Source organism: Dendrobates tinctorius, unplaced genomic scaffold (assembly GCF_039654945.1).
Source record: "Dendrobates tinctorius isolate UK_male_01 unplaced genomic scaffold, ASM3965494v1 ptg000163l, whole genome shotgun sequence".
In the NCBI taxonomy this organism is placed as follows: Eukaryota; Metazoa; Chordata; class Amphibia; order Anura; family Dendrobatidae; genus Dendrobates; species Dendrobates tinctorius.
Window position 1 is genome coordinate 11,696,348 of NW_027361830.1, and position 144,179 is coordinate 11,840,526.

Here is a 144,179-nt window from a genome sequence, read left to right on the forward strand (position 1 = left end):
ACATAAACAGAAAACCTGTTGTTAAAAATTTGAATCCCACCCCAGGGTAACATGATATCACCTTCTGATCACACAGAGAGCCAGCAAAACATTAAAACAAAACGCAACTGGTTATCTTTGTCCGGTTCATACAAATGCGTTAAACGACAGTGCGGCTTATGTCGGTACATGGATGATTCAAATGAAACTAAAACTACAGCTGCTCCACATACACATAAGAATCGTACGTTTATCAATTGCAGCACAACCTATGTGGTTTATGTCATCACGTGCACACAGTGCAATCTTCAAAATGTCGGATGCACCACACGACCTCTCAGGACTAGAATTGCGGAACACATACAGTATATGATGCTAAAAATGTCACAACAAGAAGTTTATCAGGAGCTTCTTACCATTTTTTATCTGTCCATAAAGGTTGTTTAGACTTTTTTTTATGATCATGCATTAGAAAATGTTCTTACCAGCAATGGAGGCTATGATAGAGGCAAAGCATTGCATTTCAAGGAAGCGCAATTAATTTTCAAGTTTAATTGCAGAGTCCCTTCCAGATTGAATAAGAGAAAGGATATTATGTATTACTGTTGAATCAATATTTTTACAACTACGATATTATGTGTATGCATTTCTCTTGAATGTTTTGTGTCATTAGTATAATTGTCTCATTTACATGATCAATTGCTCACTTCATTTCCTTTTCTTCCTTTTCTATTTAACTCTGCTTTTGCATTGATCACAGACATACAGTAGATATAATTAAGAACAATTTGGTCGAAACGCGTAATCCTCAGGATTTACCATCATGTTTTTAAAGGCATTGCAATGAACATGAAGCTTTAACGTTTATGCTGCAATCTATTTGGATGTCGGTTGCTGGAACTTTTTTGTTTGATCCAACACTCTAGGGTATGAAGATTACTTTAACTTTCATGATAATTATATGGTGCCATTTTATTCCACAGTGCGTTACAGAAATTATCATCACTGCCCCCATTGGGGATCACAATCTAAATTCCCTATCAGTATGATTTTGGAGTGTGGGAAGAAATCTATGCATACATAGGGAAGAACATACAAACTTCTTGCAAAGCCATTGGTGGGATTTGATCTTAAGACCCCATCACTGCAAGACAGCAGTGCTAACCACTGAACCACCATGCTGCCTGGCAATCAGACGATGAACAGAAATTTAACCTCAAAATTTTCCATTATGTCCCAGCATCATAAAAGAGCTTTTTGTGAGATACTGTAAGAACTGGTTTCATTCTATAGAAAACCCACTTTATAGACATAAACAAACCCATACATGTAAGTAAATATAATAAAATTGTACCCATTTTACTGATCTATAAATGCATAATCTACTATTTATGGTGCCAGTTAAAACAGAGAATTTTAATACCAAGGCAAATACAGTATGATGTTGAGAGTTATAATTTTCTAGCTATGTTTAGAAGACCAATGCCAGCATATAGTAAAATAATATTTTAGCATTCATTATAAGCTGAATGCAATTATATAAGTAAGATTCCCTTTGGCAAACTTCAGTTTTGATTAATAATCATCCTCACTTATTGATTTGCAATTTGAATCCCATTTGCATTCACCAAAAATCAAATACATTGCAGTCGTGAAAGTCGGTTTCTTCATTAGTAGCTGTTAGAGTAAAATATGCTTTTTGAAAGAGTATTAGCTATTCAATGCTCTGTTTTAACCACTTCCATTTTTCGTTTTTGTTTTTTCCTCCCCTCCTTCCAAGAGTCATAACTAGAGTTGAGCAAAACAGGTCGGTCAGATTCAAAAATCGCCGACTTTCGCCAAAGTCGGTTTTCGCCGATCGAAGCCCGATCATAGCGTGAGGTCGGCCATGAGGTCGCCGAGCGCCAAAGTCGCGTTTCAAATAATGCTTCCAGTGCCTTTTCTCAGCCAATGATGGAGGACGCACACTGTGGGCAACGCAATGACATGGGCAGCGGCCACCACCATCTTAGAGAAGGGCATTGAAGTGATTGGCTGGCTTTGTGTGGCATCACAGTGGCTATAAAAGGCCGTGACCGCCGACCGCCATCTTACTTCTGCCGATCTTAGAATAGGGAGAGGTGCTGCTGCTGATTCTGAATAGGGAGAGCATTAGGCAGGGAAGAAGAAAAAAAAACTGCTTCTGCTGATAGCGCTTTTCACTGTACAGTTAGTGTGCAGTGAAAGGGAAGGATTTTTGTTGTGTGCAGCAGCGCTGATGGTGATTAGGCTGCCTTTTAAGGCTACCTGATAGCTACATTGCTGTGTGCACACTGATGTTCAAACTGCTTTTTTCAAAGCACTCCAAGTTTTATTACTTTGTTCTGGTAAGTTACCGGGCGTTCATTTTTCACACACCATAAAGCGGTGTACACTCCTCACAAACTACCGTGTACCGCCTTGTATCACGGACAAACACAAGCGATCTGTGTGTGACTCTGGAAAAACAAACCGAGGAGATTTTCCATTTTTCCAGACCTACACCTTCTCAAGCTGTCTGCTTTTCAAACTGTTTCGTATATCTGCTGTTTGAATAAGGTCAAAATTATACAGAGACAGCGTGTGTCACTCCGTATAAAAATAGACGGAGACTGACAATTTTCCATACAGACACAGTATAGAGCTGTCTGATTCTCAAACAGTATTGTATATCTGCCGTTCGCATTACAGTCACATCTATACAGAGTCAGCGTCTGTGTGTGACACTCCGTAAATTCATATACGGAGATTGTTAGTTACACAAAAAACGTATACAGCTGTACACTTCTGATACAGTTCCGTATATCTGCTTGTTGGATTGCGGTCAAATACATACTGGGAGAGCGTCAGTGACTAACAAAATATATACATAGATTTAATTTTTTTAATACACTTTACACAGCTGGACGCTCCTCATACAGTACCATCTCTCTGCTGGTATTTTTGGTACATTTTCCCAAACATGAGGAAGTATAGTGGAAGAGGCCGTGGACTTGGATGGGGGGGCGCAGCTGGTACTGATGGTGGTGGTGCATAGACTGGTTCTGGCAAAAGCACAATAGCAGCTAAGGCAGGAGGTGTGGAGCCTGCGTCATCCTCTGGCCCAAGAAGGCCTGTAAGGTTCCCTTTTCTTGGAGTAGGAAAACCGCTGCAGAAACAGCCACCAGCTCTATTGCCTCCTCTTCAGAACGTTCGAAAACTGCAAGCACGGAGTCGTCAGTGCACGGTTCTGGTCAGGAAAAACTCCTTTCCTTGTGTCCTTAACCCCCACCAAAAGTTAACGATGCGACAGCCCACACTTCAGATTACTCTATGGAGCTCTTTTCACATACCATGCCTGGGTTATCCAGTCAAATCATGAATTCCCCAGTCCAAGATGAATCTGACATGGAGTGCACTGATGCACAGCCACTTCTAGATGATTCTGCTGGTACATTGACACAGAGCACTACATTGCCCTCGCAGTCTACTGAGCCAGAAACTGATCCTGATGAAACTCAGGTGCCCCTTCCCGCATACTATACAACCTTACACGGTGACACAGAGGAAGGTAAAGAGGAAGGTGCAGATGACTTTGAAGAGGAGGTGATGGATGACCCAGTTCTTGACCTGGATTGGCATCCATTGGGGGGGAGGGTGGCGCTGGCAATAGTTAAGATAAAGAGAAGGATCCGGAGCAGGCATTTACATCGCAGCAGCGGTTGTCTGGCAGGCCCATAGCTGTCCAAAAACGTGGACCAAAAACTAAAAGAGTTGCAGGACAGCATGGCCAGACGGTCAACTTAGCACAGCGTGCAAGGCCAGAAAATGTATACCATAGTAGGAAGAGTGCAGTGTGGCACTTCTTTGTCCAAAATCCTACTGATGAGGCAAAGGTTACCTGTAAGAAGTGCGGAAGGACCTTTAGCCGAGGCAAAAAACTCAGAAATTTGAATACCATGCTTAGACATTTAATCAACATGCACTTGCAAGTGTGGACGGGCTACAAATCCTCAGGTAGCACATGTGCACTTGCTCTGACTGAAGGTAGCCAGCAATGCTCCATTGCTTCCCCCACTGTCAGACCACTGCCACCGTTAAGCACACCACCAGCACTAAATGTTGAGGTGTCGTCGCAAGGCCAAAGCACTCAGGGAATCACAATGGTTTTGCAACACAATACTGAATCTAGGCCATCACCACCAATACCATCACCAACCGTCTCTCACTCCGTCCGGTCCACCGCTACTTCCCCCAGATGCAGCTCTCCAGTCCAGCTCATCCTATCAGACACTCTGAGTAGGACAAGAAAGTACTCATCCTCTGATCCGCGTACACTATGTTTGAACGCCTACATTGCCAAACTAATCTCATTAGAGATTATGCCCTACCGCTCGGTTGAAAGCGAAGCTTTCCGCGAGCTCATGGCCTATGCAGTACCACGCTATGACCTACCCAGTCGGCACTTCTTTTCTCGAAAAGCCATCCCAGCCCTCCACCTGCATGTGAAAGACCGCATTGTCCATGCACTCAAGCAATCAGTGAGTGGAGAGGTGCACCTCACAACAGATGCATGGTCCAGTAGGCATGGCCAGGGCCATTACGTGTCCATCACTGCGCACTGGGTTAATGTGGTGGATGCAGGCTCCACAGGGGACAGCGGCGGTGGAACAGTTCTGCGTAGCCCACGGTATAGGAAACAGTTGGCTGTAGGCTTTCGACCCTCCTCCTCCTCCATAAGCAAAAGCTCGTCCACAGAGCGCAGTCGCACGAGCACTCCATCTGCAGCTGGCAGTGTTGCACACGAGGTGTCCCACTATCGAACAGCTAGTGGTAAGCGTCAGCAGGCTGTGTTAAAGATGATGTCTTTGGGTGACAACAGACACACCGCGGAGGTACTGGCTGACTACTTGCAGTGACAAACTGAGTCATGGCTGGTCAGTCTACATCTTGAGCCAGGCAAGGTAGTCAGTGATAACGGCCATAATTTGGTGGCAGCCATAGCCTGTGCAAAACTCACACTCATATCTTGCCTGGCTCACACTTTGAAGCTGGTGGTGCAGTGCTTCCTTAATAAATATCCAGAGTTAACATTCCTGCTCCATAAGATGCGAAGACTGTGCTCGCACATCCGTCGCCCAAACGTCCACTCCACTCGTATGCAGAAGCTGCAGCGATTGCTCCACCTCCCCAAGCACTGCCTAATCATAGACGTTGCAATAATTTGGAACTCCACCCTGCGCATGGTTGAGAGGCTGTGTGAACAGAGGCAGGCTGTAATGTATTTGTGGGAGGATATACGGGCAGGCAGTTTGAGGGAAGACATGGAATTGTCGGGTGTGCATTGGTCAAAGCTGAAGCACCTCTGTAAAGTCCTTCAGTGTTTTGAGGAATGCACATGGCTGGTAAGCGCAGACGACGCCATCATAAGCATGAGCATCCCACTTATGTGTCTGCTCATGCAAAGTTTGATGCACATTAATGATCTGGCGTCTTTAGCGGAGGAGGAACAGGAGGAGGAGGAGGGAAGCCTTCCTGACAGTCAGCCATTGTCTTGTCAGGGAACTGTCCTGGATGAGGTGGAGGAAGAAGAGGAAGAGGAGGAGGAGGAGGATGAGGGGGATGATTATTTTGGGCAGGAGGATGCTTCTCAGGGGGCAAGAGAAAATGCTGACGTTCCAAGGTCAGGTACAGTGTTTGTGTGTGACTGTAGGGATGTGGAATTGCCAGAAAGTGCTCCTCCACCCAGTAGTGGCAGTGCATTATTGACACCTGGAACATTGGCCCACATGTGTGATTATGCCTTGCGGATCCTAAAAAGGGACCCCCGCATTGCCAAAATGACAAAGGATGACGACTACTGGCTGGCCAGCATCCTCGATCCATGCTACAAAGGCAATTTACAGAACATCATGCCACAGGAGAACCTAGAGATAATATTGGCTAACAAACAATCAACTCTGGTAAACTGTTTGTTTGAGGCTTTCCCAGTGCACAGCAGCTGTGCTGCTTCTCCCACGAGCCGTAGTGGGCACAATGGAAGAGGTGTTCGTTGTGCAAACAGCCGAAGTGGCATTGGAGACAGGGGTTTAATGACAATGTTGTGGAATGATTTCTCAACTACCACTCACATAACTGCTAATACTGCATCAATTACAAGTGACAGGAGACAGCAGTTGTCAACTATGGTTACAAACTACTTCTCCTCCCATATCGATGTTCTCCCTCACAGGTCATTCCCTTTTGACTATTGGACCTCAAAACTGGACACCTGGCCTGAATTGGCACACTATGCCTTACAGGAGCTCGCTTGCCCTGCTGCTAGTGTGTTATCTGAAAGAGTCTTCAGTGCTGCTGGATCAATCCTGACAGAAAAAAGGACCCGTCTGTTGACCCAAAATGTTGATGATCTAACCTTCATTAAAATGAACCATGCATGGGTTTCAAAGGATTTTGTCCCACCTTCCCCTGCTGACACATAGGTTGCCAGAAAACTGCCTCGCTTTTGTCCTCCTCTTCCTCGGACTTGCCCAATTCCACCATTTGCAGCAGCTGAATGTCCAGCCTACACATCAACATATGCTATTTATTAAACCTCCCTAACTGGGCTGCCTACCCCCCCAAGGGCTGGGGTTAACACCTGGCGCACCCGGGCAATTGCCGTTGCTCTGAACAGGTGGATGGGCCCACTGATGGCCGATGGCAATGGCACAGGGCCCCTCATAGTACAATACAGTGTCTCAAACGGTTGGGGGGCCCACTTGCCGTCAGACACACCAGCGTGCTATGAGGGGCCCTGTGCCAGTACCGTCGCCCACGAGTGTGCCCCCCCTGCTTGGTCATGGCCACAGCACTTGCAAGTTGCAATACTTACCTCTCCCTGCTTCACTGCTGTATAGTCTGGCCAGTTAAATCCTTCACAGGGACGGCCACTAGAAATTTGGTGTATTGATCAATAATGGTTAAGATGTAGCTATGGCCTGTCCTGCTGGCCTCTACCTTCAGATGATCAATGGCTACCTTTTGCAATGGACGTCAACTTACAAGCGGATGCAGTGGTGCTTTATGATCACCTTTCACAGTTGTGATAGTCACATACGTGTGACATTCCTGCCATCATTTTTCAATGTCTCCTCTCATGCCATTCCAATCAAATCGCCAATGGCCTGTGGTTTCTGTCTTTTGCACTCCAAAATGACCAGACACATCATGATAGGCAGTGAGGACCATGTCTACATCTCTCCCTGTGATCACAATTTGATGGAGACAAGTAACGGTGATGTGATCCACGCTACTGCGATTAAGCAATCCTTTCTTCACAAAGAATCATTTTCGATGTCTCCACAGACAGTAATTGAAGGTCTGCTTTGCCTCTGCAACATCTACCGGGAGGTTTTCCCGCGATGAGTAATTCCAAAATTTCTGCTAACACTCGACTTTGCGTCTATACTTGTATTCATGTTGTTTCCAGTAGCAGAGATTCTGGACTGGCTTACTGAGATTGAAATATATACGAAGATTTAAAAGTACCACAACACTGTATACTGTTGTATGCTTCGGATACTTTTCCCTTTTTCTACTTTTTAAATTCTGGTGTAATACATAGTGAGCCTGTGAGTGTCTTTGTCTGACTCCAGAAGTATAGATGGAAATTTACAATTACCCCTAGACTGGATACATCTGGTATGTGCTGATACAGCACCTTTGTTCAAAATTTTTAATTACGGTATCATCCATAGTGAGTGAGCGTGTGTGGTTTACGCCTTCTATATATACGGTGAATCGGAGATACCAATTTTTACCCTATACTCGATACAGCTTGTATCTTGTTATAGAGTACCTTTGTTCAATATTTAATATTACGGTCAAATCCATACTGAGTAAGCGTCTGAGAGTGACTACGGGACTATGTATATGTTGATTTCAATTGTACCCTATAATATATAAACTTGCTATCTTCTTATCCAGTACCTTTTTTACCACATTTTTTATTATGGTCAAACCCAGACTGAGTGAGTGTCTGAGGGTGACTCCGGAAATATTTACCGAGATTTCAAATTTGGCCAACACTGTGTACAGCTGTATGCTTCTGCTACAGTAACCTTTTTTGCTATTTAGATTCTGGTGTAATCCATTATGAGCCTGTGAATGTCTGTCTCTTTCTCTGGAAATATATTTGGAGCTTTAAGATTGCCCCAACACTGTATACAGCTGTACGCTTGTGTTACATTACCCATTAACATCTTTTCATATTCTTGTGTAATCCATACTGGACCTGAGAGCATTTGTGTCTGCCTCCTGAAATATATACGGAGATTCATAATGTTTACGCTATACTATATATACCTTGTATCTGGTGATGCTTTACCCTTTTTCGACTTTTTATTTTATTGTGTAATCCATACTGAGCCTGTGAGCGTCTGTGTATGACTCATGAAATATTTGCAGAGATTTACTGTTATCCGTAGACTGTATAGAGCTGTACGCTTCTGATACAGTACCATATATCTGCTGGTATTTTGGGTCCATTTTCCAAAACATGAGAAAGTATGGTGGAAGAGGACACGGACGTGGGCGTGGGGGGCCACCTGGTACTGAAGGTGGTGGTGGTGCATCTGCTGGTAGTGCCAACAACGCAATAGCAGCTAAGGCAGGAGGTGTTGAGCCTGCATCATGGTGTAGCTCCAGAAGGCCTGTAACTTGGCTCCCTTTTCTGGGAGTAAGTAGACTGCTTTTAAAGCCGGAGCATCGGGAACTGTTTTTGGCTTACATTGCTGAAACAGCCTCCAGCTCTATTCCCTCCTCTTCTGAAGTTTCAAAAAATGCAAGCAGTGAGTCATCAGTGCAGGCTTCTGGTCAGGAGCAACCCCTTTCCTTGTGTCCTTCACCCACACCAAAAGTGAAGGATGCCGCAGCACACACTTCAGATTACTCCATGGAGCTCTTTTCACATACCGTGCCTGAGTTAATTAAAATGGGGCCCATCATATACTGGAGCATTCCAAATGGGGGACATCAGACACTGGAGCAGCATTTACGGGGCCCATTATACACTGGAGCATTAAAAATGGGGCCCATTATATATGGAGCATTATTTGGGCCTATCATACACTGGAGCATCATCCATGAGGCCCATCATATACTGGAGCATTATAAATGGGGCAGATCAGACACTGGAGCAGCATCTATGGGGCACATTATACACTGGAGCATTGGAAATGGGGCCCATAATATGTGGAGCATTATTTGGGCCCATAACACACTGGAGCATTGTCCATAGGGACCATCATATACTGGAGCATTATAAATGGGGCAGATCAGACACTGGAGCAGCATCTATGGGGCACATTATACACTGGAGCATTAGAAATGGGGCCCATTATATGTGGAGCATTATTTGTGCCCAAAATACACTGGAGCATCGTCCATAGGAACCATCATATACTGTAGCATTATGTGGAGCTCATCATATACTGTATGGAACATTATATGTGACCAATTATTCTGTATGGAGAAATATATGGGGCTCATTATTCTGTATGGCGCACAATGTGGTGGCCATAATACTGTATGGAGTAATATACTGTCCTTTTTTTGAGCTATTGTACAATTTAAAATAGATCAGTCATGTCATGTAAGCAGTGAAGCATTTGTCATTGTACTGTACCTCTATTTATGTGCCATATCGGAGAATCATGAGTTGTGGTATGTGTTAAAGGGGCGCACGAAAACCTGGAGCCAGCCCTACCCCGCCACAACTTTAGTCAAATAACCCCCAGTTTTCAATGCGTAACTATTATTATGAAGTAAATTAAAGTTGACAAGCTTCAGTAATAAGAATTGATGTTTTTGGCATTGAAATGGGCACTATAGGTGTGTTTACTGTCCTCCACTCCCTGCCGACTTTGCTTCCCCATTGACTTGCATTAGGTTTCGTGTTTCATTCGGCCTCCGACTTTTCCCTATAGTCGGCCGATTTCGTTCGACCTGACTTTTGCAAAAGTCGGGTTTCATGAAACCCGACTCGACCCTAAAAAAGGCAAAGTCGCTCATCTCTAGTCATAACCTTTTTTTTTCAATTCATATAGCCATGAGGGCTACTTTCTTTTGTACAACGGGTTTTACTTTTGAATGACATCATTCATTCTGCCACATAGCATACTAGAAAATAGGAAAAAAAATCCAAGTGCTGTGAAATTGCAAAAATAAAGTGCAATTCCACGATTTCTTTTCGAAGGCCAACTGAAACACGAAACCCAATGCAAGTCAATGGGGAAGAAAAGTCGGCAGTGAGTTGAGGACAGGAAACACACCTACAGTGCCCATTTTAATGCCAAAAACATCAATTCTTATTACTTAAGCTTGTCAACCTTAATTTACTTTATAATAATAGTTAGGCATTGAAAACTGGGGGTTATTTGGCTAAAGTTGTGGGGGGTAGGGCTGGCTCCAGATTTTCGTGGGCCCAGGGCCAAAGAGTGTCAATGGGCTCCTTTAACACATGCCACAATTCATGATCCTCTGATACGGCAGAGAAATAGCGGTATAGTACAATCAAAAATACTTCACTTCTTACATCTCTTGACTGATATCCATTTTAAATTCCCCAATAGCTCCAAAAACGGACAGTATATTACTCCACAGTATTCTGGCCACCGCATAGTGCGCTATACAGAGTAATGAGGCCCATATATTTCTCCATACAGAATCATTGGTCCCATATAATGTTTGAAACAGTATATGATGAGCTCTACATAATGGTACAGTATATGTTGGTCCCCATGGATGAAGCTCCACTGTGTTATGGGCCCAAATAATGCTCCATATATAATGGGCCCCATTTCTAATGCTCCAGTGTATAATGGGCCCTGTAAATGCTGCTCCAGTGTCTGATGTCCACCTTTGGAATGCTCCAGTGTATGGTGGGCCTCATATATCATTCCCAGAGTATCGTGCTCCCCAAAAATAGCTGTCCCAACATTGAAAACAATTAAATATGTCTCCTCGCTAGGGAATCCCTGTACTAGTCTGGACTCCTCGTCATCCCCAGCTTCCATCTCACTGCACTTGGACTGTTTAGGCAGAGGGTGTACAGACGTGATGTCATTGCGCTCTCTGACCAGAATGTCACTGTCAGGAAACACAGAAGACGTCACGGCGGTGGAGCAGGGAGAGGTAAGTATTATAACTTTGCAAGTGCTGTGATCCTGAGCACGCGGGGGGGCACACTCGTTGGTGACGGCACTGGCACAGGGCCCCTCATAGTACGCCGTTGTGTCTGACAGTGGGTGTGCACCCCCACCGTCAGAGACACTTGATTGTACTATGAGGGACCTTGTGCCAGTGCCGTTGCCAATCAGTGGGCCCACCCACCTGTTCAGGGCAATGGCACTCGCATGGGTGCGTGCGCCAGGTGGTGACCCCGGCCCTGTGGGGGGAGGCAGCCCAGTAAGGGAGGTGGTAAAATTGGCATATGTTGATGTTGGACATTCAGCAGTTGCAAATGGAGTAATTGGAGAAATCCGCGGAAGAGGAGGACAAAAGCAAGCCATTTTTCTGGCAACCTACGTGTCAGCAGGGGAGGGTGGGACAAATACCTTTGAAACCCATGCATGGTTCATTTTAATGAAGGTTAGATCATCAACATTTTGGGTCAACAGACGGGTCCTTTTTTCTGTCAGGATTGATCCAGCAGCACTGAAGACTCGTTCAGATAACACACTAGCAGCGGGGCAAGCGAGCTCCTGTAAAGCATATTGTGCCAATTCAGGCCAGGTGTCAAGTTTACTGGCCCAATAGCCAAAAAGGAATGACCGGTGAGGGAGACCATCGATATGGGAGGAGAAGTAGTTTGTTACCATAGTTGACAACTACTGTCTCCTGTCACTTTCGATCGATGCTGTATAACCAGTCATGTGAGCGGTACTTGAAAAATCAGTCCACAACATGGTCATGAAACCCCTGTGTCCAACGCCACTTCGGCTGTGTGCACAACGAACACCTCTTTCATTTTGCCGCCTACGGCTTGTTGGAAAAACATCACCACCGCTGTGTGCTGGGAATGCCTCGAACAAACGGTTTACCAAAGTTGCTTGTTTGTTAGCCAATATTAGCTCTAGGTTCTCCTGTGGCATGATGTTTTGGATTTTGCCTTTATAGCGTGGATCCAGGATGCTGGCCAACCAGTAGTCGTCATCGTTCATCATTTTGGCAATGCGGGGGTCCCTTTTTAGGATCTGCAAGGCATAATCAGACATGTGGGCCAATGTTCCAGGTGTCAATGATGCACTGCGAGTGCTGGGTGGAGGAGCACTTTCTGGCAAATCAACATCCCTCCAGTCACGCACAAACCCTGTACCCGACCTTGCCACGCCAACATTTTTTCTTGCCCCCTGAGAAGCATCCTCATCCCCAAAAGAATCATCCCCATCATCCTCCTCCTACTCCTCTTCCTCTTCTTCCTCCACCTCGTCCACGAGACTTCCCTGAGCAGACAATGGCTGACTGTCATCAAGGCTTCCCTCCTCCTCTACCTCCTCGGCTGCAGACGCCTGCTGCTTAATATGTGTCAAAGTTTGCATGAGCAGACGCATAAGTGGGAGGCTCATGCTTTTGATGGCGTCGTCTGCTCTTACCGCCGTGTGCATTCCTCAAAACACTGAAGGACTTTACAGAGGTCTTTCAGCTTCGACCACTGCACACCAGACAACTCCATGTCTGCCTGCAAACTGCCTGCCCTTGTATCCTCCCACAAATGAATTACAGCCTGCCTCTGTTTGCACAGCCTCTGAACCATGTGCAGGGTGGAGTTCCACCTTGTTGCAATGTCGATAATTAGGTGGTGCTTAAGGAGGTGGAGCAATCGCTGCAGCTTCTGCATACGACTGGAGTGTACAGGCGACCGGCGTATGTGCGAGCACAGTCTTCGCACCTTATGGAGCAGGGATGTTAACTCCGGATAATTATTGAGGAAGCACTGCACCACCAGGTTCAAGGTGTGAGCCAGGCAAGGTATGTGTCTGAGTTTTGAAAGGGCTATGGCTGCCACAAAATTCCAGCAGTTATCACTAACTAGTTTGCCTGCCTCAAGATGTAGACTGCCCAGCCATGACTCAGTTTGTTGCTGCAAGTAGTCGGCCAGTAGCTCCGCGGTGTGTCTGTTGTCTCCCAAACACATCATCTTCAACACAGCCTGCTGATGCTTACCACTAGCTGTTCGATAGTGAGACACCTCGCGTGCAACACTGGCAGCTGCGGATGGAGTGCTCGTGCGACTGCGCTCTGTGGACGAGCTTTCTCTTCTGGAGGAGGAGGGTCGAACGCCTACAGCCAACTGTTTCCTATTTCGTGGGCTAGGCAGCACTGTCCCACCGCCGCTGTCCCCTGTGGACCCTGCATCCACCACATTAACCTAGTGCGCAGTGATGGATACGTAATGGCCCTGGCCACGCCTACTGGACCATGCATCTGTTGTGAGGTGCACCCTTCCACTCACTGATTGCTTGAGTGCATGGACAATGCGGTCTTTCACATGCACGTGGAGGGCTGGGATGGCTTTTCGCGAAAAGAAGTGCCTACTGGGTAGGTCATAGCGTGGTACTGCGTAGGCCATGAGCTCGCGGAAAGCTTTGCTTTCAACCAACCGGTAGGGCATCATCTCTAACGAGATTAGTTTGGCAATGTGGGCGTTCAAAGTCAGTGTACCCGGATGAGAGGATGAGTACTTTCTTGTCCTACTCAGAGTCCCTGGTAGGGTGAGCTGGACTTGAGAGCTGCATATGGTGGAACTAGCGGTGGACATGGCGGACTGAGAGAGGGTTGGTGATGGTGTTGGTGGTGTTGCTGATGACCTAGATTCAGTCTTTCGTAGCAATGACATTGCGATTCCATGACTGCTTTGCCCTTGCGACGACACCTCGACATTTGCTGCTGGTGGTGTGCTAACCGGTGGGCTTACAGTGGGGGAAGCGATGTAGCGTTGCTGACTGCCTTCATTCGGAGCAGGTGCACATGTGGTACGTGAGGTTTGGTAGTCCGTCCATGCTTGCAAGTGCATGGTGGTTAAATGTCTAAGCATGCAACTGGTTTTCAAATTTCTCAGATTTTCCCCTCGGCTAAAGGTCTTTGCGCACTTTTTACAGATAACTTTTGCCTGACCATTAGGATTTTGCTCAAAAAAGTGCCACACTGCACTCTTCCTACTATGTAAGACATTTTGAGATCTTGCACGCTGTGCTAATTTGACCGTCTGGCCAAGCTGTCCTGCAACTCTTTTGATTTTTGTAACACGTTTTTGGACTGCTACGGTCCTACCAGATAACAGCTGTTGTGATGTCTTTGCCTGCTGTGGATCCTCCTCCTCCTCTTCTGAGCTATTGGCAGCGGCACCCTCTTCCCCCAGTGGATGCCAATCTGGGTCAACAACTGGGTCATCCATCACCTCCTCTTCAATTTGCATCTTCCTCTGTGTCACCATGTAAGGTGGTATAGTATGTGGGAAGGGGCACCTGAGTTTCATCAGCGTCTGTTTCTGCCTCAGTACACTGCCAGGACAATGTAGTGCTCTGAGTGAATGTACCAGCAGAAAAATCTAGCAGTGGCTGTGCATCAGTGCATTCCATGTCAGATTCATCTTTGACTGGGGAATTCACGATTTGACTTGCTAACCTAGGCATGGTATGTGAAAAGAGCTCCATGGAGTAATCGGTAGTGTGGCCTGCCACATCCTTCACTTTTGGTAGGGGTGAAGGACACAAGGAAAGGTGTTGTTCCTGACCAGGAGCCTCCAATGACGACTCAGTGCTTTTATTTTTTGAAACTTCAGAAGAGGAGGCGAGAGAGCTGGAGGCTGTGTCAGCAATGTAAGCCAAAACTTGTTCCTGAAGCTCCGGCTTTATAAGTGGTTTACATACTCCCAGAAAAAAGAGCCTTCGAGGCCTTGTGAAGCCAGATGATGACGCAGACTGAACACCTCCTGCCTTAGGTGCTATTGTGCTTTTACCAACAGATGCAAAACCACCACCACCACCATCGGGACCAGCTGGCAACCCCCACCCACTGCCATGGCATCATCCACCATACTTGCTCATTTTTGTGAAAATCTACCCAAAATACCACCAGCTATATGGTACTGTAAAACAAGGTAGAAGGTGTATTTACTATTGGTGAGAATTTGAATCTCACTAGAGATTTGAGGATGCTGAACTATTGTCTCTGGCCCAGTAGAGATTACAACTCAATGTAACAGACTGAAATTGGATGGTGTATGACAAGGTGTAGGGTGTCTATAGGATTGGTGAGATTTTGAATCTCACTATAGATTTGAGGACGCAGAACTATTGTCTCAGGCCCAGTAGAGATTACACCTCAATGTAACAGGCTGAAATTGGATTGTGAAGACAAGGTGGAGGGTTTCTATAGGATTGGTGAGAATTTGGATCTCCCTATAGATTTGAGGGTGCAGAACTATTGTCTCTGGCCCAGTAGAGATTACACCTCAATGTAACAGACTGAAATTGGATGGTGTATGACAAGGTGGAGCGTGTCTAAAGGATTGGTGAGATTTTGGATCTCACTAGACATTTGAGGAGGCTGACAATGATGCTCTCAGTCCAAGTATGGACGCAGACAGCCTAATAAGCAGGACTGCTGCACAGTGCACACACAAAAGGGTGGGAAAAATGAACCCTTGGTAACTGTGCAGAAAAGAGGATTAAAAGTATTTTTGTTTTTAAAAAAGCAGTTTGCACAGCAGTGTGCAAACAGCAATGCAGCTATCAGGGAGCCTTATAAGGCAGCCTAATAACCAACAGAGCTGATGCACAAAAATAGAGCCTCCCCTGTCACTGCACACAAAGTGATGTGTTGTAAGTGGAAATCGCTAACAGCAGAAGCAGTTTTTTGGTTCTTCTTCCCTGCCTAACGCTCTCCCTACAGAATCAGCAGCAGCTCTCCCTATGCTAAGATCGGCAGAAGTAAGATGGCGATCGGCGTTCACGCCTTTTTATAGCCCCTGTGACACCATACAAAGCCAGCCAATCACTTGCATGCCCTTCTCAAAGATGGTGGTGACCGATGCCTATGTCATCGCGTTGCCGACAGTGTGCGTCCTCCATCATTGGCTGAAAAAGGGCCCTGGAAGCATCTTTTGAAACGCGACTTTGGCGCTCTGGTCACCGACCTCGTGGCCGACCTCACGCTATGGTTGGGTTTCGTGTCATGAAACCCGACTTCAGCAAAAGTCGGCGACTTTTGAATATGACTCACCCGTTTCGCTCAACTCTGCTTGCAATATGATTCCCCAGGTCAGTACGAGTACACAGATACCAATCATGTATATTTTTTATTGCAAAAAAAATTTAGCTTTTGTCACTTTTTTCTGAGACCTGTAACCTTCTCATTTTTTGTGATCTGGAGCTGTGTGGGGACTTTTTTTTCGGCCATAAGTTACCATTTTAGGGTAGGCACTAATGTTCAGCAAACCTTAACTGTAAGGCAAGGGGTTCATATCAGACTCCTAGCGTTTGTGCATGGACCTCGAACTTAGACCTTTTCCCAGAAGTCCTTCATAATGGTCAGATTCCCCATCCAAATAAAGCTTGTTGAAAGGCTGCTGCACTGGCAATTAAAGAGCTGTTAGGCTAAGGACACTTTAGGAACCAACACAGCCATGCCAAGGACTGGCATGGCTATGATTGACTGGTGCACCATGTGACCCTGCCTGTATAAAAGCCGTGTCACGGGTTGCGCAGCAATTCAGTTCCTCATGCTGCCAGATCAGCCTCGTGTTGTGGGCTATGTAAGACTCATGATTGGTTCCTGAAAAGACTGTTCCTGTGTGCCATAGAAGCATTGTACTCTGAGGCAAAAAAATCCAATTACTCTGTTGCATAAAAACCTTGTTCTCTGTGGCAAAAAATACAAATATGATTGTTCTGTGCATTTAAACCATGTGCTATGAGGCAAAAAAACATATTGCTTTGTGACATATAAACCTTGTACTATGAGACCAAAAAATCCCATTGCTCTGTGCTATATAAACATTGTCAACTTAAGCAAAAAGTCCTATTCCTCTATGCCATATAAACTTTGTTCTCTGGCAAAAAATATTTCTTGCACAAAAACCTTGGTCTCTGGTACAAAATTCCAATTGCTCTGTTGCATAAAAACCTTGTTCTCTGTGGCAAAAAATACAAATACTACTGTTCTGTGGCAAAAAATCATGTTGCTCTGTTGCATAAAAACCTTGTTCTCTGCCAAAAAATCCTACTTCTCTGTTGCATAAAAAGCTTGCTCTCTGTTGCAAAAAATTCAATTGCTCTTTTGCATAAAAAGCTTGTACCCTTAGGGAAAAAAAACTTGAACTTGTTGCTCTGTGGCATAATAGCCTTGAGTAGCGTGCCAGAATCGCACCTCTTGCCTACTAGCTATATTTTTTGAGGGGGAAAAAATGAAGGGGGCAGCAAATAGGGAATGTCGACGTGGTTGTGGTGCTACTGGTGGTGATGGTGTAACTGCTGCAGGAAAAGGACGTGGTTGATCTGCGCCTGCTCCATGTCCAACTGCAAGACATTCCTCAGGTACATGCAGGTGACAGTATATTCTGCATTATTTGAAAGGTCCAGTACCGCAGAATGAATGGTGAGGCTATAACATGTGGAGGACATGTTAGATTGGATGGCTGAGAGTGTGTCTAGTTCATTCACATTTTTGTCCACCCAGTCCCCTGCAGGAAGTTTTCAGTTTGCACCTGAGAATATTAGTCATTGTTCTTCTACCTCACCTCCTTGCAAATCATCCAAGCAGTCTGAGCCACAAGTCATGCAGCCGTCTCTTCTGTTGCTTCATAAGTCCACTGGCTGGGATTCCATAGCCCATCTACCTGGCTCTGTAACAGAATTGGAAGAGGCTGAGTGCACTGATGCCCAATCACTCTTTCTTTCAAATGTTGAGTACATGGGAGGGCCAGTTTACATGGTCAACGTACCACCACAGCACATCTCAGAAGATAAGGAAACACAGGTGCCAATTCCTGTGCCACCCATCAAGGAGAGCAGGGGTCTGGACTGGGTGGAAGATGATGTGGGCAATGATGAGGTCCTTGACCTCACATGGATCGAAGGATCTCATAGTGATGTGTGCAGTTCAGAGTAAGAGGAAGCGGTCACGCTTCACAATCAGCACAGCAAAAGAGGGAGCAAGGTGGAAAAGCATAGCGGCCGGCATATAGCCAGTATGTCACCTGCTACTGCTCCCTTCGCCAAGGGAATGGGTCCCAAAAAGCCAGCTCAAAGGAGCTCACTGGCATGCGACTTCTTCATCCAATGTAGTGAAGACAATCGACAGGTCATTTGCACACTCTGCCATCAGAGCCTCAAGCAAGGCGTAAATATTCTAAACTTGAGTACCACCTGCACGATCTGGCATCTCAAATGAAAGCATGAGGTGCAGTGGAGTGCACATCTTAAAAAGCATGGCAAATCTTAGCCTCCTCCTCTTCCCTCTTTTGTTGCTCTCTCGGCCTTTGCCTCACAGAGCCACCTACTTCTCCACAAAGCGATTGTGTGACAGCAACACCACCACCAAAAGCAGTGTCACCGATCATGTCTTCAACATCCCATAGAAATTTTCAGCTAGCCAACAAAGAGGAAATTACACCCTAACCACCCACGATCCATGTACCTGAATGTCAGCAATTCTAAATTACTTGATTTTCAAAGGCTGCCAATGTGGCTTTTGGAGACAGACCACCAGTTTAAGAAAACTTATATTGGTGGCTGTCCAGCAGTACATTGTTCCCAGCCACCTCTACTGTGCTAGGTGGGCCATCTCTGCCCTGCAACATGTTTCTGACCAGAACACAAAAAGAAAACACAGAATGACAAATGTGCAAAAATACCCTTCAGTAAAAAATATGACAGTAGCCAGCAAGTGCTGGTAAAAAGATAACAAATAAAGGGTATTTAGTCAATACGTTTTTTTGAAAAAAAAAAATGTATACCAAGCCACTCCACCTCATCAAGGTAACCGTTATTGGAGCTGTCCCTATTTAATGTATTTAAAACCTGAACATATGAACAGTGTCTAAATGAACAGGATTCAGACAGGCGCTTCCTAGTATGGACACGTGGTGTAAGACGGCTCTTTATGTGCATGTCACACAAGAGAGGGGTGGGGTCTCTCAAACCATGCATAAGCAAGGAAAAAAATGGATTAAAAACACATGTGACATGCACAAATGTGAACAAGTCGGTCGGACAGTGTTCACACCACCCACTGACTGAAACACAAAAAGAAAACACAGAATGACAAATGTGCAAGTATTTTTGCACATTTGTCATTCAGTGTTTTCTTTTTGTGTTTCAATCAGTGGGTGGTGTGAACACTGTCCGACAGACTTGTTCACATTTGTGCATGTCACATGTGTTTTTAAAATGTTTCTGACCAGATAAGATGTGCACTGTGCAACGCCATCACTGGCAAGGTGCTTGTTACAACAAATACGTGGACCATTGATCATGGGCAGAGACATTACATCTCACTAACTGCCCATTGGATTAATGTAGTGGCAGCTAGGACAGAAGTGGAAGGAGTTCCAGAAAATGTCCTACCACCACCAAGGATTGCTGGACATTTCTCAGTACATGTTGCCTTCTCCTCCTACTCTGCTTCCTCCACCACCTCCTCATATGGTCACAGTGAGCCCTGCACAAACAATTTTAGCACAGCCAGGGGGTAACTCTTCTGCAACTCATTTGTTTGAGGTACAGATCCAACACCATGCAGGAGCTATATGAGCAGACATATGAGTGGTATGTCCCCTTGACTCTCAAGCTTGGCCTGGTGGTTTGTGACAATGGGTGAAATCTGGTAGCTGCTCTCAGCCTTGCCGGTTTGACTTATATCCCTTTCCAGGTGCATGTGCTGAACTTTGTGCTGCAGAGCTTCCTGAAGAACTACCCAAATATGTCTGACTTGCAGCTGAAAGTGAGTGCAGTATTTGCACTCTTTTGGCATTTTCACCCCGCTGCTGCTAGCATTTCTGCACTACAGCATCACATCTGCATTCCAGCTTACATTCTCACATATGATGAACTACCAAGGTGGAACTCCACCTTGTGTAGAGCAATTGTCTCAGCATGCTTCTCCTCTTTACAAACAGAGATGCCAGCATACTCACTGCTGCAGCCAACACTGCACTTCCTTCCTCTGTGTCTGCTGAGGCTTGGGTTGGGTGCATGGAGTGCAAATCCCCAGGCACTGTGCTAAGGGTACATGCACATGCTCCCTCTTCTTAAACGAGCTGCATGCATCATCCTAATGTGTCACCAGACAGTATCTGGTGGACACCTACTATTTGGGGCACCTCCTCAAGCATGTAAGTGCTTGAGCAATGTAATTAGTTAGCACTAAGCATGCGTTTTAGTTGTCAGGTCTCCAAGTACCCACCAGTCAGTATCCTAGCTTAGTTCTAGTCTATTCATACTTGCTTGTATAACTGCATTCCAGCAGGTCAAGCCTGCATCTTCCAGTGCTCATCTGTATATCAGCTGCTCCAGTCTATACCTGCCAATGCTCATCTGTATATCAGCTGGTCCAGCCAGCTCCTGCCAGTAGTCATCTGTATATCAGCTGTTCCAGTCTGCACCTGACAGTGCTCTTCTGCATTCCAGCCTATCAAGGCAGCACATGCCAGTGGTCATCTGGATTCCAGCTGGTCCAGCCTGCACCTGCCAGTTTGTATCAGCACACCAGTTGGTCCAGTCCGCACCTGCCAGTACTCATCTCTATGTCAACCGGTCCAGCCCACACCTGCTAGTGCTCATTTGTATGTCAGCTGGTCTATCCCACACCTGCCAGTGCTCATCTGTATACCAGCTGTACCAGTCTACACATGCCGGTGACTGTCTACCAGCTGGACCCATGTGTATCCGTGACCTCTGTGTTCCTTCAGAGCCTGCCTGCATCTGCTGTAGTTTCCTGCGGCCATTCCACCTTCCAATCCCTTGGAGTTCAGATGCTGTACGTCCGTGGTCTGTCCTGGAATTGCACCTGGTGTTCATTGGGAGCCAAGCCTAACCCCATCATCAGGGGATCTAGTAATGAGTCAGGTGTTCCCATAGTTACGCCCCTCCAGGCTTGGCACATTATTTGCATCACTCTCATTGCACCTTGCATATGCTGGACAGCCTGTGCAAGCAGTAGGGTATAGGGGAGTTTCAGTTGCAGCATGCATGCACGAGTCGCTCGGTGAAACATCACTTCACCAAAATGAATAGGCCTGCATGCGAAACATGTGTGCCATCTAGTGCTGCTTTGATTATTCCACCAACATGGCCAGCGCTGATGATGCCATCATCAGCATTATTATCCCACTTCTATGTATGCTGGAACAAACCCATCAGGCGATGATGCGATGATGGATGGGGTAGTGGCACAAAAAGAATAGCAAGAGGAACAGGCAACATTGTATTGTGCAGACATTGCAGGACCTTCGGTATCCATAGTTATGACCATTAGGAACCAGTTGGCTAACTCACTATATCAGTGGTCGTAATCATGGATATCTAAGGTCCTGCAATGCCTGCACGTGAGGAAAGAGAAACTACTTTTCTAATTTGAGCTATTTGCTAATATTATTATTACTACATCTACAACATATTGGGATAGGATCTTGGAGGTGGAAATACCCCATTAAATTCAAGGAAACAACTAACCATATTTATATCAGTATAAGCATATGTTTATCAGTATTCCTTATTACGGAGCTAACAGTCATTTACATGACAATTTGGATAATTGCGTCCGTAAAGACTGATAATAAACAGTAGTATAGGTATGTTATCAGTATTAGTATCAACTGGTAAAGTGGTTTTCCTGCGTATATTTACTTCCTCTTAATAAAACAGATTATCAAAATTACTGCTTTGTAATACTGATGCAATATTGATGGTGAATTTATAAAATCCTTAGATTGATGCATTACCATTAACCATTGCAAATCCATAATATACATGTTTGCACAAGACCAATTTTCTACAGTAATTTTTTAGAGATAAGTGGATCTGACAAGATTCAAATTCGACAAAATTGCAGGTTTTTTTACAGGGAAATTCAATTTGCAAAGAAGTCCTTCTCCAGTAATTGAATATGTTTTTACCATGGGCTGAGGTATTTCCAAACTATGGAACATAAATTTAAGATATAAAAATAAAAAATTAAAACTCATACCTAACTGCTCACCTCTCATACAATTTATTGTGGAATTTCTCTTGAGTATGCCAATACCCCATTTGTGGGGTAAAACTTCTGTTAGGGTGCACAGCAGGGCTTGGAAGAGAAGGGACACCTTTTAACTTTTTGAATGCAAAATTTGCAGGAATAATTAACGGACGTCATGTCGCATTTGGAGAGCCCCTTCTGTGCCTAAACAGTGGAGACCCCCCACAAGTGACATCGTTTTGGAAACTAGATCCCTCAGGGAACTTATTTAGATGTGTGGTGAGCACATTGAACTCCTAGCTGCTTCACAAAAGTTTATAATGTAGAGCAGTGAAAATAAGAAAAATCACATTTTTTCCACAAAAATGTTATGTTAGCCCCATTTTTATATTTTCACAGAGATAGCAGGAGAAAATGGAGCCTAAAATTTGCTTTGCAATTCTTCCTGAGTACGCCATTACACCATATGTGGTCAAAAACCTCTTTTGAGGCACAGTGCGAAGCTCAGAAAGGGAAGAAGTGCCATATTGGCATATTGGAGTTCACATTTTTCTTGACTGGTTTGAGGGTGCCATGTCATACTGGCAGAGCCCCTGAGGTGCCATAACAGCAGAAGCCCTCATAAGAGACCCCATTTTACAAACAACATGTCTCAATTAATTAATATAGGGGTGCAGTGATGATATTGACACCACACGTGGGTTACAGAATTTTATACCATTGGGCAGAAAAAAAATATTATATATTTACCACCAAATTTTGTTTTAGCCTCAGATTTTACATTTTCACACAGAGAAATAGGTAAAAATGGCACCAAAATGTGTCACACAAGTGGCTCAGGTAGTGCAGCTCATCCAGGATGGCACATCAATGCGTGCTGTGGCAAGAAGGTTTGCTGTGTCTGTCAGCATAGTGTCCAGAGGCTGAAGGCACTACCAGGAGACAGGTCAGTACACCAGGAGATGTGGAGGTTGGCGTAGGAGGGCAGCAACCCAGCGGCAGGACGGCTACCTCTGCCTTTCTGCAAGGAGGAACAAGAGGAGCACTGCCAGAGTCCTGAAAAATGACCTCCAGCAGGCCACAAATGTGCATGTATCTGCACAAACAGTTAGAAACCGACTCCATGGGGACGGTCTGAGGGCCCAACGTCCACAGATGGGGGTTGTGCTCACAGCCCAACACCATGCAGGACGCTTGGCATTTGCCACAGAGCATCAGGATTAGCAAATTTGCCACTGACGCCCTGTGTTCTTCACAGATGAAAGCAGGTTCACACTGAGCACATGTCACAGACGTGACAGAGTCTGGAGACGCCATGGAGAGTGATCTGCTGCCTGCAACATCCTTCAGCATGAACAGTTTATTGTGGATCAGTAATGGTGTGGGGTGGCATTTCTTTGGAGGGCCGCACAGCCATCCATGTGCTCGCCAGAGGTAGCCTGACTGCCATTAGGTACCTGGTTGAGATCCTCAGACCCCTTGTGAGACGATATGCTGGTGCTGTTGGCCCTGGGTTCCTCCAAATGCAGGACAGTGCCAGACCTCATGTGGCTGGAGTGTGTGAGCAGTTCCTGCAAGATGAAGGCATGAAGCTATGGACTGACCTGCTCATTCCCCAGACCTGAATCCGATTGAGCACATCTGGGACATCATGTCTTGCTCCATCCACTAATGTCACGCTGCACCACAGATTGTCCAGGAGTTGGCAGATGCTTTAGTCCAGGTCTGGGAGGAAATCCCTCAGGAGACCATCCACCGCCTCATCAGGAGCATGCCCAGGTGTTGAACAGTAGGGAGGTCATACAGGCAAATGGAGGCCACACAAAATACTGAGCATCTTTTCCTTGTCATGAGGTATTTCCACTGAAGTTGTATCAGCCTGTAATTTGATTTTCCACTTTGATTTTGAGTATCATTCCAAATCCAGACCTCCATGGGATATTCATTTTGATTTATATTGATAATTGTTATGTTTTATTGTTCTGAACACATTCCACTATGCAATGAATAAAAATTTGCAACTAGAATATTTCACTCAGAGATATCTAGGATGTGGTATTTTAGTCTTCCCTTTATTTTGTAGAGCAGTGTATATTTTTTTTACTTTCTTTTTTCAACATTTTGTGATTTTTTTAAATATATTTTTCAACTATTTTTCACTTTTTTTTACTTAGTTACACAATGGGACTTTCACTTTGTGCAGTCTGATCACCGCTATACGGTAAAGCAATGCAGGAGTATTGCTATACTTTATAGCATTCCAGCCCTGGAGACACAACTTAGTTAGATCATGCACTGCGCATGATCTAACTAGCTTCCTAGTGTCTGTAGACCGTTATGTCATCATGAAAACATCGGGTCATGATGGCAACGATCGGGACCTGCAAAAACGTCACAAGGTCTCCGATCTAAAGGCAGAGGGGCTTTCTTCCCTTTGCCTGCCCTCTAAATGTTGTGATCAACGATTGCAGCATTTAGGAACTTAAAGTGCAGGAAGTGGTATGGGCACCACTCCTGGCACTAAGAGTTTCTTTCTGACCAATGCACTACATATGCGCCATGGCGATTGCCCAAGCACAGGGAGCTGTGTGCTAGCGATTGCCACCGGGTGTCAGCTGATACTAACAGCTGACACCCGGTGGCAATCGCTAGCACACAGCTCCCTGTGCTTGAGTGATCACCATGACACATATGTAGTGCATTAGCCAGAAAGTCCTTCCCAATCATGACATACATGTACTACATATGTCAGGAAGGGGTTAAACTGCAGGTAATAAAACCAGCCAGCTATCTTTATGACACTATGGACTTACTGAATAAACTATCTACCATAGGTCCAGTGCCTAAAGTTACCATCCTAGACACCTTGAAATCCATGTATTCTAACATCCCACATGAAGATAGACTAGCAATCTGCCATATGTATCTTGAAGCAAAGAGGATTGCTTATGAGTCTGTATTTCAAATCACCAAATTTAATATTATGCATATTTTTTTCTCCTTTAATGAGTAATTGGATATACTGTTTATCTAAAACTCACTGGAAACGGTGTGGGCAGCAGAATAGTCTTCCATATGTGAACCTTTACATGACAAAACTGAAAAGTGACTTTTTAACATTCTTTTCCATCAAACCTTTAGGCTTATTCCGTAACTTAATGACATCTTAAAAATCTGGACTACATTTTGAGGTACAAAATAAAACAGAAAGAAAATCACCATATCCTATAAAAGGAAGACCAGCTAAAAACATTTTTCAAAGATGATTCCTTGTTATGCTAAAGACAATGTTCAAATTTAAGAAAGAACATGATAAGGAGCTCACTACTCTGTGACACACCTAACAGAACCTATCCCTGCACTATACCATATTTTTCGGACTATAAGACGCACTTAGGTTTTAAAGTGGAAAATTAGGTAAAAAATTGAAGGAAAAATGTGGTCAATTCTGTACTAACATTTCCTATCCTGTATATATGGTTTACTCATCCCCATTCTGGTATGCATGGCCCTCTCATCCCTATCCTGGTATGAATGGCCCCCTCATCCCTATCTTGGTATGCATGGCCCCTTCATCCCTATCCTGGTATACATTGCCTTCACATCCTTATCCTGGTATGCATGTACTCCTTATCCCTAGCCTGGTAGGCATGGCCTCCTCATCCCCATCCTGGTAGGCATGGTCCCCCTCATCCCTATTCTGGTATGCAGGGCACCCATCTCTGTCCTGATGTGCATGGTCCTCATCTCCACCCTGGTATGCATGACCCCATCCTTATCCAGGTATGCATGGCCCTCCATCCCCATGCTGGTATGCATGGCCCCCATTAGAAAAGCATTAAAAAACATAAACTATCCTACTTACCATCCTGCGCTCCCTTGGAATGACTTGCACCAATGCCAGCAGCAGATTTATGCTTCTAAGCAGCACATGGCAGTGACATCATGCATTGCTTACAAACCGAGGAGAGCTGCCAGAATACTCACTGCTCCCCATGCCCGGACTATGTGCATGGAGAGCAGTGAATACTCATTACTCTTTAATAGCGGGGGCAGTGTTAGCTGCAGCTGCCGGCCTCCTGCACCTGTCAGGCGTTCATGTGTGCCAGCTACTAAAGGGAATGAATATTCACTGCATTTTCGGGGCAGGGATGGCAGTGTTCACACAGGAGGCAGCCTCCATAGCTGCCTGAACAGCGACCATGGTTACATCCACAGCTGAGGTTGAGGGCTCGAGAACCATCAACCTGCCCTCCAGCTGCTGTATGTACCTGTGAAGTCGCTGTTCGTCCACCATTAATAGCCAGACCCTGGCACTAGTATAATGTTAGGGCTAGCGGAACGCACCAAGTAATAAGAGATGGTATCAAGGTGCGTTTGCAGCCCAGAGTCCACCGTGCAGAGATGTTACCTGATGCCAGTTAATGGCTGACACTATATGGTGGTGAAATAGCAGAACGCACGCAGGTTTATGTCACCTCGTATGTACTGAGGAGAACTCTGTTGCTTCACAGAGTCTACCTAAATAGAACATAAAAAACCGCAGCCTGTTAAGGTTCACAGACCTCGGCCAGGAGAGAGCTGGTGTGCAGTCACAGGACTCTGCCCCAAGGACACAGGGTTAGAGTCCCTCTAGACTCACCAGCGCATGGCGCCACAACTGTGGTGTCAAGGAGAGACGGCACTAACAGTCTAGCGCACTACTTCTATGCAGTGCCACTCTTGCGGACACCACTAACCTCCCCTAACTGGGGCTAGGAAAGTGCACTAATTGCGCACGGCGCCGCACTGGCGATTGCTGCTGGTTTGACGCAGTATGTTCGTGCCTAATGCTGGATGACTCAGTCTGGCGCTAGTCAGCTCACGTCCGCCTAACACAGGATCACCGATGGGTGGGATTTCAGGTGCTTGCCGGAAGCAGGAGTTAAATGCCTCTGTCAGAGATTGACAGTGGCATTTAGCGGGTTAACAGCCGTGGGTGGATCGCAATTTCACCCATGGCTATTAGAGGCACATGTCAGCTGTTCAAGACAGCTGACATGTGCCAGAAAAATGTGGGCTCAGAGCCAGAGCCCACATCAAAGGGAGGGAGTCCTACATCGGCGCAAAATTACACTCAATGTCAGAAAGGGGTTAATGGCTGGCAAGATATTCTTTTCCTGAAATTCGGTGCCCTTTTTTATCCACACATACTTTTTGAGCTTTGTGGCCAAAGAGATGTACGTTAACCTCATCAATTCACAGGACTTGTTTCCAAAATGCATCAGACTTCTTTAGATGCTCTTTTGCATACTTGATGCTGAATTTTATGGTGAGGAGGATGCAGTAGAGGTTTTCTTCTGATGACTCTTCCATGAAAGCTATATTTGTGCAGGTGTCTCTGAACAGTAGAACAATGTACCACGACTCCAGAGTCTGCTGAATCTTTTTTAAGGTCTTTTGCACTCAAGCAGAGGTTCTAATTTGCCTCTCTAGCAATCCTACGAGCAGCTCTCACTGAAATTTTCCTTTGTTTTCAAAACATTATCTTAACCTCCACTGTTCCTATTATCTGACATTTCTTAATTACATTTCAAACTGAGGAAAAGGCAACTTGAAGACACTTTCTGTCTTCTTATAGCTTTCTTCAGCTTTTTGGGCCTCCACCATTTTCAGTTTTTTTGCACAAGGTTAGAGGAGGATAGGTTTTTTTAAATCTTGGAAATTTGCATCACTTGGCCTTTCCTAACAATGATAGTGAATAAGTCATAACCCCAACAAGCTAATGAAGGTCTGAAACCTTGGTCAAATTTATCTGAGCACATAAATCTCCAAGGGTGCCCAAACTTTTACACTGGCCAATTTCCCTTTTTGAAAATTTTAAAATGAGAAAAAAAATTACAATATTTTTGTTTTTTTGCCAAAAAAAACATAGGAAATGTGCCATCTTTAGCTCCGGGCCTTCTAGATAAAATTTTGTCAATTTACTTAACTGTTCAGAATAACAGTATTTTTGACCAGGGATACCTAATCTTTTACATTCCACTGTACAATTCTGAACTGTGCAACACTAAGTAGGAAGTATTTTTGAAATGTAAAGGAAATGATGCATGATTTTCTAATTATTTTCAAAAATAATAAGAAAATTTGATGTGGATTTGTATTCAGCACCTCAAATCAATACTTTGTAGGACCACCTTTTGCTGAAATTATTCCTGCAATTCTTTTGGGGTATGTCTCTACCAGCTTTGTACATTGAAGTTTTTGCCTAGTCTTCCTTGCAAATTAGCTCTAGTTCAGTGACATTGAAAGAATAATGTCTGTGATCAGCAATTTTCAAGTCTTGCTACAAATTCTCTCAATGAAAGCAAAAAGAAAATGTGGTGCATCAAATACCATATATGAATAATATTTTATTAAATATATTCATAAATATTGACAATCAATTACATAAAAGATTTATTTTAGTTATTTTCAATTAAAAACACATACAATGTGAAGGACACAAGACATAAGGTCCGACTCAGTTACTAAACTTCCAGATCAGGGAAACTATACTTATATAATCAACCTTATAGTATCATCCAATATACCACAAATGCCAGACATAATCCTTATGCCACCTTGGATCTATCTATATATTGCATATGCCACACTAGTACTTAATTCACAAACATCTAATAAAACATGGATACCAAAAGAAGTCTCACCCAAAAATCTCTGTGTAACTGGTCACACCAAGCAGCCCCAACGCGCGTTTCGCTTGGGCTTCCTCAAAACATCCAGCACAAGCATCGGTGCTGGGAAAGAAGCGTTACAGTAAGCGCTGTTCCCCGATGCCTGGTGCTGAACATGGTTGTTATCATTCTCCCCTGCTTGAGCTGACTGCCGGCTGAGCAGCCGGAATGATGAGAGCCATGTTCAGCATCCGATGCCGGGAAACAGCGCTTACTGTAAAACTTCTTCCCTGGCACTCGTCCTTGTGGTACTGATGCGGCATGCGCATGCCACACATGTGCCGCAAGTATTACACAAACGGACACTGACATTTCTGGTATCGGAATTATCAGGACGTGTGAAAGAGACGTTAGACCGGGTTTTTCTGTTAGGCTGCTGACACACACTAAAAGACGCTTTTTATTGCAAAAATAGTTTTTGCATCACCATATTTTGAGAGCTATAATTTTTTCATATTTTGGCCCACAGAGTCATGTAACATCTTGTTTTTTTGCGTGAGGAGCTGAAGTTTTTATTGGTACCATTTTTGGGCACATGACATTTCTTGATCGCTTTTTATTCCGATTTTTGGGAGGCAGAATGAAAAAAACCCAGCAATTCAGGAATTTCTTTTGGAGGGGCGTTTATAACATTCCGCATGTGGTAAAATTTATAAAGCAGTTTTATTCTTCATGTTAGTACGATTACAGCAAAACCTCATTTATATCTTTTTTATGCTTTGGTGCTTTTATACAATAAAAACTATTTTATATAAAAAATAATTATTTTTGCATTGCTTTATTCTGAGAGTTATAAAAATTTTATTTTTCTGGTGATGGAGCTGTGTGGGGGCTTGTTTTTTGCGGGAATAGATGACATTTTCAGCTGTACCATGTTTATTTATATCCGTCTTTTTGATCTTATGTTATTCCACTTTTTGATATGATGATAAAGCATTGTGTTTTACCTTGTTTTTTTATAGTGTTCAGTAAAGGGGTTAAGTAGTGGGACAGTTTTATAGGTCGGGTCATTACGGATGCGGCGATACCAAATATGTGTACTTTTATTGTTTAGATTTTTATTTTTCATTCAAATATTTATTTAGTGATAGAATAAATATTTATTTTTAATTATTATTTTTAAAAAAAATATTTTTACAATTATTGAATTTTTTTAGTTTATTCTGTCTTTTACACTTTGTCCCACTATGGGACAATCATTGTTTGCAGGCGGTTCGCTTCTATAGTATGCAGATGAAGCAGCATCTGCACGCTATAGAAGCTGTCAGTGCTGAACTTACTGCACACTGACCTGAGAGACTTCCTGATCATGCACTGCGCATCATCGGGAAGTTTCTCAGGTCTGGTAACCTGGATGTTGTCATGATGACATCGGGTTGCCATGGCAGCAATCGGGATGCCATGTCATGCCCTGGGGTCTCCGATCCGAAGGAAGAGGGGCTGTTAGCCCTCTGACTGTTCCCAGAATGCTGCGATCGTGTTCAATCGGAGCATATCAGGGGTTAAAGTGCTGGGAGTTGTCTGTGACCACTCCTGGCACTTAGTGTCGGGTGTTAGCTGTGAGTATCAGCTGACACCCGGACACGATCGGCCGCACACCACCCGTGTGGCAGCCAATCACTATGACGTACTATACTGTCCATGGTCAAATTGTGCCAGGTCACATGGATGGTATAGTACGTCAGATGGCAGGAAGGGGTTAAAATAATTAAAAAATTATGTATAATTCCTTTTACACTTTATAAATATTAGCTACTTTGTGTTGGTATAGCACATAAAATCCCAATATAATACAAATAAGCTTGCTGGTGAAATGTGGAAAAATATGGAAAGTTAGTAGGGTACTGTACACTTTTTCAAGGCACTATGTATATACATATATATATACAGTTGTGCTAAAAAAAATTTACATACCCCAGCAGAATTTGCTTTCTAGGCCTTTTTTTCAGAGAATATGAATGATAACACCAAACATTTTTCTCCATTCATGGTTAGTGGTTGGTTAAGCTATTTATTGTCAAATTACTGTGTTTTCTCATTTTAAATCATAATAAAAACTCAAAACATCCAAATGACCCTGATCAAAATTTACATACCCTGGTGATTTTGGCCTGATAACATGCACAGAAGATGACACAATTATTAATATTTGCCAAATGCCAGAATAATGAGAGAGATACATTGTTTTAAGGCATTTTTATTACTTACTGCAAAGTCAAAAGTTTACTTACATTTCATTCTCGAGTTATTATAACCTCATAAAATGACACTGGTCAAAATTGAAAAACTTGTCCTGGTTATGAAGGTGAAAATAGGTTTTGGGGTGAAGGAGTTAATAATTATACTACATTTTTCACACTTTTATATATATCTATTTAGAATAAAAGCAATTATGTTACAGGACTTTGAGACACAAATTTTTTTTCAAATTCATTTTAATGTAGTATTTTGTTTTTAACCACAGCATGGACCACCCATGGTTTGTTTTGCAGGCTACATTTAACTAGGCATCTTACTGCTCTAACTGTTAGGCTACCGTCTTCAGTGCACCATAGGATTGAAATTAAACTATTTATAAAAAATTATTATTTTGCAAAGTCCTCGACTATAATAGTTCTTTCTCTATGAAAATTAGCTGAAGCATGAACCAGACCTACTGTATATGGTGTATATCCTTTTCTGCCTATAAGGTAGAGGTTAAATGTGCCTTTTCTGCATTTATCTACTAATAAATGTTGCTATAAGCATTTCCGTGTTCAGTTGAGTTGGAAATTTGCCATTTATCTCTAACGGGCAGTAAATCAATAATAATGAATCCATCTCTCAATGTGCATTCACAGTTAAATGTAATAAAACTCATACAGCTAAATTGGCTTTTAGATTGTCCAAGAAAGACAAGAATGATAAAATTAATGGTGACTCTATGGCAAGCCAGCTACGTAACGCGTGAAGTCTCAGTACTGCTATAAAACACTATTAAAGGCATTTCAACTCCCTTTGACTGTGATCCTTGTTCTGTCACACTTACCTGACTAGTGAATATCATGAAACATTTCTTTGATGCACGCTATAGCTGGTTAATATCCATGTCCATGAAATATCAAAATATACCCTATTATGGTACTAGTAGAAGTCTTAGATGTCAAATCACTGAAGTGCGTGTAGTAGTCATTTCCAAATGGTTTAGATGTTGCACTTATACTCTATAAATTGCAAATACATATTCTTTAACATCTAACATAAAAGTATATTGTTGGGAAAGGGGCATTAATGCCATGAGTCTGCAGCCCCGAATCATGTGCAGAGCCAGCAAATATATAATTTATTAACCCAAATGCATCTTGGCTATATCATGCCAAGTACACATATGTGTAATTAAATTGCAAAATGTAAAATTTAGAAAAACAAGTTTTTTATACATCTTTTTCTCCCTGTTTTATTGTATCATCATGTTATATGCTTCTGCTTTTGTTTTCTGTGTTTTATATCAGCTTCACACTTTTTATTAAAGCTCTTGATAATTAGTAGCCTTCCCTTCTGTCCATCTTATCTGACATATCTCTTTGAGGTTGTTATCAACTCCTCATTGAATTCATCTAGTTTATGGTGTATGCTGTCTGGTCACACACATTTATATGTTATTGATTCTGTCTGGCTATAAATAAGTCCAGGTCATTGGCATCTTGTTGCTCGTATTATCGCACTTACTTCAGGAACACAGCACAGTTTGATTTGTCTTTTCATGTCAATCTCTTCTACAGAAGTTAAAAGGCATTTTATTCGGCATTTTAAACATGAATGCACATTATTGTATCTGACATCCAATATAATCAACATCAAATATTACTACTGACCTGTAAAAATATTACTTGATTTGACCAATATGTTAACCAATACATTGCCAGCTACTATGTCCCTAAGGGTTGGGTTGTGTAACTGATTTAAGCTTGTAAGAAGGATTAAATTGTGATATTTTATACTAAAGATTGTATCCCTTTTCAGGAAATGTTTTAGTAGTAGAAAAGCAAATTGAGCTTTACTTACCCTGCCTGGTTCCAGATTTTAGTCTCGGTGGCTGTTGCCGGTGCCTGTTGTCTACTGTGATGATGTCACATTAGCAGCACTGCTGACAACAGAGCTCAGCAGCTCTCCAAATGTAAGTAGTACAAGCAGCCCAGTAAAATAGCAACTGCAGATCTATTTGCTTGATTTAAAAGAAACAGGAATGGGTTAAAAACTGGAAAAAAAAATAGCACTCACCTGGCCCTCACTTATCTTCTCTAGTCCAATACATTCTTCAATGAACCACCTTTGAATTCTTCCAACTCCCAGCAACTTTGGAGTCACCTGAACAGCCTAGGCCATAATGTCATAATGTTGTGACCTAGTCAGAGTAGGGAATGCCAAAGATGTTATGTTCTAGAAGATATCAAAGATGTTGAGAGGTGAAAGATGCTGAAGATGACCCAGTGAAGACCATGGCTGGGCAAGAGTAATGCTCTGCAGCAGGACAGGTGAGAGCTGGATGAATAGATATTTTTAATTGTATGTTTATTATGTCTGGAGAGACGTTAGTGCACAATAATGTTCATTTGACTACTTTATGCATTAAATTTCCTGGGCAAATTCCAGCAAACTGCCAATTTCAAATTATGGAAGATTTGCTTATTGCTAATGTAAACATTTTCTGAATTTAACATATGGTCTGATGCATTTATTTTGCTTTAATGATACAAGATTGTTGATGTATACAAATGGCAAGGGAAGAATGCTAAAAGATAAGAAAACCTTTCCACAATAACATTAAATTCATGTTGAAAGTAGTCTAAGTTTTCTGCCATTGTTCTTATTTTCACTATCAGCGAGATAACCTATAACTCAGCTGTCATTTGGGTCTTCAGAATTACTCAAGTATTCAAGCAGATAAGAAATAACCATATATAATGCTATTTCTTAAAGTTTTTCACTGCATGAGAGAGCAAAAATCGCTCGGAGCATCCACAATATTTGTGTCCCAAATGCAATACCAAGGTAATTTTTCTTTTATCTTCAAAATTGAACCATAAATATGAAATTGTTTAGTGTAGTTTATTTCTTTATCTATTGTACTCGAAGCATGGAAATATGTGGAATAAAAAAGTTACACTTCTTAGTGAATGCAGATTAATGACAGCTATTTTTAATTGTTAGCAATGTATGTTTTATTGTGAAGCTGGAAACCAAATGTAGCAAGATCAAATCATACTACTTACTAATTTTGTGAAAGAGCTTTTGTTTTCTGTTGAATCTCCTTTCCGAAGAGATGGTAAAAGAGCAGAATAGCATTTGTAATACATTTTTCAAGTCTTTAAACTTGATTGACTAAAAGGCCAATAATTATTTTGTCTGACACCTGTTATGTCTGCAGTACCAAGCAATAATTATAAATAATTAGGAAAATCAAATAACACATTTTGCTTTTCTAACTTAGTGGCAATTGTATCAAATCATCTGCTGTGTTATAAATAAATGTATGTCTTTTGAGTGTATATACCACAACTTTTTTGAGATTTTGGTGCATTAATGAAACAATTCATCAAAGGGTTTTTACAAGTACACTGGTGAAAACCCTTTGAAAAGTCGCCTTTTTTTGCAGTGCGGATTTGCACAAAAATTTGCCAACTTTTGGTATTTTCAGACCAATTTCACTGAATAACAATTTTTTTCGAAAGTTTTGTTCCCTTGAAAATGTGAAGTGATTGTGATAAACCCATTCGAGCTAAGCAGAAATATATTTTCGGATAGTCTGTATCACGTAAACATTTTGAGAAACATGAGATTAGCTTTTACTAATTAAAAAGCATTTAAATGTTACCCGCAGCATTAGTTTAACTGAACAAAAGTGTTCTGCTGCTGATTTTCATTTGTACTCAACGTTCGTTGCATCCCCCTATTAGTGTTCACCAATAGAAAGCAAGCATTATTGGATTCCAGTAGCCTTGATAATGCTTTTCCATTGTGGCAATATCTTGGTGAAACTGTTCGCCATGTTCATCGCTGGCTGCACGAAGATTTTCAGGGAAGAATTCCAAATGTGAATGAAGAAAATTAATTTTCAATGACATATTGCCCTTCAGCGCTTTGCAAGCTTCAAGATGGTTGTCAACAAATTTAATCTATTTTCTTACTTGATAGTTGTCAAGGAACTTCTCAGAAACATCCTTGAATGATGTTTCCCCCGGAAGAAGCAAGCGACCGAAACGCGCGTCGCAGGTCTCACAACCACTACGGTCGCACTTTCCACTCCTCACAGCCCAGTGAGTAAACCTACGGAGATACTATTTATTGATTGCAGTGTGATTGGGTATTTTTACCTCTAATTACTGTTGGATGATACGATGTGGGAATTGTATTGCATTGAGACTTTTCAGGTGACCATTTAAATAAGTAAACATGATTTATATGAGAAATGCCTTGGGCAATAATATATTTGAATGTTAATTATTTCTTGTATACTGCCTTTTTGCTCCCCTTTTGAGATTTCTCTTTTCACTTGGAAATAATATATACAGCAATCAATTTAAAGTTTTCAGAGGTTAATTTAACCTTTTATGTGGTTGTTTGTTCCCTTTGGGGTATGTTGACAATGATTATGTATAAGTAGCATTTTTATGGATTTTTATTATGTTTCAAAATAAAATAATTTATTTTAATAGCATAAGGTCCTCTTCTTGTGTAGGAACAGCTTCAAAAGCTGCCCTCTAGATTGATTTACATCTTTATGTAGAGCAATAATTCTTTTTTCAGATCCTCAGAGAGTTTTTTGCCATGAAGTGCCATGTTGAACTTCCAATGACCGATATGAGGGAGTGTGAGGGTGATAACATGAAATTTAATACACCTGCTCCCTATTCACACCTGAGACCTTGTAATACTAATGAGTCACATGACATCAGGGAGAAAAAATGGCTAACTGGGCACAATTTGACCATTTTTACTCGTGGGTGTACTGACTTTTGTTTCCAGCGGTTTAGACAGTAACCCCTTTACTCCCAGAGCTTTTTTTGATTTTTTGTTTTTGTTTTTCACTCCCCTTCTTTCCAGAGCCATAACTTTTTTATTTTTCCGTCAATATGGCCATGTGGCCATATGGCCTTTTAAACGACACCATTTGTTTTACTATGTCATGTACTTGAAAACGGGAAAAAAATTCCAAGTGTGGTGAAATTGCAAAAAAAGTGCAATCCCACACTTGTTTTTTGCTTGGCTTTTTTGCTAGGTTCATTAGATGCTAAATCTAACCTTCCATTATGATTCTCTAGGTCATTACGAGTTCATAGACACCAAACATGTCTATGTTCTCTTTTATCTAAGTGATGAAAAAAAATTCCAAAGTTTGCTAAAAAAAATGCGCAATTTTCTGAGACCTGTAGCATCTCTTTTTCGTGATCTGGGGTCAGGTGAGGGCTTATTTTTTGCGTGCTGGGTTGACGTTTTTAATGATACCACTTTTGTGCAAATACGTTCTTTTTATCGCCCGTTATTGCATTTTAATTCAAAGTCGCGGAGACCAAAAAAACGCATTTCTGGCGTTTTGATTTTTTTTTGCTACGCCATTTAGTGATCGGGTTAATGCTTTTTTTATTGCTAGATCAGGCAATTCTGAACGTGGCGATACCTAATATGTGTATGTGTGATTTTTTTTTATTGTTTTATTTTGATTGGGGCAAAAGCGGGGTGATTTGAAGTTTTAGGTTTTTTTATTTTTTTTATTTTTAAACATTTTTTTAACTTTTGGCATGCTTCAATAGCCTCCATAGGAGGCTTGAAGCATGCACAACTCGATCGGCTCTGCTACATATGGGTGATGAGCAGATCGCCCATATGTAGCAGATTTACTGCTGTGCTTTGAGCACTGACCACCGGGTGGCGCTCAAAGCGATTTGCCTGCAACAACCATAGAGGTCTCTATGAGACCTCTGGTTGTCAGGGCAACGCGTCGCCGACCCCTGATCACCTGACAGGGGTCAGCGTCATATGAGCTCACTTCCGACCCGGCAGTCGGAAGTGCTATCTAAATGCCCGCTGTCAGCTTTGACAGTGGGATTTAACTAGTTAATAGGCATGGGCAGATGGTGATTCCGCTCGCGCCTATTATGGGCACATGTCAGCTGTTCATAACAGCTGACATGTCGTGGCTTTGAGGTGGGCTCACCGCCGGAGCCCACCTCAAAGCAGGGGATCCTTACCGATTACGTACTATTCCGTCATTGGTAAGGAAGGGGTTAATGACTGTTGAGTATTTAGAGGGTACAGTAAATGTACACAGTTATATAAGCTGTACACTGACTACTTTACATTGTTTCAAAATGTTAGATCTTCAGTGTAGTACCATTAAAAGATATATTAAAATATTTACAAAAATGCCAGGAGTGTACTCACTTTTGTAAGATACTGTATGTGTAATAATGAAAATGACAGAGGGAAAAAAGTATTGAACACTATTATTGAAATTTATTTAATTCTTCAAACAAATGCCTTTGATGGTGATGACAGCTTCAAAATGCCTCCTGTATGGAGAAACTAGTCGCAAGCATTGCTCAAGAGTGAATTTGGCCCATTCTAGATGGTAATACGCTCACCTAGGAGGGATGTTCAAACACCAGGCACAACTCTGTTTCAAATACAAAGATGGAATGAATCAGGTGCTACTACCCCAGGTGATATAAATAGTTTAAACATGAAAATAAAACAGGGGGTGATAAAAGCACTGCTGGGTGTTTCTGACAGGTAGGTAATATATTCAAAAGAATTTATCAAAAGAATAAGAGGTACACTTTTCAACATTGGAAAGATTTCTTCCTCAAGCCAGGCATATATGGTAGCAGTACAATAGTATGCATTATGCACTTTTACCTTTACCCTATTTGTTTATGTGCCATGATCCCTGACCTTTTTATGTCATTGGGTCCCTCCTTTTTGTCCATTTAAACTCTGCTTGTTGTACTGTTATCATACCTACCTGGCCTGAGGATGGCATCTGTCCATCTGTCCAATGTTGAAACGAGTTGCTCATATACTTTCATTAAATTCTTTTGAAAATATTACCTGCCTGTCTGTCACACTCAGCAGCACTTTTATCACCTCATTACCCCATTTTTTTATTTTAATTTTTAAAATATTAATCACTGACAGTGGCAATTAAATACATTACTTTACTGTATATCGCTATGTGTTTATACTAGCTTTCATCAGTCAATTGCTACGTAATCTTGGGGTGCTGATGGATTATGGTAGCAGCTAGGATTCTGCTTTGAAACCAGACCCTGTCTTTTGTACCAAAGAATCTATTGCAAAAGTGTAAGGCCGGGGTCACACTGGCGATTAAATCGGACGAATGCAATGCGATAAAAAATCGCATTGCATTCGTCCCAATGGTATTCTATGGGGCAGCTCCCATCATGCGATTTTTGATCGGATCCGATCCTTGGACCGAGACAATCGCAGCATGCTGCGATTGTCACAGATTTTCGGATCGGATTCAACAATACAAGTCTATGAGGGCGAGAAAAAATGGGACTAAAAATGGACTAGATGTGTGAGTTGCGATAAAATCGCACCCGGTGTCCTTTAGCAAAAGCCGGCAATTCTTCCAATACAGTAAAATCACAGAGACCGGTTAAATAAAGAATGAATAGATCTAAACACATATATATATATATATATATGTTATACATGTCATAGAGACACAGTTATATATATATTTCTAATTCATGCATTTCTTCATTGCAGAATAGCCGCAGAAACATTTGCCGGCTTTTGTATAATTATTCTCCTGCCCGACATGAAATGACACATGGTTTACATATAGTTAACCATTTAATTTCAGGTTTTTTTTGTTATGTCTATCACAATTATTTAGATGAGGGTTTGTGCGTAAAATTTTGGACTTGTAGGGGTTAATTTAAGGAGTTAATTCGTTGTATGAAATTACAGGGACTCCCTGTAGCCTCAATGACGTCAGCAGGAGTCCCTGCAATTTAATACAATGAATTAACCCCTTAAATGAACCCCTACAAGTCCAAAATTTTACCCACAAACCCTCTTCTAATTAATAGACATAACAAAAAAACATGAAATGAAATGGTTAACTATATGTAAACCATGTGTCATTTCATGTCGGGCAGGAGAATAATTATACAAAAGCCGGCAAATGTTTCTGCGGCTATACTGCTATGGTGAACTGTATGAATTTGTAATATATATATTAATGTGTCTCTATGTGTGTGTGTCTAGATCTATTCATTCTTTGTATGGGGAAACCTGTCATTTTGCTCCATTATATGTCCATTTAGCTACCCTGCTAGAAAATCTCGCCAGATGGATGTCAAACGGATCCTTACATGCGATTAAAATTGCATCAATTAAGAAAAATCGCATCAAAAATGGATCAATGGTTAAGATACCTTTGTGCCATTTCGGACTGTTAAAATGGGACCTTTTTTTAATGGTTGTGTGTGACTCCAGCCTTACTGTGAAAGGAGGGTGAGCTGTGTCAGATGTGACATCACCTATTGTAATTGGTGGATCCTGTGTTATCAGCTCTGTATAGAAGTAATATAAGTCATTGTAATTGTTGTCGTTCTGATAAGAAAACTGCTGTAAAAATTGTCTTAATGGACAGAAAGCAGATGCCTAAAGTAGCACAAGTGGCCAGTGTGAAATTTGCAGGGATACTCTGGCAAAAATTAAGAGACCACTGCAGAGTTTTATAAAAATCAGCTTCTCTACATGTCTGACAGCCTTTCCATTCCAGTGTCAGTTGAATTGCAACCAGAATACGCCTCATTATACTTAATGTGCTTCTAATTAGGTGATCAACTGAACCAAATCGTATTTAACAAAAGAAAGTATAAAAAAACCCTGCTGTGGTGTTCACAATCCTCTTGCATTAGGACAAGCTGGATGGCAAAACAAGTGCTAGTAATATCCCAAAATGAAAAGGAATGAAAAAATAACTTTTCACCATGCCAAGGAGTTGAAAAGAAAAAAGTCTTGAGTGAGGAAAAGAAGGTCTCATTTCTGGCTTTAATAGCAGAGGGATACAGTGAGAGTCATGTTGCCTCCATCCTTAAAATTTCTAAGACGGCAGTCCATTACAACAAAGTCAAGCAGCAGACATTGGGGACAACAAAGCTACAGACCGGCAGAGAGAGAAAATGACTCTCCACTGAGCGGGATGATCGTCATCTTATTCGAATGTCACTCAGCAACCACAGGACGACATCAAGTGACCTACAGTAGGAATAGCAATGGCAAAGGGCAGCTGGGGTGAAGTGCACAGCAAAAACAGTTCGTAATAGGCTCCTAGAGGCAGGGCTCAAGTCATGCAAAGCTAGAAAAAAGTCCTTCATCAATGAGAAGCAAAGGAGAGCCAGGCTGAAGTTTGCCATAGACCATAAGGATTGGACCTGTCATGATACATGCTGGATCAGGACTGATAAAAAGCATAGGTAACCTTTTTTTTCTTAAGCTGTGCTTAAGTTTGGTTTTTGCCCCCGGTGGCCATTAGGATTATTGCACTGTGGTGTCGTTTGTTCTAAGTTTGCCCCCTGTGGTGGTGAGCATCATTGCACTCTAGTTTCTTTAGTTAAGTGCACATGATTATAATCAGGTGTGATTGCTGGCTCTGCTATAAAAGAGTCACAGGTGTTGCAATCAGTGTTGGTGATAGTGTTCATTTAAACCATCCTTGGTGGAGCAAGGAAGTCATAGGGGATTTCCTTGTAGCTCTGACAGAGCTTGGTGGCAGCGATTCAGGTGGAGCGCTGCATGCTGGTGGTGGACTCTGTTGCCAGGAGCAAGTGCAACAGAGTAAAGCTAAGTTGTGTTTCCCCGTTTGTGTTTTTCCTTAGTGTGTATTAGTACAGCAGTGGGGCCAGTGCCTGGGATAGGTGTGGGGTGTGCTAGGGCGACAGGTTCCTGATCGGCGCCTGGTGCGGACCGACATAGGGAACGTTAGGAGCGTTAGGGACACTGACTCAGGGGAGTGCAGGAGGTCTCCACATCCCCTTTCCCTACTGCAGGGCCCACCATTGTAACTGTTTCCCTTCCCTTGTCTTGTTGGTTTAGTTACCGGTCTGCGAGCCATGTCACACAGGACAGTATCATGTGCTGCGTCTTGTTGTTTTAGTTACTGGCCTGCTGGTCGCGTCACACAGGACGGGTCCACGTGACAGGACCATAGAGGACTGGAATAAGATAATCTTCTCTCATGAGTCTAATTTTAAGCTTTGCCCAACACCTGGTCATCTAATGGTTAGATGGAGACCTGGAGAGGTATACAAACCACAGTGTCTTGCAGCCACTGTGAAATTTGGTGGAGGATCGGTGATGACCTGGGGATGCTTCAGCAAGGCTCAAATTGGGCAGGTTAATCTTTGCGAAGTACATATGAATCAAGCCGCATACAAGGTTATCCAGAAAAACAGTTGATTCCTTCTGCTCAGGCAATGTTCCCCAACTCTGAGGACTGGTTTTTCCAGCAGGACAATGTGCCATGCCACACAGCTATGTCAATCAATATGTGGATGAAGGACCACCACATCAAATCCCTGTCATGGCCAGCCCAATCTCCAGACCTGAACCCCATTGAAAACCTCTAGAACATAATCAAGAGGAAGATGGATAGTCACAAGCCATCAAACAAAGACAAACTGCTTAAATTTTTGTACCAGGAGTGGCATAAGGTCACCCAAAAGCAATGTGAAAACCTGGTGGTGCAAAGACGCATGAAAGCTGTGATTAACAATCATGGTTATTCCACAAAATATTGATTTTTGAACTCTTCCTGAGTTAAAACATTAGTATTGTTGTTTCTAAATGATTATGAACTTGTTTTCTTAGCATTATTTGAGGTCTGCAAGCACTGCATTTTTTTGTTATTTTGACCATTTCTCATTTTCTGAAAATAAATACAAAATTAAGTGCTTGGAAATTCGAAGACATGTTGTAAGTAGTTTATAGAATAAAAGAGCAATATACATTTTACTAAAATCAGAGAAAATAAAGAGAAAATCAGACAAACTGAAAATTTTACAGTCGTCTCTTAATTTTTTCCAGAGCTGTATATTTTTTTGGGTTTTAAAAATATTGTTATGAAAAAATATTGCCAAATTAAAAAAGATACATGAATCACAAAAAGCCTTTTTCAAACAATAAGTCATTTTCTGACAACACATTCCTTTTAAATAAAAAATATACAGTCATGGACGAAAGTGTTGGCACCCTTGAAATGGTTTCCATAAATTGCGTATTTCTACCAAAGTTGTGTTATATATATGTTTATTTCCTTTGTGTGTTTAGGAACAACACACAAAAAAAGAAAAAAACGCAAATTGGACATCATTTCAGACATTATACCAAAAATGGGTTGGACAAAATTGTTGGCACCCTCAACTTAATATTTAGTTTGAAACAAATGTAGACAACAATGCACAGTGCTATACACCTATGAACACATGCCCATGGTGGGGATTAAATATAAAGGGTTCAGCACATTAAGATATATGAAACATATAGAGAAAGAATTGCACATATGAAAACCAAAAATTACTAAAAAAAATTCACTTTATTGAAAAACTTGTGTTAAAAAATATATATCCATAATATTATTAGAAGGGTGATCAGACAGTGAAAACTACCAATGCAGGTGGAACCGGAGGTCAGAGGCAAGTAAAAACATAAAATATACAAGATGCCCATTCCAAACAACAAGTGTACATATATGTGGGCCCCCAGGAGTATGGTCGCCACAGTGGCTTTGCCTTCCTCCAGGGGAGGGTAATGCCAGGCTTGGAAGCAATGATGGGTCTCTCTCACAGTCAATCCATACATGCAACACGGTTCCACTCCAGGCCAGCAGGGGGAACTCTGAACCAGGATTAAGGGGAGGAGTGCTCTCTGTGGGCCAGGAGGAGGAGATAGTTAGTCTGCGGAGGGTGAAGTGTTCAGATGTGGAGAGAGAAGCTGGAGGTCGAGCTGCAGAAGGCGAGCTCCCTCAGCTTGAGAGCACAAGAACTGGAGCCTGGTCTCCACGGTGGTACGGATACTAACGGTCCTGCCACAGACACCAGAGGAGTAGGAGGCTGTAAATACCCTACTCCCATCTAAGACTTGAGGCACAACAGCAAAACGGATAGAGAGCCGGGATCCAGGAGGTCCCTGATCAGGCTACAGCTGTCTGCCATGCAAATAGAGTTCTAGGAACATCTGACAGGAGGAACTTCAGAGTAACTAAGTACTGGAGTGCTTCACACCACACAAACGCTAGGAAGGAGACTGCACAGCCCGTCTGTGAGAGAGAATCCCTGAGTTGCTTCCAGGCTAGCCTGCTCCGCTACCATCTGTAATCAGGACCCTGGACTGCAGTAACCAAGTAAAGGTACAGAAATTGCACCCCGCTGTGTCTTGTCTGCTTCCTACCCAGTCGGCACTGCTACATCCATTGCCAACCACATCTACACTGCCCTGGGGCTACAGCTTCACCGGTGGGGAGCTACACCATCTAGGCTGCAACACACCACCAGCCCCAGACGATCTGCATGCAGCGTCGGCTTCACATCTTACTTGCCGAACACCACATGTGGCGTCACAAACTATTCCATTAACTACATTCCCCATTACTTGGGCGCCCAGGGCCACGGACCGGGTAACCGCTGCTGTGACACATCCCCCTGACACCGGCCCGGTACCGAGTACCCCACATCCCTGGGAGGGCAACCCAATTTTGCATCACGAACAGGATTACGGAGCCCGGTACCCCCCGGGTCCTGTGTGCCATAGACTGTGTTTAAAGACTGTGTAAAATTTGGCACCAATTGTCGCCATTGCCGTGCTGCTTGGCGCACGTGGGAAGAAGAAGGGGCAGGCCTTCGTGGGCGGAGCCTGCCACAGAGCGCGAAGCAGTGAAGTGCCGTGCGGGAAGAGAGGACAACGCGCGAGAAGAGGAGGAGCTGAGGCCTACATCCCGGAGCATCGGGCCTGTGAAGTGGCCGCCGGTGAGTTCATACAATCCCCGGCCCTGGCTAATGTTAACTAGGGGGGGAAGAGGATGTCCGCGCCAAGTACCGATGCAGCGGCGGACGCCGCCGCCAACCCCGCAGCACCGCAAGGAGGAGCACCTGCAGCAGCGGTCCCCATAATGCCGCTGTCTGTGCCCTACATACCGGGAGCGGCCTGGCTACCGCAGTACTCGGGTGAGTCGCATACCCTGAGTGAATTTAAAGAGAGACTGTGCAGTTTGTTTAAAGTATACCCTCCGTCTGAAAGCCAGAAAGTGAATATCCTGATTGGACAGCTAACGGGTGCAGCACAGAGAGAGGTGAAAGCCTGGCAGGACACTGATAAAGAGACTGTTGTAAAAATCCTGGCCAAGCTGAGAAGCACCTTTGACATCCGCACTGCAGTTGAAATCAAGATGAGGTTCTATGGCTGTAAACAGAAGTCGCAGGACAGTATCAGGGACTATGCTTTCAACCTGCAGGAGGCGCTGTGTGCAGTTAAACAAGTTGACCCTGACAGTGTGAAGGAAGAAGATAAACTGTTAAAGGAGCAGTTCATTGAAGAACTCCTGTCCAGTACCCACAGGCGACAGTTGCACATCATAACCCTGCAAGACCCTGATATGGACTTTGCGAATTTCAAGGACAGGGCTATTCGGGTACTTCAGGAATCCACTGACAGCCGTCCAGCGCCCCCTAGGTGCCCAGCGATCACCTATCATCAGGAAGCAATATCCTTTCCTTCCATCCCTGTGGAGGCTGATGCACAGACTCTGGATAAAGACCCAACTGAGGAGCTGAGTCTTCAGGTCCTGGAGTTGACCAAAGGGATGGCTGCACTTACCCAAACCGTGCAGTCCCTGCAGGTGTCCTCCAAAGAAAATATCCAGCTTTCTTCCAGTCCAGAGGATGTCCCATGGCTCCAGAGGAGGAGAGCCCCGCCACTTTGAGGAAGGAACAACGATCGCTATGACCAGGACGGACATCCCATCTGTCGTTGCTGTTACAAGGCAGGCCATCTTTCAAGGTACTGTCCTTTTAACGAGCAACCCCTGGGGCAGAGGGCCAACCCCCAGGAGTAGGACCAGCAGGCCTAAGGAACTGGCGAGCCAAGTATGTGGGAGGGAGACCAATCCTTCCCGTAGTGATTGATGGTATCCCCATGAACGCGTTGCTGGACACTGGCTCCCAGGTGACCACCATGCCCTATATTCTTTACAAGAGGTATTGGGCTGATTCTGAGCTCACCCGTGGTCCCACTGATGAACTGACAGTAGTTGCTAGTAATGGTCAGACCTTACCGCAGATCGGACGTAAGGAGATTACTGTTAAAGTGGGGAGGGTGGAATTAAAGTCTCAAGGTCTGATAATAGTTGATATTGATCAACATGAATGCAATCCGATGATGATTCTTGGCAAAAATGTAATTGAAAACTGTCTGTCCGAGGTTATTGTCTTGTTGCAACAGGTGGCTGAGACTGCTGGTTCCGGAGAACAACGAGTCCTTCAGAAGGAGATCCGAGCCCTGATGCAAAGGCAACAGGTAGAACTCTCTGGCGGAGAGATTGGCAGCGTCAGAGTGAGTGATGCTTTCCCCATTGCAATACCCCCCAGATGTGAAATGTTGGTATGGTGTCGGGCAACTATAGGTCTTAGAGGGAGATATTACCAGGCATTGGTAAAACCAGTATACTCCGAAAGCAGGCCCACTGTCCTGACAGCCAGAGGGGTGGTTGATGTCAGAAAAGGGAGAGTACCTGTACGTCTTTTGAATTGTGGGGAAGAGGAGGCCACAATACCTTGGTATGCCACAGTCGCTAAGCTGCTCACCGTTAATAACAACTCTTTGCAGGCAGCAGAACCCTTGGTCTCATCCGATCAGGTGGGGGACAATGGTTCTGTGAAACAGCCAGAGGAGTGGTGTCAGCAACTGCAGGTGGGAACTGACTCTACACCTTCATAGCAGAGAAATGGGGTCTACAGAGTGACACAAGAGTATGAGCGGGTATTCAGCAAACACCCACTAGATTTTGGGCAGGCAAAAGGGGTCCAACATCATATCCCCACAGGGGACCATCCACCCATAAATGAGAGGTACAGACCTATACCCCAACATAGTACCAGTGTGCTAAGAGTATGTTGAGGGAGATGAAGGAGGCTGGGGTTATCAGAGACAGTTGTAGCCCCTGGGCAGCTCCAATAGTTTTTGTAAAGAAAAAGGATGGTACCATGAGAATGTGTGTTGATTACAGGAAAATTAACAGCATTACACATAAAGATGCCTACCCATTACCTAGGATTGAGGAATCCTTAGCTGCACTTAAGACTGCTAATTACTTTTCCACCTTGGATCTCACCAGTGGGTATTGGCAGGTTCCCGTGGCAGAGGCAGACAAGGAGAAAACCGCATTTACCACTCCAATGTGTCTCTGTGAGTTCAATTATATGCCGTTTGGGCTCTACACTGCTCCAGGAACATTTCAACGGCTGATGGAGTGCTGCCTGGGACACATGAACTTTGAGACGGTCTTGTTGTACCTGGATGATGTCATTGTTTTCTCCAAGACCTATGAAGATCATCTGGAACACCTGGCTGAAATGTTTGAGGCTCTGTCCAATTTTGGCCTGAAGGTGAAGCCTTCCTAATGACACCTCCTGAAGCCCAAGGTACAGTACCTTGGTCATGTGGTCAGTGCAGAAGGTGTGGCACCAGATCATGACAAGGTCACAGTCATCTGGGACTGTCCGAATCCCAGCAACCTTCATGAAGTACGCCAATTCCTTGGACTGGTAGGCTACTACCGAAGATTCATCAAGGGCTTTGCTGAAATAGCCACCCCTATGCAAAATCTTCTGGTGGGGCAGTCCAAGAAGAACAAGCAGAAAAATTCCACCTTTGAATGGACTGAAGAGTTAGAGAGGTCCTTCACCAGATTGAAGATGGCTCTCACAGGTGACGAAGTTTTGGCCTACCCAGATTATGAGAAACCCTTTGTGCTGTACACAGATGCCAGCAATGTGGGACTAGGAGCTGTACTGTCGCAGGTACAGAATGGAAAAGAAAGAGTAATCTCCCACGCCAGCAGGAAGTTGCGTCCCACTGAAAGGAACCCTGATAACTACAGTTCTTTCAAGTTGGAGTTCCTTGCCATAGTCTGGGCTGTCACCGAAAGATTCAAGCATTACCTAGCCTCGGCCAAGTTTACAATCTTCACGGACAACAATCCGTTGACTCACTTGGACACTGCAAAGCTAGGTGCATTGGAACAGCGATGGATGGCTCGGCTATCTAACTATGAGGTTACCATCAAGTATCGGGCAGGGCACAAGAATGCCAATGCTGATGCGCTGTCCAGAATGCCAAACCTACCAGATGCAGGAGAAAACCCTGAGGCTCTTGAACAGATAGAGCTGCCTCCCTTCCACTGGCCACTTGCGGCCCAACGTGCTCAAGGAGTGAGAAACATACGGTCTGGCTTGAAGGAGGTTACCCTGAATCCTTTGCCCCATTATGACTGGGCAGAAACACAAGATAGTGACCCTGCAGTCCGCCTGGTGAAGGAGCTGTTGATACGAGCTGACTCAAGTCCAGAGTTGGATGCTCCTGAAGAAACCCAACAGTTGTGGAAGGAGAGAGGCCGGCTGTTTATCTACGAAGGGAAGCTGTGTCGGAGGAGTATCAATGCCCACACACATGAACTGGTCTGGCAGGTAATAGTCCCAAAGAGAGAGGCACCAATGGTCCTGGAAGCATACCACAATGGAGCTGGACACTTCAGATGGAAGAAGTTAGAAGCATTACTCCGAGAGAGGTTCTACTGGGCTGGTATGAGGAAAGCCATTGAGAGGTAGTGCCGGGAGTGTGGACAATGTAACCTGCGCAGAAAGGATCGAGACAGCCAGAGAGCTCCCCTGCAACCAATCATCACCAAACAGCCCCTCGAGTTGGTAGCCCTGGACCATGTGAAGCTGGTTCCAAGCCGGTTGGGCTACATCTATGCTCTTACCATTGTGGACCACTACTCAAGATTCCTGGTAGTTGTGCCTGTCAAAGATCTAACTGCCAGGACAGCAGCCAGAGCCTTCCAACAGTACTTCTGTAGACCACATGGGTATCATGAAAGAGTACTCACAGATCAAGGTCCAGCTTTCGAGGAAATAGTGTTCCATGAGTTCTGCAACTTGTATGGTTGTAAGAAGATCCGGACAACACCTTATCATCCACAGACCAATGGCATGTGCGAGAAGATGAACCAGGTAGTGATTGACCTATTGAAGACATTGCCCTTTGAGGAGAGGAATCTGTGGCCTGAGAAGTTGCCAGATCTGATAGACCTCTACAACCTTATTTCAGTGAATTTTACCAACTGTACTCCAGCATACCTGATGAGAGCAAGACCGGGTAGGCTGCCTGTGGATTTGGACATGGGGGTCCTCACGCCGGAAGCCACATCGCCAGATTCTGATTGGGACAAGGAGAGGCAGCAGCAGTACAGAAGAGTACAGGAGTGTGTGGAGAAGAATCTGGCCCAGGCAAGACAAAAGCAGGAGAAGCTTTACAATCAGAATGCACCTGCTGTTCCTTTTTCGCCAGGAGAACAAGTCCTCAAAAGGATGAGGAGGTTGCACAAGCTGGATGATCAATGGGAGGCTGAACCTTATACCATTCTGCCCTCAAACTTTGATAATACTAAAGTATGCCTTGTTAGTAAAGATGGAGGAGAGACCTCATCAGCGGTATCCAGGGATCATTTGAAGTTATGCCCTGACCAGTTGAAAGAAAGAACAGGAGAATCAGATAACCTCCAACCCGTAGAGGCAGTAGAGAAGGTCAGCACAGTGCTTGGGGAATTCCCTGCGAATTGGACTAGAATTAATGATGCAATAGTGGTACCAGTGTTGTTATTTCCCCAAGTGGAAGCACAGGAGGACGAGACTCGAGAGGATCAGGAAAATTAGGTAGCAGAAGCCACACCAGCAGTGGAGCCAGAGAACCCTCGCCCTGCCAGTGGTGAACTTGTTGTGCCCCTGGTGAGCCCAAGAGTTCACAGACAAACACGTACCCCTGTGCCATGTAGAATCCCTAGTAGTGTACCCAGTACCTCACACACTACAACACCAGTGTTACGCAGATCTACTCGTACCACACAGGGAATACTACCAGTTAGGTTCCGCATATAAAGTAAATGTGAATATTGAAATTGAATGTAAATATATAGCTGTTTTCCAAGTTTTGTGCCTACAGGTAACTTGTAAGAGTTCCCTTTTAACTTTCATGGACACTGAACCACAGGACTTGTGTGTGGTCAAAAACTTTCTTTATAAATAGTTACCATTTGCCCAGGAATGGACCATGGACATTGATGCTGGACTTATCATCATAGGACCATTTTTGGAAACACTTGGTTTTTGTACATTTTTCCCTTTTTCAATCTTGTACAATTATTATTGTTCAATGGTTTATATGTTTTCTTTTGTGCAGCCCAGGAGTGCTGACTTTCACTAGGGGGGAATGTGGCGCCCCCAGGAGTATGGTCGCCACAGTGGCTTTGCCTTCCTCCAGGAGAGGCTAATGCCAGGCTTGGAAGCAATGATGGGTCTCTCTCACAGTCAATCCATACATGCAACATTGTTCCACTCCAGGCCAGCAGGGGGAACTCTGAACCAGGATTAAGGGGAGGAGTGCTCTCTGTGGGCCAGGAGGAGGAGATAGTTAGTTAGTCTGCAGAGGGTGAAGTGTGCAGACGTGGAGAGAGAAGCTGGAGGTTGAGCTGCAGAAGGCGAGCTCCCTCAGCTTGAAAGCGCAAGAACTGGAGCCTGGTCTCCACGGTGGTACGGATACTAATGGTCCTGCCACAGACACCAGAGGAGTAGGAGGCTGTAAATGCCCTACTCCCATCTAAGACTTGAGGCACAACAGCAAAACGGATAGAGAGCCGGGATCCAGGAGGTCCCTGATAAGGCTACAGCTGTCTGCTATGCAAATAGAGTTCTAGGAACATCTGACAGGAGGAACTTTAGAGTAACTAAGTACTGGAGAGCTTCACACCACACAAGCGCTAGGAAGGAGACTGCACAGCCCGTCTGTGAGAGAGAATCCCTGAGTTGCTTCCAGGCTAGCCTGCTCTGTTGCCATCTGTAATCAGGACCCTGGACTGCAGTAACCAAGTAAAGGTACAGAAATTGCACCCCACTGTGTCTTGTCTGCTTCCTACCCTGTCGGCACTGCTACATCCATTGACAACCACATCTACACTGCCCTGGGGCTACAGCTTCACCTGTGGGGAGCTACACCATCTAGGCTGCAACACACCACCAGCCCCAGAGGATCTGCATGCAGCGTCAGCTTCACATCTCACTTGCCGAACACCACATGTGGCGTCACAAACTATTCCATTAACTACATTCCCCATTACTTGGGCGCCCAGGGCCACGGACCGGGTCACCGCTGCTGTGACACATCCCCCTGACACCGGCCCGGTACCGAGTACCCCACAGCCCTGGGAGGGAGACCCAAAGGCATTACAGGTAAATACCAAACCGCTCTACAGAATAGTAAACCCACTGGAGAAAATCACCAATAAGTGGTGGGGAGATGGAGGGGCAAAAAGAACATACTGATAGTAAATAATTACCTCAGACCTGCGGGGCCACAGCCTCTAAGCGCATTTCGGCTTGTGTGCCTTCTACCGGGGGAGTCATTTAATATTTATTTTGCACACCCTTTGGAATAAATAGCTGCACTCAATCATTTCCCATAACCATCAACAAGTTTCTTACACCTCTCAACTGGAATTTTGGACCATTGTTCTTTTGCAACCTGCTCCAGGCCTCTCATATGTGAAGGGTGCCTTCTCTCATCAGCAATTTTAAGATTTCTTCAGAGTTGTTCAATGGGAATTAGATCCAGACTCATTGCTGGCCACTTCCGAACTCTCCAGCGTTTTGTTTTCATCTATTTCTGAGTGCTTCTTGAAGTATGCTTGGAGTCATTGTCCTGCTGGAAGGCCCATGACCTAGAACACAAACCCAGCTTTACGACATTGGGCACTTACTGTGAACAGTATATAAATTCAAAGCCTATATAATAGATCACTGTATGTGATAGACTTTGTATTAATACCGCACCCTGATTCAGCAACAGCATATATAATGGGATCTGTTTTATATTGGTCCTTAGATTGCCCACCAAAAATAGGCATAATAACTCTGGCTGTGTTTATTCTTAAATGAGTCTGATTAGACTGGACACTAGAACCACCTTCATCTTTCTATTGAGAGATAGGAAAGACAAACTTTTTGGAGGGTTTCACTCCTTGATATACTTTACACCAGCATTATCTGTTTGCGTCCATTGTCTCTGCACCTTTGAACTCTGCACTTTTTCAAGTATACACTACTGTGTTTTTGACCTTTTATACTATATCTATTAAAAGTTAAATTTTAAACCCTTTTCTGCTACACCCGACCTATATACAATAAGGCATGTCTAATATTCTAGCTTCTTTGATTATTCACCATTTGGACTATCCTGCGTTGCAACTTTTCATAATTTTTTCTCTGCCATCGACATCCAGGGAGATTAGTTACAGTGCCATGGGTTGTAAACTGCTTGATTATGTTGTGCACCATGGACAAAGGAACATTAATATCTCTGGAGATGGACTTGTAGCTTTGAGATTTTTTATATTGTTCAAAAAATTTTGGTTTCAAAATCCTTAGACAGTTCTCTTCTCATCTTTATGTTCTTCATTCTTAGTATTGCACAGACACACAATGCAAAGATTGAGTCATCTTCTCCCTTTTTATCTGGTTTCAGGTGTGATTTTCATATTGTCCAAATCTATTACTTGGCAAAGATGAGTTTGAATGAGCATCCCATTGTGGGAAATTATTTCCAATTGTTTCTTCTTTCTCTGTTTTTTATGTTGCTCCAATGCACAAAAATGAAATAAATATGTATATAACAAAACATGTGTAATTGCAATAATTTTCTGATAGAAATACTTCATTTTCTGGAACAATTTCAAGGGTGCCAACATTTTTGGCCATGACTGTATATACATTTGTTATCATTGTAATGTTTACTTCTTCCATAGCTATATTTTAATGATGTACCTTTATCAGTAGATCCGAGGAGGCTTAGACGAATGTGGGTCCATCCGCTTTTGGTGCGCAGGATATCTAAAGGCTATTTCCACCGTCTCTATACATCTCTGCGTAGCCATCCAGACAAGTTCTTTCAATATTGTCGGATGAGCCTTGCTACACTTGATCTTTTGCTGGAGATTTTGCACCTTGGTATCACGTTTCAGGACACGAGGATGCGCAAAGCTATTTCTGCAGAGGAGCGTCTTCTCCTCACCTTAGAGTATGTCTTAAAGCAATATGTTGATGATGTGTGAAGCAGCATATTTCATTTCCACACCTTGATGAACCTTATTTATTATTGCCATTTTTTATTAGATTTGTTCAAGCACATTTCCCAAGAAACATTATATGCTTGTGTTTTACTGAACCAAGCCATGGCATTTAATTTAATGTTGATCAGGCATACTTTAGAATTGATAGACTTTAAATGTGATTTAAGCTTTATCTGTTGTTTTTTGGGCTGTGTACTCATGGTTTTATTTTTTTTTAGCTTCCTTTCAACTGGCCTTTCATATGCTGGTCTGCATTTTGAATTTTGAATTGGGAAATCAACAATCTCTGGCATTGTCCGGTCTACATGCTCCAAAATCTGGTCCATACTCCATCTTGTGGTAATGCCGGAGCCCAAAATGGCAGACTGGTTGCGTATCTCCCGTGGATTTGAGGTCACGTGCCAGTTTCCACAATGTATTGGAGCCCTGGATGGGAAACACATCCGTGTGCGTAAGCCGCCGAACTCAGGGTCCCAATTCTATAATTCTAAACAATATTTTTTGGTAGTATTGTTGGCTCTGGTCGACACTCACTACAGGTTTATAATTGTAGATATTGGGGCCTATGGAAGAACTGGAGACTCCAGAGTCTTCAATTCTTCCATTATGGGTTGGCGGCTGCGTAATAATGAGCTGGACCTACCACCACCACGTCAGCTTCCAGACTCAAATCTGCAACCGGTGCCTTATGTTCTTGTAGCAGATGAGGCAATTAAATTGACCAGACATGTCATGAGTAGAGTTGAGCGAAACGGGTCGAAAAATTTCAAAAGTCGCCAACTTTTGGCAAAGTCGGGTTTCATGAAACGAAACCCGATCCTAGGATGAGGTCGGCCACGAGGTCGGCGACTTACGTGCCAAAGTCGCGTTTCAAAAGTTTGTTTTGCGCTCTTTTTCAGCCAATCAGGATCCACGGACACTGTGGGCAATGTGATGACATAGGCAGGGGTCACCACCATCTTTCAGAAGGGGATGCAAGTGATTGGCTTGCTTTGGTGGGCGTCACAGGGGGTATAAAAGGGCGTGAACGTCGACCGCCATCTTACTTCTGCCGATCTCAGTATGGGGAGAGGTTGCTGCTGATTCTGTAGGGAGAGCGTTAGGCAGGGAAGAAGACAAAAAAACTGCTTCTGCTGCTAGCGATTTTGCCTGCACAACACACCAGTCACTGTGTGTGCAGTGCAAGGGGAGGCTATATAGTGGTGTATCAGTGGTGCTGGTTGTTGGGCTGCCTTCTAAGGCTTCCTGACATTCCTGCATTGCCGTTTACCCACTGCTCCGCAAACTGCTTTTTTAAAAGCAATCCCAATTTTTTTTTTTGTCCTGCTGAGAAGAAAAAAAAACTGCTTCTGCTGCTAGCGATTTGGCCTGCACAACACACCAGTCACTGTGTGTGCAGTGCAAGGGGAGGCTATATAGTGGTGTATCAGTGGTGTTGGTTGTTGGGCTGCCTTCTAAGGCTTCCTGACATTCCTGCATTGCTGTTTACCCACTGCTCCGCAAACTGCTTTTTTAAAAGCAATCCCAATTTTTTTTTTTGTCCTGCTGAGAAGAAAAAAAAACTGCTTCTGCTGCTAGCGATTTGGCCTGCACAACACACCAGTCACTGTGTGTGCAGTGCAAGGGGAGGCTATATTGTGGTGTATCAGTGGTGTTGGTTGTTGGGCTGCCTTTTAAGGCTTCCTGACAGGCTGGCATTGCTGTTTACCCACTGCTCCGCAAACTGCTTTTTTAAAAGCAATCCAATCTCCCTTATCCTCTAGTCACTTTTGTCACAGCTGTGCCATCGAGCCTGTGACATAGCGCTCAGATATCAGTGGGCCTCACACAATCCAAAAGTGTCCAGTGTCCACAAGTGTCTGCAGAAATTCAAAATCTCCCTTATCCTCTCGTCACTTTTGTCACAGCTGTGCCATCAAGCCTGTGACATAGCGCTCAGATATCAGTGGCCCTCACACAATCCAAAAGTGTCCAGTGTCCACAAGTGTCTGCAGAAATTCAAAATCTCCCTTATCCTCTCGTCACTTTTGTCACAGCTGTGCCATCGAGCCTGTCACATAGCGCTCAGATATTCATTGGGCCTCACACAATCCAAAAGTGTCCAGTGTCCACAAGTGTGTGCAGAAATTCAAAATCTCCTTTATCCTCTAGTCACTTTGGTCACAGCTGTGCCATCGAGCCTGTCACATAGCGCTCAGATATTCATTGGGCCTCACACAATCCAAAAGTGTCCAGTGTCCACAAGTGTCTGCAGAAATTCAAAATCTTCCTTATCCTCTCGTCACTTTTGTCACAGCTGTGCCATCGAGCCTGTGACATAGCGCTCAGATATTCATTGGGCCTCACACAATCCAAAAGTGTCCAGTGTCCACAAGTGTGTGCAGAAATTCAAAATCTCCTTTATCCTCTAGTCACTTTGGTCACAGCTGTGCCATCGAGCCTGTCACATAGCGCTCAGATATTCATTGGGCCTCACACAATCCAAAAGTGTCCAGTGTCCACAAGTGTGTGCAGAAATTCAAAATCTCCTTTATCCTCTAGTCACTTAGGTCACAGCTGTGCCATCGAGCCTGTCACATAGCGCTCAGATATTCATTGGGCCTCACACAATCCAAAAGTGTCCAGTGTCCACAAGTGTGTGCAGAAATTCAAAATCTCCTTTATCCTCTAGTCACTTTGGTCACAGCTGTGCCATCGAGCCTGTCACATAGCGCTTAGATATTCATTGGGCCTCACACAATCCAAAAGTGTCCAGTGTCCACAAGTGTGTGCAGAAATTCTTAATCTCCTTTATCCTCTAGTCACTTTGGTCACAGCTGTGCCATCGAGCCTGTCACATAGCGCTCAGATATTCATTGGGCCTCACACAATCCAAAAGTGTCCAGTGTCCACAAGTGTCTGCAGAAATTCAAAATCTCCCTTATCCTCTCGTCACTTTTGTCACAGCTGTGCCATCGAGCCTGTCACATAGCGCTCAGATATTCATTGGGCCTCACACAATCCAAAAGTGTCCAGTGTCCACAAGTGTGTGCAGAAATTCAAAATCTCCTTTATCCTCTAGTCACTTTGGTCACAGCTGTGCCATTGAGCCTGTCACATAGCGCTCAGATATTCATTGGGCCTCGCACAATCCAAAAGTGTCCAGTGTCCACAAGTGTGTGCAGAAATTCAAAATCTCCTTTATCCTCTAGTCACTTTGGTCACAGCTGTGCCATCGAGCCTGTCACATAGCGCTCAGATATTCATTGGGCCTCACACAATCCAAAAGTGTCCAGTGTCCACAAGTGTCTGCAGAAATTCAAAATCTCCCTTATCCTCTCGTCACTTTTGTCACAGCTGTGCCATCGAGCCTGTCACATAGCGCTCAGATATTCATTGGGCCTCACACAATCCAAAAGTGTCCAGTGTCCACAAGTGTGTGCAGAAATTCAAAATCTCCTTTATCCTCTAGTCACTTTGGTCACAGCTGTGCCATCGAGCCTGTCACATAGCGCTCAGATATTCATTGGGCCTCACACAATCCAAAAGTGTCCACAAGTGTGTGCAGAAATTCAAAATCTCCTTTATCCTCTAGTCACTTTGGTCACAGCTGTGCCATCGAGCCTGTCACATAGCGCTCAGATATTCATTGGACCTCACACAATCCAAAAGTGTCCAGTGTCCACAAGTGTCTGCAGAAATTCAAAATCTCCCTTATCCTCTCGTCACTTTTGTCACAGCTGTGCCATCGAGCCTGTCACATAGCGCTCAGATATTCATTGGGCCTCACACAATCCAAAAGTGTCCAGTGTCCACAAGTGTGTGCAGAAATTCAAAATCTCCCTTATCCTCTCGTCACTTTTGTCACAGCTGTGCCATCGAGCCTGTCACATAGCGCTCAGATATTCATTGGGCCTCACACAATCCAAAAGTGTCCAGTGTCCACAAGTGTGTGCAGAAATTCAAAATCTCCTTTATCCTCTAGTCACTTTGGTCACAGCTGTGCCATCGAGCCTGTCACATAGCGCTTAGATATTCATTGGGCCTCACACAATCCAAAAGTGTCCAGTGTCCACAAGTGTGTGCAGAAATTCATAATCTCCTTTATCCTCTAGTCACTTTGGTCACAGCTGTGCCATCGAGCCTGTCACATAGCGCTCAGATATTCATTGGGCCTCACACAATCCAAAAGTGTCCAGTGTCCACAAGTGTCTGCAGAAATTCAAAATCTCCCTTATCCTCTCGTCACTTTTGCCACAGCTGTGCCATCGAGCCTGTCACATAGCGCTCAGATATTCATTGGGCCTCACACAATCCAAAAGTGTCCAGTGTCCACAAGTGTGTGCAGAAATTCAAAATCTCCTTTATCCTCTAGTCACTTTGGTCACAGCTGTGCCATCGAGCCTGTCACATAGCGCTCAGATATTCATTGGGCCTCGCACAATCCAAAAGTGTCCAGTGTCCACAAGTGTGTGCAGAAATTCAAAATCTCCTTTATCCTCTAGTCACTTTGGTCACAGCTGTGCCATCGAGCCTGTCACATAGCGCTCAGATATTCATTGGGCCTCACACAATCCAAAAGTGTCCAGTGTCCACAAGTGTCTGCAGAAATTCAAAATCTCCCTTATCCTCTCGTCACTTTTGTCACAGCTGTGCCATCGAGCCTGTCACATAGCGCTCAGATATTCATTGGGCCTCACACAATCCAAAAGTGTCCAGTGTCCACAAGTGTGTGCAGAAATTCAAAATCTCCTTTATCCTCTAGTCACTTTGGTCACAGCTATGCCATCGAGCCTGTCACATAGCGCTCAGATATTCATTGGGCCTCACACAATCCAAAAGTGTCCAGTGTCCACAAGTGTGTGTAGAAATTCAAAATCTCCTTTATCCTCTAGTCACTTTGGTCACAGCTGTGAAATCGAGCCTGTCACATAGCGCTCAGATATTCATTGGGCCTCACACAATCCAAAAGTGTCCAGTGTCCACAAGTGTCTGCAGAAATTCAAAATCTCCCTTATCCTCTCGTCACTTTTGTCACAGCTGTGCCATCGAGCCTGTCACATAGCGCTCAGATATTCATTGGGCCTCACACAATCCAAAAGTGTCCAGTGTCCACAAGTGTCTGCAGAAATTCAAAATCTCCTTTATCCTCTCGTCACTTTTGTCACAGCTGTGCCATCGAGCCTGTCACATAGCGCTCAGATATTCATTGGGCCTCACACAATCCAAAAGTGTCCAGTGTCCACAAGTGTCTGCAGAAATTCAAAATCTCCCTTATCCTCTCGTCACTTTTGTCACAGCTGTGCCATCGAGCCTGTCACATAGCGCTCAGATATTCATTGGGCCTCACACAATCCAAAAGTGTCCAGTGTCCCCAAGTGTGCGCAGAAATTCAAAATCTCCTTTATCCTCTAGTCACTTTGGTCACAGCTGTGCCATCGAGCCTGTCACATAGCGCTCAGATATCAGTGGCCCTCACACAATCCAAAAGTGTCCAGTGTCCACAAGTGTCTGCAGAAATTCAAAATCTCCCTTATCCTCTCGTCACTTTTGTCACAGCTGTGCTATCGAGCCTGTGACATAGCGCTCAGATATCAGTGGGCCTCACACAATCCAAAAGTGTCCAGTGTCCACAAGTGTGTGCAGAAATTCAAAATCTCCTTTATCCTCTAGTCACTTTGGTCACAGCTGTGCCATCGAGCCTGTCACATAGCGCTCAGATATTCATTGGGCCTCGCACAATCCAAAAGTGTCCAGTGTCCACAAGTGTGTGCAGAAATTCAAAATCTCCTTTATCCTCTAGTCACTTTGGTCACAGCTGTGCCATCGAGCCTGTCACATAGCGCTCAGATATTCATTGGGCCTCACACAATCCAAAAGTGTCCAGTGTCCACAAGTGTCTGCAGAAATTCAAAATCTCCCTTATCCTCTCGTCACTTTTGTCACAGCTGTGCCATCGAGCCTGTCACATAGCGCTCAGATATTCATTGGGCCTCACACAATCCAAAAGTGTCCAGTGTCCACAAGTGTGTGCAGAAATTCAAAATCTCCTTTATCCTCTAGTCACTTTGGTCACAGCTATGCCATCGAGCCTGTCACATAGCGCTCAGATATTCATTGGGCCTCACACAATCCAAAAGTGTCCAGTGTCCACAAGTGTGTGCAGAAATTCAAAATCTCCTTTATCCTCTAGTCACTTTGGTCACAGCTGTGCCATCGAGCCTGTCACATAGCGCTCAGATATTCATTGGGCCTCACACAATCCAAAAGTGTCCAGTGTCCACAAGTGTCTGCAGAAATTCAAAATCTCCCTTATCCTCTCGTCACTTTTGTCACAGCTGTGCCATCGAGCCTGTCACATAGCGCTCAGATATTCATTGGGCCTCACACAATCCAAAAGTGTCCAGTGTCCACAAGTGTCTGCAGAAATTCAAAATCTCCCTTATCCTCTCGTCACTTTTGTCACAGCTGTGCCATCGAGCCTGTCACATAGCGCTCAGATATTCATTGGGCCTCACACAATCCAAAAGTGTCCAGTGTCCACAAGTGTCTGCAGAAATTCAAAATCTCCCTTATCCTCTCGTCACTTTTGTCACAGCTGTGCCATCGAGCCTGTCACATAGCGCTCAGATATTCATTGGGCCTCACACAATCCAAAAGTGTCCAGTGTCCACAAGTGTGTGCAGAAATTCAAAATCTCCTTTATCCTCTAGTCACTTTGGTCACAGCTGTGCCATCGAGCCTGTCACATAGCGCTCAGATATCAGTGGCCCTCACACAATCCAAAAGTGTCCAGTGTCCACAAGTGTCTGCAGAAATTCAAAATCTCCCTTATCCTCTCGTCACTTTTGTCACAGCTGTGCTATCGAGCCTGTGACATAGCGCTCAGATATCAGTGGGCCTCACACAATCCAAAAGTGTCCAGTGTCCACAAGTGTCTGCAGAAATTCAAAATCTCCCCTGTCCTATAGACACCTTGTACCTTGTTTTACATTACTATATAGTTTGTTGGATTTTGTCTACATTTCTACCAAAAATGAGGAAGGCTGGTGGAAGAGGCCGTGGAATTGGGCGGGGGTTGTTAGCTGGTAATGATGGTGTTGATGGTGGATCTGATGGTAGTGGCAAGAGCAAAATAGGAACGAATGCAGGAGGTGTTGAGCCTGTGTCATCGTCTGGCTACATAAGGCCTCGAACGCTTAGTTTTCTAGGAGTTGGCAAACCGCTTTTAAAGCCAGAGCATCAGGAAAAAGTTTTGTCTTACATTGCTGACTCAGCCTCCAGCTCTATCGCCTCCTCTTCTTCAGTTGTAAAAAGTAAAAGCACTGAGTCGTCATTGGAGGCTCATGTTCATGAACCACACCTTTCCTTGTGTCCTTCACCCCAACCAAGATTGAAGGATGACGCAGACCATACTACTGATTACTCCAAGGAGCTGTTTTCACATACCATGCCTGGATTATCAAGTCAAATGGTGAATTACCCAGGCCAAGATGAATCTGACATGGAGTGCACTGATGCACAGCCGCTGATGGATGATTCTGCTGGTACATTCACTCAGAGCACTACATTGTCCATGCAGTGTACAGAGCCAGATTCTGACCCTGATGAGACTCAGGTGCCCCTTCCCGCACACTATACCACCATACACGGTGACACAGAGGAAGGTGCACATGACATAGAAGAGGAGGTGATGGATGACCCAGTTGTTGACCCAGATTGGCATCCATTGGGGGAAGAGGGTGCTGCTTCCAATAGCTCAGATGAGGAGCATCCACAGCAGACATCGACATCGCAACAGCTTTTATCTGGCAGGCCCGGAGCACTCCAAAGACAGGTTCCAAACATCAAAAGAGTTGCTGGACAGCTTGTCCAGAGGGTCAAAAGATCACAGCGTGCTAGGCCGCAAAATGTCTGCCAAAGTAGGAAGAGTGCAGTGTGGCACTTTTTTGACCAAAATCCTCATGATCAGGCCAAGGTTATCTGTAAGAAGTGCGCAAAGACCTTTAGCCGAGGTAAAAATCTGAAAAATTTGAATACCAGTTGCATGCTTAGACATTTAACCAGCATGCACTTGCAAGCGTGGACACAACACCAAACCTCAAGTGCCACATGTGCAACTGATCACAGCGAAGGTAGTCAGCAACGCTACATTGTTTCCCCCACTGTAAGCCCACCGGTTAGCACAGCAGCAAATGTTGAGGTGTCGTTGCAAGGCCACAGCAGTCAGAGAATCCCACTGTTATATCAACGAAAGACTGATTCTAGGCCATCAGAAAGAACACCAACTCCATCACCATCATCAACCCTCTCTCAGTCCGCCCTGTCCACCGCTACTTCCACCATATGCAGCTCTCAAGTCCAGCTCACCCTCCCAGACACTATGAGTAGGTCAAGAAAGTACTCAGTCTCTCATCCGCGTACACTGGGTTTGAACGCCCACATTGCCAAACTAATCTCGTTTGAGATGATGCCCTTTCGGTTGGTGGAAAGCACAGCTTTCCGCGAACTCATGGCCTATGCAGTACCACGCTATGACCTACCCAGTCGCCACTTCTTCTCTTGCAAAGCCATCCCAGCCCTCCACCATCATGTGAAAGACCGCATTGTCCATGCACTCAAGCAGTCAGTGAGCGGAAAGGTGCACCTCACAACTGATGCATGGTTCAGTCGGCATGGCCAGGGCCGTTATGTGTCCATCACTGCGCACTGGGTTAATGTGGTGGATGCAGGGTCCACAGGGGACAGCGGTGGTGGGACAGTGCTGCCTAGCCCACGGTATAGGAAACAGTTGGCTGTAGGCGTTCGACCCTCCTCCTCCTCCTCCTCCTCCAGAAGCGAAAGCTCGTCCACAGAGCGCAGTCGTACGAGCACTCCATCTGCAGCTGCCACTGTTGCACACGATGTGTCCCCCTATCGAGAAGCTAGTGGAAAGCGTCAGCAGGCTGTGTTGCAGATGATGTGTTTGGGCAACAGAGACACCGCCGAGGTGCTGGCCGAGTACTTGAAGCGTCAAACTGAGTCATGGCTGGGCAGTGTACATCTTGAGGCAGGCAAGGTAGTTAGTGATAACGGCAGTAATTTTGTGGCAGCCATAGCCTTTTCAAAACTCAGCCATATACCTTGCTTGGCTCACACCTTGAACCTGGTGGTGCAGTGCTTCCTCAAAAATTATCCGGAGTTAACAGCCCTGCTCCAGAAGGTGCGAAGACTGTGCGCGCACATCCGCCGGTTGCCTGCACACTCCGTTCGTATGCAGAAGCTGCAGCGATTGCTCCACCTTCCCAACCACCGCCTCATTATCGACATTGCAACAAGGTGGAACTCAACCCTGCACATGGTGGAGCGGCTGTGCGAGCAGAGGCAGGACATAATGCATTTGTGGGAGGATACACGGACAGGCACTTTGAGAGCAGACATGGAGTTGACAGGTGTGCAGTGGTCGAAGCTGAAAGACCTCTGTAAAGTCCTTCAGTGTTTTGAGGAATGCACACGGCTGGTAAGCGCAGACGACGCCATCCTAAGCATGAGCATCCCACTTATGCGTCTGCTCATGCAAACTTTGACGCACCTTAAGGAGCAGGCGTCTGCAGCCAATGTTGATGAGGAGGAAGAGGAGGAGGGAATCCTTGATGACATTCAGCCATTGTCTGCTCAGGGACCTCTCCTGGACGAGGTGGAGGAAGAAGAGGAGGAGGATGATGGGGATGATTACTTAGGGGAGGAGGATGCATCTCGTGGGGCAAGTGAAAATGTTGGCGTGGCAAGGTCTGGTACAGGGTTTGTGCGTGACTGGAGGGATGTGGATTTGCCAGAAAGTGCTCCTCCAACCAGCACTCGCAGTGCATCATTGACACCGGGAACATTGGCCCACATGTCAGATTATGCCTTGCAGATCCTAAAAAGGGACCCACGCATTGCCAAAATGATGAACGATGACGACTACTGGTTGGCCAGCATCCTGGATCCACGCTATAAAGGCAAATTACAAAACATCATGCCACAGGAGAACCTTGACCTAATATTGGCTAATAAACAAGCAACTCTGGTAAATCGGTTGCTTGAGGCATTCCCAGCACACAGCAGCGGTGATGGTTCTCACACGAGCCATACGGGCCGGGGGCAGCTTGGCAGAGGTGTTCGTGGTGCACACAGCAGAAGTGGCGTTGGAGACAGGGGTTTCATGACAATGTTGTGGACTGATTTTTCAAATACAGCTCACACAACTGGTAATACTGCATCAATGGAAAGTGACAGGAGACAGCAGTTGTCAACTATGGTTACAAACTACTTTTCCTCCCATATCGATGTTCTCCCACACAGGTCATTCCCCTTTGACTATTGGGCCGCTAAACTGGACACCTGGCCTGAATTGGCCCAATATGCCTTACAGGAGCTCGCTTGCCCAGCTGCAAGTGTGCTATCGGAAAGAGTCTTCAGTGCAGCTGGATCAATCCTGAGAGAAAAAAGGACCCGTCTGTCAACCCAAAATGTGGATGATCTAACCTTCATTAAAATGAACCATGCATGGGTTTCCAAGGATTTTGTCCCACCTTCCCCTGATGACACATAGGGTGACAGAAAAATGGCTTGCTTTGGTCCACCTCTTCCTGGGACTTGACCTATTTCGCCTTTTGCATCAGCTGAATGTCCAACATCAACATATGCCACTTTCTAAAACTCTCTAACTGTGCTGCCTCCCCCCCCATGGCCGGGGTCACCACCTAGCGCACGACACCGTGCGAGTGCCGTTGCCCTGGACAGGTGGGTAGGCCGACTCTTGGGCGCGGGCACTGGCACAGGGTCCCTCATAGTGCAATCAAGTGTCTCTGACGGTGGTGGTGCACACCCGCCGTCAGACACACCGCCGTACTATGAGGGGCCCAGTGCCAGTACCGACGCCCACGAGTGGGCCCCCCTTGCTTGGGCAGGGCCCCAGCATTTGCAATCTTTACCTCTCCCTGCTCCTCCGCTGTGTAATCTGGGCCGTCAAATCCATACTGTGCCTGACACCGTCTGAGCCTGCCTCCTGATGTACAGACATATATTTTGAATGTGTACGCTATTCATACATGTTATCCGGGGATACGGTACCCTTTCTAACCTTTGTGCAATCACGTGCAATCCATACTGGGCCTAACACCGTCTGAGCCTGCCTCCTGATGTACAGACATATATTTTGAATGTGTACGCTATTCATACATGTTATCCGGGGATACGGTACCCTTTCTAACCTTTGTGCAATCACGTGCAATCCATACTGGGCCTAACACCGTCTGAGCCTGCCTCCTGATGTACAGACATATATTTTGAATGTGTACGCTATCCATACATGTTATCCGGGGATACGGTACCCTTTCTAACCTTTGTGCAATCACGTGCAATCCATACTGGGCCTAACACCGTCTGAGCCTGCCTCCTGATGTACAGACATATATTTTGAATGTGTACGCTATTCATACATGTTATCCGGGGATACGGTACCCTTTCTAACCTTTGTGCAATCACGTGCAATCCATACTGGGCCTAACACCGTCTGAGCCTGCCTCCTGATGTAAAGACATATATTTTGAATGTGTACGCTATTCATACATGTTATCCGGGGATACGGTACCCTTTCTAACCTTTGTGCAATCACGTGCAATCCATACTGGGCCTAACACCGTCTGAGCCTGCCTCCTGATGTACAGACATATATTTTGAATGTGTACGCTATCCATACATGTTATCCGGGGATACGGTACCCTTTCTAACCTTTGTGCAATCACGTGCAATCCATACTGGGCCTAACACCATCTGAGCCTGCCTCCTGATGTACAGACATATATTTTGAATGTGTACGCTATCCATACATGTTATCTGGGGATACGGAACCCTTTCTAACCTTTGTGCAATCACGTGCAATCCATACTGGGCCTAACACCGTCTGAGCCTGCCTCCTGATGTGTAGACATATATTTTGAATGTGTACGCTATCCATACATGTTATCCGGGGATACGGTACCATTTCTAACCTTTGTGCAATCACGTGCAATCCATACTGGGCGTGAGAACGGCTGGCGAGCTGTTAAGCAAGCTACAGCACCTGTCGTTTGCACACGTAAGTTTTTCATTTTTTCAGGAATGACGGTTAGGCCTAATTCCGGAACTGCGGTTGACCTGCACTTACTGGGAAATCATTGTTCGCGGGTAATAATTGTCATCAGTGATCCCCATCACTAACGTTGTTCAGCGGGTTATCTGCACCTGTAAGCGACAAACGCTGGCCTTTTCAGTGTAGCGCACATGCAGCCACGGACATGTAATGGCATGACACACCAGTTATTGGCCAATCTCATGTGCCAGAGCCTCACGTGTTCCTCTAGTAAGCCGGACTCGGACCGCGGGGCATGACGGAGTCTCGTTCGTTAACGGAATTAAGCTTGCAATGTGTGCATCTGTTCTGTAGCTGGCATGGTTGAGGTTTCCCAGGTGGAGTCGAATTTAACCGTAGGCTCCACTCCTGGTGGTGCCCTTCTGGACATTCCTTTAAGGTTCAGCTTTGCAACCATACTGCCCACGTAAAACAAACACTTTGCCTTCATGAACGCTGTTTGGAGGGTCATGACTCGTGGGAATAACGCCGCCCAATCAGTTAACCTGCTAGAGAGATCGTTCGTTGCTCCCAAGCATGACATCACACTCCCTAGGAAGAAGGTAATGCCACTGTGGCGACTGTACTCCTGGGGGCGACACAAGTGCACTGATGCCCAGCCACTGCTCGATGAATCTGCTGGTACATTGACCCAGACCACTACATTCCCCTCGCACGCTACACGGCCTGAATCTGACCCTGATGAAACTCAGGTTACCCTTCCCATATACAGTTCCATCTTACACGGTGACAAAGAGGAAGCTGCAGATGAAAGTGCAGGTTCGGCCCACCCGCCATCAGACACACCACCGTACTATCAGGGGTCCTGTGCCAGTGCCATCGCCAACGAGTGGGCCCCCCCCCTGCTTGCTCAGGATCACAGCACTTGCAAAGTTGAAATACTGTGCAGTGAGATGGAAGATGGGGACGACGAGGAGTCCAGACAAGTACAGGGATTCCCTAGCGAGGAGACTTATTTGATTGTTTTCAATGTTGGGACAGAAATTTTTGGGGAGCACTATACTCTGGAGAATGATAGATGGTGCCCACCATACACTGGAACATTCCAAAGGTGGACATCAGACACTGGAGCAGCATTTACAGGGCCCATTATACACTAGAGCATTAGAAATGGGGCCCATTATGTTTGGAGCATTATTTGGGCCCATAAGACAGTGGAGCTTCATCCATGGGGACCAACATATGCTGTAGCATTATGTGGAGCTCATCATATACTGTTTCAAACATTATATGGGACCAATGATTCTGTATGGAGAAATAGATGGGCCTCGTCATGAGATGTAAAAAGTGAAGTATTTTTCATTGTACTATACCGCTATTTCTCTGCCGTATCGGAGCATGATGAGTTGTGGTATGTGTTAAAGGGGCGCTCTTTCGCCCAGGGCACATGAAAACCTGGAGCCAGCCCTACCCCCCCACAACTTCAGACAAATAACCCCCATTTTTCAGTGCGTAACTTGTATTATGAAGTTAATTAAGGTTGACAAGCTTAAGTAAGAAGAATTGATGCTTTTGACATTCAAATGGGCACTGTAGGTGTGTTTCCTGTCCTCCTCTCACTGCCGACTTTTATTCCCCATTGACTTACATTGGGTTTCGTGTTTCGGGACGACCCCGACTTTTCCCTATAATCGGACGATCTTGCTCGACCCGACTTTTGGAAAAGTCGGGTTTCACGAAACGAAATGCGACCCTAAAAAAACAAAAGTCGCTCAACTCTAGTCATGAGTAGTGTTGAGCATTCCGATACCACAAGTATCGGGTATCGGCCGATATTAGCAGTATCGGAATTCCGATACTTAGTTCCGATACTTTTTTCATATCGAATACCGGAATCGGAAGTTCCCATAATGCTAGGAGCCCGCTCGATTTGATTCAGCCAATGGGGATCCTCAGAAGTGTGGGCACATCCTGTTAGGCATGTAGGCATGTTAACTACTGGCATGGCTGTGATTGGCTCCTGAAATGATGTCATGATGCACTATAAAAACCGCTGCAGCCGCCATTTCTGGTTCAATCTGCTGTGAATTCAGTTAGGGACAGGCTGCTGTTGAAGACTGTGAGGGACAGTTAGAAATAGCGATCATCAAAAATATCTATTGCTCTACCCAGGCTACATAATCCACCACTGAAGCATTTTTGTAGCCCAGCAGCGCTGTTTTAATAGCTGTCTGCAAGGGCTGTGTGAGTGCACGCCCACGCTGTGTAGTGTGTCCTGCAGGCACATCTGCTTGTAGGCCGCCCAGCGTGTGTCTCTGCCTCATACACATTTTTCTTTTATTGCTGCTTTTCTTTTCTCCTGTATAGTGTGCTTCCATACGTATCCATATACGTTGGTTGCAAACACTAAAGGAGTGGACAGCGGAGCCTTTCAGAAGCCTTTCAGTGCTATAGCCCATTTCTCTGCACCGTTTTTGGCTGTCTGATCGGTCTCTCTGTGTGTGAGTGCAGTGTGTTCTACAGCCACCGCTGGTTGTAGTCCGCTCAGCATGCGTCACTGCCTCATACACAGTCCTTTTTTTTATTTATAGCAGCAATTTTGTCCAGATTTTTGCTCCTATATTAGTGTGCTTCCATCCGCATCCATTGTCATTGGTTGGTTGCAAACACTATATAGGATTAGATAGAGGATCCTTTTTGCTGGCTTGTGCCCTTCAGGGCCAGCAAGACTAGTATCACCCTATTTTTTGGAGCCTCATCGATTGCATTGTAGGTTAGCTTCCTGCATTGTAATCGCTCCAAAAAGTTTGTGATACTATAGCTTTCAAACTTTGGTCACATCCTTTTATTTTTCCCAAAAAAAAAAAAAAAAAGGAAGTAGAGCTCACCCTACACTCCACTTTAGAGTTGTGTAGGCCACATTAGATCATATTAAAGTGTAGTACACACACTCTTGTCAAAATTAGTGTTTCTTATACTGGTTAGCAGGTGTTCAGGAATAAGAACACTAAGCCCCCCCTTTTTTACTCTCTGCCTATCTTTATCAGTCTACCAAGATGAAGAAGGCAGGGAGTAAGGCATGTGGTCGTGGCCGTGTAGTTTCAGCAGGGAGAGGACGGGGGGATTCAGCAGGGAGAGGATGTGGGGATTCGGTGCCTGCTGCGGCCACCAGTGACCTGGCATCCCCCACTTTTACCAGGCAACAGTCCTTCATGCGCAGCTTTGTAGGACCTCGCCGTACCCCACTACTGCGTGACGAACAAATTGAAGCTGTTGTCGGATGGATGGCAGCTAACGCATCCACTTCAATGACTTCCGCATCCTCTCAGGGCCAGAGCACTGAAGAGCAACCATCTGTCTCTTCACCACCTGCCAAATTGCCCAGGCAGTCTGAGAGCCCTGGATAGGAGCCATCTCAATCTTTACTTCTGTTCTCAGAATCTGTTGGCTTGGAAAGTGGTGGCCAGCCAAGCAGCATTCTAGAACGTGAAGAAGAGGGAGTATGCAGTGATGCGCAACTGCTTTGTCCCTCTGAATCTGAATAGGAAGGTGGGCCAGTGCCTATTATCAGCACACCTCAGTACTCATCTGATGATGATGAGACTCAGTTGCCAATTTCTGGTGCGTATGGTGCTGGAACCCAGGACCAGCCGGTGCTTGAAGAGGGGAGTGTAGATGATGAGGTCCCTGACCCATCATGGCGTCAGCCACAGGAAGGTGGTGGGAGCAGCTCTGAGGAAGAGATTCCCCGAACGGCCAAAACAGGAGGGAGAGGGCGGGGGCAGACTTGGTTGCCTGTAGCCTCCACTTTGGCACCCGTGAGGAGCAATCCTCTACCAAAACACAAAACGGGCGCTCCCAGGACTTGCAGTGTGTGGTCTTTTTTGACACAGTTGCAGATGACATTTGCTTTTCAAATGCAAGCTGTGTCATCAGAAAGTTAAACGAGGGAAAAATGTGAGCAACCTCAATACCACAAATAAGTGGAAACATGTGCGTACCAAGCACGAGGTGGAGTTACACAGACACACTGAAGATGTAGGCCAACCTTCAGCAGCACCTACCACCTATTTAGCTCGTGTTGGGGCCTCTTCCTCCAGCTCACACACAGCTGGTTCGGCTTCCTCACTGGAACGCCATGGAAGAACCTCTGCCACTGTTGTCCAGAGACCCAGTGAAATTCCACCCACTGAACCACGTTCTCAGTCATCATCACACTCCCTGGCCACTCACCAGCAATCGGTAGCACAGGCATGGGAGAAAAAGCGGCCATAGTCGGCAAACCATCCCCGAGCACTGGCTCTGAATGCCGGCATTGCCAAACTACTGGCCCTTGAGATGCTGTCATTCAGGCTGATGGAGACTGACACCTTCCGGAACTTGATGTCATTGGCAGTTCCACAATACAATGTGCCCAGCCACTTTTATTTCAGCAGGCAAGCCGTCCCTGCCCTGCAAAAGCATGTGGAGGTAAAAACTAAAAATGCGCTACTGAATGCCGTCAGTAGCAAGGTCCACCTGACCACTGATGCGTGGACCAGTAGCCATGGACAGGGACGATACCTTTCCCTCACTGTCCATTGGGTCAATGTTGTGGAGCCGGGTACAGATCTGGAGAGTGGCTCTGTACATATTCTGCCAACTCCAAGGATTGCGGGAATGCAGTCTGTACATATTGAGTCCTCCTCCTACTCTAGTTCCTCGGAATCAGCACTGCATGAGCCTGTTAGGACAGATATGAGCACAGGTGTGGCCAAACATCAACAGGCCGTACTTAAATTAATTTCTTTGGGGAATCGGAGCCACACAGCACAGGAGCTCTGGAATGCCATCAAGCAGGAGAGCGATGTGTGGTTTGTGCCTGCGAATCTCCAGCCAGGTTTGGTAGTGAGTGACAATGGCCGAAATCTAGTGGCAACTCTGGGCCTAGGCAACCTCACTCACATACCATGTCTGGCACACGTGCTCAATTTGGTCGTGCAGATCTTTCTGAGGGACTATCCGGATCTTGATGCACTGCTGCACAAAGTTCGCCTAGAGTATGCTCACTTGCGGCGTTCCAGCATGGCAAGATCGCACATTGCATCTCTGCAACGCCGATTCCACCTGCCAGAACATCGCATTATATGTGACATCCCCACCAGGTGGAATTCAACGTTACATATGTTGGAGCGTTTGTGTGAGCAGCAGGCAGCAGTAATGGAGTACCAGCTGCATCAGGCGCAAACAAGTCGCACTGTGCGCCGGTCACACTTCACCACCACTGAGTGGGCCACTATGAGGGACATCTGCCAAGTTTTGCGTGCCTTCGATGACTCCACGTGGATGGCCAGTGCAGATGATGCACTAGTCAGCATGACTGTCCCCCTTATCTGTCTGCTTCAAAAAACCTTACAAGCACTAAGTGAGGAGATTTTTGAAGAGGTCGAGGATGAGGAGTCAGAAATGCCATCTGCTTCTGGCAAGTCTGCGCAACGTGCTTCCACACAAAGGCCTAGGCAGGGGACACTTAGTGAGGAGGATAACGAGGAGTCAATGGAGGAGGAGGAACACATCTCTCCAGAGGAGGGAGGTACACAAGGCTCTAGTAGTCAGTGTGTACAGCGAGGGTGGGGTGATGCTGAGCAGGCTGAAATGCTGCCTCAAGCTGGGGACAGCGTTTCCGGTCCAGTTGGCAGTCTACAGCACATGGTTGATTTCATGCTGCAGTGCTTTTTAAATGACCGCCGCATCGCCAACATTCTCCACACGGCTGATTATTGGGTGTACACCCTCCTAGATCCTCGCTACCGGGACAACTTACAAAGCCTCATACCACAGTTGAACCGGGAGCGTAAAATGCGGGAGATCCAGGCCTTGTTCATTTTCACAAAAGTAAGCCGGTCAACATTATCGGCGGATAGTCGCGTGCGACGGTCTGTTACCACACCACCTGCAGCACTAAAGACACGTTCCGATAATACACTGGCAGCAGGGCAAGTCAGCACCTCCAATGCATACTGGCTAAGCTCTGGCCATGTATCCAGCTTAGAGACCCAAAACTTGAACGGGGAAGAGTCGTCTGGGAGTACACTAACAGGGCAAGACAAGTAGTCTGTCACCATCTGACAGAAACGTTGCCTCCTGCTGACTGGAGCCGTCTGTGATGGTGTAGCCGTTTGTGGCGGTCCCACAAAACTTTTCCACATTTGGGCCATACTGGCCTTGCCTTGTCCTGCGGCATTGCCTCTGCTACCTCTTTGTGCAGAGCTTCCTCCACTGCCTCAACACACACATGGCTGCTTTGAAAAGCACTACCAGCAACACTCGCGGGGGGAATGGAGAACATGATGGCCTGCACAAGTGTTTCCCATTGACTTGAATGGGACTTCCGGTATCGGAATCGGCGATACTCGATATTTTTTTCGTATCGGGAGATACCATCCGATACGATATTTTTGGGTATCGAATGGTATCGCTCAACACTAGTCATGAGGCCATATCCACGATGAACCCTTGACCACCGGCGTCGAATATTTAACTTGCGCCTATCACGTGCTCGGCGACTGGTGGAGCGCACCTTTGGTATTCTTTCGGCAAAATGGATAGTCCTACAGTCCGCCATTCAGCTGAGTGAAGCTAATGTCAATGAAGTTATTAAAGCCTGTGTGGTCCTACATAACTTCACAAGAATTCATGATTGCCCCTCACATGATGATGCTGAAGTTGAGTCTGCAAATGTGTCTAGGCCTAGGACACATGTAATCCCACCCCGTCGTCCAATTTCGGGACTCAAAGTACGTGATGTGTTCACTACTTATTTTCTTACACCTCAGGGTGCTACTCCCTGGCAAGATGATGCCTTATCTATGTAGTGGTTTGGTTGTGTTGTGTTCTCATAAAGATTTTTTGCTTGCCCTTTTGTGTGTTTTTGTGACTACTTTTTAGTGTTTTAGATGTATCTAACACATTACAGAACATGTACGAACAGGAACAGACACACATTGTGAATCTTAACAAGTTTATTACTTGTTTTTCTTTTTTTGGAATGCCGAAAGCAAATAACCATATTAGTACCATATGGCATAATGTTAGCAGCACATTAGTAGGTAACATTCCGACACAAAAAATAAACATAACTTATAAAACACAAACCACAAAAAAAGGCCAAAAGGAAAACCTACATGTCATGGTATGTTGAGGTTGGTGAAGGTGGGGGTCCTGTTTGGACATTTGGCCTTGGTTGCTGGGCCACATCTCTGTCCCCCTGTGTGCTGCCAGTTGGCTGTGCCATATGTTGCATCCTGGCAGGATCTATTTAGGGGTTTGGGTAGGGGTAATTTGGAAATTGCTGTGGGTAGTCCTGGTAGGGCTGCCCTAATTGACCATATCCCCCAATATGGCCATGTCTACCATACCCATGCTGGGGCCACCCTCCAACATTGGGTAAGTTAAAGTGGCCATATTGGTCATGTGCGCCCTGGCCCATATATTGGACCTATGGAGCCACATTGTGTATGTGTGCAGGCTGAGGCAGAGGTGTTGGCACCCGTGGCGGAGGAGGAGGAGGAACAGGTTCCAAGGATGGTTGACTTGTCACATCAAGTCCAACCAGCCTATCTATTTGATTTTCATCTGACAGCTGCCACCTTTCCAAAAACTGAAACACAGTGCGGGGATTATTGGGTGGTGTGCTGGCATCTAAAATGATTTGGAGAGCCCCTCTGGTACGCAGCCTGCACCCAAGGGGAATTGCCCTCAAGTACTGTGCCAGACTGAGCCCATAAGCCTCCTCCCTATCATCATGAACAGCTGTGGACAAGTAGTCCAAGACACCTCGGTCAACCTGCATCCTTGTTCCCAATGCTGCTCCTTCTCTCCTGCGCCTGCCTCGTCGTGGTAGGGCAGAAGGCTGTGGCAAGGTTTCCAGTGGCATGGTGAGGCTGCTACTGTTGCCCTGGTCATCTTGTTGTACTGCCTGGCTACCAGATTCTGGTGGTGGTGATCTTGGTGGTGGGGGTGTGGCTCTGGGAAGTCCTGCTGATGGGCTTGACCCTGCAGCAACATCAGACTCTGGATCTATCACCACCTCAGAGTCGGAACCCGTCTCCCTCTCTGTGAGGTTTGACTCGGTGCTACAATTAAAAATTTTTAAAAAATAACATTTAGATTTGGCATTGAGAAAATACAAAGTAAAAAATGAAACCCTGCACTTACGGTCTCAGATCCATCACAGGAGCAAGGAAATGTAGGCGGTCGAAGTAGAGGTATTTCCTCTTGGTGGTTCCGGCCGCTCCACTATGGGCCCTCAGCAGTCTCTCCCTCCTATATGTGTCCCTACAGCTGTGCCAACGCCTCATCACATCAGTCACTACAATGTGAAACAAAACACAGGATTTCGTAAGACAACACATATGGCTATGTTATCAACGGATTACATATTCTTAGGCACCCATTTTTAAACTTATATGAATTAGATTTCTGATGGCTCTACACCAATACTCCAAAAATGAGTAACAGGTTGAGGCCTACTACAAAGGACCTTGTAAACAACCTACTTTAAAACAAAATGTAGAAAAACCTGTGGTAATGATGTATGGATGCGAACTTCTATTCTATTTTGATTTTTTTTAAAAAAAGACATATACTGGCTAAGATACGGACAAAAAAACAAGGAGAACACTGGATTTGGTGGCAGCTAAGGATTTCAATTTTTTGGAACACAAATCGTAATGGGGCCACTAGTAAGGGAGGTGTAATTTAGATGTTGAAAATATGCACACATTAAATGGCATAGGAATTTTGTAAAGATATGTAAGCAATGACGCCACATATTACAACTTACATTGAGCATATTACATTTTGTTTTCTATTTATGGCACTTACGGACAACTTCCTTACAATCCCATTGCAGAATGCAGCTGCTTCATTAACCAACTGATTTTTTTTTGGTTCTGACTACGAAAACCATATCATTTGTGAAACTTGTGCAGCACAGGGACCAAAGAGAAAAGGAGGTGCACTACTACCTCTATAGCAAAAAATTACATAAAAAATCTCTAATACATGTTTATACACCAGGGTGGTGGTAAATAGTGATAGCCACCCCCAGACTGACTATATCAACTCCAATACGCATGAAAAAACAGGAAAAAAAAAAGGAGGACTAGGAGCAAGCGATGACATCTAATAAAATCAACAGTCAATTTTATTAATCAATGTATAAAGGTAAAAATTCATAATACATTACATGATACCAAGATGGTGCCAATCCAATGCAGATGAAATAACCCCCCAGAACACCTCAGGTAAACCCAATATATCAATATATATGTCAAGTAACTCATATGGTCATAGATATTACTTAAAGGGGACTCGAAAACAGAAAACCCTATTTAAATAATGCCATAACAGACCATATTAATGAGCGGAACTTACCAATAGATGGATGAGGAGGAGAGGGGCAGTGTAACTGTGACGTGCGTTTCACGGAAACGATAAGCCGCTTTCTCAAGGGGATGTAAGAAAGGGCCCAACAGGACCTTCAAATAACCCGGGGAACCCGGTCACATGACCAAAAATGACCAATCATGGAAGCGCTTTTGGTGCATGCGCATTGTGGCCGCCAGGTCCCAATGTGCAAACAAAGCGTCATTCACAATTCACACGAGCTGGGAAGGTAATCTCACAGTGCACACACAGGGCATAGAGATGCCTGTCCACAGATAGGACCCAGCTAGTCACAACGAGACGCGTACGGCCACATCAGGGGTGACTAAATCAGGCAAATCAGCATGATAAATTGGTACATGAATGCATAACAAAGAAATATACTGTGTGAAAAAACATCCCAGTATCCCTTAAGCACCTAAAGATGACCAATATTCATATGGATTAAAACATATCACAGAATGGCAAATAAATAATAGTCCATTCAAAATATGAAGCTGTGTGTTAGTTGTCAGGTTCCTTCCTCGGCACAGGAGTAAACCCGAGCCTTGCCTTCTGCAGTCTCCCATTCAGTCCTGACCGCAGAAGAGGCTGCTCAGTAGAGACGTTGATCCCGGCGTCTTGCTCAAGCTAGCGCTGTCGGTTTGGTTGCTGCTGCCATCCCTGGGTCAGCTATAGCAACCTGCATCTGCAGCGAGCAGCTCCTGGGACTAAGTCCTTCCTTCGGCTTATGGAGCATGCTCGTGGGTCGACCTCTCATTGGAGGTCAGGGGTCACATGCTCAGGTTCTGTTGCTGCCCCGATTGGACCACGGGGAAGGTCCCAGAAGGACGCTGATATAAAAGGTTTGCATAGCAGCTCGGACATGCACTATTATAGTTCATATTTTTATGGTGTGTGTGCAAGTGTGTATGTCTCTGGTGACTGACTCCTTATGATTCCCTACCCTCTGGTTGTGTATGTGTTTAGGGTTACTGGAGTTAGAGACAGTGCCTAGCAGTGGCATTGCCTATGCGCCACCATGCACCCAGTTCTCAGCACCATACTTAGCGCCAGATTGTGCCATCCAGCACAAAGCACTACTGTACTGCATCTACAGCGGCATCCATCAGAGCGGCGCCTTGAGCAAACACAGCGCTTTCCAGTCCTAAGCTTAGGCTGGTTAGTGGCGTCCACCAGTGCGACGCTGCATGCACTTTGTGTTTCATCTTTAGTTACTTTATTATGGCTCTGCAGTTGCGGCGCCGAACACTAGTGGGTCTAGAGGGACTCTAACCCCGTGCCATTGGGGCAGGGTCCTGTGACCAAAACACTAACGTTGACCCTGCGGTAGTGCGGCCCTGTGAAGCAACAGGGTTCACCTTCTATTCACCGGGTGAGGTTACCCTGTGTGTATTTGTTATACCGCCAGTTAGTGTCCACCATTACCAAGCAGCAGTTTACATCTCTACACAGTGAACCCCAGGCTGTGAACGCACCTCTATACCATCTTTTATTATTAGGTGCGTTCTGCCGTGCCTAACATTATACTAGTGCCAGGATCTGGCTAGTAATGATGGATGAGCAGCGACTCCATAGGTACATCCAGCAGCTGGAGGGCAGGTTGGCGGCTCTCGAGCGTTCAACCTCAGCTGCGGATGTTACTGCGGTCGCAGTTCAAGCAGCTACGGAGGCTGCCTCCTGTGTGTCCACTGCCATCCCTGACCCGACTTTGTCCCACCTTCCACTGCCCGAGAAGTTCTCAGGTGATAGTGCTTCTTGTAGGGGTTTCGTGAGCCAGTGTGCTATACAGCTAGAGCTGCTGGCTTCACAATTCCCCTCCGAGCAGACTAAGGTGAGACTTGTCATTTCCCTCTTGTCGGTGAGGGCATTGGAGAGGGCCACACCACTGTGGGAGAGTGGCGATTATGTGGTGCAGAGTGCCTCGCAGTTCTTGGCCATTCTGAAGCAGGTCTCTTTGGGACAGAGAGTCACCCATGATACCGTGTTCCAGCTGCTGGCATTGTCACAGGGCTCGTCCTTGGTCAGCCATTATGCCATCCAGTTCTGGAATCTTGTCTCAGAGCTGGAGTGGCAGACAAGGTCCTTGTTCCGGTGTTCTGGAGAGGTCTGGCTGACCATGTGACGGACGCTCTGGCTACCAGGGAGGTTCCTGCCACACTGGAGGAGCTTATCACCATCTCCACCCATACAGACCTTCGATTCATTGAGCGAGGGTTGGAGCGGGCTCAGTCTAGGCAGATGTTTAGGTTGGCACCTAGTTTTTCTAAATCTCTGGAATCTCCCAATCGGGCGCCGAGCCCCAAGAGGCCATGGAAGTTTCCCGTGTGGGGTCCAGGTCCCGATCCGCTCGAACACACATGGTCTGTTAAGTGTGCTGGCAGCCTGGTCACCTTGCCAACAGGTGCCCACAGCGGCCAGGAAAATGCTTGCATCTAGTGGTTGTTGGAGGAGGCCTACTAGACACTGTGATGTTTTCCTCCAAGCTGTCCTTTGAGGGGATGCTTGAGTTCAGCTCTTCCACTCTGGTGGTGGAGGTTTGCATGGACTCCAGGGTGGAGGGCAATTTTAAGTTGTCTGCCTTTGCCTAACGGCACACAATTCCCCTGGTTTTACTACCACAGCCAGTCACCATCAGAGTGGTGAACGGTGCAACACTTCCCTCACAGATTATCCACCAGACCACTCCGCTGATACTCTCAGTGTCTCCTTCCCATCAGGAGATGTTATCTCTCCTTATAATGCCCGAGGGTATCAATCAGGTCCTCTTAGGGGTCCCCTGGTTGCGTTATCACTCTCCCCATATAGAGTGGTTCTCGGGGAGAATTCTCTGAGTAAATCCTGTGAGGGTAGATGTCAGAGGCAGTGCGTACAGATTACCTACACAGAGGTTCCCGCAGATCTTTCCTCTCTCCCCAAACACTATCAACAGTATGCAGATGTCTTCTCCAAGAATGCAGCGGAGTGTCTTCTGCCCACCGCCCATATGACTGTCCTATTGACCTCTTGCCTGGTGTCGAGCCTCCCCGGGTCGAGTCTATCCCCTATCTCACCCGGAGACAGAGGCCATGTCTCTATACATCAGGGAGAATCTGGCAAGAGGATTCATTAGGAAGTCAGTGTCACCTGTGGGGGCGGGATTCTTCTTTGTCCAAAAGAATGGAGAACTATGTCCTTGCATCGATTAAAGGGGTCTTAATGCCATCACCGTTAAGAATAAGTACCCCCTGCCCCTGATTTTGGAACTGTTTGATAGGCTACGGGGAGCGAGGGTTTTTACCAAACAAGATCTGCGGGGGGCCTATAACCTGATTCTCATCCGTGAGGGGGACGAATGGAAGATGGCATTTAACACCAGGGATGGCCATTATGAGTACTTGGTCATGCCCTTAGGGCTCTGTAATGCCTCTGCCGTCTTCCAAGACTTTGTAAATGATATCTTTTGGGATATGCTCTCCACCTCGGTGGTTGTCTATGTGGATGATATTCCCATCTACTCTCCAGATATGGACTCCCATCGGAAAGACGTTTGCAAGGTCTTCGACCGCTTATGGGCAAACTCCCTCTACGCCAAGTTGGAGAAATGCCTTTTCGAGCAGGAGTCCTTGCCTTTCCTGGGCTATATCATCTCTGCCCAGAGTTTGGCTATGGATCTTGCCAAACTGCAGGCGGTAATGGACTGGCAGGAACCCCACTTCCTCAAAGCGGTGCAGCACTTTCTGGGGTTCGTTAATTACTATCGCCAGTTCATTCCCCACTTCTCTACCTTGGAAGTTCCCTTGGTCACCCTCACCAAGAAGGGGGCAAATCCCAAGTTGTGGTAGGAACAGGTCTCCAAGACATTCTCGTCCATCAAGTCCCACTTTGCTAGCGCTCCCATTCTACATCGCCCCGATGTAGATTAGCCATTCATCTTAGAGGTGGACGCGTCCTCCATAGGTGCCGAGCAATAAAGATACCTGCACATGACATGGGAAGCGGCTGGCGGGCCCCCGTTGCCAAAAATAGATCTCTCCCAAGCGCCTAAGAAGATATTGGCATACATGTTAGGGTTGGCGGAACGCACCAAATAAAATATAATAATAAAATGCATATGCAACCTGGAGTCCACTGTGCAGAGATGGTATACTGCTGCTCCGTAATGGCAAACACTGACTGAACACCAGAGGGGTAACCGCTGACCCGGTGTGTACAGGAGCGAACTCTGTTACTGCACAGAGCCGCAGAACGCAAGTGCCGGAGCCTGTTAACCTCACAGGGTTCGGCAAGGTGAACACTAGTTAACAGACACAGGACTCTGTCCCAAGGACACAGACCTCATTCTCTCCTTGGAGGCCCAGATGCCATCCTGAGTGCGGTCCCAAATGTCACGTGACTACATCGCCCAATCTGCCACCCTGGAGTCGGTGGACGACATGGGCACAGGGAAGTGCGGATGCTGGCCGTAATTAAGAAGGAATGGGGTCTGACCGGTGGAGTCGGCCACAGCGTTGTTCAAACCGAACTCCGCCCATGGCATCAAGGATGCCCTGTCATCCTGCCTGGCCAAGACAAAATGTCATAGATATGTGACCAGGGTCTGGTTGGCTCTCTCTACCAATCCGTTCATCTCAGGATGATAGGCTGAGGAGAGATTTAGCTCAATGCTGAGCAGGCTACAGAGCTCTCTCCAGAACCGAGATGCAAACTGGGGACCCTGGTCTCTGACAATCTTGTTCGGCATGCCGCGCAGGCGGAAAATGTGCTTAAAAAACAATGCTGCCCAGCCCCATGCAGAAGGTAACCTGGAGAGAGGTACCAGGTGCACCATCTTGGAGAAATGGTCGGTGACAACCCAAATGACCGTGCTGCCAGTGGACTTGGGCAGTCCCACCACAAAGTCCATACCGACCATCTCCCAGGGCCTGTCTGCTACCGGCAGGGGGTAAAGTAACCCAGCGGGCCACTGCTGAGGGGACCTATTCTGGGTGCAAGAGACGCACGCTTGAATATAGTCCCTGACATCACGGGCCATATGCGACCACCAATACGTCCTCGCCAGAAGCTCAGAGGTTCATTTTGTCCCGAAATGTCCACCTACCATGGACGAGTGAGCCAAAGAGAGGTCGCAGATGAGCATGGACAAATGTCTTGCACGGAGGTACTGACTCAAGGGCGACCGAAGCCACAGTCCTCTGGCTCTCGGACGGAACGACCAGCCGAGGTTCCTCCTCCTCCTCTGATGACACCACGGAGCGGGAGACAGCATCCGCCCGAACGTTCTTCTCACCAGAGAGAAAATGGAGGGTGAAGAGGAACCGGGAGAAGAACAAGGACCATCTGGCCTGGCGAGAATTTAGCCACTGGGCTTTCTGCAAATACACCATGTTCTTGTGCTCAGTGAACACCTGGAAAGGGTGGCGAGCCCCCTCCAGGAGGTGTCTCCACTCCGACACAGGACTCTGCCCCAAGGACACAGGGTGAGAGTCCCTCTAGTCCCACTAGCGTTCAACACCGCAACTGCAAAGCCTGAACTAAATAATGTAATCACACCACATGTGCACTGCACAGGTTCAGCAGACACCACTAACCACCCAGAGCAGGGAGGAAAGCACTTGACTTGCGCACAGCACCGCTGAGCGCAACACTCCTCACATGTGGTCCAGTGGTGCCTTGTGCTGACTGGCGCTATCTGGTTCTAACGATCGTGTGGAGAGCGGGAGGCTCTGTGGCACATAGGTTATGACACTACTGGCGCTGACTCTATCTCCCTAAACCCTAACTCATACACAAACAAGGGTAGGGGTTTCATAATGAGTCATTCACCAGTCTCATACATCCGTTATCACACACACAACAGAGAAGAACTCAAATTAACTTTTTGATGAAATTGTAATTTTTGTGAGAAACACCTGTAGTTGACACCAGAAGTTTACATAAACTATATAAAAAGAAACATATGCATTCTTTTCACATGAGAATGTTGTAAGGCATTTTTATTACTTACTGCAAAGTCAAAAATTTACATACATTTCATTAGTATTTGGTACCATTGCCCTTAAACTGAATGACTTGAATCAAATGTTGGGATATCCTTCCACAACCTTCTCACAATAGTTGGTCGGAATTTGAGCCCATTCCTCCTGACAAAACTGGTTTAACTGATCCAGGTTTGTAGGACACCTTGCTCGCACCTGCTTTCTCAGCTTTGCCCATAAATTTTTAATAGGATTGAGATCAGGGTTTTGTGCTGGCCACTCCAAAACATTGACTTTGTTATCCTTAAGCTACTTTGTTACCATTTTGGCATTATGCTTCAGGTCATTGTCCATCTGGAAAACCCATTTCCTCCCAAGCTTTAACTTCCTGGCTGATGTCCTGAGATGTATCTTCAGTATAGCCACATAATCTTCTTTTCTCATGATGCAATCCATTTGTGAAGTGCACCAGTCCCTTTTGCAGCAAAACAACCCCACAACATGATGCTGTCACCCCATATTTCATAGTTGGGATGATGTTCTTAGGCTTCCAAGCTTCTCCTTTTTTCCTCCAAATGTAATTATGGTCATTATGCCCAAAAAGTTCAATTTTAGTTAAATCAGCCCACAGGAGTTGTCTCCAAAAATTAAGGCCTGTGTTCCCGTGTGCAATTGCAAACATTAATCTGACTTTTTTATGTTTCTTTTGGAGTAATGGCTTTTTCCTGGCAGAGTGACCTTTCAGCCCATGTTGATAGAGTACTCATTTCAATGTGGATATTGATACAATTTTACCGGCTACCACAATCATCTTCACAATGCTTTTGTCATTGGGTTGATATGCACATGTCAGACCAAAGAACGTTCATATCTGGACACAAAACCCATCTCCTTCATGAGCGGTATGATGGCTGGACATTGCCTGAAGAGTTCTGAGGTGTTGGTGAAGTGGGATGAGAATCCCCGTAGATAAGTAGTAACAAATCACCGCACACTCTTGGGGGATATTTTGCAAAAAGTCTATTACATAACTTGTGGATGCAGTGATAGCACAAATTATCAATATGAAAGTGGTGCAAGAAAAGATTATTTTTAAAGCGACAAGAAAATGAACATTTTGACCCTTACTCATACAATCGCTGTAAACATGTGAAAACCGGTTCAGATGTTCAAGAGGACAATTTGTATATTGCAATAATTACAAATATTTTTTTCCAGCACCACTTCCATACTTATAATTTGTGATTTTGCTGCATTCACAAGTAATGTAATAGACTTTTTGCAAAATATCCACCAAGAATGTGAGATTTGTTATTTCTTACAGAATTGTTTAAAGGCATAGTAATCTTAGTGAATGTAAACTTTTGACTTTGCAGTAAGTAATTCAAATTCCGTAAAACATTCTCTCTCTCTCACTCTCTCTCTCATTAGAGTTGAGCGAAACAGGTCGGTCAGATTCAAAAATCGCAGACTTTCGCCAAAGTCGGGTTTTGCAGATCGAAATCCGACCCTAGCATAAGGTCGGCCATGAGGTCGCCGATCAGCGCGCCAAAGGCGCGTTTCAAATGATGCTTTCAGCGCCTTTTCTCACCCAATGATGCAGGACGCACACTGTGGGAAACGCGATGACATGCGCAGCAGCCAGCACCATCTTAGAGAATGGCATTGAAGTGATTGGCTGGCTTTGTGTGGCATCACAGTGGGTATAAAAGGCTCTGAACGCCGACCGCCATCTTACTTCTGCCGATCTTAAAATAGAGAGGGGTGCTGCTGCTGATTCTGAACAGGGAGAGCATTAGGCAGGGAAGAAGAAAAAAAACTGCTTCTGCTGATAGCGCTTTTCACTGTACAGTTAGCGTGCAGTGAAAGGGGAGGATTTTTGTTGTGTGCAGCAGCGCTGGTGGTGATTAGGCTGCATTTTAAGGCTACCTGCTAGCTGCATTGCTGTGTGCGCACTGCTGTTCAAACTGCTTTTTTCAAAGCACTCCAAATTTTATTATTTTGTCCTGGTGAGTTACTGAGCGTTCATTTTTTCACACACCGTCTAGCGGTGTACGCTCCTCACACACTACCGTGTACCGGCTGGTATCACGGACAAATAGAAGCTATCTGGGTGTGACTCTGGAAGAAAAAGCCGAGGAGTTTGTCCATTTTTCCAGACCTACACCTTAGAATCGTGTCCATTTTTCAAACAGTTTCATATATCTGCTGTTTGAGTACGGTTAAAACTAGACAGAGGCAGCGTGTGTCAGTCCGTATACAAATACACGGAGCTTGACAATTTTCCATACAGACACCGTCTAGCAGTCTACGCTCCTCACACACTACCGAGTACCAGCTGGTATCACGAACAAATAGAAGCTATCTGGGTGTGACTATGGAAGAAAAAGCCGAGGAGTTTGTCCGTTTTTCCGGACATACACCTTAGAGTCGTGTCCATTTTTCAAACAGTTTCGTATATCTGCTGTTTTTACGGTCAAAACTAGACAGAGACAGCGTGTGTCAGTCCATATACAAATACACGGAGCTTGACAATTTTCCATACACACACCGTACAGCGGTGTACGCTCCTCACACACTACCGTGTACCGCCTTCTAGCACGGAAAAATAGAATCTACCTGTGTGTGACTCTGGAAAAAAGAGCCGAGGAGTTTTTCCATTTTTCCAGACCTCCACCTTAGAGTCCTGTCCATTTTTCAAACAGTTTTGTATATCTGCTGTTTGATGACGGTCAAAACTAGACAGAGACAGCGTGTGTCAGTCCGTATACAAATACATGGAGCTTGACAATTTTACATACACACATCGTATAGAGCTGTCTGATTCTCCAACAGTATTGTATATCTGCCATTTGCATTACAGTCACTTTTATACCTAGTCAGCGTGTGTGTGTGACACTCCGTAAATACATATACGGAGATTGTTAGTTGCACAAAAAGTGCATACAGCTCTACACTTCTGATACAGTTCCGTATATCTGCTTGTTTGATTACGGTCCAATACATACTGTGAGAGCATCTGTGACTAACATAATATATACGTTTATTTAATTTGTTTAATACACCTTACACAGCTGGACGCTCCTCATACAGTACCATCTCTCTGCTGGTATTTTTGGTACATTTTCCTAAACATGAGGAAGTGTGGTGGAAGAGGCCGCAGACATGGGCAGGGGGGCACAGCTGGTACTGATGGTGGTGGTGCATCGGCTGGTTCTCGCAAAAGCACAATAGCAGCTAAGGCAGGAGGTGTTGAGTTTGCGTCTTCCTCTGGCCCAAGAAGGTCTGTAAGGTTGCCTTTTCTTGGAGTAGGAAAACCGCTTTTAAAGCAGGAGCATCAAGAACAGGTTTTGGCGTACATTGCCGAAACAGCCATCACCTCTATTGCCTCCTCTTCTGAACGGTCGAAACCTGCAAGCACGGAGTCGTCAGTGCAGAGTTCTGGTCATAAAAAACCCCTTTCCTTGTGTCCTTCACCCCCACCAAAAGTTAAGGATGCAGCAGCCCACACTTCAGATTACACTATGGAGCTTTTTTCACATACCATGCCTGGGTTATCCAGTCAAATCCTGAATTCCACAGTCCAAGATGAATCTGACATGGAGTGCACTGATACACAGCCACTGCTAGATGATTCTACTGGTACATTGACCCACAGCACTACATTGCCCTCGCAGTCTTTTGAGCCAGAATCTGACCCTGATGAAACCCAGGTGCCCCTACCGGCATACTATACCACCTTACATGGTGACACAGAGGAAGGTAAAGAGGAAGGTGCAGATGACTTTGAAGAGGAGGTGATGGATGACCCAGTTCTGGACCCGGATTGGCATCCATTGTTGGAGGAAGGTGGCACTGGCAATAGTTCAGAAAAGGAGAAGGATCCGCAGCAGGCATTGACATCGCAGCAGCAGTTATCTAGCAGGCCCGTAGCTGTCCTAAAACGTGGAACAAAAACTAAAAGACTTGCAGGACAGCTTGACCAGATGGTCAACTTAGCACAGCCTGCAAGGTCAGAAAATGTTTACCATAGTAGGAAGAGTGCAGTGTGGCACTTCTTTGTCCAAAATCCTACTGATGAGGCAAAGGTTACCTGTAAGAAGTGCGGAAGGACCTTTAGCCAAGGTTAACAACTCAGAAATTTCAATACCAGTTGCATGCTTAGACATTTAATCAACATGCACTTGCAAGCGTGGACGGACTACAAAACCTCAGGTATCACATGTGCACCTGCTACGACTGAAGGTAACCAACAACGCTCCATCGCTACCCCCACTGTAAGACCACCGCCACCATTACGCACACCACCAGCACTAAATGTGGCGGTGTCGTCACAAGGCCAAAGCACTCAGGGAATCACAATGGTTTTGCAACACAACACTGAATCTAGGCCATCACTACCAATACCATCACCAACTCCCTCTCACTCCATCCGGTCCACTGCTACTTCCCCCATATACAGCTCTCCAGTCCAGCTCACCCTATCAGACACTGAGTAGGACAAGAAAGTACTCACCCTCTCATCTGCGTAGACTTTGTTTGAATGCCTACATTGCCAAACTAATCTCATTGGAGATGATACCCTACCATTTGGTTGACAGCGAAGCTTTCCGTGACCTCATGGCCTACGCTGTCCCACGCCAAGACCTACCCAGTCGGCACTTCTTTTCTCGAAAAACCATCCCTGCCCTCCACCGGCATGTGAAAGACCGCATTGTCCATGCACTAAAACAGTCAGTGAGTGGAAAGGTGCACCTCACAACAGATGCATGGACCAGTAAGCATGGCCAGGGCCGTTACGTGTCCATCACTGAGCACTGGGTTAATGTGGTGGATGCAGGCTCCACTGGGGACAGTGTCGGTGGAACAGTGCTGCCTAGCCCACGGTATAGGAAACAGTTGGCTGTAGGCTTTCGATCCTCCTCCTCCTCATCTATCAGCGAAAGCTTGTCCACAGAGCGAAGTCGCACAAAGCACTACATCTGCAGCTGGCAGTGTTGCACACGAGGTGTCCCACTATTTGTCATGATCCAGGTTGGATCTGACAGAGTAAATGCTCAAAGTAACCTTTTTTTTCCCTTGGCTGTGTGCCAAAGGTGGTTTTGCCCCCAGTGGTCATTAGGGCCACTGCACTGTGGTGATTTCAGTTGTAGCTTTCCCCCCGGTGGCCATTAGGGTCATTGCACACTGGTTACCTTACTTTGTGCACTTAATTATGTAACAGGTGTGGTAGCTCTAAAAGAGAGTATCAGGTGTGTTAATCACTGTTGGTGATAAAGTATTCATTTGCAAGCAAGCCTGGGTGAAGGATGGAGCTAAAGGAGAGTCACGGGCAGCTCAGAGATTCCTGGAGTGTCAGCTATGGTGTCTGCAAGGAGTGCTGGCATGGTGTGGTGGAGTCGCAGCTATGATGTCAGCAAGGAGTTCGTGCATGGATTGGTGGAGTGGCAGCTGCGGTGTAGAGCTGCACTCAAAATGCTGGACATTGTTGCTGAGAGCTGGACTCATGCATGCTGGACTTTTTGGCAGAAAAGCTGGACTCATTTGCGGACAGCTGCACGCAGGTGTGGACTCTGTTTGCTCCAAGGCTGCACTATGATGCTGAGAAGGTCCATTTCTGGACAGCGCACCCAGATGTCGGACACGGTGGAGGAAAAGATGCACGCAGGTGGTGGGCTCTGTTGCAGGGAGCGTAAGCTATGGAGCAAAGCTAAGTGGTGTTCCCCTGTTTTGTCACTTTTCCCTATGTGTGTTTAGTGTAGTGGTGGTGGGATTAGTTTCTGCACCGACCAATTCACTAGTGACGGTTTAGCTGCAGGGCGAGTCAGGGATTTGAGGTTCCTGATCGTCGCCTGGTGCAGAACCGGCCTAGGGAACGCTTGGAGTGTAGAGACACTGACTCAGGGGAGTGCAGGAGGTCTCCACTTCCCCGTTTCCCTATCGCAGGGCCACCATTGTTATTGTTACCCAGGTTTTCCCTATTTCCTTTGTCTTATTGTATTAGTTACGGGCCTGCGGGCCGTGTCACATAGGACAATTACAAGTGCCTGCTGGCCGTGTCACTCAGGACGGGGCACGTGACACTATCGAACAGCTAGTGGTAAGTGTCAGCAGGCTGTGTTAAAGATGATGTCTTTGGGCGACAACAGACACACCGTGGAGGTACTGGCCGACTACTTGCAGTGACAAACAGAGTCATGGCTGGGCAGTCTACATCTTGAGGCAGGCAAGGTAGTCAGTGATAATGGCCGTAATTTTGTGGCAGCCATAGCCTGTGCAAAACTCACACATATACCTTGCCTGGCTCACACTTTGAACCTGGTGGTGCAGTGCTAACTTAATAATTATCCGTAGTTAACATCCCTGCTCCATAAGGTGCGAAGACTGTGCTCGCACATCCGTCGCACGGCCATACACTCCAGTCGTATGCAGAAGCTGCAGCGATTGCTCCACCTCCCCAAGCACCGCCAAATCATAGATGTTGCAACAAGGTGGAACTCCACGCTGCACATGGTTGAGAGGCTGTGCGAACAGAGGCATTTGTAGGAGGATACACAGGCAGGCAGTTTGAGGGAAGACATGGAATTGTCGGGTGTGCAGTGGTCAAAGCAGAAAGACCTCTGTAAAGTCCTTCAGTGTTTTGAGGAATGCACATGGCTGGTAAGCGCAGACGACACCATCATAAGCATGAGCATCCCACTTATGCATCTGCTCATGCAAAGTTTGATGCACATTAAGGATCAGACGTCTGCAGCGGAGGAGGAGGGAAGCCTTGATGACAGTCAGCCATTGTCTGGTCAGGGAACTGTCCTGGACAAGGCGGAGGAAGAAGAGGAAGAGGAGGAGGATGAGGGGGATGATTATTTTGGGCAGGAGGATGTTTCTCAGGGGGCAAGAAAAAATGTTGGCATTCCAAGGTCAGGTACAGTGTTTGTGCGTGACTGTAGGGATGTGGATTTGCCAGAAACTGCTCCTCCACCCACCACGGGCAGAGCATCATTGACACCTGGAACATTGGCCCACATGTGCAATTATGCCTTGCGGATCCTAAAAAGGGACCCCCACATTGCCAAAATGATGAGGGATGACGACTACTGGCTGGCCAGCATCCTCGATCCACGCTACAAAGGCAAATTACACAACATCATGCCACAGGAGAACCTATAGATAATATTGGCAAACAAACAAGCAACTCTGGTAAACCGTTTGAGGCTTTCCCAGCACACAGCAGCGGTGCTGGTTCTCCCACGAGCCATTGTGGGCACAATGGAAAAGGTGTTCGTGGTGCACACAGCAGAAGTGGCATTGGAGACAGGGGTTTAAAGACCATGTTGTGGAATGATTTCTCAAGTACCACTCACATGACTGCTAATACTGCATCGATTAAAAGTGACAGGAGGCAGCAGTTGTCAACTATGGTTACAATCTACTTTTCCTCCCATATCGATGTTCTCCCTCACAGGTCATTCCCCTTTGACTATTGGACCTCTAAACTGGATGCCTGGCCTGAATTGGCACAATATGCCTTACAGGAGCTCGTTTGCCCTGCTGCTAGTGTGTTATCTGAAAGAGTCTTCAGTGCTGCTGGATCAATCATGACAGATAAAAGGACCCGTCTGTCGACCCGAAATGTTGATGATCTAACCTTCATTAAAATGAACCATGCATGGGTTTCAAAAGATTTTGTCCCATCTTCCCCTGATGACACATAGGTTACCAGAAAAGTGCCTCGCTTTTTTCCTCCTCTTCCTCGGACTTGCCCAATTACGCCCTTTGCAGCAGCTGAATGTCCAGTCAACCCATCAACATATGCCAATTTTTAAACCTCCCAAACTGGGCTACCCACCCCTCCCTCAATGGCTGGGGTCAAGACCTGGCGCACCCGACAAGTGCCGTTGCTCTGAACAGGTGGATGGGCTCACTGATGGCCGACGGCAATGGCACAGGGCCCCTGATAGTACAATACAGTGTCTCAGACGGTGGGAGGGCCCACTCGCCGTCAGACACACCAGCGTACTATGAGGGGCCCTGTGCCTGTACCGTCGACCACGATTGTGCCCCCCCCTGCTTGGTCATGGCCACAGCACTTGCAAGTTGCAATACTTACCTCTCCCTGATCTACCACTGTGTAGTCTGGGCAGTTAAATCCTTCACAGGGACAGCCACTAGAAATTTGGTGTATTGATCAATGATGGTTAAGACGTAGCTATGGCCTGTCCTGCTGGCCTCTACCTTCACATGATCAATGGCTACCATTTAAAATGGATGTCAACTTACAAGTGGATGCAGTGTTGGTTTATGATCACCTTTCACACTCGTGATAGTCACAGACGTGTGACATTCCTGCCACCATTTTTCAATGCCTCCTCTCATGCCAATCCAATAGAATCGCCTACGGCCTGTGACTTCTGTCTTTTGCACTCCAAAATGACCAGACACATCATGATAGGCAGTGAGGACCATGGGTACATCTCTCCCTGTGATCACAATTTGATGGAGATGAGTAACGGTGATGTGATCCACGCTACTGCGATAAAGCAATCCTTTCATCACAAAGAACCTTTTTCGCTTTCTCCACAGACACAGTAATTGAGCGTCTGCATCGCCTCTGCAACATCTACCGGGAGGTTTTCCCACGATGAGTAATTCCAAAATTTCTGCTAACACTCGACTTTGCGTCTATACTTGTATCCATGTTGTTTCCAGTAGCAGAGATTCTGGACTGGCTTACTGAGATTGAAATATATACGAAGATTTAAAAGTAACACAACACTGTATACTGGTGTTCACTATGAATACCTTTCCCTTTTTCTACTTTTTTAATTCTGGTGTAATACATAGTGAGCCTGTGAGTGTCTGTGTTTGACTCCGGAAGTATAGACGGAAATTTAACCCTAGACTGGACACACCTGGTATGTGCTGATACAGTACCTTGTTTCAAAAATTTGTATTAAGGTATCATCTGTAGGATAACCAACTGTGGAGGGGGACCCTCTTCTTGCCGCAGACAAACATGAGACTGAGACAGAGTTTGTATTGAACAGGTCTGTTTTTACTGCCCATCCTTCTGTCGACAACAGCAATTCACCACAGCCGTTTCACATTTCTCTGTACATAGGCTCCGGTACCTTCACTTCCTTTGTTACTATAATCATGGCGTCCTCTGTGGCTCTTCCACTGTGGCTGGTCTAGGCCCAACCACTACAGCGCTGCACCAGTCTGAGCACACCATCTGTATGATATCCCCAGGCTGTCTTTGTCTGTGGCTACCGTCCTCTGGGCCACCCCCCGTGACCGCCTCAACTGTCAGTCCTCTCTGGAGCCTTTCCACTGTCTCTATTTCCTCAGCAGAATTTCCTCTTTACTGTGCTCCCTTCGCTGACTGACTCTTCCAGAACCTTCCCTCAGCCTTTTATACTTCCAATTCTGGTTACTCCGCCCACCAACACCTAACAGTTTCTCTGATCAATGGCAGTTATTCAGTCCCACTCCTACACTCTCCACTGCCCTCCAATGGGCAAGCTAAAACACTGCACCCTTCCTCTTTATCTTAGCGGTTTCACACCTACACTGCACTACACCTGTGCTTCTCACTACAGGCTGGTTTGTCTGTCAGTCCACCTTCCCTACATCATCCATAGTGAGTGAGCGTGTATGGGTCACGCCTTCTATATATACGGTGAATCGGAGAAACAAATTTTTACAATATACTCGATACAGCTTGTATCTTGTTATACAGTACCTTTGTTCGACATTTAGCATTACGGTCAAATCCATACTGTGTAAGCATCTGAGAGTGACTACGGGACTATTTATACGGAGATTTCAATTGTACCCTAAAAAATATATACTTGCTATCTTGTTATCCAGGACCTTTTTTACAACATTTTTTATTATGGTCAAAACCAAACTGAGTGAGCGTCTGAGGGTGACTACTGAAATATATACTTTCAATTTGGCCAACACTGTATACAGCAGAACGCTTCTGATACAGTAACCTTTTTAGCTATTTAGATTCTGGTGTAATCCATAATGAGCCTGTAAACGTCTGTCTGTTACTCCGGCAATATATTTGGAACTTTAAGATTACCCCACCACTGTATACAGCTGTACGCTTGTGTTACATAACCCATTTACAGCTTTTCATATTCTTGTGTAATCCATACTGGGCCTGCCTCCTGAAATGTATATAGAGAATCAGAATGCTTACACTATACTATATATACCTTGTATCTAGTGACACTGTACCCTTTCTCAACTTGTTATTTTATTGGGTAATCCATACTGAGCCTGTGAGCGTCTGTGTATGCCTCATGAAATATATACGGAGATTTACTGTTATCCATAGACTGTATAGAGCTGTACGCTTCTGATACAGTACCATATATCTGCTGGCATTTTGGGTCCATTTTCCAAAACATGAGGAAGTATGGTGGAAGACGACGTGGATGTGGGCATGGAGGGCCACCTGGTACTGATGGTGGTGGTGGTGCATCTGCTGGTAGTGCCAAAAGCACAATAGCAGCTAAGGCAGGAGGTGTTGAGCCAGCGTCATGGTGTAGCTCTGGAAGGCCTGTAAGGCTCCCTTTTCTGGGAGTAGGTAGACTGCTTTTAAAGCCGGAGTATCAGGAACTGTTTGTGGCTTACATTGCTGAAACGACCTCCAGCTCTATTGCCTCCTCTTCTGAAGTTGTAAAAAATGCAAGCACTGAGTTGTAACTGCAGGCTTCTGGTCAGGAGCAGCCCCTTTCCTTGTGTCCATCACCCACACCAAAAGTGAAGGATGTGGAAGCACACACTTCAGATTACGCCATGGAGCTCTTTTCACGTACCATGCCTGGGTTAATTAAAAATAGGGCCCATCATGTACTGGAGCAATGTAAATGGGGCAGAACAGACACTGGAGCAGCATCTAAGGGGCCCATTATACACTGGAGCATAGCAAATGAGGCCCATTATATATGGAGCATTATTAGGGCCCATGATACACTGGAGCATCATCCATGAGGCCCATCATGTACTGGAGCATTGTAAATGGGGCAGATCAGACACTGGAGCAACATCTAAGGGGCCCATTATACACTGGAGTATTACAAATGGAGCCCATTATATATGGAGCATTATGTGGAGCTCATCATATACTGTATGGAACATTATATGTGACTAATTAATTGGTATGGAGAAATATATGGGGCTCATTATTCTGTATGGCGCACAATGTGGTGGCCATAACACTGTATGGAGTAATATACTGTCCTGTTTTTGAACTATTGTATAATTTAAAATAGATCAGTCATGTCATGTAAACAGTGAAGTATGTGTCATTGTACTATACCTATATTTCTGTGGCGTATCGGAGCATCATGAGTTGTGGTATGTGTTAAAGGGGCTCACTGACACTCTTTGGCCCAGGGCACACAAAAACCTGGAGCCAGCCCAACCCCCCCCCCACAACTTTAGCCAAATAACCCCAGTTTTCAATGTGTAACTATTATTAGGAAGTAAATTAAGGTTGACAAGCTTCAGTTATAAAAATTGATGTTTTTGGCATTGAAATGGGCACTGTACGTATGTTTACTGTCTTCTACTCCCTGCCGACTTTGCTTCCCCATTGACTTGCATTGGGTTTCGTGTTTCAGTCAGCCTCCGACTTTTCCCTATAGTCGGCCGATTTTGTTCTACCCGTTTTTTGCAAAAGTCGGGTTTCATGAAACCCGACTCAACCCGAAAAAAGACTAAGTCGCTCATCTCTATCTCTCATTAATCTTGCATTTGACAAACATTAATAATTATGGTAATCCTATTTGACTTAAAATGGTAAAAGTTAATTCTGATTTCATTTCAGATATTGAGAAAAGCTTGCATATGTGTCTTTTTATATAGTGTATGTAAACTTCTGGTTTCAACAGTAAGGCCGGAGTCACACTAGCGAAAAAATCGGACGAATGCAATGTGATAAAAAATTGCATTGCAATCGTCCCAATGTTATTTTATGGTGTCGCTCCCATCATCCGATTTTTTGGGATCTTTTCCTCGGACTGAGACAATCGCAGCATGCTGCGATTGTCACCGATTTTCGGATCGGACTCGCCAATGCAAGTCTATGGGTGCGATAAAAAATCGAATTACAAACGGACGACAAGTGTGACTTGCGATAAAATCGCAAGACTTTTCCAGGTCAACAGGAAATAGCATCAGGCATTGGCAGGAAGCTTTGGCATGTAAATTTCACTGGCACCATAAAAAAAAAACAGGAAGAACGCCTCCACGGATTCCTCCAGCATGTCCACGCATGTAAATGTTGAAATGCTCATAGTTCTGGTCCAGGAGAGGCCAGAACTATGGGACCAGAGAGATCCCCACTATGCTGACCAGGCACGCAAGGAGGCAGTGTGGAGAAGAATCTGTTCCCAGATGTTCACTGGTTATGCGGGCAGACCTTGGGAGGAGCAGGAGCAAATTAGTAAGTTCAATCTTGTCCAAAAATGTACATTGCACTGTAAAAATGTGGACCTATAATTAAAAAGACAAATGTGATATGGTCTATGTAAGTTCCAATATGTGGCCTCCTTGGCCAATTATCTTTATGAAAGTACAACGCCATTAATGTCTGCATATTCTCCCAATATAAATTACCCGTCCCTGACTGGTGGCCCCATTAATATTTTTGGAGAAATATTGCAATCCTTGTTCTCACAACAAATGCAGTGCTCTTCTCCTTGTGTTTTGGTCCCTATGTTAGCCAGTATTTTTTTTTTAAATAATAGATGTTCGCATCCATACATCATTAAGTATGTTGGTTAGAAGGTCCTTTGTAGTAGGCCTGAAACCATTACTCCATTTTGTAGTATTAATGTAGAGCCATCAGAAAGAGAATTCCTATAAGTTTAAATATGGTTGCAGAAGCACATTTAAACTGTTGATTAGAGATGAGCGAATTTGCCTTTTTTTCGGGTCGAGTCGGGTTTCATGAAACCCGACTTTCTCAAAAGTCGGGTGGAACGAAATCGGCCGATTATCGTGAAAAGTTGAAGGCCGACTGAAACACGAAACCCAATGCAAGTCAATGGGGAAGAAAAGTCGGCAGTGAGTGGAGGACAGGAAACACACCTACAGTGCCCATTTTAATGCCAAAAACATCAATTCTTATTACTTAAGCTTGTCAACCTTAATTTACTTTATAATAATAGTTAGGCATTGAAAACTGGGGGTTATTTGGCTAAAGTTGTGGGGGGAGGGCCTGCTCCAGATTTTCGTGGGCCCAGGGCCAAAGAGTGTCAATGGGTTCCTTTAACACATGCCACAATTCATGATCCTCTGATACAGCAGAGAAATAGCGGTATAGTACAATGAAAAATACTTCACTTCTTACATCTCATGACTGATATCCATTTTAAATTCTCCAATAGCTCCAAAAATGGACAGTATATTACTCCATACAGTATTATGGCCACCGCATAGTGCGCTATACAGAGTAATGAGGCCCATATATTTCTCCATACAGAATCATTGGTCCCATATAATGTTTGAAACAGTATATAATGAGCTCCACATAATGCTACAGTATATGATGGGCCCCATGGATGAAGCTCCACTGTGTTATGGGCCCAAATAATGCTCCATATATAATGGGCCCCATTTTTAATGCTCCAGTGCATAATGGGCCCTGTAAATGCTGCTCCAGTGTCTGATGTCCACCTTTGGAATGCTCCAGTGTATGGTGGGCCTCATATATCATTCTCCAGATTATAGTGCTCCCCAAGAATAGCTGTCCCAACATTGAAAACAATTAAATAAGTCTCCTCACTAGGGAATCCCTGTACTAGTCTGGACTCCTCGTCGTCCCCATCTTCCATCTCACTGCACTTGGACTGTTTAGGCAGAGGGCGTACAGACGTGATGTCATCGCGCTCTCTGACCAGAATGTCACTGTCAGGAAATGCGGAAGACGTCATGGCTGTGGAGCAGGGAGAGGTAAGTATTTCAACTTTGCAAGTGCTGTGATCCTGAGCAAGCGGGGGGCCCACTCGCTGGCGACGGCACTGGCACAGGGCCCCTCATAGTACACCGGTGTGTCTGATGGCAGGTGTGCACCCCCACCGTCAGAGACACTTGATTCTACTATGAGGGACCTTGTGCCAGTGCCGTTGCCAAACAGAGTGCCCACCCACCTGTACAGGGCAACGGCACTCGCACGGGTGCGTGCGCCAGGTGGTGACCCCGACACTGTGGGGGGAGGCAGCCCAGTTAGGGAGGTGGAAAAATTTGCATATGTTGATGTTGGACATTCAGCAGCTGAAAATGGAGTAATTGGAGAAGTCCGCGGAAGAGGAGGACAAAAGCAAGCCATTTTTCTGGCAACCTACGTGTCAGCAGGGGAGGGTGGGACAAAATCCTTTGAAACCCATGCATGGTTCATTTTAATGAAGGTTAGATCATCAACATTTTGGGTCGACAGATGGGTCCTTTTCTCTGTCAGGATTGATCAGCAGCACTGAAGACTCGTTCAGATAACACACTAGCAGCAGGGCAAGCGAGCTCCTGTAAGGCATATTGTGCCAATTCAGGCCAGGTGTCAAGTTTACTGGCCCAATAGTGAAAGGGGAATGACCGGTGAGAGAGAACATCGAAATGGGAGAAGTAGTTTGTTACCATAGTTGACAACTGCTGTCTCCTGTCACTTTCGATCGATGCAGTATTAGCAGTCGTGTGAGTGGTACTTGAAAATTCAGTCCACAACATGGTCATGAAACCTCTGTGTCCGACGGCACTTCGGCTGTGTGCACCACGAACACCTCTTTCATGTTGCCACCTACGGCTTGATGGAAAAACATCACCGCCGCTGTGTGCTGGGAATGCCTCAAACCAACGGTTTACCAGAGTTGCTTGTTTGTTAGCCAATATTAGCTCTAGGTTCTCCTGTGGCATGATGTTTTGGAATTTGCCTTTATAGCGTGGATCAAGGATGCTGGTCAACCAGTAGTCGTCAACGTTCATGATTTTGGCAATGTGGGGGTCCCTTTTTAGGATCTGCAAGGCATAATCAGACATGTGGGCCAATGTTCCAGGTGTCAATGATGCACTGCGAGTGCTTGGTAGAGGAGCACTTTCTGGCAAATCCACATCCCTCCAGTCACGCACAAACCCTGTACCTGACCTTACCACGCCAATATTTTTTCTTGTCCCCTGAGAAGCATCCTCCTCCCCAAAATAATCATCCCCATCATCCTCCTCCTCCTCCTCTTCCTCTTCTTCCTCCACCTCGTCCACGAGACTTCCCTGACCAGAAAATGGCTGACTGTCATCAAGGATTCCCTCCTCCTCTTTCTCCTCGGCTGCAGACGCCTGCTCCTTAATGTGCGTCAAAGCTTGCATGAACAGACGCATAAGTGGGATGCTCATGCTTATGATGGCGTCGTCTGCGCTTACCAGCCGTGTGCATTCCTCAAAACACTGAAGGACTTTACAGAGGTCTTTCAGCTTCGACCACTGCACACCAGACAACTCCATGTCTGCGTGCAAACTGCCTGCCCGTGTATCCTCCCACAAATGAATTACAGCCTGCCTCTGTTCGCACAGCCTCTGAACCATGTGCAGGGTGGAGATCCACCTTGATGCAACGTCGATAATTAGGCAGTGCTTGGGAAGGTGGAGCAATCGCTGCAGCTTCTGCATACGACTGGAGTGTACAGGCGACCGGTGGATGTGCAAGCACAGTCTTCGCACCTTATGGAGCAGGGGTGATAACTCCGGATAATTATTGAGGATGCACTGCACCACCAGGTTCAAGGTGTGAGCCAGGCAAGGTATGTGTCTGAGTTTTGAAAGGGCAATGGCTGCCACAAAATTCCAGCCGTTATCGCTAACTACCTTGCCTGCCTCAAGATGTAGACTGCCCAGCCATGACTCAGTTTGTTGCTGCAAGTAGTCGGCCAGTACATCTGTGGTGTGTCTGTTGTCGCCCAAACACATCATCTTCAACACAGCCTGCTGACACTTACCACTAGCTGTTCGATAGTGGGACACCTCGTGTGCAACTCTGGCAGCTGCGGATGGAGTGCTCGTGCGACTGTGCTCTGTGGACGCTTCTGGAGGAGGAGGAGGAGGAGGGTCGAAAGCCTAGCCAACTTTTTCCTATGCCATGGGCTTGGCAGTACTGTCCCACTGATGCTGTCCCCTGTGGACCCTGCATCCACCACATTAACCCAGTGAGCAGTGATGGACACGTAACAGCACTGGCCATGCCTACTGGACCATGCATCTGTTGTGAGGTGCACCTTTCCACTCACTGATTGCTTGAGTGCATGGACAATGTGGTCTTTCACATGCACGTGGAGGGCTGGGATGTCTTTTCGCGAAAAGAAGTGCCGACTGGGTAGGTCATAGCGTGGTACTGCGTAGGCCATGAGCTCGCGGAAAGCTTTGCTTTCAGCAAACCGGTAGGGCATCAGCTCTAACGAGATTAGTTTGGCAATGTGGGTGTTCAAAGCCAGTGTACGCGGATGAGAGGATGAGTACTTTCTTGTCCTACTCAAAGTCTCTGGTAGGGTGAGCTGGACTTGAGAGCTGCATATGGTGGAACTAGCATTGGACATGGCGGACTGAGAGAGGGTTGGTGATGTTGATGGTGTTGGTGGTGTTGCTGATGGCCTAGATTCAGTCTTTTATAGCAATAACATTGTGATTCCATGACTGCTTTGCCCTTGGGACGACACCTCGACATTTGCTGCTGGTGGTGTGCGAACCGGTGGGCTTACAGTGGGGGAAGCGATGTAGCGTTGCTGACTACCTTCATTCGGAGCAGGTGCACATGTGGTACGTGAGGTTTGGTAGTCTGTCCACGCTTGCAAGTGCATGGTGGTTAAATGTCTAAGCATGCAACTGGTATTCAAATTTCTCAGATTTTTCCCTCGGCAAAAGGTCTTTGCGCACTTCTTAGGCTAGTTTCACACTTGCTTTTTTTTGCAGCGCGTTTTTCCCGCAAAAAAACGCATTGAAAAAACGCATACAAAAGCATACAACTGCTGCGTTTTTTTCAAGCATTTTTATGAGCATGCATGAAAAAAACGCAGCGTTTTTATGCGTTTGTATGCGTTTTTAGTGCGTTTTTACCGCGTTTGCGTTTTTTTCCAACATTAGTTGGCCCCTCACACTAACCCAAACCATGACTTTACTAACCCTAACCCTGACCCTAACCCTAACCCTAACCCTAACCCTGACCCTAACCCTTAACCAAAAGATACTAAACCCTAACCCAAACCCTAAACCCTAACTAACCCTAACCCTGACCCTAAACCTAACCCTGACCCTAACCCTAACCCTAACCCTAACCCTAACCCTGACCCTAACCCTAACCCTGACCCTAACCCTAACCCTAACCCTGACCCTAACCCTGACCCTAACCCTAACCCTAACCCTGACCCTGACCCTAACCCTAAGCCTTAACCAAACCATACCCTGATCCTAACCCTAACCCTAACCCTAACCCTGACCCTAACCCTAACCCTAACCCTAACCCTGACCCTGACCCTAACCCTAACCCTTAACCAAACCATACCCTGATCCTAACCCTAACCCTAACCCTAACCCTGACACTAACCCTAACCCTAAACCTGACCCTAACCCTGACCCTAACCCTAACCCTGACCCTGACCCTAACCCTAACCCTTAACCAAACCATACCCTGATCCTAACCCTAACCCTAACCCTAACCCTGACCCTAACCCTAACCCTAACCCTTAACCAAACCATACCCTGATCCTAACCCTAACCCTGACCCTGACCCTAACCCTAACCCTAACCCTAAACCCCCTTAACTAACCCTAACTCTAACCCAAACCCCTAAATTCCATTGTCTAAACTAATGGTAAAAAAAACCGCATGTGCAAAAAAACGCATATATAAGCATGCCAATGCGCACATATGCTCACCATAGACTTATAATGGGTGTCTTGCTGTAAAAAAATGCATTGCGCGCGCATGCGTTTTTTTGAGGCAAGTCAGACGCTCAAAAAATGCAACAGGTTGCATTTTGTGCGCCCGAGCGCATACCGCAAAAAAACGCATGCGCGGTAAAAAGCGTACAAACGCATGTGTATGCGCACATAAGAGCATCCCATGCAAAGTATAGGGAAAAAAAACGCATGCGCTATTTAGCGCTAAAATACAGCGAAAAAAAACGCAAATGTGAAACCAGCCTTACAGATAACTTTTGCCTGATCAGTAGGATTTTGTTCAAAAAAGTGCCACACTGCACTCTTCCTACTATGGAAAACATTTTGAGACCTTGCACGCTGTGCTAATTTGACCGTCTGGCCAAGCTGTCCTGCAACTCTTTTGGTTTTTGTAACACGTTTTTGGACTGCTACGGTCCTGAAAGATTACAGCTGTTGCGATGTCGCTGCCTGCTGCGGATCCTCCTCCTCCTCTTCTGAGCTATTGGCAGCGGCACCCTCTTCCCCCAATGGATGCCAATATGGGTCAACAACTGGGTCATCCATCATCTCCGCTTCAATTTCAGGTGCACCTTCCTCTGGGTCACCTTGTAAGGTGGTATAGTATGCGAGAAGGAGCACCTGAGTTTCATCAGGGTCAGATTATGGCTCAGTACACTGCGAGGACAATGTAGTGCTCTGAGTGAATGTACCAGCAGAAAAATCTAGCAGTGGCTGTGCATCAGTGCACTCCATGTCAGATTCATCTTGGACTGGGGAATTCACGATTTGACTTGCTAACCCTGGCATGGTATGTGAAAAGAGCTCCATGGAGTAATCGGTAGTGTGGCCTGCCACATCCTTTACTTTTGGTAGGGGTGAAGGACACAAGGAAAGGTGTTGTTCCTGACCAGGAGCCTCCACTGATGACTCAGTGCTTTTATTTTTTGAAACTTCAGAAGAGGAGGCGAGAGAGCTGGAGGCTGTGTCAGCAATCAAAGCCAAAACTTGTTCCTGAAGCTCCGGGTTTAAAAGTGGTTTACCTACTCCCAGAAAAGAGAGCCTTCGAGGCCTTGTGGAGCCAGACAATGACGCAGGCTCAACACCTCCTGCCTTAGGTGCTATTGTGCTTTTGCCACTACCAACAGATGCAACACCACCACCACCACCATCGGGACCAGCTGGCAACCCCCGCCCACTTCCATGGAGTCTTCCACAATACTTGCTCATTTTTGTGAAAATGTACCCAAAATACCACTGGCTATATGGTACTGTAAAACAAGGTAGAAGATGTATCTACTATTGGTGAGAATTTGAATCTCACTATAGATTTGAGGATGCAGAACTATTGTCTCTGGCCCAGGAGAGATTACACCTCAATGTAACAGGCTGAAATTGGATGGCGTATGACAAGGTGGAGGGTGTCTATAGGATTGGTGAGATTTCGGATCTCACTAGAGATTTGAGGATGCTGACAATGATGCTCTCAGTCCACGTATGGATGCAGGCAGCCTAATAAGCTGGACTGCTGAACAGTGCACACACAAAAGGTTGGAAAAATGAACCATTGGTAACTGTGCAGAAAAGAGGAAGAAAAGTATTTTTGCTTTTAAAAAAGCAGTTTGCACAGCAGTGTGCAAACAGCAATGCAGCTATCATGGAGCCTTATAAGGCAGCCTAATAACCAACAGAGCTGATGCACAAAGATAGAGCCTCTCCTGTCTTTGCACACAAAGTGTTGTCTTGTAAGTGGAAATCGCTAAAAGCAGAAGCAGTTTTTTTGTTCTTCTTCCCTGCCTAATGCTCTCCCTACAGAATCAGCAGCTGCAGCAGCAGCTCTCCCTAATGCTAAGATCGGCATAAGTAAGATGGCGGTCAGTGTGCATGCCCTTTTATAGCCCCTGTGACGCCACACAAAGCCAGCCAATCACTTGCATGCCCTTCTCAAAGATGGTGGTGACCGATGCCTATGTCATCGCGTTGCCCACAGTGTGCGCCCTCCATCGTTGGCTGAAAAAGGGCGCTGGAAGCATCTTTTGAAAAGCGACTTTGGCGCTCTGGTCGCCGACCTCGTGGCCGACCTCACGCTATGGTCGGGTTTCGTTTCATGAAACCCGACTTCAGCGAAAGTCGGCGAGTTTTGAATATGACCGACCCATTTCGCTCAACTCTACTGTTGATAACATAGCCACATGTGTGGTCTGAACACTTGTGTTTTGGTTTACATTGCAGTGACTGATGTGGTGAGGCGCTGGCGCAGCTGTCGGGACACGTATAGGAGGCTTATGGGTGCAGTCTGGCACAGTACTTGAGGGCAATTCCCCGTGGGTACAGGCTGCGTACCAGAGGGGCTCTGCAAATAGTTCTTGATGCAAGCACACCACCCAATAATCCCAGCACTGTGTTTCAGTTTTTGGAAAGATGGCAGCTGTCAGATGAAAATCAAATAGATAGGCTGGTTGGACATGAAGTGTCAACTCAAGCATCCTTGGAACCTCTTCCTCCTCCTCCTCTGCCACGGTTGCCAACACCTCCGCCACGGGTGCCAACACCTCCACCTCAGCCGGCACACATACAGAATGTGGCTCCACAGGTCCAATATATGGGCCAGGGCGCACATGCACAATATGGCAACTTTAACTTACCCAATGTTGGAGAGTGGCCACAACATGGGTATGTTAAACATGGCCATATTGGGGGATATGGGCAATTTCGGTAGCCCTACCATCAGGACTACCCCCAACAATTTCCTAATTACCCCTACCTAATCCCACAAATTGATCCTGCCAGGATGCAACAGATGCCAGAGCCAACTGGCAGCGCACAGGGGGACAGTGATTTGGCCCATCAACCAAGGCCAAATATCCAAGCAGGACCCCTACCTTCACACCCTCAACCTACCATAACTTGTAGGTTTGGCTTTGTTACTGTTTTTTTTTCTGTTTTATACAGTGTGTATATTTTTGGGGTCAGATTTGGGTATAATAATGTGCTGCTAACATTATGCCATATGTTACTAATATGGTTATTTTCTTTTGGCATTAAAAAAAAGAAAAACAAGTAATAAACTTTTTAAAATTCACAATGTGTGCTTGTTCATGTTTGGACATGTTCTGTAATGTGTTAGATACATCTTAAACACTAAAGTAGTCACAAAAAACACACAAAAGGTCATGCCAAAAATCTTTATGAGAACACAACACAACCAAACCACTACATAGATAAGGCATCATCTTGCCAGGGAGTAGCACCCTGAGGTGTAAGAAATTAAGTAGTGAACACATCACGTACTTTGAATCCCGAGATTGGACGACGGGGTGGGTTCACAAGTGGCCTAGGCCTACACACATTGCCAGACTCAACTTCAGCATCATCATGTGAGGGGCAATCATGAATTTGTGTGAAGTTATGTAGGACCACACAGGCTTTAATAACTTCATTCACATTAGCTTCACTCAGCTGAATGGTCGACTGTAGGACCCTCCATTTGGCCGAAAGAATACCAAAGGTGCACTCCACCAGTCGCCGAGCACGTGATAGGCGCAAGTTAAATATTCGACGCCGGTGGTCAAGGTTTCGTCGTGGATATGGCCTCATGACTTGTCAGTTCAATTGAAACGCCTCATCTGCTACAAGAACATAAGGCACCGGTTCCAGATTTGAATCTGGAAGCTGACGTGGTGGTGGTAGGTCCAGCTGATTATTACGCAGCTGCCGACCCATAATGGAATAATTGAAAACTCTGGAGTCTCCAGTTCTTCCATAGACCCCAATATCTACAATTATAAACCTGTAGTGAGTGTCGACCAGGGCCAACAATACTACAGGAAAATATTGTTTAGAATTATGGAATTGAGACCCTGAGTTCGGCAGCTCACGCACACGGATGTGCTTCCCATCCATGGATCCAATACATTGTGGAAACTGGCACATGGCCTCAAATCCACAGGAGATATGCAACCAGTCTGCCATTTTGGGCTCCGGCATTACCACATGATGGAGTCTGGACCAGATTTCTGAGCAGGTAGACCGGACAATGCCAGATATTGTGGATTTCCCGATTAAAAATTCTAAATGCAGACCAGCATATGAAAGGTCAGTTGAAATGAAGCTAAAAAGCAAAGAAAAAAACATGAGTACACAGCCCAACAAACAACAGATAAAGCTTTAAACAAAGTTATAGTGTATCAATTGTAAAGTATGCATGGTCAACATTAAATTACATGCCATGGCTTGGTTCAGTAATACACAAGCATATAATGTATCTTAGGAAATGTGCTTGTAAATATATAATATTAAAGGACAAAAATCTATAAGAATCAAGGTCTGGAAATATGCTGCTTCACACATCATCAACATATTGCTTTAAGACATACTCTAAGGTGAGGAGAAGTCGCTCCTCTGCATAAATTGCTTTGCGCATCCTCGTGTCCTGAAACGTGATCCCAGGGTGCACAATCTCCAGCAAAAGATCAAGTGTAGCAAGGCTCATCCGACAATATTGAAAGAACTTCTCCGGATGGCTACGCAGAGATGTATAGAGACGGTGGAAATGGCCTTTAGATATCCTGTGCAACAAAAGCGGATGAACCCACATTCATCTACGCCTCCTCGGATCAACAATCACAGGTTATGGCTCACCAAAACATCAGAATATAACCCAATAGAAAAGAACATGCTCAGTGGTGTTAAAAGTCAGCCTGTCTGTCATGTTTAGCACAAAGCATAGATAACCAAATCCAAGCACTGACTCTATGGCAAAGGTAGCAGGCTCCCACCTGTTGTAGAGCCCATAAATATAGGGCTGGATGATGATTTAAATTAGTTTCAGGCCTAAAAACCGTTATTTGTCCATTTTGCAAGCCTCTGAGAAAATATCGCCAGACTGATGTCAAACGGATGCTTACATGCGAATAAAATCGGATCATCGCAGGAAATTCGGAAGACAGACGGATCACTGTTCAAGAAACATTTGTCCAATGTTGGTCCATAAAAATCGAACCTTTTTTTATCGTTGTGTGTGACTCCGGCCTAACACTCCAAAAAGAGTTTAAACCTTTTTCTAGATTTAATTACTCACCCATAGAGTATTATGTGCCTTGCGGTACAAGATGGTGTTATATCATATTCCAAAAAAGCATTGAAAACATTTTTTGGACTCAATTAATGATCCATAGTGTATTAGGTGCTTTCTGACATTTTGGTGGTATATAACACTTCAAAAAAGCTGTGAAAACTATTTATGGATTCAATTAATCATCCATAAAGTATTAGCTGCTTTCTGTTACATTTTATTGGTATATAACACTCCAAAAAAGCATTGAAAATTTTTTCTAGATCCAGTTAGTTATCAATAGAGTATTAGCTTCTTTCTGTTAAATTTCAGTGGTGTATAACACTACAAAAAAAATGTTAATTTTTTTTCTAAATTAAATTTGTCATCCATAGAGTATTGCATGCTTTGTGTTATATTACGTTGGCATCTAAAACTGAAAAAAAGTTAAATTTTTTTCAGGATTTAGTCATACATACAGTTTAATGTGGTTATTGTAATATTATGGTGGTTTATAAAAGCAAAAAAAACTGTTCCAAATTTTTTTCTAGATTCAATTAGTCATTCATACAGTTTAATGTTGCATTTAACAGTTAATGTTACATTACGAAGGTGTATAAAACTCCAAAAATAGTTATTTTTTTTCCTTGATTCAATTAGTCATCTATACAGTTTAACAATGGTATTGTTACATTACAATGGAATATAACACTGCAAAAAGCCATTCAAATTTTTTTCCTGGATTCAATTAGGCATCCATGCAGTTTAACATGCTTTGTGTAAAATTATGGTGGATTAAATTTTTTACAAACCACTTGGCCTTACTCACAGTTCACAAAATATTTTTGTTTTTCAAAAATTGACTATTGTCATACACTATCATTCCAAATTTTGGGGTCACCCAGACAATTTTGCGTTTACCATGAAAACTCATACTTTTATTAATCAAATGAGTTGCCAATGAATTTAAATTCTAGTCCAGATATTGACAAGGTTCAAAAAAAGATTTTTATTTGAAATAATAATTTTCTCCTTCAAGCTTTGCTTTCAACAAAGAATGCTCCCTTTGCACCAATTACAGCATTGCAGACATTTGGCATTCTAGCAGTTAATTTGCTGAGGTAATCTGGAGAAATTTTAGCCGATGCTTCCAGAAGCCCCTCCCACATGTTGGTTTGGCTTGATGAGCGTACACCACTATACGGTGTCTGTATGGAAAATTGTCAATCTCCGTCTATTTGTATTCGGACTGACACATGCTTTCTCTGTCTAGTTTTGACCATCATCAAACAGCAGATATACGAAACTGTTTGAAAAGCAGACAGCACTCTAAGGTGTAGGTCTGGAAAAATGGAAATACTCCTCGGCTTTTTTTTCCAGAGTCACACACAGATAGCTTCTATTTGTCCATGATACAAGGCGGTACACGGTAGTGAGGAGAGTACACTGCTATACGGTGTCTGTATGGAAAATTGTCAATCTCCTATTTGTATACCGACTGACACACGCTTTCTCTGTCTAGTTTTGACCGTCATCAAACAGCAGATATACAAAACTGTTTGAAAAGCGGACAGCACTCTAAGGTGTAGGTCTGGAAAAATGGAAAAACTCCTCGGCTTTTTTTCCAGAGTCACACACAGATAGCTTCTATTTGTCCGTGATACAAGGCGGTACACGGTAGTGTGTGAGGAGCGTACACCGCTATATGGTGTCTGTATGGAAAATTGTCAATCTCCATCTATTTGTATAGGGACTGACACGTGCTGTCTCTGTCTAGTTTTGACCGTACTCAAACAGCAGATATATGAAACTGCTTGAAAAATGAACAGCACTCTAAGGTGTAGGTCTGGAAAAATTGAAAAACTCCTCGGCTTGTTCTTCCAGAGTCACACCCAGATAGTTTCTATTTGTCTGTGATACCAGCCAGTACACGGCAGTGTGTGAGGAGCGTACACTGCTATATGGTGTGTGAAAAAATGAACGCTCAGTAACTCACCAGGACAAAATAATAAAAGTTGGAGTGCTTTGAAAAAAGCAGTTTGAACAGCAGTGTGCACACAGCAATGCAGCTAGCAGGTAGCCTTAAAAGGCAGCCTAATCACCATCAGCGCTGCTGCACACAACAAAAATCCTCCCCTTTCACTACACGCTAACTGTACAATGAAAAGCGCTATCAGCAGAAGCGATTTTTTTTCTTCTTCCCTGCCTAACGCTCTCCCTGTTCAGAATCAGCAGCAGCACCTCTCCCTATTCTAAGATCGGCAGAAGTAAGATGGCGGTCGGCGGTCACAGCCTTTTATACCCACTGTGACGCCACACAAAGCCAGCCAACCACTTCAATGCCCTTCTCTAAGATGGTGGTGGCCGCTGCCCATGTCATTGCGTTGCCCACAGTGTGCGTCCTCCATCATTGGCTGAGAAAAGGCGCTGGAAGCATTATTTGAAACGCAACTTTGGCGCTCGGCGACCTCATGCCGACCTCACGCTATGGTTGGGTTTCGATCGGCAAAACCCGACTTTGGCAAAAGTCGGCGATTTTTGAATCTGACCGACCTGTTTCGCTCAACTCTAGTTATGACTCTTGGAAGAAGGGGAGGAAAAAACAAAAACAAAAAATGGACGTGGTTAAAACAGAGCATTGAATAGCTAATTCTCATTCAAAAAGCATATTTTACTCTAACAGCTACTAATGAAGAAACCGACTTTCACGACTGCAATGTATTTGATTTTTGGTGAATGCAAATGGGATTCAAATTGCAAATCAATAAGTGAGGATGATTATTAATCAAAACTGAAGTTTGCCAAAGGGAATCTTACTTATATAATTACATTCAGACTATAATGAATGCTCTGATCGGCGACCTCATGGCCGACCTCACGCTATGGTCGGGTTTCGATCGACGAAACCCGACTTTAGCTAAAGTCGGCTATTTTTGAATTTGACCGACCCGTTTCGCTCAACTCTAATCATGACTATTGGATGATAGAAACAGATTCAAGTGCTTCACAGGATCAAAGAAATCCATTTTCACTGGAATCAATCCCATCCTCATCTATTGTTAGTCAATGTGCCATCCCTTTAGAAGATGCATTAGAAGTTGCAGCAAGAGGCATAAAGACACACAGAGAATGAAGTGCAAGCAGGTGTCATGAAGACAATGATTAACAATGAAGGTCTCTATAACAATGTGGTGAACCTGAATAACTATATTCAAGATGAGGACTCATGATCGGTGTTATCCAGAGGTTTGAATTTCTGCTTCCCTGAATAATTTGACTTTACTGAATTTAGAATCAATCTATTAAAGTCTATTAGAAAAACCCATTTCTTTAAATCTTTTAAATCTTTTTGTCAAATGAATCCTGATTGCCATTAAGGTGATATCCACTGTACTATAGATCCTTTCGGCTTTAGGGTAGGGGATGTCCATAGACATACAAAGGTGTAAGAAACTAGACTTGTTAAGTATTAATGATGACGATGTTGATGATGATATTGTGAATCAGGAGGTGCAAGTTAAACCCTTCATAAGTGGAACTAGCTTCTCTTATATACCCCAGGTGACAGCAGGTAATGTAATTTATCTTTTTGAGGATTAGGTGACAGGGATATTGAAGCCTTAATTTATCCAGAAATACCATATAACCTAAGTGAGGAGCAATTTGATTCCTTAGGAAATATTAAAGGAGGGGATGATGTGATGATAAGTGAAGCAGACAATAGGAGGAATATTGCGTTATTGACCAAAGATTATTACCGTATATAAAAGAAGCCCATAGACAATAAATTATGTTGCAAAGAGCTCCTCGGAGTGTTCTAGTGTGGGATCGCTAGTCTTCTGGGACTCAACGTGGTGGAAGGAAAGAGCATCAGGATGATGATACTCCCATCAGCCTCCACCTGCTCTCACTGTTATTAGCGGCAGCAGGCATAGGCTAATGGGATCAGTAATTCCATCAGCCCATGCTACTGACTGGAGGTAAACTTTGACAGCGTGGAAACTGTGGCTCTCTGACCGGTGGTAATGATTTTACCACCGATCAGAAGCATTGTTTGCGGTGCTGTCATGCATATGTTAGCGCAACAAAAACCCAGTGTTCGTGGCCCTGAACCTTAACAGTAACAAGGAATTCCTGTTGAAAATCGTGTTCGGTGTCCGTGCCTGAACAGTTGGTGTTTGGTATGGACTAGTGGTGAGTGAATTTGTTCGAAAAACAATCACCAAACATAAATTCGGCACAAATATGGAACATTCGAATTTGTGATCAGAAACACGAGCAAAATTTTATAAAATTCAGAAAAATCAGTAACATTCAGTAAAAAGTGCAGTAAAATATCTGCGTTGCCACTAAAGTATTTTCAGCACTTGGCTACAATAATGATGGTGTATCATGAGCATGGGGAACATGTTTGATGAGGGTAGGGGTGGCGTGCTTGTAAATTGTCATTTTTTTCTAACTTTATGTGTGCACATTGCGGCTAGCCAATCAGGGCGCAGGAAACATCCACAATGTCCGGACACAACGGCTTCTGTCATTGGCTGCTGAAATCACATGTTCCTCTTCATATAAAGAGTGAACATCTTGTTTTACCACCAGTTGTACACTATAACAGCGCAGAGAGGCTAGGCTGTTGTTTCTTAGGCCAGGGTCACACATGCGAGAAACTCGGACTAGTCTCGCACATCAATACCCTGCACTTGCGAGCGGAGCATGCAATGCATGTATTTCTTGCAGCCGCATGCTCCGCTCCTGAGTGCCGGTGGCAGTGCTGGGTATTGATGTGTGATACTCATCCGAGTTTCTTGCATGTGTGACCCCGGCCTTAGTCAGAAAGTTTAGCTAGGTAGTGTCCTGTGTGGCTGTGAAATCAACCTTCCAGCAATATATATATTTTTTTGCCATTACTGAGGTCCACAGACAAAGAGAACAGGGCACATGTCATACAAGTGTATTGTGCAGTGCAGTATTGTAGACCTTTCTGAATCTTATTTTTTCACTTGCTGAATATGAAACAGCATGCCATATCCCACCTTGTCATTTAGTGGTGTGGTGACATTGTTCTATGATCTGGGCTTTTGTGCCTGAAAAAACATTTTTTGGGGGTAATTGCTATTGTGATTCACCCTGCTTCACCAATATATCACCTTGTTATTTAGTGCTGGTGAAATTGCAGTCTGCATAGCTCATGCACATGAAAAAAAATAATGTTGTAATTTTTTGGGTTGAAATTAAGCTGTCTGCATACCTCACGCACATAAAAAAAATCTTTTCTGTTGCTAAACGTGATACAGCCTGCCATATCCCACATTTTTATTTTGTGGCGGTGAAATTGTTCTGTATACAGAGCTGTTGCACATACAAAAAAACCCCAAAAAGAACATTTTGGGGTTTTACAGATGTAAAACAGCAGGCTAAATATGATTTTGAAATTTTTTGGAGCATCTTCTAGGTTATGCAGGCTTCACCCACACTAAAAGAAATTGTTCAGGTACTAACGTTGTACAGTAGAGGACATCTCACTTTGAAATTGTTTGTAGCATGTAGTCTATGTTATAGAGGCTTCATCCACAGGCACCTAAAAAATTCCTCTGTTACTTACATCATACAGTAGGGGACATCTCACTTTCACTTTTCCATTTTTCCATGGATTGGTGCCTGGCAATCAGCGCTGCATGCTGAATACAGCTCAAATCTCTGTCCCCTGCTTGTGCTGGACAGAGGACAATATTGTGAGTTGTATTCAACTATTAATAGGAAGAACAAAGCGGCGGCTGATGGGAGTATTGATCACCTGCACTATAAATTAATATAAAAAAAAATGTTGTGGCATTACCCTGTATTTTTGATAGCCAGACAGGTAAAACTGGCAGCTGCAGGCAGCAATCCTCAGCTGTCAGCTTTAGCAAGGCTGGTTATCAAGAAAAGAGGAGTCCACAAGCTGTATTTATTATTTAAATAAAAAATTTAAAAAACAGCATAAGGTCACATTTTTGGCAAGCAGCAAAGCTAAAGCAGACAGCTGGGGGATGGTATTCTCAGGCTGATAAGAGGCCATGGATATCAGTCCCCCAGCCTAAAAATAGAAGCCTGCATCCTCCCCAGAAAAAAGGCGCATCTATTAGATGCGCCAATTCTGGCACTTTGCCTGGCTCTTCACATGTGCCTGTGGTGGTGGCAAATAGGGCTCATATTTGTGGCATTGATATCACCTTTGTATTGTCAGGTGACATCAAGGTTAGTAATGTTTTTCCCAAAAAGCATTGGGAAATGTAACGGCGCTTGCGCTGACATCAGTGAGTTGAACTGAGTCAATTGGCTGTGGACCTTTCTGATGGCCCCTGTGATCCTGAGAATTTTCTCATGCTTGCAGTGATGTTAGTCAGGTTATAGAAGTTTATTCCTAGACATTGAGCTGAGCAAGCATGCGCAGCTCAGTGTCTCTGCTGAATTGCAGGTTGTATAATCGCATCAGGCAACAATGCATCCGGCCATTCACTGGTGCATCTCACAAAATTAGAATATCATCAAAAAGTTAATTTATTTCCAATCTTCAATGCAAAAAGTGAAACTCATATATTAGATAGAGACATGATTATGGCATGGAGACTATTGAAGCATGCCAAAAGTAAAAAAAAAATTTTAAAAATATATTTAAAAGTTTAAATCACCCCCCTTTCGCCCTATTAAAAAAAAAACAATAACAAAAATCAGACATACACATATTTGGCATCGCTGCACTCAGAATCGCTTGATCTATCAATAAAAAAGTATTAGCCTGATTGCTAAATGGCGTAGCGAGAAAAAAAAGTCAAAATCCCAGAATTACATTTTTTAGTCGCCCCAGCATTGCATTAAAATGCAATAACGGGTGATCAAAAGATTGTATCTGTAACACATTGGTATCAATAAAAATGTCAGCTCAGCACACAAAAAAATAAGCCCTCACACAACACAAGATGACGAAAAATGAAGATGCTATGGGTATCGGAAAATGGTGCATTTTTTAAACAAATTTTAATTTTTTTTTCACCACTTAAATAAAAAAGAACCTAGACATGTTTGGTGTCTGTGAACTAGTAATGACCTGGAGAATCATAATGGCCAGTCAGATTTAGCATTTGGTAAACATGGTAAAAAAATCCAAAAAGCCATTGTGGAATTGCACTTTTTTTGCAATTTTACTTCACTTGGAATTTTTTTCCCATTTTTGAGGACACGATATGGTAAAACCAATGGTGTCGATCAAAAGTACAACTTGTCCCGCAAAAGAGAAGTCTAGGTTCACATTAGCATTTGAGTCTGCAGCGTATCATCCGCATGTGCAAACGCATGCAAAATGCATGTTTACGCAGTGTTTTTTATTCATCTTACACCTGAAGGAAAAAAACACTGCGTGTGCATGCGTTTGTATGCATTTTTGCATGCATTTGCGTTGTTTCTGTGCGTGTTTTCGATATTTCCAATGCTTTTCCAGTAGAGTTTCCTTGACAACAGACACCCAAAGGGCATGTCTTATGGGATTTCTATATATAGACCCACTGCACAGATGAAATTCTCATCTTTTGCTGCTGTATCCAGATTCAAGATGGATCTTAACATGGAGAGCTTCCTTCTTCATCTTGATTTGTTATTAAAATTGGCTCTTGTGTTTGCTTTTGCTTGTGAAGAAGAGAAAGAAGGAGAAGACGTCATCATCACTATTGGCAACACCTCATTGTTGAAGTCCGAGAGAGCCATGGAGCCTACCACTCTTTGTACACTGAGCTGCGTGAAAACCCAGAGAAGTTTTTCAAGTACATGAGAATGTCGGAAAAAAGCTTCAATGACTTGCTGCTACGTGTCCGAGGATCCATCACCAGGCAGGAAACACAGCTACGTCGAGGAATTCCTGCTGAGTAACATCTGTTGGTGACCCTAAGGTACGTAATTTTGAAAAACAAACACATGTCATATTATTTTTGTTATAAAAGCCATGTACTTATTTTTTTTCCATTTTCTGTTTGGCAGATACCTGGTTACTGGAGAGACCTTATCATCTCTACATTTTCAATTCTGGATTGGAGTGTCCACGCTTTCTGGGATTGTTGGAGACACCTGCCATGCTTTACGTGACATTCTGCATGAAGAATTCCTCCCCAACCCACAACTGAACTCTGGCTGGAAAAAGCTGCAAAATTCCAGGACATTTGTAATTTTCCAAACTGGGGGCTGAGGGCGGCAAACACATTCGGATTATGAAACCTGCTGGAAGTGGATCCGAGTATTTCAATTACAAAAATACTTTTCCATTATTCTCATGGCGATTGCAGATGCTGACTGTCGATTTGTCGCTGTGGACCTTGGCTCATTTGGATGAGGAAATGACTCACAGACTTTCAAAAACTCTGACATGGGCCAACGTTTGCATGGTAATGATTTCAATTTTCCACAGCCACGACCTCTTACGAACACTGAAGGACCACCAATGCCGTTTGTTGTGGTTGGGGATGAGGCGTTTCAAATGTGTGCCAACCTCATAAAACCATACTCAAGTCTGGACTTGAATCACAATAAAAGGATTTAAAACTACCGACTGACAAGGGCACGAAGAACTGTGGAGTGTGCCTTTGGATTGCTGGTATCTAAATGGCACATTTTGGGAATAGCCATCAATCTAAAAATTGAGACAATTGTTGAGGTTGTGAAAGCATGTGTTGTTCTGCACAATTACATCCTGGCAAAAGAGCAACCGAACTTAGAACTTGAGGAACCTGTTAATACCACATTGCAGGATTACCAAGAACACCCTCTGAGGACTACAGTGGAAGTTGCCCAAATGAGGGATAAATTTGCTGCCTACTTTGCTTTGGATATTGGACGTGTGGCATGGCAAGACGAAGTGGTTTAAGCCGCTAAGTTAAATAGACCTGTGATGTTATGTACCTGTAATGTTTGCTGACTTTAATACTAACACCTTGACTGAAACTTTAATAATAAACACCATTACTGTAAAACCCATTAACATTTCACTCAACAATACACACATGTTTAAATAAAGAGATAAAGAAGCAGGTATTGTGAACCAAAATAATTTTTATTAACAAACATAACAATAAGAGAAAATTTGACAAATAAATAGCAAAAAAAGAATAAAAAAGGGCTTTACTTTTGGGATCTGCAGGAGGGAGTTACATTATGGACTTGGGGGGGGTTTGGGCTGTGAAAGTAGGCTAGGAGTGGTTGGGGAAGTTGTTACAGGGGAAGTGGCAGTCAATTGGAGGATTGGATCAGAAACATTGGCAGACGACACATTGGGGGAAGAGGACACATTAGGAGTGGAAGTGAAAACAACTTCTGGGACATGTTCAGTCTGAAGTATGCATGCATTTTGAACGCACGCATAGGCCTGTCCTTGCGTACCAATGCATTCCCATAGACTGTAATGCGTTTTTTTGATGCATTCATCCGCATGCACATGCCTGCGCATATTTGACGGATTTTTGATGCCTCAAAAAATGCAACATGTTGCGTTCGCCGCACCCTGCCGCGCACCACGAAATGATGCATGTGTACGCATTCACATTCAAACGCATGCAAATGTGTTGTTCTGCACAATTACATCCTGGTGAAAGAGCAACAACAAGTAGAACTTGACAAACCTTTTACTACCACATTGCAGGATTACCAAGATCACCCTCTGAGGACTACAGTGGAAGTTGCACAAATGAGGGATAAATTTGCTGCCTAATTTGTTTCGGATATTGGACGTGTGGCATGGCAAGACAAAATGGTTTAAGCCACTAAGTAAAATGTACCTGTAATGTTATGTACCTGTAATGTTATGTACCTATAATGTTATGTACATGTAATGTTGTAATGTTATGTACCTGTAATGTTATATACCTGTAATGTTTGCTGACTTTAATACTAACACCTTGGCTGTATCTTTAATAATAAACACCTTTACTGTAACACCCATTAATACTTCACTCAACAATACACACATGTTTAAATAAAGAAATAAAGAAATCACAGGGTAACAGGTATTGTGAACCAAAATAATTTTTATTAACAAACATAACACCAAGAGGAAATTTGACAAATAAATAACAAAAAAGGGCTTTACTTTTGGGATCTGCGGGAGGGAGTTACATTGTGGACCTGGGGGGTGTCAGGCTGTGAAGGTAGGCTAGGAGTGGTTCGGGAAGTTGTTACAGGGGAAGTGGCAGTCAATTGGAGGATTGGGTCAGAAACATTGGCAGATGACACATTAGGAGTGGAATACAAGTTGGAAGGGATTGACACATTGGATGGGATAGAACAAAGGGAAGGTGGGGAGAGACTTGGAAACGGACACATTCTGAGGTGAGGGTGGAGGGGGTGGGCAATGTTTTGTCGCTACTTTTCTTTTCCTGGCCTTCGTTTTGCTGGTTCCTCTGCATTTTCTTTTCTGTTCCTGGGGTGCTGCACTCGGCTGCGTGGTGGAAGTGGAAGGCTGGGCTGCTGCTTGGAACAGTCCTAATGTCCAGCAGTGGTTGTGGTTGTGTTGGTGGATAGGTCACTTAGTGAGGAAACTGGTATTCAAGTCCTTGTGATGTTGGGAAAGGTGCTGGAGGATTCTGCCACTGATGCTGTGCAGGTGCTTGTTGGAGGTGTGGCTGAAAAAAACTTTCTGGACATGTTCAGTCTGAAGTATGCATGCTTTTCGAACGCATGTGTACAAGTGTCCTTGAGTTCCAATGCGTTCCCATGGACACTAATGCATTGTTTTGATGCACTCATCCACATGTGCATGCCTGCGCACATCTGACGGATTTATGATGCCTCAAAAAATGCAACATGTTGCGCTCGCTGCAAAACGATGCATGCGTACACATCCATTCCTGTGTATCCCTGCGTACACCATGTTAAAAATCTGTATGCATGACACATGCGGAGCTATGCGGATCATACGCTGCACACCAAAATGCAATTGTGAAACCAGCCTCACAGCTATTTTGACGAAAAATAAAAAAAGTTATGGCTCTGGGAAGAAGTGGAGCGAAAAACAGAAATGCAAAAATGAAAAAGGGCAAGGTCTTGAAGGGGTTAATATTGATATATGCTGTAAAATTTCTGATGAGTCTAAATTATGAACATATAGCAATATTTAAGTGATATTCACCTATTCAACTATATTTAACCTTTACCCACTGGTCTGAACATACTGTAACTTATAAGGAAGGGTATGTACAAGTGCTTCTCAAAAAAATAGAATATCATCAAAAAGTTAATTTATTTCAGCTCTTCAATACAAAAAGTGAAATTCATATTAAATAGAGTCATTATAAACAGAGCTATCTATTTCAAATGTTGGCCTACTGAAATGTATGTTCAGTAAATGCTCTAAATATTTGGTCAGGGCTCCTTTTGCATAAATTACAGCATCGATGCAGCATGGCATGGAGGCAATCAGCATGTGGCACTGCTGAAGCTTTATGGAAGTCCAGTTTGCTTTGATAGCAGCCTTCAGTTCGTCTGCATTGTTGGGTTTGGTGTATCTCATCTTCCTCTTGACAATAGCCCATAGATTCTTTATGGAGCTAAGGTCAGGTGAGTTTGCTGGCCAATCAAGCACAGTGATACTGTTGTTTTTAAACCAGATATTGGTACTTTTGGCAGTGTGGACAGGTGCCAATCCTGCTGGAGAATGAAATTTCCATCTCAAAAAAGCTTGTCGGCAGAGGGAAGCATGAAGTGCTCTAAAATTTCATGGTAGACGGCTGCGTTGACTTTAGTCTTAATAAAACACAGTGGACCTACATCAGTAGATGACATGGCTCTCCAAACCACCACTGATTGAGGAAACTTCAAAGTAGACCTCAAGCAGCTTGGATTGTGTGCCTCTCCACTCTTCCTCCCGACTCTGGGACCTTGATTTTCAAATGAAATTCAAAATTTATTTTCATATGAGAACAACACCTTGGACCACTGAGCAACAGTCCAGTTCTTTTTCTCCTTGGCCCAGGTAAGACGCTTCTGACATTGTCTACTGGTCATGAGTAGCTTGACACAAGGAATGCGACACTTGTAGCCCATGTCCTGGATACATCTGTGTGTGGTGGCTCTTGAAGCAAATACTCCAGCAGCAGTCCACTTTTTGTGCATCTCTCCCAAATACTTCAATGGCCTTTTTGTAACAATCCTTTCAAGGCTGTGGTTATCCCGGTTGCTTGGGCACCTTTTTCTACCACACTTTTTCCTTCCACTCAACATTCCATTTATATGCTTGGATACAGCACTCTGTGAACAGCCATTTGTGGCTTACTTGTGGAGTGTGTCAATGACTGCCTTCTGAGACACCATCACATGTTTCTCAACGCAAGCAATGACCAGCCAGGTCTTTCCCCGGGAAGGAACAACCACGGGAAGGGCAGTCTCCAATGAAGGAAACCACCTATGCCAAAACATGGTATCCATCCACAGACAGCTGTTTCGGGGTATTGCCCCTCATCAGTGTGGAGTAGGAAACTGGCTGGTAGGAGCAATGCCTAGTAAAAGACTGTGAAAATGAGTATGAATGAACTCATGGAGATCAACATCCAACACTGCGGAGACACTATCACGTGTTTCTCAACGCAGTGATTCTAGAGCACTGCCCCCATCCCTTATGGGAAATATGCAAAACACGCAAAACAGAAGCCGCGGAGACACCATCACATGTTTCTCAACGCAAGCAATGACCAGCCAGGTCTGTTTTGCATGTTTTGCATATTTCCCATAAGGGATGGGGGCAGTGCTCTAGAATCACTGCGTTGAGAAACACGTGATGGTGTCTCTGCAGTGTTGGATGTTGATGTCCATGAGTTCATTCATACTCATTTTCACAGTCTTTTACTAGGCATTGCTCCTACCAGCCAGTTTCCTACACCACACTGATGAGGGGCAATACCCCGAAACAGCTGTCTGTGGATGGATACCATGTTTTGGCATAGGTGGTTTCCTTCATTGGAGACTGCCCTTCCCGTGGTTGTTCCTTCCCGGGGAAAGACCTGGCTGGTCATTGCTTGCGTTGAGAAACATGTGATGGTGTCTCCGCGGCTTCTGTTTTGCATGTTTTGCATATTTCCCATAAGGGATGGGGGCAGTGCTCTAGAATCACTGCGTTGAGAAACACGTGATGGTGTCTCCGCAGTGTTGGATGTTGATCTCCATGAGTTCATTCATCCTCATTTTCACAATGACTGCCTTCTGGACATCTGTCAAGTCAGCAGTCTTCCCGATGATTATGGAGTGTAGGAAGGCTTTGTAGGTGTTGCAGGTGTTTTTGTTAATTATTTTAATTTACTGAGATTATGACTTTTGGGTTTTCTTTGGTTGTAAGCCATAATCATCATCATTAATAGATATAAACACTTGAAATACAGTAGATCACTCTGTAATGACTCTATATAAAATATGAGTACCAATTATTGAACTGAAGAACTGAAATAAAATAACTTTTTGATGACATTCTAATTTTGTGAGAAGCACTTCTACATATGACCTTCATGTATACAATCTCTCCCATACCTTAGCTGTGACTTAATGCTGGCATGGACAATCAAACCACTGCTGATATCACATATGATCCCAAACAGTTTATTGACCCATGCAGTTTATTCGGACTACCTCTGTTCCCATTGTTTCTTGATACTATTTTTCTAGCTTAGAATATTATTATATTCTATTATGACCTCCATAACTCTCTCAAATTTTGCTCTGACAGAGTTCTGCTGCTCTCTCCTTCGAAATCAATAAGAAATGATAATTGACAAGACTTATTTGTATACTGGCATCCATAAAAAATAATTTGTCATATATTTTTGATAAAGTTATGAATTAGACAAGAAATTCTATTATCCAGAAATGGCTATAGTAATAACCAACACACAACATATAATTTGTTTGTGTTGCATTTGAGAAGATTATAGGCTTTGAGCCTTGAAATCTGTGTTTTAAAAATGTGGAGGTGACTGAGTAGTGTGAGACATAAACATTGTTATCAGTAAGAGAAATATATTTGTTTTTTCAATCAAAGTTCTTCTTTGCTCAGTTTTCATTGTATTCAAGCATGTCAATTTTTTTTTTTTATCATTATGCTTTCATATTCTGTTTGGTTGTAAGGATATGATTTGCTAACAATAACTATGTCTTATAAAACTCATGCAACAGCAAAGCTGTACACTGAAGAATAGATTCCCTATGGGTAAGATGTTATGTGTGTGTCACCAAGTCTGATTTATGAAATCAGATATTTAATTTTTGTTTAGATTCTTTATAAATCCTTCTCTGTATGCTTTGCTATTAACCTAGTGCATATGAAGACGTTGCCTTGTACAAATCTGTTTCAATGAACTTTGTAGGTAAATTAACTAGATATAAGGGCAGTATGTAATAGGAAATGCATTGTAAATTACAGTCTTAGGGACCAGTCAGACGGTTGTATAACACAGACGACGATCGCATTGAACTACACGGAATGGCTGGCGGTTCTCCTGACCTGAGTGAGATAGCTGCATAGAAAAATATGATGCTGCCACACCCAAGTCAGGAGGGCTGCTGGCCAGTCTGAGTATTAGGCCGGGGTCACACGAGTGTGATGCAAAAAACTCTCACGAGTCTCTCGTATCAATACCCAGCATTGCCGCCGGCACTCGAGAACAGAGCGCTCAGCTGCATAGAAATACATGCAGCCACACACTCCGGTCCCGAGTGCCAGTGGCAGTGTCGGGTATTGATGCGAGAGATTCGCCTGAGTTTTTCGCATTGTGCTTGCAAGCCTGACCCTGACCTTATGATGTGATCATCCATATTATATAAATCTGTCTGACTTCACCCTTAACGTCTTCACCCCTTAGCCATTTTTACCTTCCCGACCTAGCCTTTTGGTTTGGGGAGGGCTATATTTATCCGCCTTCGCCTAGGGATCCTAGTAAGTGATACATCTGTCTTGGCTGTATGTCTGACCCCCTAGTGTGCATGCATACTCTTTAGTCTGATTGCTTTGACGGTCACCGCCGCTACTCGGTGTCTAGCTCTGCCTCCGTTCACTCTCCCAGTGGTCACGTGTTCTCAGGTCCTGCGCTCCGGCAGGTAAGCTCCCCACAGCGCTCCTCACACACTCTCGGTCCTTCCGTAATAGATGCACAGACTCCTACTGTAAGTCTGCAGCAGAGTTCTTGATATTATCACTGACCAGAACGTTTAAATGAGATTTTGCACCTTTTTTTTTCCTTTGGTCATGGATCCACTAAATGCTCCCTCTGAGCAAGTGAATAGCCTCACTCAAATGATGCAAAAACTATCTGTGGAGCAGTGAACCCTGGCTCAGTCGCATCAACAGGTTCAGAGAGAGGTTGCTGATGCCGTGGGAGGTTCTTTTCCTTCTGGGGCTCGGGGTGAGGGTACGACAGATATTTCCTTAATCTCCCCCGAACCACCTGTTAAGTTTCCTGACACCTTTTCTGGGTATAAAAAATTATTCAGGGAGTTCAAAGAGGGGTGTAAATTGTTTTTCTATCTGCATCTGCGCTCCTCTGGGAATGAAAGCCAGAGGGTGGGAATTATTATTTCTTTATTAAGGAGGGCTCCACAGGCTTGGGCTTTTTCACTCTCTCCCTCTGCTTCGAAATGTATGTCTGTGGATCTGTTTTCTGAGACTCTTTGGCATATTTATGATGAGCCTGATAGAGTGCATCTAGCTGAGGATATGGTAATGAGTGTGAAACAGTGGAGTCACTCAACTGAGTGTTTTTGTTCTGAGTTCAGACGCTGGGCAGCTGAGATATCCTGGAATGATGCCGCCTTAAGAGGGCAGAGGCCTGTCAAACCATTTGCAGGAAGCTTTGGCCTTGCATCCTCCCCCGAATTCCCTGGAGGAAACCATGACCAAGGCTGTCCGTATGGACCATAAGCTCTGTGCGAGAGGGGTTATGCCGCAAGAAACCCCTTTATACTCCAGCTCAAGGGGCACCGCATTGCCTACAGAACCCATGGAGGTGGGTGCCATCTTAGTCAAAGAGAGAGAGAGGAGATGCCTCAGAGATAACCAGCTGTGCTTTTACTGTGGAGCCCTGGGACACTGGAAAAAAGACTGTCCTTCTTGTGCCTCCTCATCTAAGATGTCGGGAAATGTCTAAGTCTGGGTAATGATCAAAGAGGTTGCCCAGACTCCCAGGTACAATTTTCCTCATTTGCTAAAATCCTTCTCCCGGTGGAGTTGGAGGTTGTTGGTGGCCCTGTTTTGACCACTGTTTTTGTTGACTGTGGATCTACCCTCAATTTAATTGACTCTCGTGTTGTGACTCTTTATAAGATAGGGACAGTTAGGTTTGAATCTCCTGTCAAGGTGGTGGCCATTGACTCCTATCCTCTCACCTGAGAGGAAATCTGTTTTGTGTCAGAAGTTTTCTCGCTAAAAGTGGGTCCTGCTCATGTGGAAAACATAAGCTGTTTTGTCTTGAATAATTTGCCTGCGAGTCTGGTTTTAGGTATGCCTTGGTTTTAGTGCCATAACCCCGTTATTGATTGGGTAACTGGGGAAATTGTCCAATGGGGGTCCAATTGTACCAGTCTGTGCTGCAATTCTGCACCATTGTCTACCCCTTTAAAATCTGTATCTGAGTCATCTGTTGGTCTGGAGAGTATTCTGGAGTACCTAAAATACTTTGAAGACGTGTTTTCCGAAAGCAAGGCTGAAGCGCTATCACCACATAAGCCTTTTGATTGTGCCATTGACTTAGTTCCTAGGGCTAAACTTCCCAAGGCTTGTTTGTTTTATCTGTCCAGGTCTGAGCGCCAAGCCACGAAGGATTATATTGTGGAGAGTCTCCACAAAGGACATATTCACCTTTCTATTTCGCCTGTAGCCGCTGTTTTTTTTTCATTAAGAAAAAAGATGGTGGTTTGCGGCTGTGCCTCGACTTTTGGGAACTCAATAAGATTACCGTGAGAAACACGTATCCACTCCCCCTTATACCAGATCTGTGTAACCAACTCTCGGGGGCCAAATGGTTTTTCAAGCTTGATTTACGGGGGCCTATAACCTTATAAGGGTTCATGAAGGGGATGAGTGGAAAATGGCGTTTCTCACCTCTGAAGGAAAGTCACAATATTTTTGTGCAGCTTCTGGGTTGAGCAAAAATATTGTTGACTTATTAAGCTATTTTATGCCAGAATGCTAGTGTAATCATTTTAATGAACTGGTCCAAAATACGAAGTAATTATGGTTTGAAAGGAAAGAGCCTGGTCTATATTGGCATTGATTTTACAATTGGCTAAAATAAGTCCATGTTCACATATAATAAATTTGCACCAGATCTGCACACTGCTCTAAATGCATTTTGTTTGAATGGAGCTTTTTATTTCTATATGCATTTTTTAGGGAAATTTGCTACAGAAATTTGAAATTCAAATTCGGATTTCAAATTTCTGTAGCAAATTTCCCTAAAAAACTACAGCATCCTTTCTTATTACCACTTCTCACAATGAAAACATATCCTTATAGTGCTTGTGGTACTGCATGCTACATTATAAACAACAAATTGTGGCCCATTATGAAAGTGTCTTCCTTTCTCGGGGATGGAAAAATGAAGATGCTGGTAGATGTTCCTTCTTGGTACTTGGGATCTCAGAATTTTAGGGTGCTGGTGAGCTGATTCCATTTTCCCAATGATATCCCTGAGGTGGGCTTTGGGAAAATGGCCGCCGGAGGCAGCATATGTGCAGACTGAAATCTCGTGAGATGTGATGTCATAGGAAAATGGAGTTCTCTTACCGGCGCCGACACAATCATAATCCATCCATATCACCTGTGGCCTATTACATGGTTACCTTTTGAGACATGATGCAGAAAAAGGTAAGGAGGAAAGAGAGGAAACATAATGATATATGTGTCTAATGTTTAATGCAAAAATGGCACAAAAAGTATTTATATGTATATACTCATAGTAGTGAACAGGCAAATATGTCAGTGTTCATAAAACTACTGAAAGAACTGGGAAAAAAATTCAGTGAAGTTACCGTGAGTTTTGTGCAGACTACCAGAACAGCAGCTCACAGAGCTGTGGTGGTTCAGAAAAAGGACAGACAAAAACCATGTCCCTGGTGGGGGCATGCCAATGGATTAATTACCATAGAGCGTGAGCTAGTAGGGCAGGGGGTCGCAAAGCTGAAAAATGCTACATACATATTTAATCTTCTATCCTTATACATCTATCACAAGTACATACATATATTTCATTTTTATTTTTACAATTATATATTTTGCTTTATTTTAGTTGCGATCTTTGTATCTGCTACAATAACGTGGTATCATATGATCTCAAAGGTTTGTTGCTGTGTGCCTTTTTTTGTAATACATTGTCTATATATTCCTACAATTTTTGAGTTGTATCTTACCATTGTTTGTTCCTGGGAAGAGTTTTGAACTTTGAAAACCTTGAAACATGTTGACAAAGTAAACTGCATTCATGCTTCACCTTTGTGTATGATTGTGACTCTGAACCACCATATTCCTCATTTATTGCAATGCATCTCCTTAATGGTCCTGCTGCCGCCTTTACATACCTACCCAATCAAGTAGGTAAACTTATAAAATTTTTAAAATTTTATGCCACTTGGTTATCAGATGAGATCCAATTTACGCTTATTGTCTCTCCAGTTTAATATCTGAAAAGACGAACATGTGCACAGTCCCATAGCTTATAATGTGTGTGCATGTTGTTATGAGTGGCGGAAGGCACTAAAAAAAATAAATAATTAAAGTGCCTTCGCCACTCGGGGTCCACCGTGCGGCAGATGGCAAAACCGCTCCTAAGGGAGGCAGAGCACTACAGCGGTAGTGTGCACAGGGTTGAACTGCACCTAGTGCACTAAAGCAAGCTCTGTTAGGACTCTCAGAGCTGCACAAATAAGATAAATACAAAAACGCTGAGTCTGAGTAACCTTCTCAGATACTCAGCGGCACACGTACGGTAGTCAATAATCGGAGTAGTTAAAAGATGTCACTACACCCGAGTGGACTTACCGTTGTAGGACGTGTGCACGGCGTCGCAACTGCGAATGCCAAAATGACTGCAGGAGCAAATGCAGGACGCTGACTGCTGCAACAGGTGATGCTTGAGCGCGCTGGCGCTAGCGCAATACTGGCTGTACCCAATCACTCACACAAACGTAATATCAGAGGGAAGGGGTTTCATAATAAGTCATCCACTAGACCAAGCATCCATCACCAAGCACACAGCAGCAAGTATAGAAAATACTAGCGCATGGCATAGCGGCCATGCGCACTTTTTATAGCGTACGGGACCTGCCAGAAATCTCCAGAGCCCTGAGCTGAACCAATGGAATCAGGAGCAGGACCTGAGCACCTGACTCCTGAACTCCAATGGGAGCTCATTCTATGAGCATGCTCAGAAGCTGGCTGAAAGGACTTAGCCTCTGGAGGCAAATGTGAGGATCTGGATCTCTGCATATGTAAGGCAGGACACAGATTCCTAACATTACCCCCCCCTAAGGCCCCCTCCTCCCTGAGCCTTCAGGGTGAATACCCTGTGCCCTACGGTGGCATAGGGCTCAAACTCGTCTGAGGGCGAGCTTGGTGTCCCGGTAGGAGATACAGTAACCCGAGACACCTGGAAGGCATCAGAGGAATCAAGGTCACCAGGTTTCAAGAGGGACACTTGGGAGATAGTAGGAGCGGGAGTGACAGGGGCACGCCGCCGCATGTCGGCAGATGTCACCACCCTCTGCCTAGGAGGGTTAGGCTGAGCACATAAGGTGCAAGCCTGAATAAATTTTTTTATGTCCCGAGCTCTATGGGGCCACCAATACGCACCAGCCAATAATTTTGAGACCTGCATATAGCCCCGATGGTGGTGCGTGTTAGGCGCATGCGCCCAGGCGAGCACCTGAGCCCTAAGATGAGGAGGGACAAAGGTCTCAATAACCGGTCCAGACTCTAACCTTTGCGGGGAGCCAGCTTCCGGAGAAACAGCACAGACATGATGACAACCGCAGATGGATTCTTGTTCAGAGTCTTGATTAACGTTGGTACGAGACACCTCCATGGGCTCAGGAGGTAGAACCTCTGGCTTGTCTAGCTCAAGGGGAACGAAAAATTTGGGAGCCGAAACGGATTTGCGCTTGGAGTGAGCCCGCTCCATACCGCGCTCCGAAAAAAGGAGGTCGATACGTGAGGAGACTGAGATTAGCTCCTCCAAACTGGTGGGTATCTCTCTAGTTGAGAGAGCATCTTTCACATACTCCGCTAGACCTCGCCAAAAAACGGGGATTAGGGCCTTGTCGGACCATTCCAACTCGGACGCCAGTGTCCGAAAACGGACGGCGTACTGGCTGACCGAGAGTGACCCCTGAGTAAGGGCGAGTAACTGCAGGGACGTATCATGCGTGACCCGAGGACCGAGAAAAACTTGCCTGATGGCAGTTAGCAGGTTAGCAATGGTGCGAATCTCGGGGTCGCCACGCTCCCACAGAGGCGTAGCCCATTCCAACGCCTTGCCCGACAGTAGGGAGATAACAAAAGCCACCTAATCCCGCTCCGTAGGGAATTGCACTACCAGCAGCTCTAGGTGTATCGAGCACTGGCTGATAAAACCCCTACAGGAGGCGCCATCCCCAGCATATTTATCGGGCAACGGGAGGCGGGTAACTGTCGGCGCAAGGATGGACATGGACATACGCCCTACCGCATCCGTGAGTGCCTGGACGGCAGCATCTGTAGCCTGCGCAGCTGCGAGAGACCTCTCCAGGGTAGCAAGACGAGCCTCGAGCTGACGCACAAGCTGTAACAGCTGCTGCTGATCTGCCATCTCTTAGCCAGAACATGGCGCTAGTATTATGTTATGAGTGGCGGAAGGCACTAAAAAAAATAAATAATTAAAGTGCCTTCGCCACTCGGGGTCCACCGTGCGGCAGATGGCAAAACCGCTGCTAAGGGAGGCAGAGCACTACAGCGGTAGTGTGCACAGGGTTGAACTGCACCTAGTGCACTAAAGCAAGCTCTGTTAGTTCTCTCAGAGCTGCACAAATAACATAAATACAAAAACGCTGAGTCTGAGTAACCTTCTCAGATACTCAGCGGCACACGTACGGTAGTCAATAATCGGAGTAGTTAAAAGATGTCACTACACCCGAGTGGACTTACCGTTGTAGGACGTGTGCACGGCGTCGCAACTGCGAACGCCAAAATGACTGCAGGCGCAAATGCAGGACGCTAACTGCTGCAACAGGTGATGCTTAAGCACGCTGGCGCTAGCACAATACTGGCTGTACCCAATCACTTACACAAACGTAATATCAGAGGGAAGGGGGTTTCATAATAAGTCATCCACCAGACAAAGCATCCATCACCAAGCACACAGCAGCAAGTATAGAAAATACTAGCGCATGGCATAGCGGCCATGCGCACTTTTTATAGCGTACGGGACCTGCCAGAAATCTCCAGAGCCCTGAGCTGAACCAATGGAATCAGGAGCAGGACCTGAGCACCTGACTCCTGAACTCCAATGGGAGCTCATTCTATGAGCATGCTCAGAAGCTGGCTGAAAGGACTTAGCCTCTGGAGGCAAATGTGAGGATCTGGATCTCTGCATATGTAAGGCAGGACACAGATTCCTAACACATGTGTTTCCAGTATGTTTGTGTATTGTTGGGTCTGGTGTCTCTCAATTTCCTCTTGACAATACCCCATAGATTCTCTATGGGGTTAAGGTCAGGCGAGTTTGCTGGCAAATCAAGCACAGTGATACTGTTGTTTTAAAACCAGGTATTGGCACTTTTGGCCGTGTGGACAGGTGCCCAGTCCTGCTGGAGAATGAAATTCCCAACTGCAAAAAGCTTTTCAGCAGAGGGAAGCATCAAGTGCTCTAAAATTTCCTGGTAGACAGTTGCGCTGACTTTGGTCTTCATAAAACACAGTGGACATACACCATGGCAGATGGCATGGCTGAAACCATCATAGATTGTGGATACTTACAATACACTAGACCTTGGAAATCAAGGTCCCAGAGTCTGGAAGAAGAGTGGAGAGACAGACAATCCAAGCTGCCTAAGGTCTAGTGTGAAGTTTCCACAATCAGTGATGGTTTGGGGAGCCATGTCATCTGCTGGTGTAGGTCCACTGTGTTTCATCAAGACCAAAGTCAGCGCAGCCGTCTACCAGGAAAGTTTAGAGCACTTCATGATTCCCTCTGCCGACAAACTATTTGGAGTTAGAAATCATTTTTTTCAAGTTGGTATCATAAAGTATTCTAGTTCACTGAGATAATGACTTTTGGATTTTTATTTGCTGTAATCCATAATCATCAACTTTAACAGAAATAAATACTTGAAATAGATCACTCTGCTTGTAATGACTCTATCTAATATATGAGTTTCACTTTTTGTATTAAAGCACTGAGAACTGTGAGGTCTAAGGGTACCGTTACACCTAGCGACTCACCAGCGATCCCGACCAGCGATATGACGCGGTCAGGATCGCTGGTGAATCGCTGGGTGGTCGCTAGTGACATCGCAGGGGACGGGGATCGCTACTTACCTGTCAGACGCGGCGATCCTGCGTCCTCCCGCCCGGCTCCACGTGTCGCTCGTCGTCACAGCAGGAAGCGCCGCAGGAAGTGGACGACGAGGAATGATCCAGCAGCTTCTTGCGCGACCAGCGATAACCAGCGGGGGAGCGGGTCGGAGGTAAGTATCACATGCAGCGATATCGCTACCAATATCGCTGTAACGTCACAAAATCGGTGACTTTACAGCGATATTACTAGCGATATCGCAGTGTGTAACGGGGGCTTTATATAGACAGTTATTTGTCTTTGCAAATCAAGTCCTATCAGTTTAATTAAACCCAGCTGGACTCCAATGAAGGAGTAGAGCCATATCAAGGAGGACCACAAAGGAAATGGACAGCATGTGACTTAAATATGAGTGTCTGAGCAAAGGGTCTGAATACTTGTGACCATGTGATATTTCATTTTTTCTTTTCTAATAAATTTGAAAAAAATTCTACGCTTCTGTTTTTTTCAGTCAAGATGGGGTGCACAATGTACATTAATGAGAAAAAAAAAGAACTTTTTTGAATTTACCAAATGGCTGCAATGAAACAAAAAGTGAAAAATTTAAAGGAGTCTGAATGCTTTCCTTACCCACTGTATACTGTATATATCGAGGTTATGTTGATATAAGTACAAATATGTTTGATTTAAAACACTTAAAATTAGTTGGATACAGTCCTACAAAACCTTATATACAGCTTTCTGAATAATTTATTTTTTTTGCAAATTAATTCACTGTAAGTCAGTTTTAAGGGAAAAGATCAGCAAAACTGGGGAAAGGAATTTCAAAATACTTGCTCTTATGTTATGTTCTATAATAAGCCACCATGACAGTAGCAAGGCTTGCAGATAAATATGAGTAAAGAATCTTTAAAAAATAATAAGTTTGAGGATTGGCAAAAAAAAAAAGTTGACCAATTTATCATAAGCCTTATGCTGATGAAGAAGAAAATACTCACCTAATGACTTATTAACTTTTCAACTCTGCACAGAAAGGTGTGCTATATTATCATATCTAGATGTTTACTCATTTTGTAGGCATATTTATGACTTACAATCAGGCTAGTAATACCCTTCATTCCTATTTCAGGTAACTTTATATTCCTCCCGCATAGACCTCTAATTGTTTTAATTTGGCTCCTCGTAGTGAAGCTATATTATTTGACAGGTATGATGGAAATAAATTAGAATTCTTGACACTTTGATTTCTGTTAATTAAATGGCTGAATTTGTGATACGTACTAAAGGTTGGGAGAACAAGATTTCACTTAATATTAGCTGACAACTTTATAATTTCAAACCACTGAAAAAAATGAGCAGAACATCTACATTAAAAACACATAAGTAATGTGAACAAAGTAAGCGGCTCCACTGTAAGCTGAGATCGACATTCATATTTATTTTTAGCAAGATAAATGCAAAAACTTAAATTTTAACATTGGATTTTTCTTTTTGTTTTTTGGCGTCTACTGTACAAGCCTAAATTAGAAGGTTCTGCAGTGAGTTCCCTCATTTTCACTGGAAGAAAAAGCGTAGATTCTGCTTTTTCAGTACATATCAATTAAATACAAAATTATCACTATAGATGGTAAATTTTTAATTTCAGATTCAGATGCAAATTGCCCGAAGGAAAATTGGAAGGAAAGATTTGCTTAAAATTTGACATCATATTCCTTTGATAACTTGCTGTGTAAAATTTCACTCTTAAAAACAAATATCCCAAAAAGTTTAGGTGACTAAAATCCAAATGGGTTCGGTTCATGATATTGCAGATAACAAACTTTGTGCCATTCTTTAATTCAGGAGTACTACACAGACTGACTAAATTTCAAGGTTCCAATTAAACTAGTGCTCAGTAAATTTACTATGAGGTTGAATATGATTTGTATTGAAAACATCTCCCAGATATGTTTCGCTGTTCATTCCACAGTCTTCAGGTGTACTATGTCACTGACCACTCACTGAGAATGACACCAAGCTTGACACCAATCTCCTTCCCTGATCTAGAGACTGAAATAAACTATCATGCAAACTTTAATATGATTCATTATAGAGCATAGAGATTAAGAAGTCTATACAAGACTAAGGACAGTAGGTACCTCCCTACTCTGCTATAACAGTACAAAATTTTTCCCTTAAAATCGAAAGCAGTTCCAGTATTGCAGTACCAGAAATGAATGTTCTTCCTTCACTGCTCTGTAAGTTCTGTCATACCAGCTAATTGGTGCAAGCTCTGAAATTGTGTGGCTGTTCAGCTTCTTATAAGAATCCAACTCTTTGAGTGGCTTTTATTGGTAAAGACAATCAGAAAAAAAGTCATAGCATGGACTAGAGATGAGCGACTTTGCCTTTTTTCGGGTCGAGTCAGGTTTCATGAAACCCGACTTTCTCAAAAGTCGGGTCGAACGAAATCGGCCGATTATCGTGAAAAGTCGAAGGCTGACTGAAACACGAAACCCAATGCAAGTCAATGGGGAACCAAGGTCGGCAGGGAGTGGAGAACAGGAAACACACCTATAGTGCCCATTTTAATGCCAAAAACATCTATTCTTATTACTTAAGCTTGTCAACCTTAATTTACTTTATAATAATAGTTAGGCATTGAAAACTGGGGGTTATTTGGCTAAAGTTGTGGGGGGGTAGGGCTGGCTCCAGATTTTTGTGGGCCCTGGGCCAAAGAGTGTCACTGGGCTCTTTTAACACATGCCACTAGAGTTGAGCGAAACGGGTCGAAAAATTTCAAAAGTCGCCGACTTTTGGTAAAGTCGGGTTTCATGAAACGAAACCCGACCCTAGGGTGAGGTCGGCCACGAGCTCGGCGACTTTAGCGCCAAAGTTGCGTTTCAAAGATTTGTTTTCCGCCCTTTTTCAGCCAATCAGGATCCACGGACACTGTGGGCAACGTGATGACATAGGCAGGGGTCACCACCATCTTTGAGAAGGCCATGCAAGTGATTGGCTTGCTTTGGGGGGCGTCACAGGGGGTATAAAAGGGTGTGCACGCCGACCGCCATGTTACTCATGCTGATCTCAGAATAGGGAGAGCTGCTGCTGCTGCTGATTCTGTAGGGAGAGCGTTAGGCAGGGAAGAAGACACCAAAAACTGCTTCTGCTGCTAGCGATTTTGCCTGTACAACACACCAGTCACTGTGTGTGCAGTGCAAGTGGAGGCTATATTTTGCTGGATCAGCTGTGTTGGTTGTTAGGCTGCCTTATAAGGCTTCCTGATAGCTGCATTGCTGTTTTCCCACTGCTCTGCAAACTGCTTTTTTAAAAGCAATCCAAATTTTTTTTTTGTCCTGGTGCGGTACTGAGCGTGCATTTTTTCACACCATACAGCGGTGCACGCTCCTCTCTCAGTACCGTGTAATGGCTGTTATCACGGCCACAGCGAAGCTATCTGTGTGTCACTCTGTAAGAATAAGTCGAGGACATGTTCCGTTCTTACAGACCTACACCTTCTAGTTTTGTCTGCTTTTCAAACAGTTAAGTATATTTGCTGTTTGATCACATTCAAAACTAGAGAGAGACAGCGTGTGTCAGTCTGTATACTTAAAAAACACGGAGCTTGACAATTTTACAGACACCGGACAGCGGTGTACGTGCACGCTCCTCTCTCAGTACCGTGTAACGGCTGTTATCACGGCCACAGCGAAGCTATCTGTGTGTCACTCTGTAAGAATAAGTTGAGGACATGTTCCGTTCTTACAGACCTACACCTTCTAGTTTTGTCTGCTTTTCAAACAGTTAAGTATATTTGCTGTTTGGTCACATTCAAAACTATAGAGAGACAGCGAGTGTCAGTCCGTATAATTAAAAAACACGGAGCTTGACAATTTTACGGACACCGGACAGCGGTGTACGTACACGCTCCTCTCTCAGTACCGTGTAATGGCTGTTATCACGGCCACAGCGAAGCTATCTGTGTGTCAATCTGTAAGACTAAGTCGAGGACATGTTCCGTTCTTACAGACCTACACCTTCTTGTTTTGTCTGCTTTTCAAACAGTTAAGTTTATTTGCTGTTTGATCACATTCAAAACTATAGAGAGACAGCGTGTGTCAGTCCGTATACTTAAAAAACACGGAGCTTGACAATTTTGCGGACACCGGACAGCGGTGTACGTGCACGCTCCTCTCTCAGTACCGTGTAACGACTGTTATCACGGCCACAGCGAAGCTATCTGTGTGTCACTCTGTAAGAATAAGTCGAGGACATGTTCCGTTCTTACAGACCTACACTCTAGGGAGATTCCTATTCTGCCCAATTCTATAAACACCTTGTAGTTTGTCATACACTAGCCAATTTCTGCCTGTGACATAGCAGTGTGATATTCACTGGGCCTCACACAATCCAACAGTGTCCACAAGTGTGTTCAGAAATTCTACATCTCCCCTGTCCTATAGTGACATTTTTCACACCTGCGACATTGAGCCTGTGACATAGCGGTGTGATATTAACTGGGCCTCACACAACAGTGTCCACAAGTGTGTTCAGAAATTCTACATCTCCCCTGTCCTATTGTGACATTTTTCACACCTACGACATTAAGCCTGTGACATAGCGGTGTGATATTAACTGGGCCTCACACAACAGTGTCCACAAGTGTGTTCAGAAATTCTACATCTCCCCTGTCCTATTGTGACATTTTTCACACCTGCGACATTGAGCCTGTGACATAGCGGTGTGATATTAACTGGGCCTCACACAACAGTGTCCACAAGTGTGTTCAGAAATTCTACATCTCCCCTGTCCTATTGTGACATTTTTCACATCTGCGACATTGAGCCTGTGACATAGTGGTGTGATATTAACTGGGCCTCACACAACAGTGTCCACAAGTGTGTTCAGAAATTCTACATCTCCCCTGTCCTATAGTGTCATTTTTCACACCTGCGACATTGAGCCTGTGACATAGCGGTGTGATATTAACTGGGCCTCACTCAATCCAACAGTGTCCACAAGTGTGTTCAGAAATTCTACATCTCCCCTGTCCTATAGTGACATTTTTCACACCTGGGACATTGAGCCTGTGACATAGCGGTGTGATATTAACTGGGCCTCACACAATCCAACAGTGTCCACAAGTGTGTTCAGAAATTCTACATCTCCCTGTCCTATAGTGACATTTTTCACACCTGCGACATTGAGCCTGTGACATAGCGGTATGATATTAACTGGGCCTCACTCAATCCAACAGTGTCCACAAGTGTGTTCAGAAATTCTACATCTCCCCGTCCTATAGTGACATTTTTCACACCTGCGACATTGAGCCTGTGAAAAAGCGGTGTGATATTAACTGGGCCTCACACAATCCAACAGTGTCCACGAGTGTGTTCAGAAATTCTACGTCTCCCCTGTCCTATATAGACCTTGTACCTTGTTTTACATTACTATATAGTTTGTGGGATTTTGTGTACATTTTTACCAAAAATGAGGAAGGCTGGTGGAAGAGATTGTGGAATTGGGCGGGGGTTGCCAGCTGGTAATGATGGTGTTGGTGGTGGATCTGATGGTAGTGGCAAAAGCAAAATAGGACCGAATGAAGGAGGTGTTGAGCCTGAGTCATCGTCTGGCTCCACAAGGCCTCGAAGGCTTAGTTTTCTAGGAGTTGGCAAACTGCTTTTAAAGCCAGAGCATCAGGAAAAAGTTTTGGCTTACATTGCTGACTCAGCCTCCAGCTCTATCGCCTCCTCTTCTGAAGTTGTAAAAAATAAAAGCACTGAGTCGTCATTGGAGGGTCATGTTCATGAACCACACCTTTCCTTGTGTCCTTCACCCCAACCAAGATTGAAGGATGACGCAGGCCATACAACTGATTACTCCATGGAGCTGTTTTCACATACCATGCCTGGGTTATCAAGTGAAATGGTGAATTACCCAGGCCAAGATGAATCTGACATGGAGTGCACTGATGCACTGCCACTGAGAGATGATTCTGCTGGTTCATTCAGTCAGAGCACTACATTGTCCTTGCAGTGTAATGAGTCAGATTCTGACCCTGATGAGACTCAGGTGCCCCTTCCCGCACACTATACCACCATACACGGTGACACAGAGGAAGGTGCACATGACATTGAAGAGGAGGTGATGGATGACCCAGTTGTTGACCCAGATTGGCATCCATTGGGGGAAGAGGGTGCTGCTTCCAATAGCTCAGATGAGAAGGAGGAGCATCCACAGCAGACATCGACATCGCAACAGCTGTTATCTTGCAGGCCCGGAGCACTCCAAAGACAGGTTCAAAAAATCAAAAGAGTTGCTGGACAGCTTGTCCAGACGGTCAAAATAGCACAGCGTGCTAGGCCGCAAAATGTCTTCCAAAGTAGGAAGAGTGCAGTGTGGCACTTTTTTGAACAAAATCCTCATGATCAGGCCAAGGTTATCTGTAAGAAGTGCGCAAAGACCTTTAGCCGAGGGAAAAATCTGAAAAATTTGAATACCAGTTGCATGCTTAGACATTTAACCAGCATGCACTTGCAAGCGTGGACACAACACCAAACCTCAAGTACCACATGTGCAACTGATCACAAAGAAGGTAGTCAGCAATGCTACATTGTTTCCCCCACTGTAAGCCCAGCGGTTAGCACAGCAGCAAATGTTGAGGTGTCGTTGCAAGGCCAAAGCAGTCACGGAATCTCACTGTTATATCAACGAAAGACTGATTCTAGGCCATCAGAAAGAACACCAACTCCATCACCATCATCAACCCTCTCTCAGTCCGCCCTGTCCACCCTAGTTCCACCATATGCAGCTCTCAAGTCCAGCTCACCCTCCCAGAGATTATGAGTAGGTCAAGAAAGTACTCAGTCTCTCATCCGCGTACACTGGGTTTGAACGCCCACATTGCCAAACTAATCTCGTTAGAGATGATGCCCTATCGGTTGGTGGAAAGTGCAGCTTTCCACGAACTCATGGCCTATGCAGTACCACGCTATGATCTACCCAGTCGCCACTTCTTCTCTCGCAAAGCCATCCCAGCCCTCCACCATGATGTGAAAGACTGCATTGTCCATGCACTCAAGCAGTCAGTGAGTGGAAAGCTGCACCTCACAACAGATGCATGGTCCAGTCGGCATGGCCAGGGCCGTTTCGTGTCCATCACTGCGCACTGGGTTAATGTGGTGGATGCAGGGTCCACAGGGGACAGCGGTGGTGGGACAGTGCTGCCTAGCCCACGGTATAGGAAACAGTTGGCTGTAGGCGTTCGACCCTCCTCCTCCTCCTCCAGAAGCGAAAGCTCGTCCACAGAGCGCAGTCGTACGAGTACTCCATCTGCAGCTGCCACTGTTGCACACGAGGTGTCCCCCTATCGAGCAGCTAGTGGAAAGCGTCAGCAGGCTGTGTTGCAGATGATGTGTTTGGGCGACAGACACACCGCGGAGGTGCTGGCCGAGTACTTTCAGCGACAACCTGAGTCATGGCTGGGCAGTATACATCTTGAGGCAGGCAAGGTTGTTAGTAGTAACGGCCGTAATTTTGTGGCAGCCATAGCCCTTTCAAAGCTCAGCCACATACCTTGCTTGGCTCACACCTTGAACCTGGTGGTGCAGTGCTTCCTCAACAATTATCCGGAGTTAACAGCCCTGCTCCAGAAGGTGCGAAGACTGTGCACGCACATCCGCCGGTCGCCTGTACACTCCATTCGTATGCAGAAGCTGCAGCGAATGCTCCACCTTCCCAAGCACTGCCTCATTATCGACATTGCAACAAGGTGGAACTCCACCCTGCACATGGTTGAGCGGCTGTGCGAACAGAGGCAGGTCATATTGCATTTGTGGGAGGAAACACGGCCAGGCACTTTGAGAGCAGACATGGAGTTGACAGGTGTGCAGTGGTCGAAGCTGAAAGACCTCTGTAAAGTCCTTCAGTGTTTTGAGGAATGCACACGGCTGGTAAACGCAGACGACGCCATCCAAAGCATGAGCATCCCACTTATGCGTCTGCTCATGCAAACTTTGACGCACCTTAAGGAGCAGGCGTCTGCAGCCAATGTTGACGAGGAGGAAGAGGAGGAGGGAATCCTTGATGACATTCAGCCATTGTCTGCTCAGGGACCTATCCTGGACGAGGTGGAGGAAGAAGAGGAGGAGAATGATGATGGGGATGATTACTTAGGGGAGGAGGATGCATCTCGTGAGACAAGTGAAAATGTTGGCGTGGCAAGGTCTGGTACAGGGTTTGTGCGTGACTGGAGAGATGTGGATTTGCCAGAAAGTGCTGCTCCAACCAGCACTCGCAGTGCATCATTGACACTGGGAACAATGGCCCACATGTCAGATTATGCCTTGCAGATCCTAAAAAGGGACCCCCGCATTGCCAAAATGATGAACGATGACGACTACTGGTTGGCCAGCATCCTGGATCCACGCTATAAAGGCAAATTACAAAACATCATGCCACACGAGAACCTTGACCTAATATTGGCTAATAAACAAGCAACTCTGGTAAACCGGTTGGTTGAGGCATTCCCAGCACACAGCAGCGGTGATGGTTCTCACACAAGCCGTACGGGCCGGGGGCAGCTTGGCAGAGGTGTTTGTGGTGCACACAGCAGAAGTGGCGTTGGAGACAGGGGTTTCATGACAATGTTGTGGACTGATTTTTCAAGTACCGCTCACACAACTGGTAATACTGCATCGATGGAAAGTGACAGGAGACAGCAGTTGTCAACTATGGTTACAAACTACTTTTCCTCCCATATCGATGTTCTCCCACACAGGTCATTCCCCTTTGACTATTGGGCCGCTAAACTGGACACCTGGCCTGAATTGGCACAATATGCCTTACAGGAGCTCGCTTGCTCAGCTGCAAGTGTGCTATCGGAAAGAGTCTTCAGTGCAGCTGGATCAATCCTGACAGAAAAAAGGACCCGTCTGTCAACCCAAAATGTGGATGATCTAACCTTCATTAAAATGAACCATGCATGGGTTTCCAAGGATTTTGTCCCACCATCCCCTGATGACACATAGGGTGACAGAAAAATGGCTTGCTTTGGTCCTCCTCTTCCTGGGACCCTTTTGCATCAGCTGAATGTCCAACATCAACATATGCCACTTTCTAAAACTCCCTAACTGTGCTGCCTCCCCCCCATGGCCGGGGTCACCACCTAGCGCATGAAACCGTGCGAGTGCCGTTGCCCTGGACAAGTGGGTAGGCCGACTCTTGGGCGCGGGCACTGGCACAGGGTCCCTCATAGTGCAATCAAGTGTCTCTGACGGTGGTGGTGCACACCCGCCGTCAGACACACCGCCGTACTATGAGGGGCCCAATGCCAGTACCGACGCCCACGAGTGGGCCCCCCTTAATTGGGCAGGGTCCCAGCATTTGCAATCTTTACCTCTCCCTGCTCCTCCGCTGTGTAGTCTGGGCCGTCAAATCCATACTGTGCCTGACACCGTTTGAGCCTGCCTCCTGATCTATAGACATATATTTTGAATGTGTACACTATGCTATCCATTCGTGTTTTCCAGGGATAAGGTACCCCTTCTCACCTTTGTGCAATCACGTGTAATCCATACTGGGCCTGACACCGTCTGAGCCTGCCTCCTGATCTATAGACATATATTTTGAATGTGTACACTATGCTATCCATACATGTTATCCGGGGATACGGTACCCTTTCTCACCTTTGTGCAATCACGTGTAATCCATACTGGGCCTGACACCGTTTGAGCCTGCCTCCTCATCTATAGACATATATTTTGAATGTGTACACTATGCTATCCATACATGTTATCCGGGGATACGGTACCCTTTCTCACCTTTGTGCAATCACGTGTAATCCATACTGGGCCTGACACCGTCTGAGCCTGCCTCCTGATCTATAGCCATGTATTTTGAATGTGTACACTATGCTATCCATACATGTTATCCGGGGATACGGTACCCTTTCTCACCTTTGTGCAATTACGTGTAATCCATACTGGGCCTGACACCGTCTGAGCCTGCCTCCTGATCTATAGACATATATTTTGAATGTGTACACTATGCTATCCATACATGTTATCCGGGGATACGGTACCCTTTCTCACCTTTGTGCAATCACGTGTAATCCATACTGGGCCTGACACCGTCTGAGCCTGCCTCCTGATCTATAGACATATATTTTGAATGTGTACACTATGCTATCCATACATATTATCCGGGCATACGGTACCCTTTCTCAAGTTTGTGCAATCACGTGTAATCCATACTGGGCCTGAGAACGGCTGGCGAGCTGTTAAGCAAGCTACAGCACCTGTGGTTTGCACACGTAAGTTTTTCATTTTTTCAGGAATGACGGTTAAGCCTAATTCCGGAACTGCGGTTGACCTGCACTTACTGGGAAATCATCGTTCGCAGGTAATAATTGTAATCACAGATCCCCACCACTAACGTTCAGCGGGTTATCTGCACCTGTAAGCGACAAACGCTGGACTTTTCAGTGTAGCGCACATGCAGCCACGGACATGTAAGGGCATTACACACCAGTTATTGGCCAATCTCACGTGCCAGAGCCTCGCGTGTCCCTCTAGTAAGCCGGACTCGGACCGCGGGGCATGACGGAGTCTCGTTCGTTAACGGAATTAAGCTTGCAATGTGTGCATCTTTTTTGTTGCTTGATGGTTGAGGTTGCCCGTGTTGAGTCAAATTACGCCGTAGGCTCCACTCCTGGTGGTGCCCTTCTGGACATTCCTTTAAGGTTCAGCTTTGCAACCATACTGACCACGTAAAACAAACACTTTGCCTTCATGAACGCTGTTTGGAGGGTCGTGACTCGTGGGAATAACGCCGCCCAATCAGTTAACCTGCTAGAGAGATCCTTCGTTGCTCCCAAGCATGACATCACACTCCCTAGGAGGAAGGTAATGCCACTGTGGCGACCGTACTCCTGGGGGCGACACAAGTGCACTGATGCCCAGCCACTGCTCGATGAATCTGCTGGTACATTGACCCAGACCACTACATTCCCCTCGCACGCTACACGGCCTGAATCTGACACTGATGAAACTCAGGTTACCCTTCCCATATACAGTTCCATCTTACACGGTGACAAAGAGGAAGCTGCAGATGAAAGTGCAGGTTCGGCCCACCCGCCATCAGACACACCACCGTACTATCAGGGGCCCTGTGCCAGTGCCATCGCCAACGAGTGGGCCCCCCCCTGCTTGCTCAGGATCACAGCACTTGCAAAGTTGAAATACTGTGCAGTGAGATGGAAGATGGAGACGACGAGGAGTCCAGACTAGTACAGTGATTCCCTAGCGAGGAGACTTATTTCATTGTTTTCAATGTTGGGACAGCAATTTTTGGGGAGCACTATACTCTGTAGAATGATAGATGGGGCCCACCATACACTGGAACATTCCAAAGGTGGACATCAGACACTGGAGCAGCATTTACAGGGCCCATTATACACTAGAGCATTAGAAATGGGGCCCATTATGTTTGGAGCTTTATTTGGGCCCATAAGAAAGTGGAGCTTCATCCATGGGGACCAACATATACTGTAGCATTATGTGGAGCTCATCATATACTGTTTCAAACATTATATGGGACACTTTTGCGTACTATGAGGGGCCCTGTGCCAGTGCTGTCACCCATGAGTATGCCCCCCCAACTGCTCAAGGAACCTGCACTTTCATCTGCACCTTCCTCTTTGTCACCATGTAAGGTGGTATAGTATGCGGGAAGGGGAACCTGAGTTTCATCAGGGTCAGATTCTGGCTGTGTAGAGTGCGAGGGGAATGTAGTGGTCTGAGTCAATATACCAGCAGAATCATCTAGCAGTGGCTGGGCATCAGTGCACTTGTGGCGCCCCCAGGAGTATGGTCGCCACAGTGACATTACCTTCCTCCTAGGGAGTGTGATGTCATGCTTGGGAGCAACGAAGGATCTCTCTAGCAGTTAAACAAACACACAACACAGTTCCCACTCCAGGCCAGCAGGGAGACCTCTGAACCTGACTGCTGAGGAGCTGCTCTCTGTGGTCGGGAGGAGGTAAGTTAGGGCAGTCTGTGAAGGGAAGGGGAAGTGTGTGGATGTGAGAAGGGGAGCTGGAGGATGAGCAGAGTTAAGGCTCACTCCTAGCTGGAGCGTATGGTCGGAATTCCTGTCTCCGAGTTTGTAGGGACACTGACGGTCCTGCAGCAGAAACCGGAGGAAGTAGCAGCTGTAAATGCTCTGTTCCCAACTAAGGCTCGGAGGCCCCAGCAGTGACGTGTGTGAGCCAGAAGGAAAAGGCTATGGCTGCCTGCCATACGAGAAAGTTCCAAAGGAGAATCAACAGGGGGAACTTCAGTGAACTCAGTACTGCGAGTACCTCAGATAAGCGCTAGAACGGAGGCCACACTACCTATCTGCAGAGAGAGCATTTCAAATTTGCTTCCAGGCTGACCAACGCCTTCTCCATCTGTACTCTGGGTTCTGGACGGCACTTACCAAGTACAGGTAAAGGAACTGCACGACTGTGTCTGTCATCTTTCTCCTGCGCCTGGCGCGCGGCTCTGCTACATCCTGCACTGCACACCATCTACCAACTCTTTCATCTGCCCTGCGACTACGGCCCTACCTGTGCAGGGATTCTACATCTTAGCTGCACCACAACATCTGTCCCAGAGAAGCGACACTGCAGCGCGGGTCAATCTGATCAGAAACCACAGGTGGCATCAAGTATCATTCACCTATAAACGTTATTCACACCTTTGCATGGACGCCCAGGGCCAGGGAACGGGTCATCACCACCAACATGACACATCCCTCTGAGACACCGGCTCGGTACCGATTAACCCCGCTGCCCTGGCTGGCCACCCACACTCCATGTCAGATTCATCTTGGACTGGGGAATTCACGATTTGACTTGATAACCCAGGCATGGTATGATAGAAAGAGCTACATGGACTAATGTGAAGTGTGGCCTGCTGCATCATTCACTTTTGGTGGGGGAGAAGGACACAAGGAAAGGGGTTCTTCCTGACCAGCACTTGACGACTCAGTGCTTGCATTTTTTGAAACTTCAGAAGAGGAGGGAATATTTGCAGGAGTCTGTTTCAGCAATGTAAGCCAAAACCAGTTCCTGATGCTCCGGCTTTAAAAGCGGTTAACCTACTCCCAGAAAAGGTAGCCTTCCAGGCGTTCCAGAGCCAGACCATGATGCAGGCTCAACACCTCCTGCCTTAGCTGCTATTGTGCTTTTGCTACTACCAGCAGATGCACCACCACCATCAGCACCAGCTGGCCCCCCCACGCCCACATCCACGGCCTCTTCCACCAAACTTCAAAATGTTGCAGAACGTAAACCCAAAATAACATCAGATATATGGTACTGTATCAGAAGCGTACAGCTCTATACAGTCAAAGGTTGATTGTCAATCTCCCTATACATTCCATCAGTCACACAGAGATGCTCACAGGCTCAGTATGGATTAGACAAGAATATAAAAAGTAGAAAAAGTGTACAGTATCATCAGATAGCAGGTATATATAGTATAGTTTAAACATTCTAAATCTCCATAGATATTTCAGGAGGCAGACACAGACGCTCTCAGGCTCAGTATGGAATACAACACAATATAAAAAGCCGTAAAATGGTAATAGATCTGAAGTGTACAGCTGTACACAGTGTAGGGGTCATTGTTGTCAATCTCAGTATTTATTTCCACAGTCAGAAAATAACTCTCACTTGGTCAGTTTGGATTAGACCAGAATATAAAAAGCAGTAAATGGGTAATGTATCACAAGCGTAGAGCTGTATACACTAGTGTTGGGGTAATTTTTAAATGTACATCTAAATTGCAGGAGTAACCCGCAGACTGTCACACGCTCAGGATGGAGCACACTACAATATAACAAGAAGAAGAAATAAAAACACATGTGGGACAATGTTCCAGGTGTCAATGATTCACTTAGAGTGGTGGGTGAAGGAGGACTTGCTGGCAGAAAGGGTACAGTATCACCAGATGCCAGGTATATATAGCATAGATTAAACATTAAAAATGTACGTCTATATATTCTATATATTCAGGAGTAGTGTTGAGCCACCCCGCTAGTGTTCCAGTTCGTTTTGGTTCATCGAACATGAGGCAAGTTCGTCGAATGTTTGTCGAATGTTCGACGAACAACGTCGAACACCATTGAAAACAACGGCAGGCAAACACAAACACATACAAACACATAGAAAAAAAATTACAAAAGACCTTAAAAGGTGTCCCAAAGCAGACAAAATGCTCAGAAGACACAAATAACATATTGAAAAGGGCAACTACATATAGAAAAGAGGTGGAGGAGTAAAAGGAGGAGGAGGAGACACAGATATAGGCATGTCATGCCCTTATGAAGTCAAGAAAGGCTGGAATAAAAATGTAAAATACCAAAAAACAGTAAAAATCTGAACTTGAAGACGATCATATACCGTCGGACTTCCCACCATAAATTAGGCCAACTGCTGATCGGGCGGCGTTATTCCCACGAACCTCCGAACAGCGTCCAAGAAGGCAAAGTGTTTGGTTTCCGGGGGCAGTATGGTTGCAAAGCTGAACCTTAAAGGAATGTCCAGAAGGGCACCACCAGGAGTGGAGCCTGCGGCTTAATTCGACTCCACCCGGGAAACCTCAACCATGCCATCTACAGAAAAGATTGACAGATTGCAAGCTTTGTTGATTCTGTGGGTGGTGGTGGATGTCCGTTTTTAGTTGTGCTAGCGATTTGTCAGCTTAATTCCACTAATGAGCGAGACTCCAGCATGCCCTCGCAGAATGCGTCCAGCTTACTAGAGGGACATGCGAGGCTCTGGCACGCGAGATCGATCAATAACAGGTCTGTCATGCCCTTACATGTCAGGGGCTGCATACGCGCTACACTGAAAGGTCCAGCGTGTGTCGCTTACAGGTGCAGATAACCCACTGAACCCCGTTAGTGATGGGGATCTGGGATTACAATTCTTCCCCGCGAACGAGGATTTCCCAGTAAGTGCAGGTCAACCGGAATTCCGGAATTAGGCCTAACCGGCATTCCAGAAAAAAATGAAAAAATTAAGTGTCCAAACCACAGGTGCTATAGCTTGCTTAACAGCTGGGCTCCTATGCTGAGTAGCACGCAGTTCTTACATAAACAGGCGGCATAGCTTGGTTCACTGATGGGCTCCTCTGCTGAGTAGCAGACAGTGCTACAAGGCCCAAAAGGATTTTCTGGACAAGATGCGGTAAAAAATAATTAGAAACACACACGGTGTAGCTCCTTGACAGGTGTACTATACCGCTTGCTACCACACACCGCTACTATGACATGAAGCAGTCTATTAACATTGAAAACCACTATTAATGGGAAAATGAATTACGCTTTTGGTGAATTAACCATTCTCGAGCGGAACCTCGAACAGACAAATTTTAAGCAAAGTGTTCGAGTTCGACGAAAGGCTCGAACACCGCCCAAAACAGCTGGAATTATAACTGGGCGAACAGGTCGACTCAAACACAGCTCATCTCTAATCAGGAGGCAGACTCAGACGTTCTCAAGCCCAGTATGGATTCAACAAGATTGTAGAAAGTTGAGAAAGGGTACAGTATCACCCGATAACAGGTATATATGTAGCATAGTTTACACATGAAAAACCTATGTCTATATATGAGGCGGCAGACTGAGAGGGTCTCAGGCCCAGTATGGATTTGACGTGATTGTACAAAGTTGAGAAAGGGTACAGTATCACCGGATAACAGGTATATATAGCAGAGTTTAAACATTAAAAACCTATGTCTATATATCAGGAGGCAGACTCAGACGGTCTCAGGCCCAGTATGGATTCGACGTGATTGTAGAAAGTTGAGAAAGGGTACAGTATCACTGGATAGCAGGTATATATAGCATAGTTTAAACATTAAACATCTGCATGTATATTTCCGGAGTTCGACAAAGACACTCACAGCCTCAGTATTGATTAAACAAGAATCTAAAAAGTAGAAAAAGGGTTATGTATTCGAAGAGTACACCAGTATACACTGTTGGGGTATTTTTCAATCTTCATATATATTTTAGTCTCAGTAAGACAGTCCAGACTCTCCGCAAGAAGAAACGAGATGGATTCAAGTACAGATGGAAATTCGACTGATTGCAGAAATTTTAGAATTACTAATCACGGTAAAAACTCCCGGTAGAATTCTCAGAGGCGATGCTGACCCTCAATTACTTTGTCTGTGGAGACAGCGAAAACAGTTCTTGTGAAGAAAGGTTTGCTGTATCGCAGTACCGTGGAACCCATCACCATTACTCATCTCTATCAAATTGTGATCACAGGGACAGATGTAGACATTGTCTTCACTGCCTATCATGATCTGTCAGGTGACTTTGGAGTGCAAAAAACAGAATCCACAGGCCGTAGGCGATTCTATTGGATTGGCATGAGATGACACATTTAAAAATGTGGGCAGGAATGTCACACGTCTGTGAGTCGGAAAACCATGAAAGCTGATGATAAACCACCACTGCATCTCATTGTGAGTTGATGTCCCTAACAAATGGAAGCCATTGATCATCTGAAGATAGAGCCCAGCAGGAGAGGGCATAGCTACGTCTTAACCATCATCTATCATTTCACCAAATTTGTATTGGCAGTCCCAGTGAAGTATTTAACAGGCCAGACTACACAGTGGTGGAGCAGGGAGAGGTAAGTATTGCAAGTGCTGGTGCCCTGAGCAAGCAGGGGGGCCCACTCGTGGGCGGCGGTACTGGCTCAGGGCCCCTCATAGTACACCGGTGTGCACCCCCACCGTCAGAGACACTTGGTTCTAATATGAGGGACCTTGTGCCAGTGCCATTGCCAAAGAGTGTGCCCACCCACCTGTCCAGGGTAATGGCACTCGCATGGGTGCGTGCGCCAGGTGGTGACCCCGTCCCTGTGGGGGGAGGCAGCCCAGTTAGGGAGGTGGAAAAAATGGCATATGTTGATGTTGGACATTCAGCAGCTGCAAATGGAGTAACTGGAGAAGTCCGCGGTAGAGGAGGACAAAAACAAGCCATTTTTATGGCAACCTACGTGTCAGCAGGGGAGGGTAGGACAAAATCCTTTGAAACCCATGCATGGTTCATTTTAATGAAGGTTAGATCATCAATATTTTGGGTCGACAGATGGGTCCTTTTTTCTGTCAGGATTGATCCAGCAGCACTGAAGACTCGTTCAGATAACACACTAGCAGCAGGGCAAGCGAGCTCCTGTAAGGCATATTGTGCCAATTCAGGCCAGGTGTCAAGTTTACTGGCCCAATAGTCAAAGGGGAATGACCGGTGAGGGAGAACATCGATTTGGGAGAAGTAGTTTGTTACCATAGTTAACAACTGCTGTCTCCTGTCACTTTCGATCGATGCACTATTACCAGTCGTGTGAGCGGTACTTGAAAAATCAGTCCACATCAAGGTCAATGAAACCCATGTGTCCAACGCCACTTCGGCTGTGTGCACCACGAACACCTCTTCCATGTTGCCCCCTATGGCTCGTTGGAAAAACATCACCGCCACTGTGTGCTAGGAATGCCTCAAACAAACGGTTTACCAGAGTTCCTTGTTTGTTAGCCAATATTAGCTCTAGGTTCTCCTGTGGCATTATGCTTTGGAATTTGCCTTTATAGCGTGGATCCAGGATGCTGGCCAACCAGTAGTCGTCATCGTTCATCACTTTGGCAATGCGGGGGTCCCTTTTTAGGATCTGCAAGGCATAATCAGACATGTGGGCCAATGTTCCAGGTGACAGTGATGCACTGCGAGTGCTCAGTGGAGGAGCACTTTCTGGCAAATCAACATCCCTACAGTCACGCACAACCCCTGAACCTGACCTTGCCATGCCAGCATTTTTTCTTCCCCCCTGAGAAGCATCCTCCTCCCCAAAATAATAATCCCCATCATCCTCCTCCTCCTTTTCCTCTTCTTCCTCCACCTCGCCCACGAGACTTCCCTGAGCAAACAATGGCTGACTGTCATCAAGGCTTCCCTCCTCCTCTTCCTCCTCGGCTGCAGACGCCTGCTCCTTAATGTGCGTCAAAGTTTGCATGAGCAGACACATAAGTGGGATGCTCATGCTTATGATGGCGTCGTCTGCGCTTACCAGCCATGTGCATTCCTCAAAACACTGAAGGACTTTACAGAGGTCTTTCAGCTTCGACCATGCACAACAGACAACTCCATGTCTGCCTGCAAACTGCCTGCCCGTGTATCCTCCCAAACATGAATTACAGCCTGCCTCTGTTCGCACAGCCTCTGAACAATGTGCAGGGTAAAGTTCCACCTTGCTGCAACATCGATAATTAGGCGGTGCTTGGGAAGGTGGATCAATCGCTGCAGCTTCTGCATACGACTGGAATGTACGGGTTACCAGTGGATGTGTGAGCACAGTCTTCGCACCTTATGGAGCAGGGGTGTTAACTCCGGATAATTATTCATGAAGCACTGCACCACCAGGTTCAAGGTATGAGCCGGGCAAGGTATGTGTCTGAGTTTTGAAAGGGCTATGGCTGCCACAAAATTACGGCCGTTATCACTAACTACCTTGCCTGCCTAAAGATGTAGACTGCCCAGCCATGACTCAGATTGTCGCTGCAAGTAGTCAGCCAGTACCTCCGCGGTGTGTCTGTTGTCGCCCAAACACATCATCTTCAACACAGCCTTCTGACGCTTACCACTAGCTGTTCGATAGTGGTACAACACATGTGCAACCCTGGCAGCTGCGGATGGAGTGCTCGTGTGACTGCTCTCTGTGAATGAGCTTTCGCTTCTGGAGGAGGAGGAGGGTCGATCGCATACAGCCAACTGTTTCCT